This window comes from Trifolium pratense, linkage group LG2 (genome assembly GCF_020283565.1).
Source record: "Trifolium pratense cultivar HEN17-A07 linkage group LG2, ARS_RC_1.1, whole genome shotgun sequence".
Taxonomy (NCBI): Eukaryota; Viridiplantae; Streptophyta; class Magnoliopsida; order Fabales; family Fabaceae; genus Trifolium; species Trifolium pratense.
In genome coordinates, this window is record NC_060060.1 from 55,477,232 (window position 1) to 55,599,789 (window position 122,558).

A 122,558-nucleotide genomic window follows, 5' to 3' on the forward strand; every position below is an offset into this window, starting at 1 on the left:
AAGCAAAAGGGTCCCTAATGAATAATGCTATAGAACTTGTCTTATAGTTGTCTTAGTGGAATAGAATGTTTTGTTTCCAATTTTCAAATTAACACTCAATTGAGGTTTATGTTTATTCTTTTTAAATATGAAAAAGGTGTTAACAAGTTTAAGGAAAAAATACACTAGATTGCTAATTATTTGTTCAATAATCATCAATGATTAAACCCCAATTATATGTTTGCATGCATGTGTGCTTGTCCGATTAGGACTTTTGTAATTTGCTTAATGGTTTTATTGGTGTCCTACACATGCCCATTTCCTCACACAAAATATTCACATGGCAATTTTTTTGTCCCTAAGTTAAGGATGACATTTGAGGGTAGGGACATGAGTTTACAACATTAGGACCACCGTGAAAGGTGCTGATGGTTAAAAAATTTATTCGGAATAGTCGAAAATGACAAGATATAATCGAATCTCCAACTAACAAAAATCAATAGGTGCAATGGATTAGGGATATGGAGAAAATGTGGCACCCCTAGGATCATATATAAGAAATTACTATATGATTGGAAAATTAAAATTGTATGAGGCTACAAAGATATATTTTTTGCTTTATGACTACACTTTTTCTTTTAGCGTTTTTTGGAAGTCCTCGTTCGTCTCCAGAAATTTCAAAAATACCCTCGCCACTTAAGTAGTGAACTAAGGGGGTGCACAATCTAAAAAAAAAATAATACATTTCGCATCCTAGAATCCGAACTCTAGGATGTGAACCTTATAAAATAGGAGGCAAATGAATGCGAACTGTTTTGTTTCCCATTTTTTTTCTATTTACACACTCGCATCATACATTACGAGGGAATGGGATTAAAAAGTCAGAAGACGCTTGTGAGACTCTAAATGCACGAAAAGAAAGAATAACTAACATTTAGAATATACAAGGGTCCTGGCCCAATCATGGAATGAGTAACTTTATCCTGGGCTGAGATACTAGCAATAAAAAATATCTCATCCCACCTACCCACTTTCTCACCCACCCCCTGGAAATTCCATTTTTGCCCTTGGTCAAAAAATTCGGAACGCGTTTTCCGAATTTTTTTAGTTGAAATTTGGAAAAAAAATTCGGAAAACACATTCCGAAGTTGTTTTTAAAGGCAAAAAAAATTCGGAAAACGCGTTCCGAATTTTTTGACCAAGGGCAAAAATGGAAAAACAGGGGGTGGGTGAGAAAGTGGGTAGGTGGGATGAGAAATTTTCCTTGCAATCAAACAACTATTGAATTTTTTTTTCCACCCAGCATTTAACCCTTTACCCTTACAAACAAATCAATATTCCTATTTTACCCCTTCCAAAAAACTTAAAAAATGAAATTTTAACATTTAGCCACGGTTTAACCGTGGCTAAACGTAACACATTTATCGGTACACTTTTCCTAAATCTTCCGGTAACAAGTGTAAACCTGAACAGTTGAAAAAAGTATTCCTAAAATAGTTAGCCACCTTTCCTAAGTCTTTTCATGATCCGGTAGCGTTTCTGCGTTTTCAGATTTGAGGTTTCATACTTTTTTTTTCTTTTCAGATTCTAAGTTTTGCCACGGTTTAACCGTGGCTAACTCTTTTCAAAATACTTTTTTTTCAACTGTTCTGGTTTACACTTGTTACCGGAAGACTTAGGAAAAGTGTACCAATAAATGTCACGTTTAGCCATGGTTAAAACGTGGCTAAATGTTAAATTTTCATTTTTTAAGTTTTTTGGAAGGAGTAAAATAGGAATATTGATTTATTTGTAAGGGTAAAGGGTTAAATGTTGGGGTGGAAAAAAAAAATTCACAACTATTTCCATTCAAATCATCAAAAATAAATAAAGCATTTCCATTTGAACTAAAAAATCTAAATTTTGAGGCCTTGTTCATGCTTTGAGAAGGAAAAGTAGATTGAGTTTCTCTCTTCTTCATTGTTAATATGATCATGTCTCAGAAGGCTTGTAGTATCCATTTGCTCCTCCTCTTTCAAGAAATTTTATCTCTCATGACTCGTGGATCGATTAGACCGACAATGAGATTAAATATTATATTTATTGAGAAGTCATTCGTTGTGTTGATTGTCTTGCTAATCTTAATCATTCATAGTAGAAAGTTTGATTTGATAGTGTTCTTATCTTTCATTATTTTTATTGTTTTCTAATGAGATGAGTCTCTTTCACTTGTCTCGTTCCTTAGTTTTTGTTTTAATTTCCTTTTTTTTTTTTGGTTACAAAAGGGGCCTAAGCCCGGGAAAAAAATAAACTAAACAGCAATGATCCTAGGGGTAGTCATCCCCATGATATCAGCTAACATTAACAAACTCATCCTGGAAGGGCAGCTATCATATAAACGGCGACCCGGACCATGGTCACAACCCATATTAGCAAGGGCGTCCGCACACGCATTCGCCTCACGATAAGAGTGACACACCTTAATCTCCCAATTCAATGCAAGCAAGCGACGGATCTCCTGGACCAGACGCCATCCAACAACACTCCCACCATTATTGCTATTGAGAGTCTGAACTACAACACGCGAATCAACATGCACTTTAACCTTTGTTACCCCAATATGACGGGCTAGCCAGAGACCATCATAAACACCCCAAAGTTCTGCGAGATAAGCACTACAACGGCCCAAGTTTCTGGAAAAACCACCTAGCCATTGCCCTTCTGAATTCCTAATTAATCCACCACACCCTGTTGTTACATCTCCTCTACTAGCTCCATCCGTATTCAAACTAACCCAGCCTTCCTCAGGACATTGCCAAGCAATGGCAATCTCTACTCTCTGTCGTTCAGCCGTCACAATGCCACTGGCATCCGCTTGCTTGTATTGTAAAACCCAATTCGATATATAACTCCATGGTTGGAACGACCTCAGTCGAGAGCCACCATGAACATCCCTGTTGCGCCATATCCATAAAAAGTAGCAACTCGCAACCCACACGCTTGCCCAGTTTATGGTGTTATCTCGGCCGAGCTGCTGATGCAAATTCAGAGTTATCCAATCGTCAATCGCAGTAGTAAAGAAAAGCTCCCTAGCCTTGTTTAATAAGTTACACCACACACTCTTTGCTAAGGGGCAGTCCCTTAAAACATGCATTGTATTCTCAACAACATCCACACAATGGCAGCACCAAGGCTCTCCAATATGCATTTTGCTCTTCCGAAAATTAGTTATTAAACGATCATGTCGAATGAGCCAAACAAAGCATCTAACTCGCTCAGGCACTTTAATTTTCCATATATGTTGCCAATCCGCATGCCTTTCATCTTCATTAAATTGACATAACATCATGTAAGCAGAGGCAATGGAAAATTTACCCGATGGTGTACCACTCCACGCTCTACGATCATCATCGCTATCCATGCTAGGAGGCATAACAGCAATTAGTTTACTAATGATGTTGGGTGGCAGCCATGTGTCCAAAATATCAAGTCTCCAGCTTCCATTAACATCAACAAGATCGCTAACCATCATATTTTGCAAATTATCAGGTACCACAAGGCCAAAGTCTTGGATGGATTTTCCTTGAAAGAGCCATTTGTCCTCCCAAGCTCTCACCATATTCCCTTTACCAAGCGACCAAAACTCATATATGTCAAAATTACCCCAAATATTAACCAAGTTTTTCCATAAGCTAGAGTCATGCGTTTTGGAAACAACTTGATCAAAGGAAGGATTACCTCTACTATATTTTCCTCTTATCACATCAATCCACATAGCTGTCTCACCGCTTCTAATAGCCCAAGCTAATTTCATGAGACAAGCCTTATTCATGTGAACAAGGCTGCGGATACCCAAACCACCAAGAACTTTAGGTTTAGTAACATTTTCCCAATTAACCGCATGGTATTTCCTACCTCCATTCTCTTCTCCCCATATAAAGCCTCTCTGAATTTTTTGGATCTCATGAAGACAAGCTTTAGGAATAGCCATAGTCATCATGGGATAAATTGGAATTGCTTCAATAACAGCTTTTGACAAAGTGACTCTACCTGCAAAAGACAATTGCTTAGCCTTCCAATTTGATAGCTTGTTTTTTACTTGGTTGATCAAATAATTGTAGTCAGACCGTTTGGGTGCCCTACCAACAAGAGGAACGCCAAGATATTTCCCCAAAGAAAGAGCTTCATTAAACCCCGACCGTCGAACCAACGCTTCCCTCACGTGCAGGCTTACATTCCTAGAAAACATAATGCTTGTCTTCTCATGTAAAATATGTTGACCCGACATTTGACAAAATTGACCAACTATTTTTAGCACAACATCTATTTGGTCCATTTTTGCTTCAGCAAATAGAATCAAGTCATCTGCAAACATTAAATGGGATATGAGAGGCCCATTTCTACCCGCACGCATTGGCTTCTACTCCCCGTCTTGAACGCCTTGAGAAATTAAATGAGAGAGTTTATCCATGCAAAGAACAAACAAATAAGGTGAAATAGGGTCACCTTGTCTTATGCCACGTTGAGGGTGGAAATAGTCTGCTCTAACGCCATTCCATTTAACGTTCGTGCGAACACTGGTAACTGCCATCCTAACCACCTCAAGCCACTCTGATGGATATCCCACCTCCAAAAGAATATGATAAATGAAATCCCAATTGAGCCTATCATAGGCCTTCGACAAATCAACTTTGATGGCAAAATAACCCACCTTCCCATTCATTTTAGTCATACTGTGGGCCATTTCCTGCGCAACAACAATGTTTTCATGGATACTCCTTCCTGGTATAAAGCCCGTCTGATGGGGAGAGACTACTCTTGGGATAGTATCTTTGATTCTATTAGTCAAAACTTTACTCACAATCTTGTATAAAGTGTTACATAGAGAAATAGGTCTGAATTGTTGAATATTCTCCGGGTGTTCCACTTTTGGAATTAAACATATATTTGTGTAGTTGACCTCGTTGAGCAGCTGGGGATTATGCCACACCTTCTTGACAAAATCACAAACACTCCTTCCAACTGTATTCCAAGACTTTTGATAGAATCCAGCAGGGAAACCATCTGGTCCTGGTACTTTCCACGGACTCATGCTGAAGACTGCTCGCTTAATCTCCTCATCTTCAATATCACAGCGAATTTGCTGCACTTCAGACTCACTCAACCTTGGATACGAAATTTTTGTTTGATACCACTGCGAAGCATTACCATTCTCTGAAAAAAGAGTATGATAAAAGTCATTAGCCATATGTTTCAAAGCGTCTTCATCTTCAATCCAATCACCATGTTCGTCTCGTAGCATTAAAATTCTATTTTGCCGTCTTCTGGTTATTGTTTTCAGATGGTAATATCTTGTATTTCTATCTCCATCCACTAGCCACCGCGCTCGGGATCTTTGAAACCACATTAATTCTTCCGCTTTAAGGACGTGGCCTAATTCTTTTTGAAGTTCAATTTCAAGATTGATAAGGAACTTGTTGCTCCTCCCTTCTTGAAGTTTTCGTTGGATACCACCCAACCTGGCTAAGAGTTCTCTTTTTTTTATTTATAACTTTCTCAATAGTCATATACTTCCAGTCTTTGATAACTTGTGGAAGATGACTCAGTTGTTCGTATATAGGAATGACACCACTCCAACAAGATTCTAACATATCAACATAACTATCCTCCAACAACCACGCACTTTCAAATTTGAAGTATCTGATTCTCTGATAATTTCCGCTTCCAAAAAGTTGGATGAGTAAGGGGTGATGATCAGAAAAACTCACCCTGGGTAATACTTTGACAACCGCATCAGGAAAGCTAATGCGCCACTCATCGTTAGACAGTGCCCGATCCAATCTCTCAAAAATATGATCTTCACCATGAAAGATTGGGCCACGCCAGGTAAATTTTGGACCGGTAGCTCCACAGTCTAGCAGGTTATAGTAATTAATTCTATCTGCAAACTTATCACACCTTCTCTGAGAAACAGGTACTCCACCTTTTTTTTCTGTCTGATTCGTTATATCATTAAAATCTCCTGCTAGTAACCACTCACCAACCATACTGTGAGATATATTTTTTAACTCTCTCCACAACTCAGACCTCCCTTCCTCCTGTGGACTCGCGTAGACTGGAGTAAAAAAGAAAGTCTTACCTTGAAGCGTGATTTTAAGGTGCAAGAATTGGAAGTGAGTAATCAGCATGTCAACTACTATGACTCCCTCCTTCCAAGCAACAATAATACCACCAGCGTAGCCATTAGTATCCGCGAAAAGATATCCATCGAAACCAAGTAGCTGAACAGTCCGTTTTAAGTTAATAGGACTTGTTCTCGTCTCCATAATAACGATAAGGCTGGGTTTATGCTTATCAATATACTGTTTGCAATTGCAATAAAAAGCCGAGCTTGCAACACCCCGACAATTCCACACAAAAAAATTTGAATTCATTACAAAGAATTTAAGTGAAGTTAGCAGAGGCTGCTGCCGTCTTTATTCTTCATCTGGTCTTGGTTAGCACCTTCGACCTCTTCTTCCATATCCCATTCTTCAATACTAGAATCCCCATTATCCTTTGAATCCACAAAAACCTCCACCTCCGCACTTCTCCCTCCTGTGTTTTTGGGATGTGTAGATAATGAGTCTTCCGGTGCTGGTCTTTTGTCGCCGAACATAGGTCCATTAAAGAATTTTGACTCATGTATACCTGGGTCTCTATGGTAGTTTGCATTAGTAAGGTCACCAATAGTTGCCATCCAAACTGGATCCTGATGAATATTTTCTAGAGCTGGAACAGTTGAATTAACTTGTTTGCTACCATCAATTCCCTTCCCTCCATTCACGTTCTTGTTCACAGGATTGGCATGAGTTGCAATAAGTGTGTCGAGTTCCTTTGATACCATGAGTTCTGCTAGCTTGTCACTTTTTTTTCCATGATTGTTCCCCTTCTTTTCCTTGAAATTGGCACGTGTAGCATTGATTTTTTGAGTTTTGTTACTATTGTTATTGCCTTTTTTCCTCTCGTTTGTTGGCTTTTCAGTTTGTTTCTCTATCCTGTCATTATGTGATAATGTTTGTATGTAATTATCCACTTCCTCATTAGTTACTGCATTATTTTTTTCAGAAATTTCGGAATCCCGCGTAGCATCCGCAGACAATAGTGCAAACCTTGAACCAGTGTTCACCGGCTCTGTCTGCGTTCTAGGTTGATGTTTTCCCTCCCCCGACTGGTGTACCGTCGCCAGATCCTTTCCCTTCCTAGGTCTTCGTGGCTTCTGTACTACCGTCCATGGCTCTTCCACCGTGTCACCTTCCTTCTCGCCACCACCTCCCACTCTTGAACCAACACCTCCACCATCACTAACTGGCTTCAGTTTGTTAGAGCAGCCACCCAAATAATGGTCAAACCTACCACATGAAAGACACAGAAGATGAAGCCCTTCATACTCCACCTTATAGTGTCTTCCCTTCAATTCAAACATTGCAAGCAGTGGTTTGCTCAGATCAACCTCAACACATAACCTTGCATACTTACCCCTCTCCTGAAGCAAAGTGTTTTTGTCCACTTTGACTGTCTTACCAATACGATTACCAATGAAGTGAAGGATACGTGAGTCATAATATTCAATTGGTAATCCTGAGAAACGCACCCAAACAGCAGTTTTGGTAACAGTTGTACTAGCCGGGTCAAAGTTAGAACTCCATGGACGCACCACCAGGTAATGATCATATATCATCCATGGTCCCTCTATTAGTGCCCTGCATTGGTCCTCCAAACTAGTAAAAGTGACAAGATAGAAATCATGGCTAAGATCCACAATTTGTATCACACCTCTACGCACCCATAACTGTTTCAACCTATTCTCCAATGCCTTATACCCAATTTTCCTTCCCAGTAATTGAACTATCACACCTTGTTTCCAAGGTTGTTGTATCCTTTGCTCCTCGTTAACAGAGAAGGAGAATATTGGACAATCAATTTCTCCCACCTTCTGTTCTTCTATGTGACCTTCAACCAATATCCCTCCATCTTCCTCCATCACCCCTTCAGTCCCTGCCTTTCTTCCTTCATTCTCGCTGCTGTCAACTCCAGTCAAAACCCTAGAAACAGTCTCTTTATAGGATCGAGAGACTCTCACATCAGTTTTATGCGTGATCGACCCTTCCTTCAGTCCTTCGCCTCCTTCCTCCAGCACTACAGATGCACTGTTTGGACCTTTAATTTTCTTTGAACTTCTTTCTCGCTGATCCTCTTCATCCCGTGGCGGCGCGTGTTGTTCTGCCGCAAACCCTAGCAGAGAGTTGGACATCGCATTGTTAAGTCCAATTAATTTTTTTGTTTTAATTTCCTTTCTTTATTAAATAATTATAAACAAATCTAAATTTATCTATAATTGGTAAACTAAATAAGAAAGAGCATCTTAAAATAAACCAATTAAACAATCAATAGATTAATAGTCTAAAGTTGTAAGAAATTTAGATATTTTATACAAGTGGTTAGAAGTTCGATGACATACTATTCCTTTTTTATTCAAATGTAATTTTCTTTTAATGATTCCATTTTATATTAACCCTTAAAATATTCTAATTATACAAATCATTTATAAGGCCTAAAATCTTGAATCTTACTCTTTTTTTTTTTTGTTTTGGGTGAACTATTCATGTTTTGTTTATCCACACCACAGGGAAAAAATTCTGAAATTGATAAAATGATTTTTTTGTAAGGAAATTAATAAAAAGATGAATAGTGTTTTGTTTGTCACACACACCACATACCTCCATGCTAGGCTTAGCTAGGAATCTGTTCATTGCATTCATTCTGTCCCTACTGTTGATATTTTGAGTGCTGATTTCCTGGATCTTGTTTTGAGAAATGTTTTATTTTACATAAATATAAAACACTACGGAGTACTATATTTATTTTTACTATATGATTTTTGAATTTTAAATTGTGTTTTTAATAGTTGATATCAAAATTGATGTTCACCCTCAAATGATTTTCAAAAAAGAAAAAAATGTGCACACTCAATAATATGCATTATCGATATACAACATAAAAATCCATATCCACAACTGTTTTGGTTTGACATCCCACTACATTTTTTAGGGTAATGATACTTCATTTTTTTTTGTGTCCAGTGCATTTCATCTATATATTATTTTTTGGAAAATGCTAAACAGTGCCCCGGGACACTGTTTAAGGAACCAAATATAGTAATATCATATTGAAGTTTGTGCAGTCAACGCCTCGAAAGTTTAAAAAGTGTTATTTTCAATTTTAAAATTTCCTTTTTTGGTTTCCTTAACCAGTGCCCCGGGGGCACCGGTTAGCATGACCCTTATTTTTTTTGTGTCTAGTGCACTTCATATTTTATTTCATCTAAAAATTATCAAAATACTTTTGTCTGCTACTTAAGTAGCGGATTCTACATAGGAGAGTGTTTTATATCATCCGCTACTTAAGTAGCGGACGTTATAAAAATGAGATTTTTGAGGAAAAAAACACCCTACCAAGATTTTTATAACTCCTGCTACTTAAGTAGCGGATTCTGTCAAACTCTCAAATGTACAGCTTGCATATATTTCTAGTTAATTGTCATTATATGTAATAATATGTATTTACATTGTTGCCTTATAAACTCGCGTCATTAATTACATGGTCATTCTGTGTAATAATATTTGAAGCCTGATTTGGAACTAGCCAAGCAATTAGAGGTTAGAGAGAATGGAATGCCTTTTGTTTTCTCAAAACGAAAGTCTAACCTGTGACTATAGCACAAGGGTTCTATTTATAGAACTTCTTTGTGTGCTCCCAAGTCAAGTGATAGTGGGCTTCCTTAAGCTACTAACCTTTGCTAACTAATTAGCAAATTTTACTAACCGCACCTTATTCATAAGTCTTACTTATGGTTCTCCTTATGACTGTTCATTTGTGTGAGTGATATTACCCAACAAAAAATCATCCTAATCTTTTTTGTATCACGCATCAATGAAATGGGCCTCGCCATAAATTTATGATTTTTTTTAAATGTTATAGTCAACAGAAACGGTTTTTTATTGTTGTCGTAGCTGCAAGCGAAGGGTTTACAAGAACGTTTTTTAAATTGGCAACCGTGAAAAAGCGTTGTTGTTGCAGAAAATCGTTGTTAGTAAAGAGTCTGCCGGCTTGATTGAGCAACAGTGCATAACAGTTGCGATAGACCATAGCAAAGCGTTCTCTAAATTCAACCAATGGCAACGATTATTATCTGAGAACGGATAGAAATGTTTCTGTTGAAAACTTTGATAACCGTTCTGTTAGGGACTCTAAGAAAATGGTTGTCTTCATGGCGTTGCCGTTGGAAAAACAAATTGTTGCGAAAGGCTAAGAGAACCCATCGGTGTAGAACCCCCGAAAACTGTTCTCATAGCCTATGGCAATTGGCAACGGTTTTTTTTTTACATTACAGAACAATTTTTTGGCGTTCTTGTAGAATGAAAATGTTGTAGTGTCGGGAACCAGAGGAGAACCGTTCGGTGTGGACGAGTAGAGGCTTTGCTAGGTTGCTCAACTTTTGATCGAAACTCCTTTCGGCACTTCAAAAGATAATCATTCAATCACTGATTCTTGTTACATTCATAATGATCCAAGGAACGGAAATCAAAAATCTTAACTTCCGCTGCTCTTTGATAACTCGATTTCCCTTCAAGTACTTTATCCATACTCTATTCATTATCATCCCTAGTCAAAGTTTGGTTATTTTTTTAGTTTAGGATCATTGTTAGGCCATATTGGCGCTAGAGCCCAAAAAAGAGTAAATAGAGAAGAATTTATTATTTGAAATTGATAGAATTAATGAGAAAAATTGATTGCAATGGATATATGATAGTACATTTTATATATAGTGATTCTCTTATATATGATAACTAATCTTAACAAACTTGCAACTAATTCTTATCAATTTGCGACTACCTATAACCAATTGAAACAAGCTCGAGTTGGCAATACATATTTTTATTTCCAAATTTGAGAGGAGTATCCCAAAGTAAAGAAAATACAAAGCAAATGAGTAATGAAAATTGGCATAAAAAAACAAAAATTCAATCACATCAGTTAAACAAGAGAAGGAGGGACAATTGTTTATTCTTTAAATTAGATTTTGAAAGGGCTTATGATACGGTGAATTGGAATTTCTTAGATTACATGATGGTTAGAATGGGCTTTACGGAAAGATGGAGGAAGTGGATTCGAGCTTGTGTGTTTCAAAGTTCAATGTTTGTTTTAGTAAATGGGATTCCTACGGCGGATTTTAGCGTTGGTAAAGGTTTGAGACAGGGTGACCCTCTATCACACTTCCTCTTCTTGATTATTGCTGAAATGTAACAAACGACAATTGTGTTGCAAATAGTCTAATTGCTTTTGATCAGAAATCTACAAACTCTAAATAACCAGTGATGCAAAATTAAGTAGAGAGATTCACTCTTTGTATTTGTTAGTCCCAAAAGTTCAATAACATCGCCAACAACAATTCTCCGCGCAGCCACCATTCGTTTCCCACTTGAAGATTTTGAAGTTAGACTCAAATTTAATGGTTGTAACAGAATGAAGAAATAAATTTGAAGCAAACAAATTTAACAACAAATAACAGCATAATTAGAATTTCAACATAGATCTCAACAAAACTAAAGCAAGGTTAGTAAAATTGTTAAGAGAAGCCATTTTTCGTAATATGCAGAGGAGAAAAGGAAGTGTTGAAACTATTACAATTAGGATTAGAAAAGAGAGGCGATGGTTGGTGAAGCCTGATAGAAATCAACATATATATATGATCAGTTATGTCAGCCTTGATCATGCCAAACACACAGCCACCAAAATTAATTATGATGTAGAAAAATAGCATTTGAATACGCTTATAGGATGTAGAATGTAGAAAAAAGTATTGGAATGCGCTTATGCAGTTGGTGGTAGCATTTATTAGCAAATTTGGAATATGCTTATTGGAATACGCTTATGCATTGGTGACATCATTTATTTATTATTTATATTAGCAAATCTTTCCACTAATTATGGTTTCCCGCCCTTGTTATGAGGAATTAGGGTTGAGCCTGATGCTCTTTATGTATATTAGATTAGATTAGATTAGATTAGATATTAGATTAGATTAGATTATATATATATATATATGATCAGTTATGTCAGCCTTGATCATGCCAAACACACAGCCACCAAAATTAATTATGATGTAGAAAAATAGCATTGGAATACGCTTATAAGATCTAGAATGTAGAAAAAAGTATTGGAATGCGCTTATGCAGTTGGTGTTAGCATTTATTAGCAAATTTGGAATATGCTTATTGGAATACGCTTATGCATTGGTGACATCATTTATTTATTATTTATATTAGTAAATTTTTCCACTAATTATGGTTTCCCGCCCTTGTTATGAGGGAATTATGGTTGAGCCTGATGCTCTTTATGTATATTAGATTAGATCAGATTAGATATAAGAAAGATAAAGATAACGATGTTAGTCTTTTTTTGAATTTAGGGGGTTTTCATATTGATTGTTAGTGTTTTTTTAATTTAAAGTAATTTGGTTCTTGGTTTAATGTAATTTATTTTGTCAGATGATTCTTTTTTAGGAGGTTCAAAATATTTTGATAGGTCAAGTAAAACAAGAGGCAACTCAGGTGAAGGACGCCAAATATCTTTACCGATAAGTTCCTTAATGTTGTTTCTTAAAGGAATAGAAGCGGCTCTCAAATTAAGGCAATCCTTTGGGGGCAAAAGATTCATAATAAGAGCCAAAACACAATTGGGTATAGTTTTCAGTGTTAATTTGATCTCTTCTTGAGTATCAGCCATGATAATTTGATCTCTGTTACAAAAAAAAAATATTAGTCGAACAAACAAAAACACAAGAAACAAATTGATTGCAGCTTTACAACAAATGCTTCAATATTAATTTCATACACTTATGTGTGCTAGATTTCTATCAAAATCACTTTTTTTTAACTTCTAAATATATTGATACACATTACCCAAGTACAACGTGTACAAGATTAAAATTCTAAACATAACACTTCAATTTCTAAACATAACTCATAATTCCTAAATAACATTAGGACAATAAAGCAATTGCATTTCCAACTATTTTCAAAGTTCACAAAACCATTTTTTAAGAATATACAGCAAATTATCAACTAAAGACAACTGTTCAGTCAACCACTAAGCAATGCACGCACATCATATAATGAAAACCTATTTCACCATCTTACAAACAAATCATCACAAAGTTCAACAAATTTTCATCAACACAAACATAAAGAGTGCAGTAGTCTAAACCAATTAAAACGTTTGAAGTCTTCCAACAAATGCTTCAATATGAAGTTCATTTTCATAAATTTAAGTGTGCTACATTTCTATCAAAATCATATATTTTTAAACTTCTAAATATATTGATGCACATTAACCCGAGAACAACGTGTACAAGATTAAACTTCTAAACATAACTCATAATTCCTAAACAACATTAGGACAGTAAAGAAAATGTATTTCCAACTATTTTCAAAGTTCACAAAACCAATTTTTAAGAACATAAAGCAGATTATCAACCAAATACAATTGTTAAGTCAACCACTAAGCAATGCACACACATCATACAAAGAAATCATCACAAATTTCAACAGATTTTCATCAACACAACATATAATTGCCAAATCAAACAACTTTGATTAGTTAAATCAGATCCACATTATTAATATTAAGAAAACTAAAACAAAAAAAGTGCAGCAACCTAAACCAACTAAATTGTTTGCAGACTTACAACAAAGGCTTCAATATGAATTTCATACACTTAAGTGTGCTAGATTTCTATCAAAATCACATTATTTTTTTTTAACTTTTAAATATATTGATATTGATACGCATTAACCCGAGTACTACGTGTACAGGATTAAATTTCTAAACAGACCTCCTAATTACTAAATCACATTAGGACAATAAAGCAATTGTATTTCCAACTATTTTCAAAGATCACATTACCCAGCTAAACATGCAGTACCGAACCAAAGATTCCAGCTAAATAACAGTCTGTTGAATCATCAGAAACATAAGAAGAGGGATGAATGGAAGAAACCATCTTCTTGGCATATAATTCCCGAGGAAGAGGAGGAGCTTTGGGTTTCTTTTTCTTCTGCGAGTTTTTGTTAAGATATAGCTCAGGTGTTATCATGATTCTTTCATTGGTCAATGGATTAAAGAAGAAAAAACCCACCACTTTCTTTTTACAATAGTCGGCTACTATGAACCAACCATCAAATGAACCAGTGATGGTTTGAGTGGACTCCAACAGATTAGCATCAAGGTGGTGAACTTCATTTGTGCTTAAGCTAAAAAAACACTCAGATGATTCTTTTTTAGGAGGTTCAAAACATTTTGATAGGTCAAGTAAAACAAGAGGCAACTCAGGTGAAGGACGCCAAATATCTTTACCGATAAGTTCCTTAATGTTGTTTCTTAAAGGAATAGAAGCGGCTCTCAAATTAAGGCAATCCTTTGGGGGCAAAAGATTCATAATAAGAGCCAGAACACAATTGGGTATAGTTTCCAGTGTTAATTTGATCTCTTCTTGAGTATCAGCCATGATAATTTGATCTCTGTTACAAAAAAAAATATTAGTCGAACAAACAAAAACACAAGAAACAAATTGATTGCAGCTTTACAACAAATGCTTCAATATTAATTTCATACACTTATGTGTGCTATATTTCTATCAAAATCACTTTTTTTAACTTCTAAATACATTGGTACACATTACCCAAGTAGAACGTGTACAAGATTAAAATTCTAAACATAACACTTCAATTTCTAAACATAACTCATAATTCCTAAATAACATTAGGACAATAAAGCAATTGCATTTCCAACTATTTTCAAAGTTCACAAAACTAATTTTTAAGAATATACAGCAAATTATCAACTAAAGACAACTGTTCAGTCAACCACTAAGCAATGCACGCACATCATATAATGAAAACCTATTTCACCATCTTACAAACAAATCATCACAAAGTTCAACAAATTTTCATCAACACAAACATAAAGAGTGCAGTAGTCTAAACCGATTAAAATGTTTAAAGTCTTCCAACAAATGCTTCAATATGAAGTTCATAAATTTAAGTGTGCTACATTTCTATCAAAATCATATATTTTTAAACTTCTAAATATATTGATGCACATTAACCCGAGTACAACGTGTACAAGATTAAACTTCTAAACATAACTCATAATTCCTAAACAACATTAGGACAGTAAAGAAAATGTATTTCCAACTATTTTCAAAGTTCACAAAACCAATTTTTAAGAACATAAAGCAGATTATCAACCAAATACAATTGTTAAGTCAACCACTAAGCAATGCACACACATCATACAAAGAAATCATCACAAATTTCAACAGATTTTCATCAACACAACATATAATTGCCAAATCAAACAACTTTGATTAGTTAAATCGGATCCACATTATTAATATTAAGAAAACTAAAACTAAAAAAGTGCAGCAACCTAAACCAACTAAATTGTTTGCAGACTTACAACAAAGGCTTCAATATGAATTTCATACACTTAAGTGTGCTAGATTTCTATCAAAATCACATTATTTTTTTTTAACTTTTAAATATATTGATATTGATACGCATTAACCCGAGTACTACGTGTACAGGATTAAATTTCTAAACAGACCTCCTAATTACTAAATCACATTAGGACAATAAAGCAATTGTATTTCCAACTATTTTCAAAGATCACATTACCCAGCTAAACAAGCAGTACCGAACCAAAGATTCTAGCTAAATAACAGTATGTTGAATCATCAGAAACATAAGAAGAGGGATGAATGGAAGAAACCATCTTCTTGGCATATAATTCCTGAGGAAGAGGAGGAGCTTTGAGTTTCTTTTTCTTCTGCGAGTTTTTGTTAAGATATAGCTCAGGTGTTATCATGATTGTTTCATTGGTCCGGTTTTTAAAACACTGTTAATGATTAATGAGATAACAATTTTTGACACCCGTGACACCCAAGATCCCTATTTCTTTTTATCAGCAAAAATTCATTTTTCAATTTATTGAAAAATAACCAATGTATCTGATCTATATTATAGACCAAATATATGAATTATTTAATGATCATAAGATGTGGTTTTCTTCTTCTTATGGAAATATAAGAATGGAGAAGTACATTAATAGTTAGAGAGATAACAAGTTAATTAGAGACAAAATAAATAAGTAATTATTTTACGATAAAATAATAGAGTATTACAAAATTTTATGCGATTATTTAAAATAATAAGTTATTTGATAAATAATATAAACATAAATTTAATAGGAGTTTCGTAAAATTAAAATAAAATAATAGGGGTTAAAGTTTACGATCAGTTTGCATTTCGATCAAAGAGTCGTATTTAATATATTAAAAAATAATATTGGGTAGTAGGAATCCACTGAGACGAAGTGACTGTTCTCATCCCCCACTTATTGATTTCAGATAAGCAGGTTGATCGAGATATCATGGCCTGCAAGCATGAAGTTCAAATACTTGGATTATGCTAGTTGAGTTGATGTCATGTTATCTTATATTTTCTATAAGATTTAGTTTCTTTATGTTTTCAGTTGTTAGCTCAATTTTGTAGTAATCTTTTGGATTTTGTAATCCTATTTATGTATTCAGACGATATGTAATGAAAAATTAATGTTTCCCAATTTAGTTATGTACACTCTTGTCAATTTTACAAGATATATTGATGGTTATATAGTTGTTGGTGTTATTTTTTATTGAAATGCATGACTATAGTCATTTATTTTTGTGGTCAAACTGACCATAGTCATATTTAATTCATGAGAATGAGAAAAAATCAATTGAGTATGAATTATCAGATATTCAAATTGATTTTTGAATTTAAATTAAAAATATATTAATTATTTTCTATTTTTGTAATTAATATTCATAACACTTAAATTTTTAAATAAGAAAAAGAAGTTTTTAAGTTTAGATTAAGTTTAAAATTAAATTATCGATTATGAATATATAAGTTTGATCTCTAATTTAAACAATATTTAATATATATTTTTTATCTACTAAATTTCAAATAACTAAAACTCATTCTCTTAAGAATTAATTAAAGGAATAACCCTTCTAGACATGTGACTTGGTCTCTATAAAATAAATGGAAGAATGTTATGGCACTTATGAAGCAAACGAATTATTTTGTTACACATATTTTCAGAGAGGGAAACCAAGTAACAGATTTTCTTGCAAACTTTGATTTAACATTAACTGATATTGCTTATTTGAATGAGACTCCTCTGTTTATTATAGATAGTTTCGTTAAGAATCAACTAGGTTTGTTTAGTTTTCGTATATACACCTCTTAATGGAGTTTTGGTTCTTTGTCCCTCCATTTGTATTTCTTTGCCTTTTTTTTAATGGAGTATATATTTTTTGGATATCTAGCACTTAGCTAGTATTTTTTGGTTTAATTTTTTTTTTTTTAAAGGAATAAGTTTTTTATTCTAAATAATGTACAATTCTCATTACCACAATCAAAGAAGCCTACCACCCCCACCACTTTGGTGCGAAATTTTCTCATCCCACCCACTCACTTTCTCCCCTACCCCCTAGTAATTTGGAAAACGTTTTCCGAATTTTTTATAGTGTAAATTTTACACTAGAAAAATAGTTCGGAACGTATTTTTCGAATTTTTTTGCACGCTGGAGGAGTAAGTAAGAAAGTGAGTGGGTAAGATGAGAAAATTTCCTTTGATGCAGGGGTCGATCGAGCCCATTTAAGGGGGTTAAATTGAACTGAACCCTATGAACTTTAAAAAAAAAACAATTGTTAATATATCTCCTAATATATTGCACTTTAAACCCCTCTAATTAATTTTTTTTGTTACCATGATATTGGTACGAAGTTTCACCGTCGTTAGCGATGATTAATCCCCGTCGAGGAACCTATGAGGCACACGAGGTGGGTTCTCCCCTCCCAATCGAATTCTCTCCATATGCATGAGGCAGGAATCGAACCCCTTATTATTATTATTATTATTATTATTATTTAAAGACCACCTTGCTTTGCACCTATTAGAAAACACAAATACTTACGCAAAGAGACTCAACTATTATACAAATTCAATATCATGATAATAGTTGAGTCTCTTTACGTAAGTATTTGTGTTTTCTAATAGGTCCAAAGCAAGGTGGTCTTTAAATAATACAAATTCAATAAACTTAATACATGTCAATAAGAGATTAGTTTTTGCCAAACACTACAAATTCAATAAACTTATTGACTATAAGTTCGCACACTATAAGCTAACTTATTACCAGTTTTCTACTACTACCCTCGTCCCTAAATATAAGACTCTTTTAAGAAAAACACGGAGACTAAGAAAGTTGATTGTGATATTAAATTTGTTGATAATTGGTATTGCTTTTACAATTTTATCCTTTAAGAGTGAAAATGAGTTAATGTTTTTAGTGTATTTATTAGAGATTGTAGAAAAAGATGCACTATAATTTGGGGCATATGTTGGTAAAAAAATATTTAATACCCTTGAAAATTTGAAAGGAGTTTTATAAAAAGGGACAAAGAAAAATCTCAAAAGAGTCTTATAATTAAGGACGGAGGTAGTATTTTTTTTGCCAAACAAAACACTAGATTTAACATTAGGAAACTTGTCATTTTACACGTCTTTAAATGGAATAAAATCAATCTCTTCCCACTAAATTTACACATTTAACAAACATTTGCAACATAGAATTCAAAATGAAAAATATTAAAGCACTTGAGACAAACAGGGGAAGATTGGAAGAATGAACACAAAAATCATAGCTAAAACAGAGTTTTGTGTATTTACTTATCAATAATGAACTCCATACATCCTTATTGCTGGTGATTATCATTATGTACTATATAGGAAGAAACAATGCAATATCTACCACGTATGTAAAATTTTCAAGCCAAGACAGAGATTCCATTTCCAGATTCTTGGGAAGAGGAAGGCTGCAAGGCACGAATACGAATGCTATATTTCACACTTGTCGGTGTTTTAGTCGAAGGTGATGGTTGTGCTCCATTTGATGATACTAGAATAAAAGATGGTGATGATGAGTTGTAACCATTGTATGCATAACCTATATGGTTGCAACATTTGCGACAAAGAAGCTTTGTTTTTCGGCGAAACAAACCCCACAAATGCTTGGAAAAATGTGGAGCACATTCAATTTCATCAACTTGTGTAAACCTGCTATCATCAATATTGAAGAATGATATCATACCTCGCTTTATTGATTTTCCATATTTTGAATCTATTGATGATGTGTTTCGGTTGGACGAAGATAGGTTAAGGTCATATCCGCAAGAACCACAGCTGCAAAAATCATAGTACATATAAATTATGTAATGAGTAAATCAAGATTAGAATAATTAAGTAGCAATTGAATGTAAATTATGTGATGTAATCAAAATTACTATGAGTGTCAAAAACATATTCCAATCATCTTTCACTTTCATTCATCCATTTGCTACCAAAAAGTAAAAAAATATGATGTAATCAAAATTACTATCTTTAATCTCTTGTTAATCACCACTCCACTCTTTCGACACATTTTTAAGGTGTTTCAAATAATACTTTTTTTTCTTTTCTAAGATATGTGTTTGAGTTGTAGGACAAGACACGAACACAACAACAAGTGTTTGAAGATATGAACAACCACGATCACAAAAGTACTAGAGAACGCAATTTTATTTTTCGCATAAAATTTGATTGAAATTGATTAATCTTAAATTTGGTAGCTAGAATGCATTTGGAAACAGAATATGAGACTATATGAAAATATGTCTATAATGCAAAAAAGAAATATGAATGTATGATTAGGCTATGGCTCCTTTCGATGTTAGTAAAATTGAATCAAATAACTAATCGATAGTTGGTTTGGTTTAGTGGTGATTAACGCTGAACTTGGTAGGGAGTATCACGATTCGATCCCCATATAAACATGAAACGGATTTGGATTGGAAAAAATTAACATCTAAGAAAGTAGCATTCGCATGTATTCATTCATAATTAAGAAGTTAATCAGCAACGAAGAGAGAGAGAGAGAGAGAGAGAGAGAGAGAGAGAGAGAGAGAGAGAGAGAGAGAGAGAGAGAGAGAGAGAGAGAACCTGTAGCGAACATCTCTTAGACTCCTGGAAGAAGTGGAACGGGAGGAGTGAGTTGGAGTGTGATTATTTTGAAGAATCGAATTGTCCATGATGATGATGATGATGATGATGATGATGATGATTGAGAATTGAGAAAGAATAACAAGAAGAAGAAGAAGTGAAAAAAGAGGAAACTGACAAGACAAGGTTGTTATTGTTGTGTTGTTTGGAAACGAACGTGGCCCACCATAAGATGACGACTTTGACTCTACCCCATTTCCACATCACATCACACCTTAAATATTACTCCTTATCATAAAATATTGTTGAACACTGTTATTAGTAATTAGGCTTAAATGCAGTTTTGTCCCCCCTGTTTTGATTAAATCGGAATTTTACCCCCTGTTTTAAAACGCGGATTTTTACCCCCCTGTTTTATAATTTGTTGGATTTTGCCCCCCTAAAATTCTGCTTTCGAGTCACAACTTTAAAGCTTCGCACACAACTCAATTTTGATCAATAATTTACCAAAAGGATACCGAAATGACCGTAATCGAGTTATCTTTCCACATAATCAAACCCCACTGAATTTGGAGTTACAAAGAGAGATTAATTACCGTTTTAGTGAAGGTATGTCCCCCAAAATTCTGCAAAAAATCTGCTTTCGAGTCACAACTTCAAAGCTTCGCATACAACTCAATTTGGATCCATAATTCACTAAACGGCTACCGAAATGACCGTAATCGAGTTATCTTTCCACATAATCAAACCCCACTGAATTTGGAGTTACAAAGAGAGATTAATTACCGTTTTAGTGAAGGTATGTCCCCAAAATTCTGCAAAAAATCTGCTTTCGAGTCACAACTTCAAAGCTTCGCATACAACTCAATTTGGATCCATAATTCACCAAATGGCTACCGAAATGACCGTAATCGAGTTATCTTTCCACAGAATCAAACCCCACTAAATTTGGAGTTACAGAGAGAGATTAATTACCGTTTTAGTGAAGGTCTGTCCAATTACTAATTCTGCAGAAATCTACTTGTGATCTTCAAATTCAACATCGTCTACCGAACACATCGTAACTCCAAATTCGACGAAATTGAAATGCCAACAACGGTAATTTCGTTAGATTTCCATACATGAAAATAGTATTAAAAAATGAGCTGCAGGGTGAGAGGAATGACGAGAATACCAGTAGTAGTTTCATACGATAATTAATTTGAACAGACCTTCACTAAAACAGTAATTAATCTCTATCTGTAACTCCAAATTTAGTGGAGTTTGATTCTGTGGAAAACTAACTCGATTGCGGTCGTTTCGGTACCAGTTTGGTGAATTATTGATCCAAATTGAGTTCTGTGCGTAGCTTTGAACTTGAGGCTCAGAAGCAGATTTTGTGCAAAATTTTGGTGGGGGGGCAAAATCCAACAAATTATAAAATAGGGGGGGTAAAATTCCGCATTTTAAAATAGGGGGGGTAAAATTCCGCATTTTTCAAAATAGGGGGGGTAAAACTGCATTTAAGCCTAGTAATTATTATTTATAAAATATTGTTTAATGTTAGTATTTATAATTAACGGGTCAGGTTCCGCGCCTACCTCTGTCTAACTTATATCCAAAAAAAAATATATATGTTTTATGTTATGATCGGTTTGTTGTTGCTACTAAAAAAAATCAAGGGTATTATTGGTATTATGAAAAGTTCACACCAAAACTCATGTATCATCTTTATATATAGTATAGATTATGAAAAGTCCACACCAAAACTCATGTATCATCTTTATATACGGTATAGATATAGATTAAGATCTAGTTCGATCCCCGACCGGTGTGTATGGAGAAACATTTGTTGGGAGAGGTTAACCCCTTAAATGGATCTCAGTTATATCGAGAGGATTAGTCTCTGCAGTTGCGTACGGATGATACCTTTGGTTTACTAAAAAAAATTAATTAAGATCTTAAATCGTGATTCTTGTTTTATAAAAAAAATCCTGATTCTTGTTGGAATTGAAAACTAATAAAATCGTATATAAAAAAAAAACCTAATAAAATCAATCGATCAATTTTCTGATTTTTTTTTTGTTACAATGGAGTCAGAGAAGATCGAACCTATATGACCTTCTGCGTACTACCCAAATCTCTTATCTTTAGACTAAATTTAGTGGCTTAAATAAATATTCTATGAAATATAATACAATTGCTTAAAAAAATAATATAATACAATTGAAAGGTACTTTGAATAAAATGTTTGATACACATTAATCATTTATTATTTGTTCTCTATCAAACTCAATTTTAAATTACTTTCTAAGTGTATCGATTGCTTTCTCAAAAATAAATATAACACAATTGAAAGGTACTTTGAATAAAACGTTTGATACACGTTGATCTCTTATTAGTTCTCTGTCTAACTCAATTTTAAATTACTTAAGTGTTGGGTGTTTAATAAAGTGGAGATTGTAGTAAGTGTGAGGTGAGTTAAGTCTCACATTGTTTAGAAAAGTAGAGATTGAGATTGAACTTTATAAGTGAAAGAACCCATAAATCTAACGCATTAAGGTTTTGGGTTAAAGTATGATGTCCAACTCACTTGTATGGTTGTTTTTAATCCAATGTAGATGATCGGTATCAGAGCCGATGGTTCGAAGAAGGGTTTGATCGACTCCTTGTATCGAAAGTCTTCCTAATAAAGGTGGTCAGGTGGCGTGTCCCCTTGCGTGTGGCCAACAGCGGTGCAAGTGTATGAATGGCGAAAGCTTCCGCTTGAGGGGGAGCATGATGAATTGAATGACTCATATTTGAGGGGGAGATTGTTGTGGCAAGTGTGAGGTGAGTTAAGTCCCACATTTTTTAGAAAAGTGGAGGTTGTAGCAAGTGTGAGGTGAGTTAAGTCTCACATTGCTTAGAAAAGTGAAGGTTTAACGCTTTATAAGTGAAAAAAACTCATAAACGCCTTAAGATTTTGGATTAAAGTGCGGTGTTGTTCTTAAACCCAATGTAAAAGATCCCTTGACTGCTTCCTCATGACCCAAGATTTCATATATTTTATTTTTTTGACTACTATTTCAAATTCTGAAGGAAAAAAAGGGAAAAAGAGAGAGCATATAATAAATTTAAACCGGAGTATAGTTTGGATAAAAAACAAAGTGATTTTTGACTAGTTTCAGCAACTCTAAGGGTTTGATTAGTTGAATACATAATGACTGAAAATATATTATGAGTTTTATTTATAGGGAGATATTCAAATAGAATTGGTTTATTTTCATTATTCATCTTCATTTTTTTTTTAATGAGATCATTTCTCTTATCTATCTCTCAAGTTTGACTATTCAAATTAATCACATATACACTTTGAAACAATTCATGTGTGATTTTTTGCAGTTTAGGCCAAAAATCCCAAAATACTCTTCATTTTGGGCCATAATACTTTGGATTATACAATCCGAAATACATTTTGTTTTAGAAAATATATTCCAAAAACATTTATTTTCGTTTCCTAGAATCCACATTTTTTTATCAAAATGCACATTTTTTATCATAATTTGGAAATTACTTTTCGAAATGGTGATAAATTATTATCAAGTATATTTTGCAGTTTTAGAAATATTATTGAGAAGTTGCAGCAAGATATACCTGCAAAGGGAGTGAAACAACAATTAGAAATTCTTTGTAGTATATTTGTGTTTTTTTTTTTAATCAATAAATGATTTAATTAAAACAAGTGGAAAAGAACAAGAAGTGGAGTGCACAACCACCGTCGAAACAAGATACACTATAAGAAGGCCACAAAAATATTTCCCATGAATTCAATTCATGGTGCAGGAATTGAAAAAGGGATAAATATGTGTTCCATGAATTCATCTTATTTTTCTAGCTATTTTCTGTTGTGTTTCTTCTGTTATTCCTTGTACTGGTGTGGGCATGACTTGCTTGTTCCGTGTAGACGACCTTATTATATATTCGAGTGTACTAAAGAATTTTCTTTCTTCTAGCCTCACCTCTTTTTTCAAGTGATTCGTTCAATTCGGTGATTTAAACCAATTTTTTTTTACCTTGAACCAATTTATATGTTTAATTCTAGTGTCCGGACAAGTTATGTTCGAAAAGCGAGCTTACAATTTCAAACCCATAAACCTACGAACCAGACTCGTTCAAAAATTCTAATTTAAAAGTGGTTTGAGCCAAAAGTGACTTGATCCTTTCTCTTGATTCATTATATATTTAAACTCACTTATATTTTATCAACCAACTAGGTTAATGGTCCAATCTTTTCTTTAACATTCTCAATGTGACGATTGTGGTTCCTCATCGTCGGATAACCACTTGACCTGCTTTTTTATGTGACGATTGTGGTCACAACGCCAAGGGTGGATCCATAGCCCGCAGGCACTTGCTCGGGCTTCGGAATTTAGGTGTGTTTGGTTTCAAACATCACCCACCCAAGACATGCCTCAAAACTCAGAAATCGCTTAAAGAGTGTGCATTTGATGGAGGAATCTGTATTATAAGTTCCGATTTGATACCATAATCTGTAGTCGAAGTATCATATGATATCCTAAAGTAAACAACAATGAGGAGCAATGTGTAATTAAGTAACCAATTTAGAAGAAACTCAATGCATTAATGATAGATGAACAAAACGTACAAGTTTTTGTTGAAGTACAAACAAAGTGTTTAATTAATTAATTAATTAATGTCTAATCTAATCTTCGTCTTCATCTTTTACAAATGTTCCAGTTCCAGGATTCAAAGCAGCAACGAAGAAGAAAATAACATTGAACAAGACTAGTGGTTCAATTTCAGTAATTGGTACCCCAGTTTCAATGTTGAGCTGAGCTAGAGCTCCCTTCCCAGTAATAATTTCTCCAATCAATGAGAAAACAAAACCCAATTGAGCCAATCTTCCAACAAACAATTCATTGGATTTTGTGAATCCAAATAAAGGACCTGATCATTATTCACAAAACAAATTAATTAGTATATGAATTATATTGTAACCAATTTAATTTAGCCTAAGGCCTGCCTTGTGATACTACTTGTATTGAAATAGCCTAACCACAAAACTCAGATATAATTTGTTCTAAAAAATATAAGTACATGATGTAACAAATGACAAAACAACACAGAACAAATGTTCGGTATTGAACAAGAAGGTTATGTTCGGTGCAGAAAGTTATCATGTGATTCAATAAAGGACAAATGTTTTAGTTTTTGTTCAGTGCTTTAGCCCCCAGTTTCTCCAATTCTAGGAACCATTTTAAAATCAAAAACCGTACAACTGAAATTGTCTTGTCCAGGCCCTCCAAAATGCTTATTTACTCGAAAATATTAGAAATGAAGCATGAATTAATAGTAAAAGTTAATTACCTCCTTCTCTGAGACCAAGAGCAGCTCTAAAGCCTTTTCCAGGAGGAATAACACCACCAGTAGTTGGTTCATCATCAACAAATTTACCACGGTCACCAAGAGCTCCAATGGCTCCTAGAAGAGTGAAGATAATGAAAAAAAGGAGAAGTGGCTCTGCTTCATAAATTGGAATTCCAGTTTCCAAATTCAATTGTGCTAGAATTCCTTTGCCAGTTAATGCTTCACCCAATATTGATGCCTGCAATGCAAATGAAACAATTCATGCCATAATATATCTAACTCAATTTCTAATTAATTAATATTGGTCTATCAAAGATGACTTCTCTATCAAAGATGACTTCTGTATTTTGAGTATTGTTTTTTAAATATCAATACGCAAATCATCATTTTTTTTTTTTTTTAATATTTCTATGACCACATTTGACTTAAAGTGTGTTTCGAGATATTTTCCGCTTTGGGTCGCATGTGAGCTTCACGGTTTTGTTCCTTGTAAAAGATTCATTGGTGGGTTAAGGTGTGTGAGTGTTGTATATAAACTACCCTTAGCCTCGATTCTCAAGTGACGTGGGACTTTTTATAGTGTACTGAAACAGTTGCCTTCCAGTCGAGGCTAAGGGGATAGAGGCCTTCTAGCGCCAATATTCCGTTTCACCCTCAAGTGTGTCACACCACGTTCTGAGGTATTGTCCACTTTGGGCCGCATCACATGTGAGCCTCACGATTTTGTCCCTTGTAAAAGGCGTCTCGGTAGGTTAGGGTGTGTGAGTGTTCTATATAAACTACTCTTAATTTCGATTTCCAAACGATGTGAGACTTTTTAAGTGTACCGGAACACTTATAATATAAGCATTTATCTAGTAACTAGTAAAAACCGTAAGTTGTTTTATAGATTTAAGTTGGAAACAATTTATGTACATGTTATAAGTCGTTTCTATTAAAAAAAAAAAAAAAAACTCAAATAAGTCGATTCAAAAAGTTCTGTACATTCTGATTTTAAACATTGACTGTGAGAGGAGAGAAAAACAAGTCTCAATTGCAATGAAAATAAGAGAAATTGACATGGCAATGTGGAGAGCTAAGATTTACTCACTGCAAAACCAATCATAGCAACACGACCCACAAATAGTTCATTCTGCTTAGTGAAACCAAATCCTCCAGAAGTTCCAAAGATACCATCTTCAACCTTTGGTTTTGACTTTACAACCTAAATATATCTCATCAAACCAAACAAACTTTAGATTATAAAAATGGTTTATTTGACATTAAAAATATAAATATTGAAAATGAGTATATACTAGTACTACCTTAGCAGGGGCTTTGGTTTTTGATTTGAATAGAGCAAGAGTTGTGAATGTACGAGATGATAAACGCTTAGAATTCGAAGAAAGTGGGTTGAATGAAACATCAGAGATTCTAGGCCTCAATCTTTGACACTGTAATTGAAGCAAAGGATCTTTCTTCAATTCCACGGAATAAGTACTAGAGACACTAGACATGAGTAACATAGTTTGTGCCATTACTATACTATGTTGAGTTATGGTATGAACTATGAAATGTGTTTGTGGTATGAAATGTGATTGCAAGATTTTACTAAAACATAGTAGAATGGAAATATTATCTTTAATAATAAGGTGTGTGGATGTGGTGTGTATGAAAGAAATGCTCAATGATAGGCAACTATGTGCCCACGTCTCGTTTAGTACTATATGTGGTTTTTATGATAATGTTTTCATTTGAGGCACTGTGTTTTATTTGGGGTCCTTTTTCTTCTCTGCCTCAAGTGAAGAGATTACTTATGAAATATTTATTTTGACACATTTACTTTAGAGAAATAAATTATTTAGTCTTTATATGAATAAGAGTCACATTAAATGTAAAATTGTCGACATAAGTTTATTTATAAGTAGAGACAATGTTCATATATCAATTATTAGTTGGTACAATGGTGATTGGTGTTGAACTTGATAGGACGGTTCAATTTCCCGCAACTGTGATCGGGAGGGGGCTGAAACCACTTGATGTTAGAACTGACCTCCGAACCAAATTAGACGGTCCAGTGCGCCGGATACTAGTGGTGAAAACCAAAAAAAAAAAAAAAGAGAGACAATGTTCATCTTGTTAGTCATTTTGTAGACTTGAGTTATGTTCGATCCAAATTTTAAGATGGTATGATAGCTTAATTCAAAATTTGTCAGATCATATGTTATCTAGTTTTCTCTATCATATCAGACCACTCACTATTCATACCCATGAATTATAAGTATATACAAGTATCACCTTACAAGCTAACTATAATATCAATATATAAAGAATGTATACTTGTATCTGTAGCTGTTCATTTTTTTGTCTAGGATATACATATACGGTTGGGAAATTCAATGAAACTCTGGAAAAATGTCGGGTCAAATGCTTCGGGATCATAAGAGAGGAAGACGTGGCATCTCCACCTAAAACTTTAAAACATTAAGTTAATGGGTCAAATCTCTTATAAATCTAACATTTTTCTCATTCATAATCGATGAGAGACTTACTCACACTTGAAACATAACATTCTCCCCTCTAGTGTGTGTTCTCAACCATGACTATGATACCATTAGTTGAGAGTTTGGGGAAGCTCGGAAGAAACATCAAGCTAAATGTTTCAAGGATCACAATATCTTAAGACATTAGGTTAATGGATTACCTCTATTATAAATCAAACATTCTTCTTATTTATAGTTGACGTAGAAATTAATCTTAAAACAAAAACATCTGCATATATTCTTAAACATACTTCTTTTGTCTAAGATATACATGTATTTTTATGCGGTTATAGGTGGCATGGCATAGGTATTTAAGATTTTAAGTACATGTACCAATCTTTTATATTATAAGCTTGTATACACAAGCAAACCCTAAACCCTAATTTGTTTTCCATGTTTTCCCTCCATTTTATCATGCAATTTTTATTAAAAAGTAATATAATTTTGTCTTGACTAGGATTCGAACACGCAACCCTTCAGTGCAAGACAATATTTACAACCACTATGACAAATATATCAATTATAATTAAAATTATGTGCAATAATTGATAAACACCATCAATTTTAAACGTATATCATATCAAAATTATTGTTGACTATATTATTCATCACGAAATATTTTTATGTCTTTCGTGATCAATGATTTTTTTCTACCGGATCATAAATTTAGAGAATAATTATCATGTGAGATTTGAAAAGTTATTATCATGTGTGATTTAGAAAGTTATATATATATTCTCATACTATGACACCTTCAACAATATTGAAATCTATTAAAAAAAAAACATCTTTCACATTTCAATGTCTCATGTAATGCTTATATCACTTTTTAAATTATTTATTATTCAATTTATTAAATTGTAGTTTTTTAAAATTGGAAAAAGAATTTTGTCAAAAAAAAAAATGGAAAAAGAATTGATATTTTTTATAAATACCCTTTATTTTTATGTTAATGTATCCAAACATAAATCAATTCTGTTTAACTCACTTTTAACCAAAATCAAATCTATCAAACTCAATTCTGCTAAATCAAATTTTTTTTGCAATACAACCAAGCACAACCATTGTCATGTCACTAATCACATTCATTATTTTGATTTTAACATTGCAGATTTAATATTAACCGATGATCAATTGATACAATATGTACTAGCAGATATTGAGATGATGTTACGTAGTTGTGGGAAGAGTTTAAAAGATTATCCTCCAATGCCTAGAGCAGACACATCATTAGTTCCTGATATACAAAATAGTTTAATACACGACGAATTGAATTATAACAAACAATCATTAGCTGAGGAACATGTTAGATTGATGTCAACTATGACTTCAGAGCAACGTAAAGTATATGACACAATCGTGACAAGAGTTAACAAAAACAAACCTGGTGTATTTTTTCTTTATGGTTATGGCGGTACAGGGAAGACATTTATCTGGAGGGCCATGTCAGCCACATTACGCTCAAAAGGTGAGATAGTTTTAACAGTTGCCTCAAGTGGGATCGCTGCATTGCTTATACCTGGCGGTAGAACAGCACATTCAAGGTTTTGCATTCCTCTAAATGTTGACGAGTTTTTAACATGTATCATAGTTCCTAAAATCCCTTTGGCGCTATTAATACAAAAAGCAAAGCTCATTATATGGGATGAAGTACCAATGATGCACAAACACTGTTTCGAAGCTGTTGATCGAACTTTAAAAGATATTCTCAAGTCCGTTGATAAAAAAAATAAACACATTCCCTTCGGTGGAAAAGTTGTTGTTTTTGTCGGAGATTTTAGAAAAATTCTACCAGTAATACCCAAAGGTACAAGGCCATAAGTTGTTCATGCTACTATTAATTCTTCGGTTCTTTGGAATTTTTGTGAAGTTTTAACATTGAGTAAAAACATGAGGCTTCTCGGTGGTGCTTCGAGTGCAGACGTTGAACAAAGAAGATTGTTTTCTGAATGAGTTTTGGGTGTTGGCGATGGAGAAATTGGAGATGACAACGACGATGATTTAGAACTTGACATTCCATTAGATTTATTGATTCCAAATTCAGATGATCCTCTTGCTTCTATCGTTGAAAACACATATCTTCAACTTTTACAAAACATGAACGATATAACGTATTTCAAAAATAGAGCTATAATAGCTCCTAAAAATTCAATATTCGACACAATAAATGATTATATGTTGGATTTAATTCCTGGTGAAGAAAAAATATATTTGAGTTATGATACTCTACTCACACAAAATGTAGACGGTCAAACAGTGGATGATGTTCATACTCCCGAATTTTTGAACATGATTTCTATGTCGGGACTTCCAAATCACAAGTTGAGACTTAAAGTTGGAGTTCCAGTTATGCTATTAAGGAATTTGAATAAAAAATTAGGATTATGCAATGGAACAAGACTTATTATTACGAGATTGGGAAAACGTGCTCTTGAAGGAAAAATTATTTCAGGAAGTAATATTGGTGATCAGGTTTTCATACCTAGATTTTCTCTGACACCATCTGACGTGAGAATTCTTTTTAAATTTCAACGGAGACAATTTCCTATAATGATTTCTTTTGCGATGACTATTAATAAGAGTCAGGGACAATCTTTAAAGCATGTTGGGATATATATCTTCCGTCGTCAGTGTTTTCACATGGTTAGTTGTATGTTGCAATTTCAAGAGTTACTTCTAGAAAAGGATAAAAAATATTGATCATCGATGACGACGGTGAAGATACGACTAAGACTTCGAATGTGGTCTATAAGAAAGTCTTCCGTAATATAACATAATCTTCTTTATATGAATATTTATCCAAAATTATTGTTGAACTATCGTTTATTGTTATTCAACCTTTTTCATATACTTTACATTATTGGAATTATCATATCTTATTTAATCATTAAATATCTTACAGCTAATCAGACCCGTGCACTGCACGGGTCGATGTTCTAGTACTCCCCCCGTCCCAAAATATAAGCAAAAATTGGTCAATGAAAGTTGATGTATTTGGTTTAAAATTTAGTCCATATACATTCACTTTTGTTGACCTCCTTTTGCTTATATTTTGGGACGGAGTAGTATCTGCTAATTTTTAAGTGTAATTATTCATGCTCGATCATATCCATATTCATCATAAACCTAAGTCTTTAGTACAAACCAATGTTTTAAGAACCGGACCGGAGATCGAACCGTTGTGACCTCCGGTTCAAGGGTCAACCGGTCTAACCGGTTCAATCGTTATTGGACCGTTTCCATTGAACCGTTCATATAATTATTCTATAATAATATGGAAATGAACTAATTAGTAATATTTTTTTTTTTACTAAATTAGTAATGTTATTATTTGGACTTATTAGTGTGATATATTATAAGCTTTTATTTTTATCAAATATCAATACTTTTAAGCCCAAACTCACTTATGTAACTAGACAAACTACTACTACTAAGTACTATCAAACCCTAGAATTAATAAAATGAAAAAGTAAGTAGCAGCATATTGCACAGCCGCCACCCACCTTTTCCATCCTCCATTCCCTGTTTTCTTTCTTTTTTTCTTTTTTTCTTTTTTTTTTGTCCTTGTTTTCTTTCTTTTTTTTCTATCTTTTCTTCTTCTCTCAATCCTTCTTCTATTTCCTCTAGTTCCATTGTTGAGTTATCCTCTCATGAAATATGAATCAAAACATAATCATTTTTTTCAAGAACAAAAACAATGTCAGCTTGTGTTATTTGTGGATGAAAGTATGTAATATGTTTTTCTTTCAAGATCTGGTATATTTTTCTTTTATCATTTTTTTATCATTTTCTCTTAAGAATCTATTACGCTGAAAAGAAACAATAAATAGGGAAAAAAATGATTTTTTATTTATTTTTTAAAGTAGATTCCGAACTGGCCGGTTTTTTAAAACCGCCCCCGGTTCAACGGTTTGGACGGTTCAGGACGGTTCCGAACGGTTTTTTTCCGATTCTACAGACTACCGATTCCGAACGGTTTTTTTCCGGTTCTACAGACTACCGGTTCTTAGCACTCATCCGGACCGCTGCTGTGTTCGGTTCCCGGTCGAACCGGTCGACACGGCCGGTCCGGTTCTTAAAACATTGGTACAAACATTTACAATTACATGTTGCCAGTGCCGACTCCAAAAATTGTGTGTACGTAAGCAATGTTTGTACCTTGTAGTTTGTAGTCGTACAATGGAATATTGACGTATGGTGCTTGGGAGTTAGTACAAGGGATACGTGTCCCTATATGAGACTAGGCTTTAGGCTTTAGTTAAGTCAGTCCAAAGTGTATTAAAGACAAGTTTGATGGGCTCCCAGTTGATAGGAGGATTCGATAGGGAAATCTCCCCTTAACAAATCGTCGTTTAACACGTCCTCCAACTTCAGATTATTTTTCAGATTTAAAATAGCGCATAATTGGGAAAAAAAACAAAGCAGGCTTTAAAATAAAAAAGAATTTGGGGTGAGAGAGGCTCGAACTCTCGACCTCAGGATAACTCAGAAGCTATGAGACCTACGCGCTAGCCAACTGCGCCACCACCCCTTGATGATACTTGTTTACCAGTAAGTTACAAATACTAGCATTATGTAAATGGCAAACATATTTCTTTATCAGGGATTTGGGGATGTTGGAATAGATGGATTTTTCAAGAGATAACTATAAATAAATCCAATAATACATACAATCTAGTTAGTTTTTGGCAATGAAAATATATTATCCTTTATTTATAAAAAAAAAACTTGGTAAAATCGATATACCCTCTATGTTTTTCACCAAGGTATCATCTGTTTTAAACATTTATCAAATAAAAAGTGTAATAGACAATAATTTCATGAATTTTATATGTCCTTCTCTTTGTACTAAAATAGCGGTACTCATTTCGTTTTTAGATTATTGTGTCTTTTTTAAGATTCATTTCTAAAAGTAAGGCAAGAATAAAAATTGAAGCCATCATGTTATTTAGCTAAATATTGTAAATAATCACATTACCCTGTATTGATAATAATATCCATAATAATCACATAGAGGGAATATATTTTGCTTTGTCCAACTACAAGTCTTTCAAGTTTTAAACTAACATATTTTCTCACCATTATCTCCCAATTAATTGAAAGAAGTTAAAAAGCTCAAAAGGTTTTAAACTTTTGGGAACAAAGTAAATCCTTAATGCCGCTTGTCCAAAAAAAAAAGTAAATCCTTAATGCCAAGACCACCAATGTTAAAAAAATTTACTTAAATATGATACTGTGGAAGTTCACCATAATCCTTAAATAAACACTGAAAACCTAAAGTGTCTTTTCTCTAATCCAAAATATAAAGTTTTTGTTTCTCCATAACTTAAAATTCAACTAAATTAACACCAAATCGATCAAACAGATATGTGTAGAATCTCAAGCAGAGGAAGTCTGCATAACCTACAAACATAGCCATTACAGATAACGCGCTACTGTCTATCTGGTCTTCGGGGCTTTCGACTTTTTTAATTTTCTTTTCTTCACAGCCTTGGGGACTTTAGTTTTCCTTGCTCGTCTTTTCTCCTCCTTCACCTTCTTTTTATTTTCTTTCCTAGCTTCTTTTCTAGCAGCTTTCTTCATAAGAGGAGTATCTTGGTCACTTTCATAAGATGAAATCTCTTTAGAATCGCTTACGTTATCTTCGTCCTCATCGGATTGAGACTCAGCATTAACTTTTAAGAGGTTAGATTCACCATCAAAGATTACTTGTGAATGTTCTATGGTATCTGTGTCACTTTCAGAAGATGAAATCTCTTCGGAATCACTTTCGTTATCTTCGTTCTCACAGGATTGAGACTCAGCATCACCTTCTAAGAGGTCATACTCACCATCAGAGATGACACATGAATCTTCAGTAGTATTTAATTTCTGCTTTGGCTGATCTTTAAGTCCAGGAATCATCCGATAATATAAATCTAAAATGTCTTCGCCGCTCATTATCTTAACATCAACTAGTTTCTTTGCAATGTAATCCTGTGACAAGAGTTCAAGAAAATAAACATGTCAAAATGGGGAGAAAAAATTGATGTGCTAAATAGATAAACCAATATGACAGTGCTATTCGTTCTTCAAAATAGATTTAAATTTTTTATCAGAATCAAACTCAAATGGAAATGGATTCCCTGCAGTCACCATTTGACTGCAGGCTAATCACAGTCATCCATCTTTGAATCTGAACCCACCAAAGTTTAATCTAATGGTGTGTAATGCAGTGACTGCAGCAGTTATTGACCGCATGGAATCCTGGTCTGTTTTAGAAAGGACATTGTGGACATTACAATGTTGTAGGGCTAAATTTATATATCCACACACACACACACTAAAGGGTAATGCTAATCAGTGTCCCGGAGGCACTAAACTAAGGAAACTAAAAAAAGTAAATTTTATATTGAAAAGAGAATGTTTTATATTTTATTTTTTAAAAAAAAAAAAAAAACTATACAAGTTCCAAACCTATTTTACTATATTAGCATTTTTTTTTAATTAACTGGGAATACATAGATTTAGAATCAGTTGTAAATAGAAGAGTTAGAATAGTTGTTATGCTTTATACTCAATGAGTTAATGTTATTAAAATTGCAATCTTATGTTACCTTTCAGCATAGATCATTTTATCTAGTACTTATGAAAGCTTCTAGCATCAATATAAATAAGCTTCCGTGTTTGATCTTTACCACATCAAATACAAATATCTAAAGATTATACTCCCTAAATTTAAGTTTTATCTTCATTTTCTTGCATTCCCCTTCACATAAAAACAAAAAGTAACTTAAAAAGCAAGTTACCTTCGCAAATGTACGGTCTGCAATCTCATCCTCTATTGATACATCTCCTCCGTCCAAAATTTTTTGTTGCACCTGGAAAATGTTGGAAGACAATAAACATATGTTTAAAGTTGTTCAGAGAATGTAAACAATGACAAAATGAAAAATACCTCTTCCAAATAATTAGCAACAGCAGAATCGACAATCGATGCATCAAAAATAAAAACAAAGAGTTCTATTATTGTCATGACACCCACACCATGCCTTTTAAAGAAATCCTGCAAATAAAACAAGTACTTAAAATCAAATTTTTAGCTCCACAACATATGAGGAAGACGCGACAAGAAATATGTAATTTACAGATAGTGCCTAAGAGAACTTACGGATACATGAATACAGTCGTCAATCAAAAACTTAAGAGCACGAGGATGGTCAGGGTCAACCGCTTGAGAAACGTCAATAATATACAAGTGACCCTAAAAAAAAGAGAAAAATAATTAAGCTATTTACGAGAGGCATTTAGTCGCTAAAATACAAAAACCCAGAGGAGTATTCACCGCATAATAAAGTATATTATATTCACTGAGGTCACCATGCACCAATCTGCATTTCTGATATAATACCCGCATTGCAACAATTATCTGAAACACAAATGCTTATAATGTCAGGTATAAGAAAGGCGTGATAAGTGTTTCCATGTTGAAATTCCGTAATAGCACAACTATAGCCACTATTTGACAACTCTAGCTTTTAGTAACAGTTCTGGATGAAAGGCTTATGAGGACTAAAACAGGAACTGTATATTAAAGTATGTCAACAATATAAAGGATAATTTCTAACTTCTAAACCATGTTAACATTACTAGATTATAGCATGACAGACCTCAGCATAGCCTTTCCGTAGCTTGTCTAAAGATAAATTTGCATCTTTGAGACGTGGAGCGCCCCAACCATCCTTTCCTGCATGAATCAAACAACCACAAAACTTCAGTTTAACACCTAATTGCATTTCTTATGTCTAAACTTCAATATGTATTACAAGAATGAGATGATATGCTTACAGCAAGACAATGGAATTTTCTAAGACTGCATTTGATCAATATTTAACCATGCATTGATTTACTTTTCGTCTTTCTTTTTTAATCAAATGTAGACATATATACATTGGTATTCAATATAACAAACAATTGAGAGCAGTCGATTATAATTGGAAAATCAAAATGTATCAAAATGCAAGATAAAATCAGTACCAATAAATTCCATAACCAGGACATGATGCTTCAGAAGATATGGAGTAGGGCACATAATTCCTTCTGCCTTTACCCTGCACTCCAATAACAGGGAGAAAGAGAGAAAAGCATAGGTAAAAGAGTAATCAAACTCTTCATACTTGAAAAATATGAAGGAAAAAAAGTGCTCATGGATCATCATAAAGGAGCCCATTTAACAACAGTTGATTGACGGTGTTATTTAGTATACCAAACATCGTTATCTTAACAGAAGAGAAAATAAAAAGAGCATATGCAAACCTCAAAAGATTCCTCATTTCCTTTTCTGCCCATGTTTTTACCATTTTGCCATGATTAGACCCACAGTAGTCATTTGTAAACCGGCGATCTCCATCCACATATCTAACTCTATCCCTAATATCAATCAATCAGATCATAAAATAAAATAGTTTAGCAGAGTGTGTAATTTATCTCGTAATTTTTCAGCATTTAAGATATGTAATGATAGAACTTAGAACAATCTAATACTCATAGGCCATAGCACTTACTTAAATGCTAGAACCGATGTTCTGTATGTTTTAATGGCAAGTTCTTGACCATTTGATTTGGTGGCATAATAAACATTTGCTTCTTTTCCAGTTGAAATGCATCCATGTATATTTTCAAGCTCGCCTCTGCTCAGCAACTTATATAAAATCATGCGAGTTCTGGGATCAATTGCCTAGAGGAATTTTAGAGTTAGTTGCATATTGAAAATGGATAACATAAACAAGGAATGTGAAGCATTCAAATGCAAAATTATTATTTACATTCTCAACTGTGGCTCGGTCTGCTTAATCATTGGTTCTGGCTTTACCAATGGCCATCCCTCTCACACTTGAACGAATCGCTGTCGTGACAGTGTTCGACATGGCAATATTCAATCCTCCTTCCCATTCCTGCGAGTGACAATAACAACTGACTTAGCTTAAAGCTATAACCGCACACAGAAAACAGTTCAAAATTTCTCAAATTTGTTTTTAAGGCAAAATAGTTAAACCACAAAAATCAAAAATGAGAATGAAACCTCTAATGGAGAAGCACGGATCTGAGGTGTGAAATTCTGGTAGCTATTGGAGAGAGGTTGGAGGACAGAAGAGTAAGAATGGTGACCACCATGAGCATTAGGTCGCCAGGAAGAAGAGAATGACTCTTTTATGTATTCATCATCCTTTTTAGAATCCAATGCATCATCGATATCGGAATCCGAACAAACCGATACATCATCTTCAAATGCATCCTTCGCCATCTCTAGAGCAAAGACAAGGCGGTGGGCGGTGCCAATACCCTAGGTTTTTCTTTTTCATTCACCAACAACCGGTTCGGAGGTCGGTTCTGGTCGATATCCTTTGACCTTAATTTTAATGTACTAGTATTTTATTTATTAAATAATTTTTAATTAATGTCTTATTTTATATATTTTCTCCGTTTCATATTATAAAAAAAAAAAATTATGTCCTAAATTATAAGTAAAAGAAACTAATTTTTATCATACTTTCAAGATAGACTTTTACTTAATTTACTCTTTTTTTTTTCCCATAATCAATAACCAATAAAAACTTTTTTTACATCTTTCCATGAAACTTATTTCAATAAAAACACAAAAAGTCATCCTTGAAATTATCATATTTTACTTTTCTTAATAAGTGTTAAAATAATTTTTTTTCCTTATATTATAGGACGGAGGGAGTATATATATATATATAAGAAAAAGTTGACTTTTAAGATTTATTGTAGAATTAATGTATCTAGACAATAATATAGTGTAAATACATCAATTATACAATAAATTTAAAAAGTGAAATGTTTCTTATATATATGATCAGGGGTAGTATGTTATACTATCTTCGTCCCTTATTATAAGGTCCTATTTGACTACTGCATGTACGTCAATGCACAATTTTGATCACTAATATTTTTAACGGTCTACTAGTAAAAATTATTAAAATTTAATATTTTGAAAATACTCATCAAAACAAATTGAGCAAGATCTTATATGCTAATATTTACATTTATATATTAAAAAAATACGGTCAAAACAAGGTAAATAAATAGTACATTTTTGTCAAACAATGTCTTATAATTAAGGACGGATGTAGTACTATATTTCAATCCAACGGTCAATTTTGTAATACGATATTATCCGGTGAAGAATTATTATGGTGTCATATAAAGAGTTTGATACCTTATGTTGGATTTTTAAGTTTTATGAAGAGATTAAAACTTATGGTAAATTTAATATAATTACACCAATATTTTGAATTTTTTATTTATTTAGAGACAGAAATGGATACTACAATTACTATTAAATTTCATTTTGTGTATGGAGTAATGATATTTGAACAACCAACACTTAATAAATTTTGGCACAGTCCATTTTTTTTCGTTTTGCAACAAAACCAATAAAGTAAAAGGGGGAAAGAGATGGGCGTTAGCCCTCTTTTCCTAGGGGGGAAGAGATTAAAACAAAAATGTTATTAAAACACAATTATGAACTATTATACAAATTACAAATATATAACATTTATAAACTTTTTGTTTTTTTTAATATTTTTTGCATGTCTCGAAATGTATTTTGTGAGTGAAGAGAGAAGATGTCGCATTTTTGTCTCACAAGTTGATGTTGATATATCACACCTAGAGATTAAAAATATAATGAGTAATATAATGAGTATGAGAAAGAGACCGTGTCCAAAATCAACTTTTGACTTATTAAATATTATTACTCTCTCTCCTCTTCTAACCCTAGCTATTATAACTTTTCTCTTCTTGATTTATCAAATATGGATGATTTAAGGTCAACTTAGGCCTATAATCACTCTTCCAATATGTGTTTTCTTTCTATTTTAATTAAATAATTGTGGTTTCTACAATTCAACGTATATTTTTAGTATTTCTTTTGTATTTGTTGTGATTTGGTCGTCTTATAGTGCGGCGTTGTTTGTTTTGATTTCCGGTCATAGTATTAGTGCGGTGTATTTTGTTTTTCCGTCTTAGTGTGGTGTTTTTGTTTTCCCGACTTCGTGCGGTATTTATTTGTTTCAGGTTGAAGGATTAAATTCGATTTAGTACGGATTTAATTCATGACTTTGGTGGCATCAACGTTACAGAGCCGGAGACATGAATATTCCGAACACTTCAATATAGTCAAATATGTAAATTTATGCGATTTTTCGTTTTATGCTATTAATATTAACATGTAAGTTTTAATTTTAGGTATTCTGTGAAAATAGATGGTATTTTTATCCTCATCTATATGCCATTTAACTTTTGATTTTTCATTCCAGAAAACTTCTTCTTTCTGCAAAGCAGAATCTTAGTTCAACATGAGTTAACTTTTCTTTATTTATGAGATCATCTGATTGACCTTGAATAGCCAATTGGTTTTGAATATCTTGTAACTGCATTGTAACTATCCAACCAACTTTGATTACAAATTGCTCTATCTAATATTCTTTATGTGAAACTAGAACCTCTTCTTCCATTAGCCCAAGTAAATTTTGCACCTCTAGCAGGAAGATGAACTAGATTATTAAAGTATGTCTAACTATAAAAATCCTGCATAGGCAAATCTAAGGGAGAGTTAGCAGCTCTATGCTCATGTGCACCCAAGATAGTGTTAAAATCACCTATAAAACACCAAGGGGTTTGATTACTAAACAAAAGACCTTGCAGTTTTGTCCAAAGAAACCGCCTCTTTAAACAGCAGTTTGACCCAAATTCACTCCATTCTCAAAAATAGTAAAAGAAAAGAAACTAACTGATCATCAATCAATATTAACAATAACAGGATTTCTGTGAGAGAGGCAAAATCACCATAAATTAACATTCAGCTTTAGATTTGGCTTTAATGGATGAAACTATGCAACTGGAAGGTACTTTTGCTGATGGTTTTCAAGTAGTTACTTATAAAGCAAGGAAGAAATCTAAGAAACAAATCTTTCCTCATGGTAAGAAACACACCAGATCTATTTACCTCTAAAGCCTTTAAGATGAAGAGTCTCTATTGGGAATATAAGGGGAATTGCCGACTCCCCATCTAGGTAAGGTTGGCTTTAAAGAGACTTCTTACTAAGCATAAGCCTCACTTTTTGTTTATAGCTGAAAAAACAAAGCATGCTTTTAAATATAAAAATTATTTTTGGGGTGAGAGAGGCTCGAACTCTCGACCTCAGGATAACTCAGAAGCTATGAGACCTACGCGCTAGCCAACTGCGCCACCACCCCTTGATGATACTTGTTTTCCAGTACACATACTTGTACCTTGAAGGTATATTATAGATGACTTTTTAAAGAGAGAACTATGATCCAATGAAAATATATTTGGTTTGGAAAATGGATACTTAATTTAGTACGAGTGAGAGATTAATCGTGAAAAATAAAATCTGGGTAAAATTGATATATCCTTCATGTTTTCCGCCAAAGTATCAACTGTTTAAACATTTATCAAATAAAAAGTGTAACACATAATGATTTCTTGAGTTTTATACGCGCTTCTCTTCATATTAAATGAGTTCTTTTTGCGCTCAACAAAGTTTCTCACGCACCCCCTAAATTGATCAAAATTCTCATCTCACTATCTATGTACTAGCAAACTCAGTTTGCAACCTACTTAGCAATGGCAATTTTTTTGATCCAACCCCAACTTTAGCACAAAATAATTTCGTCATAAATACCATGCAATTTTTTTTTTTGGAGTACTAAATACCATGCAATTTGTTGTACTAGTTCTGCACCAAATATATTTGTAATACTCTTTAAAAATTTCCTTAAAACTTTGTTTGCGAGTTGGTCTTTAGTGACAAAGTATGGGAAGGTTTTATTTTTATTTTTTAAATCAAGAACACAATAAAATGTTTTAAAAATGGTCTAAATGTAATTGAAGTAGTATGTGATCATCATTATTATAAGTGACTACTCCTTCATCTGGTTCATATTGAACTGTTAGGGTTAAGGGATTGCTCTTTTTTCTTTTCTTTTTTGAAAAAGAAGGGACTGCTCTTTTTAAGTTTTAACCAATCCATACGTTTTTTTTTGCTTTTACCACCAGTTAAATCTGGTTCGGGGGTCAGTTCTGGCATCAAGTGGTTTCAGCCCCTCCTGATCGCAGTTGCGGGGGATCGAACCGCGGTCCTCCCTACCAAGTTCAGCGTCAATCACCACTGAACCAACTAACGATTGGTAACCAATCCATACGTTACATCAAGTATGTAATAATTGAAATACAAAACCAGTGAAAAGCTTAGTTTTTGCCGCAACAATTTGCACATATATATAATAGACATATCTACTGCATGAGGTTATATTACATCATTTTTACAATTTGATTTTCTTTCAGTAAAGAGGGAGTAGCGATACTTTGTGCTCGTACTAGTACAAAAAGACAAATACGTGCAACATATTGCACTTTTCTCTTCTATCATTCATGATGTTGATGATGATTAACCTGCTGAGGCTTCCTCTCTCTCTTAAAAGCTTTAAAGAGATCAATGCCAAGACCAATGTTCAGAAAATTCATCCCAGCCATGCCAAACAGAGCCAGTGGTAACTCCACTCCCTTGTCAAATTTGTGAGCATCCCTGATGAGTTTGGCTGTGATGAGAATATGAGATGCACATCTTGCCACAAAGAAGGTGATCCAATTCAGAAACCATTCTAGCTTAACAACAATGCTCCTTGCATTGCGAATCCCAGCCATTCGTCTCACCTTTCTCACATGCAAAAAGATGGAATGCAGCTGTACCATCACAAAGAAGTCATACTTGGTCGAAAATCTGAACAAAAACTACTAAGCATTATGCAGCAGAGAGGAAGATTTTATGGTTACCTCACAGATAAGAGTGAGAATAAGGTAGTTGATGGTGACGTTTCTATACAAAGCAAGAGTGAAGCAAATAAGGAGAACCAGATGATGCACAAGGATAGAAGGTATCCAACCATTATATAAGCGGTAATGAAGCATATCCCACTGATCATATGCAAAGTAACCACATGAAAAACACAATGCTTCAAATGCCCATGGCCAAGTACCTTCAACCAACTGTGAGTGATCAAACATTCCGCTCGACCCATTACTTAACCACTCTCTGTACAAGATGAAGATCACTGCAAAAAATAATAGAACATGGCAAGATCCCAATTAGAAGTGAGGGGCAAATGAGGTCTACAAGAGTTGTGTGTAATCCAGCAGAAAATAGTTTTAGCAAAGGGGCAGTTAATTAGTTTTGACAAAAAACAAAGACGGGATTATACAGATTCATATTAAAATTTGGCATCTTTCTCTCTTTTACATGCATTAACCAAGTTAGAATCTATTAAAAATATACGAACATTTATGAAGAAAGTGATACACACACAACCTTTTATACAACCCTCCTCAAATCTAACCATTTCCTCCTCCTAATCCAATGCAAAACAAAACTTAATGAGGCTTTGATGAATATCCTTGACAAAATGAAATTATCCAAACAAGGGCCCCGATTCTCTATTAACCCGAACAATTGCAATAGAGGTTTTAAATCAAGTTTGCGTCGCAATCCTTTAATATTGTGCAGAATTGCGGTCCAATGCTACCTCAATTGCAATAGAGGTTTTAAATCAAGTTCGCATCGCAATCCTTCGACACGTGTTGTACGAGTGTCTTACAGATGTCGGACACCGATCCAAGGAGTGTTGGAGAAAAGAAAAAATCATTTTTTATACACCTGTCTAAGTTGTCTGACACATGTTGTACGAGTGTCATAGGAGTGTCGGACGCCGCGACACGCCTAACCATAGAGATGTCCATGCTTCATAGGTCTCAAAGACATAAAAAACCATAATCTTTTTCTAAACCCTTTTAATTGCAACGGGAATAAATTACAGCCTAACAAGCATAGATCCTGAAACTGGCCATTCTAAAATTTTAATCATCAACCACAAAGCTGATGCGTACATTTACATATATGAAGAAATAGATTAAACTTCAAACAAAGGCTAAATAATTCAAGTTGCTAGCTATCACTCAATAGTAAACTATATTTCATATATATATATATATATATATATATATATATATATATATATATATATATATATATATATATATATAACACATAACCTTATTCTGAGCATATTGGAATATTCTTTCTTCCTTCACCCACAATCCTCAATCGTTTTTGTTTCCAATGTGAATTTATAATTTTCATGTAATTTTTCCTATAAATTTACTTGTAAAAGATAAATAAATCACTAATTCTTTCAAACTCAAAACTAATTTAGCAAAATCAAATTCATCCTAAAAAATGAAGTGAAAAAAGAGAGAACCTGAAGTGGAAGTGACCATGGAATGGATAAGAGAAACGGAGGTGTTAACGAAGAGAGGATCGGTGGAGAAGAAACGGATAAGGGAGTTAGAAGACTGGTAGAAGAAGGAACCGGCGATGATGTAGACAAGTTGGGTTCGGTTTGTGAGAAGTATCTGGAAAGAAACGGAGGCGAACCAGAGAATGAGAGTTGATAAGAAAAATAGCTCAACTGTGTTCCGCTTTCCAACCTCTTCCATCTCCTTCCCCATTCTGTTGTTCTCTTTCTCTTCTCTTCTATTCTATTTCTTTGGAAAGTTGGAATCTCCAAATTTTTGGGTTAACTAGTTTTAAATGTCGGAAAATGCTACACTCTTTAAAAACTTTAAATAGGAAGTGTTTGTGAAATTCTTACAAAAAAATATGTAAAATAATATAGAAAATTGCATTTAATGTTAGAAAAAGATTTAATGTTTAAAAAGTTAAATGCACAAATTTTAATATATTATTTTTATTTTTATTTCCTTAATATTTATCTTTGTGTACATATTAACATTTTTCAATAAGGTATTATAAAATAAAATATTTAACTTTTTAAATAAATAGTTAAATTAAGTTTTAATCTTTAACAAGTGTCCAGCCCAAAAGTCTAATGCATAACACTAGCTATTTGAAATGCAAAAACATATTTGTACAACAATTTTAAGATAACTTCAATCCTCGTACTCTCATTATGTTCTTCCTCTTTTTCCCTTTTCTTTCTATTATTATTGTCCCAAATATTATCATACATTTGAAATCTCTTATTGGTAGAGATAGCCCATAAAATAGTGGTTGATGAAATGAAAACATTAAAGCAGAAAAATAAATTTATGTGAAAAAATAAGTAATAAATTAATCATGATGAGTTGTCCTCGTGAACTTAGTTCAGTTGCTAGGGACATCCTACTATATGTAGAGTTGTCAAAATGGGCTAGCCCGAATGGGCCGGCCCGCCAAGCCCGATTTTTTCCCGGGCTCAGGCCTTGAAAATCCTAGCCCGAATTATTTCCGGGCTTTCTAGCCCAGCCCGAATAAAATATGGGCTAGCCCGAATGGGCCGCAGGCGACCCGCAAGCCCGAAAAAATTAAAATTAAAAATAAAATAAAATATAAATATAAATAATTTGTTTCGGATGATTTGAAATTAGTTTGTAATATAAATTATAAAATACCGTCCGCTACTTAAGTAGCAGGAGTAAAAATAGGGCACCCAAGAAACTCGTAGGTAGCGGATGAGTAAAAATAGGACGCGTGAGAAACTCGTACGTAGGGGATGAATAAAAATAGGGCGCGCGAGAAACTCGTACGTAGCGGATGAGTAAAAATAGGGCGCGCGAGAAAGTCGTAGGTAGCGGATAAGTAAAAATATGACGCGCGAGAAACTCGTAAGTAGCGGATGCGTAAAAATAGGGCGCGAGAAACTTGTAGGTAGTGGATGAGTAAAAATAGGGCGCGCGAGAAACTCGTACATAGTGGATGAATAAAAATAGGGCGCGCGAGAAACTCGTAGTAGCGGATAAGTAAAAATAGGGCGCGCGAGAAAGTCTTAGGTAGCGGATGAGTAAAAATATGACGCGCGAGAAACTCGTAAGTAGCGGATGCGTAAAAATAGGGCGCGAGAAACTCGTAGGTAGTGGATGAGTAAAAATATGGCGCGCGAGAAACTCGTAGATAGGAAATGAGTAAAAATACGGCGCGCCCGAATTATATAATATTTATAGCGGATGAGTAAAAAATAGGACGCGCGAGAATTATTAATGCTATTTATATAGTTGAGTTTGAGCACTAAAAGTAAAAAAAAAAAAAAAAAAAAAAGATAAACCGGGCCGCCCGAAAGTCCGACTACCCGTACCGGGCCGGGCTCGGGCACTAATTTTGTTAGCCCGTTTTTTATCCAGGCTTTTTAGCCCTGCCCGACGAAGCCCGAAGCCCGACCGGACCGGCCCGAAATTGGCCGGACCGCCCGTTTTGACAGCTCTAACTATATGTACAGGAGTCGGAGTTCGAACCCCAAACACTCGACTTATTCACCTTTAGAGTGTGTTTGGTTGTGAGAAGAAAATGAGAAGAGAGAAATATGTAAGAGAGAGTGTAAGAAGAGAGAAAAAGATGAGAAATATAGTAAATTTGAGGTATTGATTGGTATAAGAGAAAGAAGACATAAATAGGAGAGAGATAAATGTGTTTAATATTTAAAAAGACAATAATATTCTTGCACTTTATTTTTATTTTAATGTAATTTAGTTATTTTAATTTAGTTATATGGGACCCACCATGTACATTATTGTCTTTTTGCTATTCTCTCCTCCATTTCTCACCAAAAGTGAAGAGAAAGAAAAAAGACATCGAACCTACCAATTATTCTTCTCTCTTCTCAATCTCTCTCATTGACAAACAAGAGAAATGACTAACTTCTCTTCTTTTTCTCTCTTCTCTATCTCTCTCCTCTATTTCTCTCATACCAAACAAAGGCTTAATTTGAAATTTCTAGCCATTAGTCCTAGACACTCCCCAATTAATTCAGAATCCATTTGGAAGATTTCTCTCTCCACCCCGTGTTTCTTTTCCACCTTAGTTTTTTTCATTTTTGTCCTTAAATAAATATTTCCGAACGCGTTTTTGGAATTTCTTTTGCCTTGGAAAAAAATTTTGGGATGTGTTTCCCGAATTTGAACTAGAAAAACTTCGGAAAACTTTAAAAAACGTGTTCCAAAATTTTTATACAAGGGCAAAAATGAAAAAAAAAAAAAAAAAAAAAGGGTAGAAAAGAAACAGGGATTAGGAAGAGAAAAATTCTAAAATCTGTGGGTTAGGGTCACACGAGCCCACATACAGAGCCCGAATGAAATGGGTTAAATAGAGGCCCAATTATTTGAGTATTGAGCTATGAGGCCCAATCTCTCGGCAAAGAGCGGTTAATTACCAGTTATCATTGCTTTGTTAACCTCTCAATTGAATATGCAAAATTAACATTTTTATATGTTAAAAATTTTCTACATGGGCAACATCATTGAATCGTTTGCTTCCGGATTCGGAAATTCTGTTGGAAATTTTTTCACTTCTCCACTTGAATTTCTTTCAGGAAACTCTTGTAGGTAATATTATACCATTCAAATTTATCAATATATACTACACTTTATTGCCTTTCACAATTTATAGCATGTGTAGTGTGATGGTATGTTTGAATTGCATAATGTTATCTACACAACTTCAATCATATATGTGTGAATTTTAAATTTCAAGTTTTTTTAAGTGAGGGCAGTTATATAAGTTTGAGAGTAATTTTGTATTGTGGGTTTGTTTAAAAAAAAAGTGTATTATAGGTTGCGTAGTTTTCAATCTCGACCAATCTAAATTAACGTCCGTAATTGTTTATAACTGATTTTGTTATTATGAAATCTGAGTTTATCTGATCTAAAATTAACGGCCGAGACAATTTACTACATGTAAATGTGGGATTCTTAACTTCATACTTGGTATATATGTTTTCAGCTCACTATGTGGACCAACATGGGATCTCTTTTGCTATATTGAAAATTTTTGTGTTGCTAATCTATTGAAGCTGGCCTTAGTATTTGTTCTATTGTACATTGGTGAGTTCAATTGTTTTGTTATTTCATCATCAAATATGTTGCAACTTTATTTAACATTTCTAAAATTTTTTGCCCTAAAAAAAAATTTCTAAAATTTTGTGTGTATTCTGTTTTTTTTTTTTTTTTTTGCAGTTTTGTTGTTCTTCTATGTGCTATATAAATTAGGCATATTTAGATGTCTATGTCATTCTGCTTGCAAAATTACATGGGCATGTTTCTCTTCATGTTTCCACATTTTGGAGTATTGTTGCACTTTCTTATGTATTAAACTACACAATGTCAAGAGGAGGAGAAGAAGAAAGGTTAGAATGGGAACAAATCAAAACTTCTACTCTACAACCGGAGAAGAATACATTGATGAAAGTCTTTCATACCATTTTCCAACATCAGAAAGAAGCCGATCGTTTTCGCGTCAAAGGAGAGACTATAAAGGTTGTCATTTAAGAAAGTCTTTGAAGCCTAAGAGGGGTCACACTCAAGTTGAAATTAGTAGAAATCTTAGTTATAAGAATAAAAGGAATCTTAGTATTAGAGATCAAAGTTACACAAGCAATGCAAATATTAAGCATGGTAATTACAAAGGCACAATTCATGACATTAAGGTAACACAAACATCAAAGTTTGCTAGAAAGGGTATGAATCATAGGAAAAAAGTTACTAGAAGGCAAAAACATTAGAATATTTCAAAAGGTTATATATGTTAACCACTATATATAGTATATGCTTGTGTATTAAAACACATTTTTCTGTTTCCTTCTTATTCTTTGATCTTGACATGAATAATGAAGAGATGGTATTTCAGTATATATTTTTTTCTGTCTCAAGAAATTGACAAATATAGTAATAGGGGCGTTTGGTTTTAAAACTATTATGGGGACTGGACAAATTGGGGTCCAAGGAACTCGACAAAATAACCTTTTTGTCCACTAAATATCGTACAAGACAAAATTTGTTTAATACCTTACTTTTTCTCTTGTGCTATTATGTCCGGTACTTACATTTTGTAGATCAAACGGACTTATAATGTAATGCAAAAATGAAGGTTCTGTTTTGGAGTAAGGTATATTGCTACTTATGGAGAATGTTTTGCTATATTGCTTTGCACAAAAGTTTAACTTATCCAAAAAGAAAGTCCAAAGTTTATGACCATTATATTGTTAATGCTAAGGTAGGACCTTAGAATGGACAAGAATGTGGAATATAATGAATCCATAATAAAAGGATTTCCATTACTTGACATTGAAGTTTTGTTCATCCCAAAAGAAATTCTTAAAAAGTATGCTTCTATATGTTCATCATCCCCTCAAATACCTAAGTGTCTAGTTCTATTCTCAATCCCTCTGTCGTACCGCAATAGCTTTTTATTTCTTTAATGGAACGCGAGGAGGGAAAACAATCTTCTCAAAAAAATCCTTACACAGAACTTGAGGAAGTTAGCTCCGATTTTATTCTAGCAATTGGTTTGCAAGAACAAGAGTTAGAGAGAACAACATTCACAAACCTAGCAACCATTGAAAGTGAAAGCGACGAAGATGTAACTGAGTCATCTTTTAGCAATGATGATATTGGTGATGCCGATTTTTCATTTAGTCAAGAGTTTGAAACCGATCTTCAATTTCTTGAAGGTGAAGGAAGTAATATTGATGATGACGACGATGACTACGATGAAATGGAAGAAGATGAAATTGATCCAGATGAATTATCTTATGAAGAGTTGATTGAGTTAGGAGATTTTATAGGAGAAGAAAAAAGAGGATTATCACCTAATGAAATATCTTCTTGCTTATATCCTTATACTTGCAAAATTGCTGAAAGAAAAAGTGGAATTGATCGTTGTGTGATTTGTCAAATTGAATATGAAGATGGTGAAGCCTTAGTTACACTTCATTGTGATCATCCTTATCATACAGATTGTATAAGCAAATGGCTTCAAATTAAGAAGGTTTGTCCAATTTGTAGCAATGAAGTTTCAACTCCAAACAAGGCTAAGAGCACTTGATGAAGTGTTTGGATTTTAAAATTGATGTGTATATTCAAATTATTGTAATCTTCATTTGAATGAAAAATTATAGTTGAAAAATAAATAATATAGAAGAGTTGGATTTATAAAGTACAAATATTATCACTAGAAAATTTAAAAATTCCTCATGTACTACAAAATTCCCAATTGTAGATTGATTTGAATAATTTATATTAATCTGAAAATGAAAGTGTTGTTCAAGTATTCTTATACCATTTTCTTTGTTTTCTTCAATTGATATTTTGTTTTTCATCATCTAAATGTAGAATTAATTTATAGAGCATTTTCTTCTTAACCCTCCGGTTATCCTCCGAAGGGGGTTAAATTTGACAGGAAAATAAGTAAAATCTAGATAAGAATTGTTTTCACCAGAATTCAAACTCGAGTTTTTTCAAACAACTCGTTCTTAACCAGGTTCAAAGTTCAAACAAAATAAACCAAGTTATTTGACTCAAGTGGTTAACGAGTTTTTCCTAAGACGAATTGTTTAAAAAAAATCGAGTTTGATTCCTAGTAGGAATAATTGTTAGCCAGACTTTACTTATCTCGTGACCGAACTCTGATTACTGAACCCCTTTCTCTGATAACTATCCCACCAACAAGAAAAAGTTCAAACAATGTATAGATTCCTTCCTCAAACTAAAATGACAAACAATACGATTGCAATCTTTACTTTCTTACATCAAATAATATGAGAGATTTGGGATATCATATCTAAATCTTAATCTCAGTATTGTTATCAATAACTTCCAAAATATGCATGTGTGAATGGAACAGTAAGAAGTGAACGTTGTTACTATTTCTTTGGTGGCTGTCAGGCTATGCGCAACTTGCAAAATTATATTTTTTATACCACACTTTGTAGTTTAGTGCATGCGATGTGTTTGCCTAGTCACAAAACATTGAACAATTCATTAATAGATTGAAGACAATAGATAATATTGAAAATTTATAGCATAAGAAACAAATAGACAAAAAAAACAAATAAAATAAGGTCAGGTTGTAAAAAGTCCCACCTCTAGATTTCTCCATACACGTCCATATATTATATAGTTGCAAAATGAAAAGAACATCAACCGTTAGAGTCACTTCAATAGTTGTTTTAATGGAAAATCTATAATCTATCTATAATGATTATAGTAATTAAGAAGGTTCCCGGAGAGAATAAAGTGGAAACATTTTACTTTATTGTTGTCAATATATAATGAACAAAATTAGAAATTCTAAACAAATGATGACAACAATTGATTAATTTTAAAAAGATTACATTGATCATTGAGCATGCATGCATTTAAATAACGGCTGAAATTTTCAATGAATACTCAATGTGATGTCAAATAACTATATAAACAAAAAAATTACTTGTACTTGACTTTCCTAACTTCACAAGCGGACTTTGAATTATTGGAATCTTTTCTCTTCAAAATTAAAAGGTTAATAACCAGAAAAAGAAATTACTTGTGGCTCAACCGGAGCCTCTTCTCTTGAGAATTAAAAGATTAATAACAAAAAAAAAACATGTACCTCGGAGAAATGCTAGCAATTACACACTTAGAGTATGTTTGAATTGATAGAACATGAAAAATGAAATGGAATGGAGGAATGAAGTGGAATATAATTTTTGTTCCATTGTTTAGATATACTCCCTTCGATTTCATATGTAAGTAACAAAACAAAAAAATTTAGAGTTTCAAATATAAGCAAAAATGTACTATAAATATTATATTTATTATCAAGATTCCAACTTTGATTATTTTTTCAAGGAAAATGCTAAACAGTGCCCCCGGGGCACTGGTTAAGCATGTTAAAATAGAAATTTTGTCTCGAAATGCGTGCATTCAATGCCTCAAAAGTACAAAAAGTTGTCTTTTCAATATAAATTTTATTTTTTATTTCCTTTTTAAGTATGCTTAACAAGTGCCCCGGGGGCACTGTTTAGCATGACCCTTTTTTCAATTATTATCATTAGCCTATAATCATTACTTCCGCATGCATGTCTATTGGTGCATATATTTATGTAGTAATTTAATTAAAAACAAATATAAGGATAAAATTGAAAATGAATTATATTTTTCTCATCATTCAATGTACTCTACCCACTTTCTTAAAAGGTGTGCCTTTTTTTTTTGTTGCTTAGAGCATCCACAATGGAAAGCCTCAAGTTTCAGTACTTAACTGGGTTTCACATTTACACATCACTTATTTATTATTTTTTAATAATAGTATTTAATAGGTACTCAGTCCCTCCAATCCAGCACCTCTTAAAAAAATTTAAATTGGTCCCACCAATAACTCTATATCATTACAATAACTAATAACTCTATTAATTTTATAATATTAAATTAATGTGGGTCAGAGGAGAGAGAAGGTATCTATTTGAGACCCAGTACCTATTAGGTACTCAAAAGTATATTGCTCCAATGGTAGTACCTAATAGGTACCGATTCTTATAAAAATATGTACTACTATTGGAGATGGTCTTAGATACAAGACCAGATGGAGTAGTTTACAAAGGAGTGGAACAAAATTCTTATTTTATGATTTTTTATTCCACTTTTACCCTTAATTAAAAATACTACTCCCTCCGTCCCAAAACTTTGGTCATTTTAGAGTTGTGCACGTGGATTAAGAAATTATAAAGATTAATAAGTTAAGTCATTTTTGTCCTTACTTTATTAAGAAAGAAAAAATGCATTTAATGAATGTTTTAGTTTTGTTAAGGCTATAAATGGCAAAATATCATTAATTGTGTCTTGGTTTCTTAAAATGACCAAAGTTTTGAGACAAATCTAAAAAAACTAAAAAAAAAAATCAAAGATTTGGAACGGAAAGAGTATTGTGTTTGATAAAAAAATTTACTAAGATTATATTGCATACACCCTAAGGGTGCGTTTGATTCGTAAAACAGTAAGAACTTGACATAATAGTACAGGACAAAATAAGATAATACGGGACAAGACAAAATTGTACCGGACAGATATATGACGATAATATTTTTATATTCGAAAATAAAATGGGTATTTTCGTATTTTTTATAGTTGTACTGGGGACAAAAAGTTGTCCCGTGGTTCAGTGAGGGACAAAAAATCTTGTTTTTGTCCTGTCCCTTGCTACCTAATTTATCCAATCTCATAACCAATTTCAAATCAAACAGGATACAACAAAAGTTGTCCTGTCCAGTCCCCTGATTTTTAGCAGATCAAACGCACCCTAAATAATTACATGATAATAAAAATATCACATTTTATGTGACGCCTTTTACGGTATTTGGTGCTTAAATAAAAAAAAATAGTTAAAGCCATTAGATTTTGTCTAATAGTAAAGGATTTAGGTACTATGTATGAGGTCCTATGTTCGGTCTTATTGTCAATATTGTATATTAAAAAAATAAAAAATAGTTTATTTTATCCAAGAGCATTTGAGTACATATATAAATTTTTTTGACGCATTGAGTACATAAATTCAATTACGCTTTTGTGTCATATATTTTTTGTTAAACTTTTAAACTAAGATGTTCATTTAAGCGTGAGAAGAACCGGTGCACCGCAACCGCAATGTGGATTAGATCGAAAATTTTAGTATACTGGAGAAACTGAGGAGGCTCAAATGAGAGTCCAAATCTTGCCGCCCCTCGTGTGCAACAAGCAGGAAAATGAAACAAATAAGCAAAACGTGTTCAATTCATGTAGACACAACACAAACTGTTCTTGTTTTACAACTGTAACATTTCAATGGTTTTTCTTTATTTAGATAGATAAAACAATTATCATAACTCAGAAAAAGGGGGAAAGTTTGACTGGAAAAAATAGTTTGAAAAGTCAAGCCTACCCACTATCTATCAAAAGAGCACTTGGTTAATTAAGCACATAACTTCACTCGTGTCCCTCTCAATATGTATGAGTGGTGTAAGTTCTGTTAGAGTTGGTTTAATTCTTAAGATCGGTTCCTGTTTTTTTAGTTTTAAAATTTTTAAAATTAAAATTAGTGATTGTAAGTATATTTTTTTTTTATAATTTATTAGTTGAGTTTTAACATGATTGTTACTTTATATTGCTAACTTAAACTTGATGTTTTTAGATGAGTTTAAGTTAGCAAACTCATATATATATATATATATATATATATATATATATATATATATATATATATATATATATATATATATATATATATATATATATGAAACTTGTAACACTAAAAACTTCGATTCATTCCAATAATAATATGGAACTAGAAATACTATGTAGTTCCATACGTATATATGCACACTTTACAGTGGGAACAAACGACCATGATCTATTGTTTGCAATTTGCATTTTTTTTGTTAATGTTCTAATAGATATTCTCCTTCATATGTTATTGAACATCTATTTTTCCATCAAATTTAAAATTTTGAGCTCACTCACACTTGACAAACAACACTTCAGACAATTTGATAATCTTAAAAATTCGCTCGGATGTTTGTGAGCTTTTAGTATTTGGTTTTAAGAATCAATTTCAAAACTAAAATATGTTTGGATAAAATGTGGTTGAGTTGATTTTTTTTATTATTTCAAAACAGTTTTTCCGTTAAATCTCAAAAAAAGAAAAATGTGTGAGATGGATTTTTACCTAAAAGCAATTAATTTAAACTTTTGAGTCAAATTGTGAGATGGATCAAGCTCATTTGATCCCTCCATATCTAAAACCCTCATTACCCTCATCCCCAAAATCGACCCTCCTACCACTTTTAAAGAGCTACACCCATAACATAAGCCTTACATATTTCATATCTCTCATTTCCGAGATACTAAGTAATTTTGATCAAATTTATAGAAATTAAAATCTCACGTGAATATTTTATTGCTAAGAAACTTCTATGATATTTTTATTGGATATGCTTTTAAGAAATGACTTCATTATTCATTATTGCTATTCAAAAAAGAACATTTTGGTTTAATATTCGCAACTTAAGAGTTAATGCTAATTGTTTCGGTTTTCACTCTTCCATTCCTATCATAAAGAAACAAAGTTTATTCGCTGAATACTTGGCTAATATTTATCTAAAATTATCAAACACATATCAATAATAATATTTGATATGATATCTGAAGTAATACTTGAAAATTTTAAAGTATTAGGACTTCCATTATTACTCTCTATATTACTCTCGTTTATTTTTAATAAGGTTAAATAAGTTTTTGCTTCCTATAGTTTTCCAGAATTTTCAAGGACTAAATAGTGTGAAAGAAACCTTCAGGAACTAAAATAAAAATTCTGAAAAATTATAGGGACAAAAAAACATATTTAACTTTTTTAATAAGTGAATCATATTAACATATCTATAAGTTTTTAATATGCGTCTATCTTTGTTGCACAGTTAAGAGGGATTGTACTTACGAACACTCGGACGTTTAAATCGTGTTTTCATGAAGTGAATGGACCTTAGACCAGTCAGAACAAAATAAAAATAGATAAATGGCTGAGACAAAAAAAAAAAAAAGAAAAACATGGCCAGGTGAAACGCAACAGCATTTGAAGATTTTGGTTCAATCAAGCACCGAAAACCGAAAGCCATGCGGCAATAGATACATCTATCTATCCACCCAAGCCCTTGCCCCTAACACCTTTATCTCTTTTGTGTCAAAAATAAACATCACTATACCTTTTGTGACACTGGACAAAGATGTTCAGAAAAAACAAAATAGTATAAGAATTAAAAAATAAACAGTAATAAAGGGTTGGGTTTGGGAACTTTCCTCCTAACTTTCCCACCCTTCGTCAAATCTAATTACACGTGTAATCAATTTTCTAAATTTAATGTTCCATTTTAAGTTTTTTTTATACTAAAAAATATATTCATTCAAATCCTTAGAGAGTACATCAACCAAAATAGATACATATTCAATTTCGCTAAAAACTAATAAGCAGATTCATCCTTATTAGTTTTTAGCGAAATTGAATATGTATGGGGTTGTTGACAGGTATATATAATTTTCACTTCAACATAATGAATCTAACAGACAATATCTAGGACTTGGATTAAATCTGTCTGGGTTCTTCGATTAATAGGCTTACCATTAGTTCGAATTTGTGAAGTTTTGGTGTCTAAATGGATAGTTAATTATAATTTGAATGCTATAATTTGTAAGAATAAATTACATTAAAGTAAATTAAGTTTCATACTATGTGAGAAGTTTAATAAACTCCCTAAAATTTATTTTTAGGTTCATAGACTCCTTGAGAAGTTCTACCTAAAATTTACTTTGAAAATGCTAAATAGTGTCCCAGAGACACTAGTCAATGATACAAATAAGAAAATTTTATCTCGTAAATTGTGCATTTAATGCTTTAATGATGTAAAAAGTTGTTATCTCTCATCATTAACTTTATTATTTGTTTCATTTTTTAGTATACTTAACTAGTATCACGGGAGTACTGTTTAGCATGACCAGTTTCATAGAATGTTTGATGTATTTGGTCCATGATTTAGACTAGTTATATATCAAATATTCTATGGAAAAAAAAAAACATTTTCATATAACAAAGACCGCTGATATTTGATTACTCAGAGAGAGCGATTGTAACATAAAAAATAAAAGGAAAATGTTAAACAGTGCCCCAGGGGCGGGGCATTGTTTAAGGAAACAAATATAGTAATATGATATTGAGTGTGTGCAGTCAACGCCTCAAAAATCTAAAAAGTATTATTTTCATTTTTTTTTTGTTTCTTTAACCAGTGCACCGAAGATACGGATTAGCATTACCCAAAATAAAAACATAAAACTTGATTGAAGAAATTTCAAGCTCATCATAATCAAAATATAGATTATTACAATAATAAAATAATATTCATAGAATATATATATCGATCAATGATCATTAACTATAAAGAGATCTCAAACTTGATATGGTTTTTTGTGTTTTTGGTATTGCGGAATTTGGTGGATATGTTTATGTGGAGAAGACTCTAATGAAATATAGAGTTATTTGAAGAATACTAAAGTTCTTATTTTATTCATATGCTTATGGCTCTATATATAGAGCTATATAAAAACAAATCACATATATTTTTAAAACAAAACTAATCCTATAATAAATTCTAAACAAATCTTAAATATTCTAAACAGAAATATAAATCATAAACCCTGATATTATTTTATTTCAAATATAAATGTAAAACTATATTTAAATATAAAATCTTCCAAAAAAGATATTTAGGCATTATTCCCAACACTCCTCCTTGACTGAATATCTTTTTGTTGTATCCGAAAAAGATATTTGAGATTTGCGCTGAAATTTTATTTTATTTTTTGTTTCTCAAGCCTCCTCTTTGATCGAATATCTTTGTGTTGTATCCGACCTGAGATTTGAGTTGAAAAAACCTTTTTTTGAACACTCATCCTCGACTGAATATCTTTGTCTTGTATCCGGCGTGAGATTCATGTTGATATGTTTCTTGTAACAATAGGATGTTACCCATGGATGTTGTTATTTTCTACATCTTCATATGAGACTTGAGCTTTTTCAATGTATTTGTTATGGTTATGGGTTATATAATACACACGAAACTATCTCGCATATAACATATGAAAGATGCAGGTTATGGTTATGATTTTTCTACAACTTCATATGAGACTTGAGCTTTTTTCATGTATTTGTTATGGTTATAATACATGAAACCATCTCGCATATAACGTATGAAAGGTGTAGGTTATGGTTATGGTTTTTGGCTATGGATTGTTTTTCTCTTCTTTTTCACATCTTCATAATAAAGATGCAGTCAAGGTTATGGGTTGTTGATTTCATGGTTTCTTCTTTTTCTTCGTCTTCATCATCTTCTTCCATCTTCACAGATCTGAACCTTAGCGCTCTGATGCCACTGATATGGTTTTTTGTGTTTTTGGTATTGCGGAATTTGGTGGATATGTTTATGTGGAGAAGACTCTCATGAAATATAGAGTTATATGAAGAATACTAAAGTTCTTATTTTATTCATATGCTTATGGCTCTACATATAGAGCTATATAAAAACAAATCACATATATTTTTAAAACAAAACTAATCCTATAATAAATTCTAAACAAATCTTAAATATTCTAAACAGAAATATAAATCATAAACCCTAATATTATTTTATTTCAAATATAAATGTAAAACTATATTTAAATATAAAATCTTTCAAAAAAGATATTTAGGCATTATTCCCAACAAAACTCTTATTAAAGTTACGTTTTGTAGAATAAATTAATTTCTTGTCGATTGAACCAATATTTTTTTATTTTTTTTTTGAAGGAAACCAATATTTTATGTTATTGACATTGTAACATGAAAATATATTTATATGAATCAATTATAAATAAATATTTGTGAAAATATATAAAATTAATATAGTAAAATAATGTCATTGTATAATTTAAATTTGTAAAAAATGTACTAGTACTTCATATTAGATTATACAAATATATTGCATTCTTACAATATCAATATCATTAAATGTCCGATTGTTTTGATGGAAAGAAAATGAGAGAAAACAAAATTACGCAAACTAATGAATGAACTTAGACTAATTTTAGTCCAAATTCATTCATAGGTTTACGTAATTTTTTTTCCTTCCACTTTCTTTCCTTCATACCGAACAACCCTAAAACTGACACCTACATCCAAATTTAAATTATTATTTCTTTACAATAAATTTTAATGAATTTTAGTGGTATTTTTATCTGATTGTGTGTAGTAAAAAAGAGTAAAAATCTGGTAGTACAAGACTACAAGTGAGTGAAACTAAAATGGTGAAAATTGGAGGGAAAAGAATGAAAGGACAGGAGCCGCAAGATTTAACGCGGTTAGGTGGGGACATGTAGTGGACGAAAATGTACAAATCATAAATCACGCCAATAGATAATCCAACGAAAATTCACATTCCAATGCCACGTGTACACTCAATCCACAGTTAAAAATTGTGCTGCTATAAAAAGTCAAAAATACGCGCCGACTCCATCAACTTGATCGACGGTGGCCCCATCGACTGTCTCACACCACCATCCAAAACTAATGTCGTAAGCAGTGACAAAATCATCCACGTGGGCCCCACCCTACACGCACGCATCATCTTCATACCATGACACTTGTCACTCTCACACCACCCACTTTCTTGTTATTCATTCATCGTTCAAATTCAATTCATCTAAAAAATAAAAATCAATACTATTAAAAACCTACCATGAAATAAAATAGACCTCAAAAGAGGAATTTAAAAAGAAAAATAAAACGAGAAAAACATAATGTAAAAGGAATCAGAATGGAATATAATAAAGGGTCATATTACATTCCATTATAAAAAAAATAAAAATAAAAGGGTATGTTACGGTCTTAAATATAGAAAATTTGGTTCACAAATTTTAGTTTAACAGGCGGAAATATTGAAATTGTTATATCGGACAATATGATCGAAGTTTGAACTTTGATTCCTCCATTATGTGTGTGCGCGTTTCTTATAATTTGTCATTATGTCTATATTAAAAAATAAAAAACTTATATCTAATATTAAAAAATTTAACATTTACAAAATTAAATGCACAAATTCTTTAATAACCAAAAAAATGTACAAGTTTGAAAATATAGTTTCTCTTTTATCTTTCTTAGACACATTCTTTAAAACATATGTTAATATTATTTTTTTATCAACTAATTTAGTAATTAGAAATTTCAACGTGTCTGAATTCAAGGTCAATCCCTACCTATAAAAGATAATGTCTTTAACAACTATGTTAATTTCATAAGTTCATGGACACATGTTAACATTTTTTACTATAAATTATATAATGTTGAAATAAGTGACAAATTCTGTTTTTCTTTTTTTGTACAAGTGAGAAATTCTTTTTACCTTAACTATGAACTAACACATGGAATGATTAATTTCACAACTTTATGTAAATATTTTTGGCCCTACATTTTTCACGCTTATCATATCAGCACTATCGTTCACATGTATTCTAGAAACGACTAGCTACTACAGCACGTGTCAACTCTATTTTTTCCTATAAATACACGTCTCTCCCTTATGTGATAAGTTTCAAGCGCCGCCACCGTTGTTCTTCTTAGTATTCTTCGATATAGCTAGCTAGGGAGAACCAGACAATATACAAATTTCATTAATTACCAAATCATAGATCTTAGTACAAAATCTTTAGGAATCACATACACTGAAAAAAACAATGGCATCAGAGCTTCAATTGCCACCGGGCTTCAGATTCCATCCTACGGATGAGGAGCTCGTGATGCACTATCTCTGCCGGAAATGCACTTCTCAACCTATCGCCGTTCCGATCATCGCCGAAATTGATCTCTATAAATATGATCCTTGGGACCTTCCTGGTAATTCAATTTATAATTAGATTATTTTTATTGTTCTAGTTTTCTATAACGTCCTGACGTCCGACAGTGACAATTTTAACTATTAGTTGAGTTACTATTTGTGAATGTTTTAATTTTTATTTTAATTTAAGCTAATTTTATTAATTTTATCTTATCTTATTATTATTGTTCATTTTTATAGGTATGGCTTCTTATGGAGAAAAGGAATGGTACTTTTTCTCGCCACGAGACAGAAAATATCCGAACGGTTCAAGGCCGAACCGGGCGGCTGGGTCTGGATATTGGAAGGCAACCGGGGCGGATAAACCGATAGGTCATCCTAAACCGGTTGGGATCAAAAAAGCGTTGGTGTTTTACGCGGGTAAAGCACCAAAAGGTGATAAAACCAATTGGATTATGCATGAGTATCGTTTGGCTGACGTAGATCGATCCATTCGCAAAAAGAACAGCTTAAGGGTATAAATATAAATATCTACATATAACTTCTTTAATTTCTATAATTAAGATCAAGATTAGTGATATTGAATGAAATTACAATTTTGGCCCTTGGGTCCCTTACTTTTAAAGGCCACAACACAAGCATGCAATTGGTGGAAGAAATGTGGTTAACCTTTTATATCATGTGATAACAACACCAAGAACCTTCACTAGTTGATCACTTGATTGATTTTTTAGATCCTTAGATATTAACATCATATTGAATCAGATAATTAATTGAAATAGTATTTAAATTGATTTCCCAACCACCTATTATTACTTTTTTTAACGAAACAAATCAATTATTACTTTCCAATTATAGAATTTGTTTCTATTTATCTCTTTGACCTGCATTTCATAAGAAAATATGTGGACTTCTTTTTTTCAGAAAAAAAATGAAATGAAATTAATCTAACGATTATATGATTTTGCAGTTGGATGATTGGGTGCTTTGCCGTATTTACAACAAGAAGGGTACTATCGAGAAACAACCAAGCAGCGGTGTTGTTAGCCGGAAAATTGAACACTCGGAATTTGAAGACAAGAAGCCGGAGATTCTGAAACGTGGAGGCGGTCTTCCACCGCATCCTCCACCACAAACAACAGCGGGAATTAGGGATTACATGTATTATGACAATTCGGATTCTATCCCTAAGCTGCACACCGATTCGAGCTGCTCAGAACACGTGGTGTCACCGGAGTTTGCTAGTGAGGTGCAAAGCGAGCCTAAGTGGAACGAGTGGGAAAAGAACCTTGAATTTCCTTTTAATTACGTGGATGCAACTCTTAACAGTGGTTTTGGATCCCAATTTCAGACCAATAATCAGATGTCTCCTTTGCAGGATATGTTCATGTACCTACCCAAATCCTTTTGAACATTTGAAAGATATAAAGACTGAAAAACTTGTGACACCAATGAGCCTAGGTGGCACACAATCGGAATCACTGCATCGCACGGTAGCACGAGACAAAATGTTGGAATCAGATCATTTGTAGTCAACATTCACCGCATTTACGTCATTGAAACATCAGTGGTTCGATCAAATTCAAGATGTTTTTGAATTCGTGAATGTGACAATGTTGATTGCATGGAGATCAAATTCCAAAATGTCAATGACTGTGCCTGTGCGAGCGTAAATTTCCTAAGCCTAAGCCAAAGGAAGATATGGGAAGGGAAAAATTAAACCAAATGAAGCTGCAAATGCATGTGTTGGGGTTACTATTGTGCATTGTTTGGTACATCCCTGTATGATAAGGATGTGACCAAGGGTGCATGTTTTATCTGTCTCTAGGATTAGCATGTTCATAGTTATTGTAGGATGTAGGTAGGGCATATAGCATGTTCATGTTGATAGAATGTCAATTTTGACATCCTAAATTAATATACTCTCACTATGCATCTTCTACTATAGTATATAATTAGTATCCTAAATTACGTAGTTATTTAGTACTCGTTCCTTGTATGCTACTTCAGTCCAGTAAAAAATGGTATTAGTAGGCCTTTTTTCTTTTTATCGTGACACCTATTTTGTATACTCCTCAATTTTATATTTGTTTTATTTCTGGTTTATATTTGGCTTTTTAACAAAACTATATTAATGCCATTGATAGTCAAAACTACATTACTGTAAAAAAAAAAAAAAGTCAAAACGGTTTTAAAAAGATGATATAATGGTTAAATTTGCAATCTTGAAGTAAGTGGATCAGTATATTTATTTGAATAATGCTAGCAACACACTCTTTAACAAACACACTCTAACACACTCTCTTTTATTGGTTGAAATTCACATGGGTCCCATAAAAAAATGTGGACCCATATAACTTTTATGGGACTCATAAATTTTAACCAATACAAGAGAGTGTGTTAGAGTGTGTTTGTTAAAGAGTGTGATGCTAGCACTCCTCTATTTATTTTGTGTACAAATGAATTGTTATGTTGTATAATTTAAAAAGGTGAATTATTGAAAATATTACAACCTCAAAACTTTCAATTAGACAGAAGATATTAGTCGTAATTGTATTCCAGGTTCAATCATGTGAACATGTTTCTCCTGGAGTCAAACAGAACAAAGCATTGTCCGTAATATTGTTTTTGACATTTTACCGCCAGAATAAGGCATTTTCGGATGATAAAGATGACTAGTATCTTTTCTCTATATAAGAACAAACATTATAAATACTTCTTGGATGTATTACAAGCGTTGTTTTGGACAGAAAACGTGGTAAAGTTCCAAGTTAATGTATGGACAGAAAACGCCAGAAAGTTCTACGTTAATTTAACTTTGACAGGAATTTTCGAATGTTGTTAATATTTCACTTTGGAAATTTTGGTTGAACGTGACAAATAGAAATTAAATTATTTATTGCCAAAACGGAAACTTTTATAGAAAAAATTGTGCATTCAAATATTCAATGCACCGAAAATTAACTTTTCCAATAAACAATCTTTAAAATCCTTAAAATCACCAGGTTTGGTATAGTCGATTACTATCACAAAACTAGAGGAATAGAATCAATGAACATCGTGTGGCAGTGGTGAGGAATTTGGGTAGTAGTTTTTATGAATACGAAAGGAAGACGTTTGTCTTTTCAACAAGAAACTTTTTCAGGAAAAAGTATTTGGTTGAAATAATTAGATTATTTGAATGAACAACTAATCTCTTCACTCAACTCATTCTCTCTTATTTCATCCAGCAGACCAATGTTATAAAGTACTGTAATTCCTAGAGTTTGTGATATTCATCTCATTAGTATTTCACATTACCGTGCATTTAGTCCCATTGGCCTTAATTGGATTTTATAAAATTTAATTTGGTCTCCAAAAGTTAAAAGACGAAACATGCACTATCAGAGTAGTCACCAGTGCCAAACGATTTTACATCAGTACAGCATCATCCGGATGCCTCTTACGATGTACAGGGGAAATATCTTGATGCACAGAAATTAGGAATATATCTACTTTTAATTTGAGAATATAACACACCAGTGCATCATCATATCCTGGTGAAGGTTATGCAGCAGCTGCAACCAGTGCAGATCTAGCACGTGTAAATGAAGCAACAACTGATCCAAGCTGAAGCTTATCGTTGCACCCAAAACTTAATCTGTACCTGCAAGAATGAAATTTCATTCTGATTATGACAGGGACGGATGTATTTCTAAGAACCAAAAAGAAAACATACCATCTTAGATCCATGTTTATAATTAAAATTTCATATTATATTCACACATCTATGTTTCAATATCATGTGATGATGTCTAGCATACATAATGACTAATTAGTCAAAGCAAAATATCAGGGGCCATACGTATAAAGAGGGGTACGGGGAAATAACAGGGGCCAGGAGATGTCTATATTTCAGGCATTTTCATAAATTACTATAGATCCAAACTACATATCTATTGCATAGATGCATGAGAATGACAAAGCACACAAGTAGGAGTACAGATGGTCATTCGAGATTTGCTGTCTGTGTGAATGTATAGTGTGATTTGAGTATCATATCGACTATGACTAGCTCTTCCCATACAAATTTAAGATATGCAATGTGTGAAAATATTTAGTCTTGGTACACAGCTCATATACATTTTTCTGTATAAGAATCTGATTTCCAATTGCATAAAACAAGGGGGAGACAACAAAGGAAAATGTATTTTATCTTCTATCAAGATAAGCTAGGCCAAATTGTCAAAATTAAAAATAAATAAAAAAAAAAAAAAAATCAGCTTAGCCAAATTATTGCTGTTCTTTCATAATAATTCTAACTGTGCAAGAAGGAAACAGGCTATGCCAATTTAGACATAGTCAATATAAGCTCAAGCTTTTTTGCGAATTTCAGCCTTAGCCTGATTTGTTACCTAAGACAGGGTTTCCAGTTTCCAGGTTCAGCCTATTCATTTTGCAAAGGTATAAAAGATTGACTACACCTAAAAGCTTATTTAAAGGCCTTTGATATGTGTGCTCATAGCCTAATAAAAGTTAGAAAATTAGAAGGTAAGGCATGTAGCCTATAAATAACAGGGGAGCCTTAAAGTGTGATCTTTCTTGTTAGTTGAGAAAATTAGGGCCATTTGGCATTGGGAGGTAGGCAGACCCTGAAATGCTGCCATTGTTTGCAGTCAACAGGGATTCTTTCCCATTTCAAGCAATAAGATCTTCCTCTCAGCCTTACAAATAGTTATAACAATTTTTTAACAAATAGATAAATGCTGATGTAAGACATATGCTTGTCAGATCAAGCGGAAGGAAAATGACACGTAAAAGAGTAGGCAACAAAACATACTCTATGTCAGCCAAATCATTCACCAGCTGCACTCGAACGGCTGGAGGCATCTTAATCTTAAAGACAAACCTGTGACAACAATACAGCATAAATAAGATCAATAAAATAAATTAACGGGAAGTTGGACATTAGTATGATATATAAAACTCACATTGTCACTTCTCTTACAATATCAATCAGAGCCAGTCCTTTCCTCGTTTTCATATCATGTATTCCTATTTGAAATTAATGCAAATAAGAATCATAAAATGGTTATAAATATTAAATCCATTTATAAAGGGTTAAAAACAATCATGAATACTTTTAAAGCTATCTGAATATTGTTCATTTAGAAGCCAGTAAGATATTTGCTCAATGTCTTTGGGCAATGGATTTCCCGTGCAAAGGTAAACAGCTTCTTCTGTTATCTTCGGAGAGGCCATATGTGTTGACTGCAAAAATATCAAAGCAAAACAAATGTCATCTAGAATCCACTGACACAGACACAATCATTCAGGATATAATAATTCATAACACTTTATGCAGTTAAGAGCTATAAATTGGTAGTTGTCCTGGAAACTTGCATAATATAGAAACATGCAAGCCACAATCAAACTTTGAGAAAGAATACAAACGCATTTGAAACCAACTAAAATAATAATTGTAGCAATAATAGATGGAAAACAAACCAAGAAAGATATTTTATAGGAGTATAAGCATTTATCATTTTGGCTTAGTTGACACAAGAAACATAAGTTTACAAGGCATATATAAAATCATCAGTGCATCAGCATGTAAATATTTTTTTAAAATAACAACAAAATACATCATTGGACCAAAAATCGAATCCAGGATATAATAAATATATTGCTTGTTATTGAAGTAAATAACTCTAAATAGTCTAAAGTATAGAAGTTATTCAAGAATTAAACAGTCTCAGATCATGTATTTCATCTGAGTGAAAAAATTGAAATTAGCACTTGTCATCTCAAGATTTCTCCATGTATAACTAGCTTCCCTAATTTTGTTTCAGCCATGATACCCAAGTGTGTCAAATGTCAATGTAAGCGAGAGGGAGTTAGATACTAAAACTGAGTAGTACTGGTACTCATTCCAACAAAATAGTTTGATTCTCCACAGCAAATACATCTACTCCTTTATATGAAGATATTAACATAAGAACAAGCTGTACTATATTTAAATGTAAGAAAAAATGCTTAAAATAACCACCTGAAGAATATTCAATGCCTTTCTCATATCACCATTGCTAAGCCGAACAAGAGCAGATAAGCCACTGTCTTCAACATCAAGCCTAGTCAAACTCCAAAACATTAGTCATCGACACATTGCAAGTTATTGGAACATCAATGTTTCGAAGAATATTCAATGTTATAAAAATATTGTGGAATGGTTATCTAATAGCAAGGGCAAAGAAGTGAACATTTCAAAGAAACAGGATCGGCATGTATTACCATCTTCCAAATTTCCAATATTACGACTCCATTTTACATTAGACAGTATGTGATTCACATGGTAAGTTTTACTGGACGTATCACACTATCACTTTGGTTCCTCAATCCTCACAACATTTTAAAAAATCTACAAAACTCCTTAGTAAGATAAGTTTAAAAATTCAATCAGACTAATCAACTAAAAAGAATCAGACTAATCTACAAGACTCCTCAGTATGTGTTCCATGTATCTCTCTGACTGCACCTGCAGTTCCACTGTAGAGAACCCTGATCATATGATTCAATTATCAGTATAAAAGGGCATATCTAATGATAGAGGCCACATAAGGGAGAATCCTGATGAGGCAATTTACCACAGATCCAATGGGGCCAAGATTTAGAGATTTATTCTAGAAGGGGAAAAAGGGGAAGTATAGAATAACTCTGTTAGATTGGATTGAGGAGAGAGAATTGAGAATTGTGTATCCATTCCGTTGTATAAGCCATAAGGGATAGAGAAGGGGTTGAGAGGATGATCTTTGAGAATTAAGTTGTTAGGTATGAATGGAAAGCTCTAGCTTTCCATGGGAGCTCAGCTCTGGTCGGAATCAAGGGTCATTTCCCTCTCTGTATTTTCCCAATTCATCATTAATCATTAATAAACACAATTCATACTGTTATTTGCTTTTCCTTGTCTCATTTTACTGTTTTTCAGCTTGGGTTCCCAACAGATAATAACCCTTTTCATGGAGTAGTTCTGTTCATACACATTCCTCTATAGAGGACCCATGATTCAGTTATCAATACACATGATTGTAAGAATCAGCATATATTTAAAAAAATATAAACTGAAACCTCGACCCAAACTGCTCATATCATACTATGGTTTGCATTCAACAATATAGTGTCTTTTATGCTTTGATTACTCATATCTATTCATATAAATAAAGAAGCTCTATTAAGTAGTATTACTACAATCATTTAAGGATACTTAATATTATGTTATGAATTATGATGGATTAAAAGCCAAAAGATCTGTGTGATTAAAAAGAAAGACACGATGAGTTTGATATGCTATATGTAATTACTCTGGTTTACTCTGTTCGCTTACATAATATTCGATTATTTTAGTTTGCTCTCTTGCACGGGCCTCTTAATTTAGTTTCTTTTAAAAAAAGTTAGCTGTCAGAAAAAGCCCAATCTTCAAGCATTTGGAAGATAAACATTCGATGGGTGTTAAAACATTAACATAAACTATGAGAATGGAATAATCAGATATTCCCACAGAAGAGTTTCTAGATAAATGTAACACAACAAATGACATCTTCTGACTGAAACTAACAACCACAGACTGTATAATAATAGAGAAGGAAACATACCTTTCAGCATTGATAACATGTTTCAGTCTTTCGGTAACATGGACAGTATCAAGAGGGGCAAACCGAAACCGGGTGCATCTTGATTGCAATGCTGGGATAATCTTGTTTACATGATTACAGATAAGTGCAAACCTAGTGCTCTTTGTATATTTCTCAATAACTGCATCAAAAGAATATGAAGAGTATTATAGGTCAAGAAACTGTACTGGATTCATGCTAGATTGAGTATAATATTTAGTGCACACCTCTACGTAATGCGAATTGAGCATCCTTAGTCATGGCATCAGCTTCATCTAACAAGACCAGTTTTACAGAGGGCTTGACACTTAACAAAAAGAAAATATTACATAGTTAGATGCATAATGGTTGCAATTACAGTACACTTGCAAAAACAACAGAAATCCCAAATCCTGGTTACACCGGTGTTGTCAATCATGGATCACGGAAAATAGCAGTTTGAAATCCTGCTGTGCAGCAATACAATAGCGCCACTATTTGACAACATTTCGTACTAAATAACATATTGCGGAAAAATAGCAATTGGTTAAAATTCCGCTAAGTTATAGCTGTTATTTAACTACACTGGGACTGGGTTACACTTTATCCATGTAAAAACACAATGCTTTTAAAAATTAAAACCATCATGACTGAAAATTGACATGGACGGGAAGGAACATATAAATATCCTTGTATCGTCTTTAGTGGTGTTAGATATCAGGTTAACGGGGATAAATAATTTACATTACAAATGCCCCAGTTATCCGGTATTCAGAAAGGAGCAGTGTTGTCAAGCGGATAGCGGAAAATAGCGGATTGTTAAAATTCCGCTATGCAATAGTGTTATAGCGCCACTATAGCAGCTATTTCACAACAATTTATTTACTCCCTCTAGTCCTATATATAAGAAAACTTTTACTTTTTAGATTCATTATAGAAATTATGTATCTAGACTATAATATTGTTTAGATACATTAATTCTACAATGAATCTAGAAACTAATTTTTTTTCTTGTATATAGGACTGGAGGGAGTATCACAGAACAATAGTGGTTTGTCCAAATTCAAATACACTATACTGATACAGCGCCGCTATAGCGGCTATTTAGCAACATTGGAAAGGAAATAAATATAGAACCTCTGAATTGACCAATGAACCAATATAGAAAATAGGAACTCACTAATTACTACTGAACCCTAACAATTCAGTAAACCTGAACAGAGAAGGCAAGGATAAGTGGAGAACTATACTAATTTCCTCCTTGTTCAACACAAAGTTAAACACTATGGCTTAAACTGTTAAACAATCAGCACATAACAACAAAGCAAATCAAAGAATAACAAACTTATAACAAAAAAGTTATAGAAGAGAACCCAAATGATAAGCTCTGAGTGCTAGCAAAATCTTGAATCTGCTGTCTAACAACATCAATTCCTCTATCATCAGAAGCATTAAGCTCCAAAATCATATTATGATATTGCGCGCCATATAATTTCCGCGCCACGGCCAGAATCGTTGAAGTTTTTCCCGTTCCAGGAGGACCGTACAACAAAAGATGCGGTAATCTATTCTCAGTAGTCAATCTATCAACTACACACAGAAATGAACAAACAATAAATAATACGCGAAAACGATAAACCCTAGAAATGAAAGGGAAAGTTATAGAGAGAGAGAGAGTTACTGGTGTCGACAATGTCACGGTGAGCAGCGACGTCGTCGAGGGACTGAGGACGGTACTTTTCGACCCAGAGAGAAGCCTTGCCGCTGTAGGAAGGGTTTCCGGCGGGAAAGACGGATTTGCCCTTATCGGTGATGTCGATTTCCATAGGATAGGTATCTTCCGCCATCGTTATTATGCCCTAACTAATTACTAGAGCTCTTTTCTGGTTTATGCTTTGTTTTCTGTCTCACTGCTACACACAGTTCTAATTTATTTATTTTTTAATTTAGAAAAGAAAAAAAAATAAAAAATTATGCCACTGATCGAACTTGGTTTTAGTTTTCCCGCTTAAAATACATACAGTATGTTTGTTTCTATTGAAAGATGGTGTGAGGAAGAGAAAATTGAAGGAAATAAACATTTTCCTTTGTTTGGAACAAAATAAAGTGGCAAAGGAAAGAAAGAGATATATAGGTTCCACATAAATATTGCCTATTAACCTTCCCTAACAAACTTGTGTGGAAAATTTTTCTTCCACCCTTACAATTATATTTTCACCTCTACAAACAATTTTTGTTCTTTTTGAATTTACCGTTTTTATCATTTGATTTCATTCTTACAATTTTTTTTTAGTTAAAATTTCAAACCATAACACTTAAAAAAAGAATTTTGGAATATTACAATGTAATCTGTGAATAGGAATAGATTAGTAACAGAAATATTGTAAAAATAAATTCAAAAATAATAGAATAAAAAAGAATTCGAAAATGTTTGAAAATAATTTCGAACCAAAGTCTCTTTTTTACTCTTTCTTTCTCATATCTCATTTCCCTTTTCCTTTTTTTCTCATATGGGTATTCTATTCAATTCAAAATTCGGATTCAACTCTTGATCATCTTTTTCTTCTGATTATCATGATTATAAAAGAAAGAATAGAAGACGACTCGTGATACTTTGATTTCTTAGGATTTAGGTTTATAAAGATGCTTGATCTTCCACCTTGCCTTTTGTTATGGTTAAAGAATATGAACCTAGAAACGAATTTGGTGAACCTGTAGCACAACCGAAGTAAAAATAATCACAACTAGAAATCTCGCATTTAGAGACCGATTTAACGACAAAAAATCTTTAAAATCAGCCAACATTTATAACTTTAAAACCCAAAATAAAACGAGAGAAAAAAAATGAAGACCAAATCATCTAACGTATTTAAGGGACCGAAATAGAAAATAAATAAATAAAACTTAACGGATTAAAGGTAACTTAAAAAAAAAAAAAAAAAAGAAGGTAACTTTACAGGAGTAATATTATTTTGTTGGTCAAACTAGAGTAGTTTTTAAATTCCACCTACTTAATCTTATCTTAAAACAACTACTCAGGAAATGGTATACGTTCAAACAAATCAAAACGACATTTGGTTCCTAAATCCTAATTAGAGACAGTACTAATAAAAGGGTATGTTAGAAAATACCCCACATTTGGTTCACCAAGCATTCACCTTTTGGACATTGTCACTACTCTTGAATTTACATTGCATCTCTTTCATGGTGTTTGCCAAAATCCCAATTCGTTATCCTTCCAAAGCATACAAATCATTCATCAAAACAAGGTTTTGTCGTAAAAAATCATCATCGTTATCCTCAACCGATGATAACCCGAGACGCCGCTACCAAACTTCCGAGGTATACATTTTATTTCCAATCAAACACATTCTTGAGTCAAATATTTCCGTGTATGTATGTATGTATGTATGTATGTATGTATGTATGTATGTATGTATGTATGTATGTATGTATGTCATCATTGATAATGATTTGTTTTTGCAAATCGCGCGTAGATGTTAGTAACAAAAAATTATTGTTATATGATTTCATTTTACGTTTAATTTTAAGAATGGTTTTTTCAAGCATAGAAATTCTCCAAATCTAGTAAAAGTATTCACAATGATATTTATTTATCCATTAGGAAACTGTTGTAGATAACAAATCGGGTAAAAATATGAATGGAGATGATGTGAGCGACGATGATCAAATGACAAGTTCAAGATCAAGATCAAGACTAGGAATAGCGTGTTGTTTAGGTAGGCACAGAAGCGTAGAAAATTCACGTTCCAATTCAATAGCTTCTACGTCAAGAAACAACACAACCAACAGAAAAAGGACGAATCACGCCAAAAGCAAGAGCATGGAAAATTTTGATAATACTCCTAGTACATTGAACAGCAGTAGAAGTCTTAGAAAACCTTCTCATTTGAAGTCAAGAAATGGTAGCAGTCGTAAGAGTACTCCAATCATGTATTCTAATTCATCAGGGATGCTAAAACCCCCACCAATAGAGAAAAATATTGAATGCACCCTTGAAGAGTTGTGTTATGGTTGCACGAAAAAGATCATGATCAGAAGAGACGTACTCACAGATAACGGGTTCGTATATATTCATCCCCGTCATTTGATTGATTGATCGTTAGTGTTATTAAACGTTATGATTTTTACACATGACTTACGAATATGTTTGTTGTTTCATTTGTTTTATGCAGGGGTATAGTTCAAGAGGAGGAACTACTAACAATAAATGTAAAACCAGGTTGGACAAAAGGAACAAAGATTAAATTTGTAGGAAAAGGAAATGAGAGACCTAATGCATACTCAGAAGACATAATATTTTCTATATCTGAGAAAAGACACCAATTATTTAGAAGAGAAGGAAATGATTTAGAATTATGTGTAGAAATTCCCTTACTAAAAGCACTTACTGGTGGTACAATATTAGTGCCATTGTTGGGTGGAGAGAATATGAATTTGACAGTAGATGATATTATATACCCTGGCTATGAGAAGATTATCAGTGATCAAGGTATGCCAATCTCTAGCGCGGCAGGGAAGAGAGGAAAGTTGATAGTTAAATTTATTGTTGAGTTTCCAACACATCTCTCAGATAATCAAAGATGTGATGTTTTTAGTATTTTACAGAATTCTTGTTGATTAATAAAAGCATTTTTTTTATCTATGATGGCCTTTTTGATTGTTGAATAAAATAAAAATTGTTGGCTTTGATACTGCGACATGACTGATGTATAAGTTGCATCGGCCAAATTTGACTTCATTTCTACGTTATATCATGGAACGCAATGCAACTGTAATTTAACAACCAATTTGCTATTACCAAGCACAAGCCGAGCTTAATAAGTTTATTTCGAAAATTGTAACAATGAAATCAATGTGCACAATAAAATACAATAAAATCAGAACGAATCAATGTGCCACATTTGTAAATATATTTTCAGCCTAGGACCATCCAAAAAGAGCACGGACTACACCAATAACATCACCCGCGACTAGAGCCTTCATCGTTTTCTGTTTTGTATCAGTATAAGGTGGGTACCTTATTGATCCATCGCATGTAAAACCGCGATAAAGAACTGCCTTTCTATGAGTAAAAGCATCAAAGGAGAATTTTCCATGGTATGCACCCATTCCACTCTCGCCAACTCCCCCAAATGGGAAAGCATGAACCACAAGCTGCACAAGGAAAAGGAAAAAACATATATAAATAATGTTGCATGACAAAAATATATGAACTAAATTATAAATTCATGAAAATAAAAAAAATAAAAAAAGAAATATTACATGTAAGACAGTGTCATTGATAAGCAAACCCCCGGCCGAAACATTCTTCACAAATTCCTCCTTGAACTTGTTGTCGTTTGTAAATAAATATGCAGCAAGCGGCTTTGTTCCTTCGTTGATGAAATCAAAGCTTTCTTCCAGCTTATTCACCTGTTCCAAGCAAGAAAGCAAGTATTATAATTCATCTTCCACTGTTTTAAATTTGACACAAGCTGATGAAGTTATCGATGAATACTTGAGAACTTACCGTGATGATGGGAAGCAATGGACCAAAGATCTCCTCACTCATTATAAGAGAATCTCGTGGAACATCTAATAAAAGAGTCGGAGCAATCCTCCTGTAATTTGATAGTGTCAAGATCCATTGCATTGTACTATATTAAAGCTAAACGAAGTAAACTTAAGTAAGAAGCAAGAAGAGAGCTTACAATTTGCTTTCATCCTTTTGACCTCCACAAACAATCTTGCCAGAAACCTTATTGTCATCCAAGAGCTTTGTCAAGCGAGCAAAATGGTTAGAACTCACAATGCGCGACAAATCAACTGATTCTAATGGATTCTTTCCAAAGAAATTTTCTAATTCCGTTTTTAAGGCATCTACCTGGAAATGAGAGGTACTAAACATTAGATACACAAAGATAAGGACTTAGAATTGTTAACAGATAACTACATAGGGAAAAAATTCATACCAATTTGGGAGCAAAGTCTTTTGTTGTTATAATGTAATCAGGAGCAACGCAGGCTTGTCCGTTGTTGCATCCCCACTTGCCTGAAATTATCCGCCTAGCCGTAACCTTTTAAATACAAATTAATTTAAGTCAATAATGATTTTGAAGGAAGAAGGTTAAGGTAATGTAACAAGTAATCACTAATTAGAAAAGAAAAACGAAGGCTAAGGCTTGGACCCTACTTGAATAAACAACTTAACTAAGCGTTCATGACATAACCGTTTATCATATAAAATCAAATTGTTTTCATATAATCTATAAGTTGTTTTCATAAGCTATTTCATAAAACTTTATGGAAATAAGCTGAAAACAACCTATGGTCTATGGATATGTCATAAGTTGTTTTCATAAGTTTTCTCAAATAGTCTCACGAGCCACAAATGTTTATGGCAGTAGATAAACTAAAATTAGTAAATCCAAACATAGCCTTATTCAATACCTCTAGATTGACATTTGAATCAACAACAGTTGGAGATTTTCCTCCAAGCTCTAGAATAATTGGTGTAAGGTGTTTTGCAGCCGCAGCCATTACTATCCTTCCCACTTTTCCATTACCTGAAAATTCAAGAATTACATATACTAGGAAATATTTATATAACTTGAAAAGGCATGCCAATTGCATATAAATTTTGTCTACGAGAAAAAAAATATTCATAACCATCCAAGAAAAACAGAACAATGAGAAACAAGACAAACCGGTATATAAAATTTTGTCCCACTTTTGTTGCAACAATGCAGTAGTTTCATCAATTGCACCCTCCACAACTCTTACACATGAATTATCCATGTACTCCCCTAACAATTTTGCCAACAGTGCTGAGGAGGCTGGAGCAATTTCTGATGGTTTTAGAACCACAACATTACCAGCTGCTATAGCTCCAACAACTGGATCGAGGGACAACACTGAAAAGATATAGAGAGTGATATTATAGTCTTCATAGATTAACAAAGAAACAAAAAGCTGAAAATATCAGCTCAAAAACATGGAACCCATGACATGTTTGGATAAACAACTTAATTAAGCACTTAAAAAATAAGTTTTAATGAAACAACTTTTTTACTTTGTATGGACGGCCCACCAAAATTGGCACCAAAGGGAATCAAACCATGAAACATTGAGAGGAGCACACTGCAAAATCCCAAGCCAACACCGCTAGGTCATCCCAAGTGGGTTGCGCTTAGAGAACAAGTATTTATCATATACAAAGTTGTTTTGGAAAGCATATGAAAACAAATTGAAAACGACTTATAGACATGTCATAAGATGTTTCTATAAACTATCTCAAACAGCCTCACAAACAGTGTAACAAGTGTTTATGTCATTAGATATGCTCAGATAAGAAAATCGAATGAGATGAAAGGTGAACTTACAAAATGGATAGTTCCATGCAGATATGACTAACACAACACCAAGTGGTTCAGGTACTATTTCAGCTGAAGAAGGAAAGGTTGTGATTGAAGTTTTAGCCTGAAATAATTAAAAGAACTTCATGCGAGAAAATTAAATATACTATATATAATATAAGCAATATAAATGAAAATTTTCTTTCTCATGCTGAAGAAATTAAAGTAAAATAAACCTTTTCTGGTGTCATCCATTGTTTCAATTCCTTTAGCGTGACTTCACAAGAGTTTTTAAACACACCAATCTGCAAAACAAATTGCATCAATTAAGGGTTTAAATTCCATAATATGTTTGTTTAGTTTAGTTACAAATATTACAACTGTTCAGTTACTCGAGATTTTGGATTTTATACATGGATGGTGATGTAGTTGAGTGAAATGGGACGAAGTGATTCTGAGTTTCATCATTTAGATTGTTTGAAATGAAATAAAATAAAAATAAGATAAAATATGATGGGACACATATGACTCACTAAAATTTGTCTATTTTCTTTATTTGTTGGGCCTCTTCCAACTCAATAGTAGATGACAAAATTAATAATTTTATATTAGTCTGATTTTGGATGGAATATAAGTTAAAAAAAAAAAACTGATCTTTGTATGTAAAATATGGATGGTGTTATAATAAATTAAAATCAACAAAATTATCTTGAAAGACATTGGTTGGTTACTATTAATGTTGAAATATCTATCTATAATGTCAACTTAAAATAGTAATGTAAAATTATCAATGTAAATGTCAACTTGCAATAGTAAATCTAAGTTATTGTATTCATAGTTTTAGTAGTATAAATATCACTCTTTGGATCATGTAAAAGACACTCTTGAGAGCAACAAGTAATCTCATAAAACTTCTCTATTCTCTTCATTAGTATAATATATATTTATAGTATTATAACTACATTAGTATTTAATATCATTATATTAGTCCTTTAAGAATACTTAAATATTTGATTTTCTCAACAGATGGTTTCTTTCATTTATATTCATGTATTTGATTTCAACAAAAATACAAAAATTAAGAAAAAAAATTGTTTTTGCATTAAATTTGTCAATAATATGTATTCTCTTTATAAAATTATCCTTTAATTATTAACAGAGATAAATAAATAAAAAATGATTTTCACTATCAGGATCTGGTCCACTAGATCGCATAATCTAGTTCGGAGGTCAGTTTTGACATAAGTAATTACAACCATCTCCCGATCGCAGTTGCAAAGGATCGAATTGTGATCATCCCTACCAAGTTCAGCGTCAATCACCACCGAACCAACTAATGATTGGTCGATGGTTTTTTTGTTCATATATAAATGATAATTTTTTATTTCTCTTCATTTAATTAGAGATATTTTTATATTTTTGTAAAAATTCAACTAATACACTTTAAACTTTGAAAAGAATATAATATCACATCAAACATTTACAAAACAAAAAAAAAATCTTATATTTTTTGGAATGGAGGTAGTAATGAATAAGTTTTATATGGACCCAAAAGTTTGGTCATTTTTTAGTCTCACAAACATAAAAAAAAAGTAAATTTAAAAAAAAAATAATTAAATAATATATATTATTTAAATAATTTATAAGATTTGTTGCATTTAGAGTGTGTGACCAAATGTGATTGTTTTGGTCTCCTGACGATGCAAGAATATCTCGGTAGTAATTAGGTGATGAGAATACGGTTAAAAAAATTAGCAGCTACTTGTTACGGCCTTTCTAGAAGGATCCTGATTTTCATGACATACATTCACGTTTATCGTGAAGACATTAACATGAAAGTAACTTGAGCATGAAGAGAACATTTAAATTAAAATTTAATCACTTATTAGTACCTCATAGACAACAGTTTCAAGTGGTGGTCTAGCAAGATCAGAACGAAGAGCTTCAATAATTTGATCCTCTTGTTCAACAACCATCTCCAAAAAAGCATTCACCTGTGATATTCTCCATTCATAACTTTTTGTCTTACCGGAATTGAAGTTCAACCTCAGCTCCTTCACCAACGACGCCGCCGCTTCTCCGTCAAACACCATTGTTAATTATATATAATTACTGTTACTATTATTTTCTGCGATGATAATGAGATAAGTTGAAATTGTAAATTAGATATGCGTTGAAGTAAAAGATGAAGATATACATATTATAACTCGATTAACCTTTGACACCAACTAGTTTGACGCCAAGTATTACACCTCTTAATAACGTTTTAACCGATATAATTTTTATAAAATTCACCGTTGGATTGAAAGTTTATATCATATAAATCATTTATGTAAAATTTCAGACAAATTCAAAATCATTTGATATGCTATTGCGACATATAAAGATTAACGGCATATAAAAAAAGACGAAATAATTTTGTATTTGTCTGAAATTTTACACAAATGATCTATATGATATAAAATTTCAATCTAATGATGAATTTTATAAAATTTACATCGGTTAAAATATTATTGAGAGGTGTAACATTTGGTGTCAAACTAGTTTGCGTCAATTGATCTGACCCTATATAAAATCCTTTCATATACTATACTAGTCCCTTTTCCCTTGCGAGGCGCGGGATATACATGCATGGCAAATGAAGAGAAGCGAAATAATAATAAGATACCTAGAAACAAAAGTATGAACGCAAAGCATATGTTCAAAGAGATATAAAGTTGTATGTGCATAACAAATTCAAGAGATATATGGTCTGTTTGTTTGTTATATATAAGAATGTGTTGAAAATCAATGCGTTGAAAAAAAAATTGGAAATTAATTAAAAAGATAGTAATTGAAAGGTTGAAAAGATTAGGCGGGCTAATAAACATGATTTAGGCGCCTTAATGTTTCTTGTCTTAATTAAGATAATAAGAATGTGTTGAAAATCAATGCGTTGAAAAAAAAATTGGAAATTAATTAAAAAATAGTAATTGAAAGGTTGAAAAGATTAGGCGGGCTAATAAACATGATTTAGGCGTCTTAATGTTTCTTGTCTTAATATATTAAGGATAAGGATTAAGGATGCATTAAAATCTTTTTTTTGGAAGTTAATTAAAAATAAATAAAAATGGAAAGGTTGGGAGGATTTTTTTTTTTTTTTGCAATGAAGGTTGGAAGGATTAGGCGGACTAATAAACATGATTTAGGCGCCTTAATGTTTATTGTCTTAATATTTTAAGGATGCATTGAATTTTTTTTTGGAAGTTAATTAAAAAAATAGAAATTGGAAGGTTGGAGAGATTAGGCGGGCTAATAAACATGATTTAGGCGCTTAGGCGCCTTGATGTTTCTTGTCTTAATAGTATTAAGGATAAGAATTAAGGATTAAGGAGGCTGAAATGTTTTATTTTTGGAAGTTAATTAAAAAAATAGAAATTGAAAGGTTGGAAGGATTAGGCGGGCTAATACAAAATATATATATGTTCTATGTTATATTAACAACTAAATCTCTATAATCTCTATAATATACATTACGAGATTACCACAGAGCTCTCTCAACATTCTCAAAAGAAAATCCTACGTCATTATTATAGAGCTTTTACTTATGCGGAACTTTTAGCATAAGATCTGTTATTCGAATCTCATTGATAACAATAATTCAATTTTTATAATATTATGTGGAAATCTATTTATTTTTTTTAGGAAACTACCTTATTATTAGCACAAGGCCCGTTGTTCAAATCTTATTGACAACAATAATTTAATTTTTAAGAAAAAAGTATATTGTTGATCATATCAAAATTATGTTGGTTAGGAACCAAAAACAAAATAGAAGATTTTGAGATGATGAAAACATCTCATTTTAATTTTTTATAATCTATGTTTTTTTTTTTTTACAGTTCCTATATAAAAAATTTCATAAACATTAATTATTCAAACCTTTGTAGAGATGTTAATTTATCCATGTGAGTGGAGATCCTCAAATTTTCTCATTTGACGGTTCACGTACGGAGATCGTTTCTTTGTGGTATGGTACTGTAAAAAAAAAAAAGTCTGAGAATAAAAACAAGATCAAAGTAGGTTGATATTCATTAAAAAACTTGATATTCATTAAAAAATAATATAATTAAAATAGCGGGGAGATAGAAATAGAGAGAGAGAGAGAGGTCTCGGCATGTACAGAATAAGAAATAGGGAGTATTTCCATCTCACTATTAAAAATAAATATTGACTAATTAAATTTGAATTATGACCGCGGGAGTTAGCCATATTTTGTGTCCGTCACACTTTCATTAGAACTAGTAATAGACTCGTGCATTCGCACGAGTCGTAACATTACGCCGATAATTTTTCAAGTTACACTTTGCTATATAAAATTTAAAAAAGAAATTATTGCATTAACACATTAAATTGAAAAAAGAAAAAGAAAAAAAAAAGCAAAATACTTTCATTAAGTAGACATTCACTACAACATAGTTTTAGGAAAGCATAATTCAAATTGCATAAAGACATAAATTGTTAAGGGTAAAATAGAATTAATTTTAGTACAATAGTAATCACATAAGCTTAACGAAAATAACATTGTTTTCGTAATACTGATTAATATATATGATAGTTATTTTGAGATTGTCATGACTTCCATGAATCGGTAACATAATTTGTCTTATGTAAGATTTATTTAATATATATGATAGTTATTTTGAGATTGTTATAAGTTTCGTGAATTAGTAGCATAATTTGTCCCATGTGTGATTTATTTAATCTATATGATTGTTATTTTGAGATTGTTAGGAGTTTCAGGATTCAGTAGCATAATTTGTCACATATAAGATTTATTTAGTATATATCATAGTTATTTTGAGATTGTTAAGAGTTTTATGAATCAATAGTATAATTTGTGTCATGTATGATTTATTTAATATATATGATTGTTATTTTGATATTGTTATGAGTTCCATGAATCAGTAGCATAATTTGTCTAATGTAAGATTTATTTAGTATATATGATAGTTATTTTGAGATTGTTATGAGTTTCATAAATCAGTAGCATAATTTGTCCCATGTAAATTACACTACCAATATCGTATTTTATCCCGCGTATTACTTATATAGTAATTGTAACATACACAAAAATACTCTAATTACACTACAAATTATTTTTTTTAGCTTATCAAAAAAAAAAAAACTACAAATTTTTTTAATATGCATTAAAAATATAAATAGATGCTTGGTAGTGTAAAGATTAAAACAAAAATATTTTTTCTACCCCAACAATCTTCTATCTACCCCAACTTTTTTTCTAATATTCCCATTATACCCTTATCAAATTTAAATATATTTTATTATTTTTTCACTTTGTTAGTTTGTAACCTTTTTGGTAGACTGTTAACACCCATCACCCAGTGTTCCGGTACGTTTTTTTTTTTTTTTTTCAGGTTTGTCGAAATTACCGGAACACTTTGAAAAAGTGTTCCGGTTTGTTAAATTTCCAGTTTATTACCGGAACACTTTTCAAAATCGTTCCGGTATTACAATTTTCCAGAAACGTTGTGTGTATACCGGAACACTTTTATAAGTGTTCCGGTAATAACAAAGCGTTCCGGTAAGCATAAACGTGTTTTGTTGAATACCGGAACACTTTTCAAAGTATTCCGGTATACAAAAAAGTGTTCCGGTATACAACCAAGTATTCCGGTATACAAAAGGTGTTCCGGTAATAACAAAGCGTTCCGGTAAGCATAAACGTGTTTTGTTGAATACCGGAACACTTTTCAAAGTATTCCGGTATACAAAAAAGTGTTCCGGTATACAACCAAGTATTCCGGTATACAACAAAGTGTTCCGGTAATTACATATGTGTTCCGGTGTGTTGAACAAGTTGTAAAAAGTGTTCCGGTACATTAAACGTGTTCCGGTATAGCATAGCAGTTTTATTAATTTTTTTTAAATTTTTTTTTTAAAACATATATGGCTCAAATCGGCAATACAAGTCAAATATTAGTAGATACTACAGATGTTTTTACAACTGATCAAAAATTTGCTACACCGGATGCTGTTCTCACATGGGCTCGAGATGTTGGAGATGCCAACAAAGTCAGTATTATCATTACTCGGTCAGATAAAAAGAACGGAATAAGAGGTAGAAATGACAAGTTGATTTTAGGTTGTGATAAAGGTGGAAAGTATGACTCTTCAGAAAGTTCCACGACAACTACATCGAAAAAATGTAACTGTCCATTTAAAATTAGAGCTGCACCTTCAACAGATGGTTCAGGATGGAAAGTTCAGGTTATTCATGGAGTTCACAACCACGGGCTACCTGACCAATATCATGGTCATCCTCGCAAGGCACGTTTAACCGCCGATGAAAACAAACGTGTTCAAGATTTGACAAAGCGTAAAGTAGCACCAAGACACATTATTTTAGATTTGAAAGATCAAAATCCAGAGTCTGTTGATGCCTCACTTGTATATAGGAAAAGACACATGATGCAAATACAGGAAAGAGGCTCCAGAACAGAGCTGCAACACTTGCTGCAGTTGTTAGATGATGGAAAATATGTCAGCTGAAATAGAAGAAAAGATGATGGCTCCGATGTTTTGAGTGATATTTTTTGGGCGCATCCAGATTCAATCAAGTTGTTGAACTTGTTTCCCATTGTTTTGGTTATGGACTGCACATACAAAACTAATAAATATAGACAGCCATTGCTTGAAATTGCTGGCATAACGTCAACTAACATGACATTTGCTGTTGGATTTGCTTACATGGAATCTGAGAAGACTGACAATTATCATTGGGCGTTAGGTAAGTTGAAGCAATTGATTACTAAGCAAGATATATTTCCTAGAGTAATTTTGACTGATAGGGAGTTTGCTTTGATGAATGCAATTAAAGATATATTTCCACATACTACTAATATGCTTTGTACGTGGCACATAATCAAAAAAGTGAATGGGAGATGCACCGTGCATATACCTAAGGATATGCGACAGAAGGTGAAAAATTTGTGGAGAGATGTTGTTGAAGGTCCGAATGAGGTGGAGTATCAGCAGCGGTTGAATGCGTTTCAGCAAGCATGTGTTAATTCAAGCAATTTTGTCGAATATGTCAATAACACCTGGTTGGCCCCTCACAAAGAACAATTTGTTGAAGCATGGACCAATCGAGTGATGCATTTAGGAAACACAACGACTAATAGGTATAATTTTTTTATTTTAAAATTGTAATTATATTTTTCTTTTTTCGGTGTTTAATTGAATATTGTTTGCAATTTGATATTTAGAGTTGAGTCTGCACATTGGAGACTGAAGCAAATGTTGGAACACAGCAAATGAGACTTATGCAAGTGTTTGGAAGGCATGAATGACAACATAATACTAGAAGTTGACAAAATTAAGAAGTCTTTTCAAAAGAGTTTTTACTATGCAGAAAAGACACACAACAGTCCATTTTTTCAATATTTAAGAAACTTTGTCTCCAGGGCAGCTATGACACTAATTTCTGATGAGATGAAGAGAATTGACATTGTTGGAACAGATAAAAACTTGTGTGGTTGCAAACTTAGGTCAACATGTGAGTTACCTTGTGCTTGTGAATTGAGTGGATATACAACCAGCGGTGTACCGATACCATTAGATTCAGTTCATGGTCACTGAAAGAAATTAACTATGGAAGAACCATTGGAGGATGACATAGAGGATGGATATGAGTTGGACATGAGTAATGCAATGGAGGCAATATGGACTCGATTTCGGTCACTTGATATTGTTGGTAAAAGAGCGTTGAAGAGTAAAGTGTTTGAACTTGCTTATCCAGCCTCAAGTTCATTGCGTCCACCACCTGAAAAAATAAAAACCAGAGGAGGAGTGAAGAACAAAGATAAAGGCAAAGCACCAAAGGGTTATGATGTGTACCGTGATCCATCATACTTTGAACATGTTGAAAGAGAATATGGTGATTCACAAGGTGACTAATTTATTTTTGTTATAATATAGTTATTGTTTATATTTTTATTTCTTATTTTTATATATTCAACTTATTTTTTTTCTACATAAATCAAGGTACATCAAAGAGGTCGCGTACACAACTATCTCAGCCATCTCAGGATCAACAAGCTCAACCATCTCAAAAGCAACTATCACAAATGTCTAAAAAATTGACATCTCAGAAGTATCTGGGGCAATTTCCTGATCATATACATCCACATATTGTTGACATTATTGAAGTGTTAGGAGATGGAAATTGTGGTTTTAGAGCTGTTGCATATTTACTTGGTTACACAGAGGAAGGTTGGCCCATCGTCCGCCGAGAGTTACATGAAGAGCTGACAAATAATAACAGTTTGTATGAGAAATTATTCAGACAAGGTTTACAGGGCGTTAGAGATTCGCTGGTAGCAAATAGATGGTTCACCGTACCTGCTATGGGTTACTTGGTAGCAAATAGGTATAATGTTATTTTAGTCACTTTGGGTAAACCTAGTCGGACCTTCTTTCCTATGATGACTTCATATTCCTCTTCAGCAAGGTTTTTTTGTATCGGTTTTGTCGGTGGAAATCATTGGGTGCCGGTAAACATGTCAAAGGGATTTCCGTTGCCCGAAGTTACAGCTGATTGGAAGAAATTTCGTTCACATGAGGCAACATCTTGGATGTCAAACTTAAACGGACGCCTACAATATTGGCAACTTCTAAATCCTCCGGTGAAACCTCCTAATGGTGTTATGTCTGTTGATTAATTTTTAATTTTATGTCAAACATTTAAATATTACTTATTTTCATGTAATGCAAAACTTCTCTTGAAGAGGTTTTGTTTAGAAACTCATTTGGCTTTGTTATAAATCATTGTTTTTGTAGTTATTATTAGTATTATTTAATTGGATAAGTAATATTTGAATCATTGAAGAGGTACGTGATTAAAAGAATAATAATTACTAAATTTTATCCGATCATCATCATATTTTCAAAATATAGCATAAAAATATCAAGCAAGAAGCAACAAATGTCAATGGCATGCAAAGTAATACCCCTGTTTGTTAAAATGCCAAATCACTAGTGCTAATAATACAAGAAAATCACACACAAGAAAATCATCCAAATTAATAATACAACACGGAAAAAAAAAAAGGTCATGGATGTTCACCACGAGCCACATCCAGTGCTAAAAAAAGATCTTCAAATCCCTCTTCATCTCTGTCGATATTTAAATGCGAGACAAACCTCTCCAATGCGGAACCAATCATACCTCTCCATCTTCGTTCGCATTGGAGGTCATCCTCTGCTGGAGCTGGTGCATCTGCTTCCATCGGATCATCTTGTGGTGCCATATACTGTGGAACTGGCTGTGCTCCATGTGGTCCATCAACAGGGCGACATACTATAGGATGTGATACCATATAGTACCACGGCAAGTAATCAGCTGCAGCCTCAGCAGCATATGTCGCTGGACGTGTGGGCTGAACGATCCGATCAACAACGATGTCATAACCGATCCAGTCACTATCAATAACATCAATGGCAGGAGCTGGAGGTGGTGGTGGTGGTATATACTGAACGTAGCCAAACTGCCTAATACATCTCTCAGGCAAGTAACGAACTACAGTGCAGCCACGCAGATATCCACTATACATACTCACCAGGTCAAAAGGAAATGCAGCTCTATGGTCTTCAAACGGACGCCATATAACGTCATCCGGGGTCAATGCATCCAGTACTGGTCGATAAGCAGGAAGCTTCACATTCCCTTGCCTATACCTCCACCGCCTAGCTCGAGGTAAACTCGCACCAGGAATATCACAGTCAATACCAGACTCAGCCCGCCTTCCAAGGGTAGGGAAATACTCGTGAATCCAACACTGTTACAACCAAAATTTTCATTATTTCAATAAGCTGAAAAATAATAATGCATCACTTTTTACGGACAGATACATATAGCAGCAACACACATAACATACTCATGAAATGAAAATAATTAAGAATAATAATTACTAAATTGTTACATAAAACATGAAATGAAAATTATCAAGAAAATAGTAGCTGAAAAATGAAACGGATATTAAATACCTGTAAAAGTGTCGCATACCCAGCGAGCCCCTTTGTGGTAAAGATAGAAGCATCATTCAAGGTGTCATATAATTCAACCAAGGCAATTGCACCCCAAGCAAATCTACTACATGTAGACAAAACCCTAAACATCGGTAGATATTTTGCATCCACGCGTGTAAAACTCTTGTCAGTGCAAATGGTACAGCCGATCAACAACAACAAATACGACCTAGCAGCACAATCATAATTCTCAACTTCACACTGCCTTATGTAGTTATCAAATAGCCATTGTTGAGAAAAATATCCACCTCGCTGCTTTCTTGTCTCTCTGGCCGCACACTGAAGACTGACACCCAACAATTCAGCTGCAAGTGCCGCAGCTTCTTCCTCTGTGAACGATGACGGTGTGTAAAAGTCACCCCTAATCGGAATATGCAACAAACAGGCAACATCATCTAGTGTAATTGTCATTTCACCGAATGGCATGTGAAATGACGATGTCTCAGGGTGCCATCTCTCAACAAATGCGGATATAAGATTCGGATCGACCTTGTTCAAACTGGTCCGCTTAAGTGATCTCAACCCAGATGCAGTCATCCAACCTTCAACATATCGTGGATGTTGATTAGGAACCCATTCGGCCAGTTTGCCACCGAGAGATGCTATCTTTAATTCAATTCTTGGTCCATGACGTTCCTACATTATATGAAAAGGATTATAAATAAGTTTATCACAATTACAACTTTTTTGGTCATATTATGGGTGACAGAAACCAGAGAATAGTGTAGTAATTAAGTAAACAAAACAAAACAAATGCAATAAGGCAGCAAGTAAGTGAACAAAACAAATGCAATAGCTATTTATAAATAATACTAGGTTACGAGTGTTACCAAAACATTAAGTGAATTTTTTCATAATTTTTGACCTGAGATTCTTTCCCAAAACATTAAGTGAATTTTTTCATAACATTGATCATAAGATACATCCTACTGCTATACATTTCATTGAACTTTAACTAAAACTATAAATAAAAATTGATTACCTCGCCAAACCATACATGACGAGCAACGTGCTCATGATACCGTGTCAGATGACTAGTATCAATCGGTCCTCCAGGCCACACCACAGGCTGCACCACAGGTTGCACCTCCGGCACAAGCTCCTCCTCCTGCTGCTGCTTCTCCTCCTCCTGCTGCTCCTCCGCCTGGCACCGTAGAAACTCTTCATGTCCGATATCTTCGGAACGCCTAATTCTACCATCGCGTCCTCTGATACGCGCCACTGAAAATAGAAAACAAAATTCATTAATAAAAAATGCAAATACAGTTTAAAAATGCATACCGGAACACTTGGGTTTGAGTATTCCGGTATGCAAACAATAACAAGCGAAACAGATGAGAAATTTTCATACCGGAACACTTTCGTCTATGTATTCCGGTATGAATATTCATACCGGAACACTTTCGTCTATGTATTCCGGTATGAATATTCATACCGGAACACTTGAAGTGTTCCGGTATGAATATTCATACCGGAACACTTGAAAAAAGCGTTCCGGTTTGTTATTCGTACTTACTCTCTCAAATTCCTCTTTCACAACACCGGAACACTTTTTTGAGATGTGAGTGGAAAATAAATTTTTTTTTACGGTTTTACTTTATATAGGAGGGCATTTTCGTCATTAAAAAATTTGTGTTGGGGTAGATGGAAGATTGTTGGGGTAGAAAAAAAAAATTCAGATTAAAATGGGACAAAGCCCGGCCCACAATGCCCATTTGCTTCCCAAAACAAACAAAAAACAAAGGGAACGATCCGGTCCGTCTGATGGATCAGACGTTTATGATTTGATCACAAAGGTAGACACCAGGCCGTTTGATTAATCCAACGTCTGGGATCTAAAGTCATACGGTGCACGCGAGTTAAACCTGATCAACAGAGTATAAATACCCAAACCCCTTCAGAATTTTCATTCTCTCATTTTCTTTCTCTCTCTCTCTACCCCCTCTCTCTCTCTCTCTCTCTCTCTCTCTCTCTCTCTCCTTATTCTTGGTGTTCTTCAAGAACATGAACATTTTGGTTGAACTTCAACTGGACCACCAGTTTTTGGCGGTGGGCTGCCGTGCCGTCTAGACTCCGGCAGCGGTTCCGCCGTGCCGACCACCGCCTACCACCACCAAAACCCTAAAAAATCCAAAAAATCCCAAATCACTTTTAAAAACACTTATTCACCATTTTAAGTACAAATCAAACATTACAAACAACGAAATATACACAAACAATTTCAAAATCCGAAAAATGGTTTTCTTTTTTTTGAGTGGAGGTAGTTGTATCTCCGGCCACCTTCATCAAGTAAGCTTTCTTCTGGATTTTTTTTTTTTTTGAATCTGGGTGTGGCTTCTTCTCCTCTTTTGCAACAACAAAGTTAGAGACATAAAAAAATCAGATCTAGTTTTTTATTAGTTTATATATTTGTAGATAAATGTTGGTCCTTTTGTTGGTATCATAAAAGACTTCATTTTTTTTTTACATTTATATGAAATTCCTTTTGTTTATAAATAAATAAAAAGATGTCTTTTTTAGATAAGTTAGTTATTTTTTGTTTGGTTTGTTGATGTTTTATGTTGATTCATATACACGTTTATATTTATTTTTCATATATGTTTCTGTTTGTTTCTTTGTTTTTTCATATATGTTAGTTGAGCGCACATAAGATTTCAATTTTTTTGCAATCAATTGATAATAGCTTTTTTTGGAGACTATGTCCCATATTTTATTTTTATGGCTTAATTACTTAAATGGTCCCTTAAAGATCTTTTAGGTTTTACAATGGTCCCTTAAAGAAAAAAATGTCCAAATTGATCCCTTAAAGATTTTTTTGTTAGTTATTTTGGTCCTTTCCGTTAATTTTTTCAAAAAAACGTTAATTTTCCACTGGTCCACTGTTACTAATGGTGTACCACCAACATTCAATTTTGTTTTCCTTCTTCATCTTCTCCTTCATTTGTTCTTCATCTTCATGAACATTTACATAAACTTCAACAAAAAAATTCGAAATCTTTAAACAAACTCAAAATAGACACTTCAACTCAGAGAATTAAAATCCAAAACCACATAAATTAAACAAATACATGTCCAGAAATCCAGAAAAGAAAGAAGAAAAATAAAACAGTTAGGGAAGAAAAAATCCAGAAAAAAAAAAAACTAGATCAAATCCAAATCAAACTAGATCAAATCCAAATCAAACAACAAATCCATTATGATCTGTAAACAAAAATATCACAAAAATAAAGTTCAAATCTCAAATTTCAAAACCCACTAGAAAAAGAAAAGCTTCAATCCAAGAACATATCAGATCTAGTGGATCACAGAACATATCAAAATGAAACCATGAGAGAGAGAGAACGACGATGGAGTGGAGGTTGCGTGCGGCTGTCGACAGAGATGGAGGTAGCGGAGGGGGTGATGACATTAGTCATTACATGGAAATAAAGACCATTTTCAAGTATTTTTAGAGGTTTTTGACCTAAATCATGAAGAATGAAACATTGATTTGAAGCTACATGCGAAGAAAGATAGCAAATGAAAATTGGTGGATTGTATAGTATTTTTACGCCTAAAACGGAAGTTTTTCCGCCTGGGGCGGAAATTTCACTGAAGAACCAAGATTGCTCTCTGTTTTGCCGTTTCAGGCGGAAAAAGCTGTGCCTGAAACGTAATTCTTTACGCCTGAGGCGGAAATTCTGTGCCTCAGGCGGAAAACGTTACTTTTGATCATTTTTATAAAAAGGAAACATCAGATCTGGATCATTATCGAATTTTAAACACTGAGAACAGCATTTGGAGCGATTTTGGAGGATCAAGAGCGACCAAGCAAGGATTCAAGTGTGGAAACACATCAAGATTCTTCTTGTAATTATGCTTTCTTTCATTTTATTTGATGTAATTTCTGAATTTGCAATGTCTAGCTAAATTCTCATGATTGGTCCTTAGGTGATTCTAATTACTTTTGATCTTGAACTATGTGATTGTCATATGATATGATTAATGAATTACGAAGTTAGTTTCTATTGATTGTTCTTTGTGCTTAATGCTTTGTATGAATTCGCGACTTATATGATGATTGCAATGATTTGTTTTACTATGACGATAGGAATAACTCATCGATCTAGGAACGATTGATCAATTAATTTTCACTTAAGAAATTTTGGATTGTTAATTGAGATTAAAAGATTAAAGGTTGTAAACCTCAATTGATCATAGATTACCTAAGACATTAGGAATCGATGATCAAGGGAGAGGATTATGTTACCAAGACATTGGGCATAATCATTTTTGATTTAATCTAATCATGAAACTAATTTGAATAATTCGTTATCATACATGGCGTTACCAAGAGAAATAGTAATTAGATGACCCAAAAAGGACCAATCGCTTTTCTTACATCAATCTAAACACCAAAGAAATTCTAAAGTTTTAAAATTTAAACTTGAAACCAAACAAGAACCCCCTTTTTACAATTTATGTCAATTTACATGAGTATGTCTTCAATTTACAATTGATTTACAACAATCCCTGCGGAGAGAACGATTTTATTATACTACTTGACGGCTATTTAGTACACTTGCTAAATTATCATCAAGTTTTTGGCGCCGTTGCCGGGGATTGTTGATTAAATCAACAAGGCAATTGAGTCATACTTTTAAATTTTATTGTTTTATTGATTAAGTTTTTGTTTATTTTAATTATAAATATATATAAAAAAAAAAATAATATAAGTTCTGAATTTTATATTCATTTTCATTCTTGTGTAGTGCAGTTGCTTCTTAAGGTATTTTCTGGTTGTTTATGCAAGGTAGGAAAGTAGCAAGAGAACTTGTCTTTGATCCTGAAATAGAGAAAACAGCTAAAGCAAACAGGAAAGCAGTTCGGTTAGCCCGAGAGGCTGCCCGGTTAGCAGGTGTTGCACAAGAAAGTAGTGAAGAAGCGGTTTCTAGTCCAAACACATCGGACAACGAAGCCAACATCATGGCTGAAAATCCACCACCACCTCCACCAGTTGTGCCTGAGAGGATGTTAGGTGACTATGGGCAAAGAAACAATGGAGAGCTTGCCAATCTGGGTTTTCAACCGCGAAATCATGTGTCATTTGATATCAAGAATTCAGTGCTCAGCGCCCTCAAAGAGAATCAATACTCAGGGGCAGAAACACAATGTCCAAATCTCCACCTGGAGCATTTCTATGAAGCTTGTGACTATACAGACCCACCAGGAGTATCTGAATCAGATAAAAGATTAAGGCTTTTCAAGTACTCGTTAACTGGAAGAGCTAAAGACTGGCTGGACACAATACCACCTAACACCATCAATACTTGGCAAGAGCTAGAGATGAAGTTCATGGATAGGTACTTTCCAATTCACAAGTATTTGGAAAGAAGAGCTGACATTACAAGTTTTGAGCAAGGAGACTCCGAAACATTGTATGATGCCTGGGAAAGATTCAAACTGAGCCTGAAGAAGTGTCCTAAGCATGGGCTCGATAGTCATACTCAAATGCAGCATTTCACACAAGGATTGAGAGCTCAAACTAGAATGTTTCTAGATGCATCGGCAGGTGGATCTTTGAAAAATAAAAATCAAACTCAAGCTAGAGAGTTGGTGGAGTCCATGGCTCAAAATGAGTACAGAGTTGAAAATGATCGTGGTGCAAAGAAGAAGGCAGGCATGATAGAGCTCGATACTCAAACTGCTCTTTTGGCCCAATCTACATTGATGAATTCTCAAATGGCAGCTGTGTTGAAACACCTCACTAGCACTCCTAATGCCCAAATGCCAGTCATGGCAGCTAATGAAGTGAAATGTGATTTTTGTGGACAAGGGCATGCTAATGGCCAATGTTTTCCTGAAGGGTCAGAAGAGGCAAAGTACCTAGCCAACTTCAAAAGGAACAACCCAAAGTATGATCCATATTCAAACACTTATAACCCAGGTTGGAGAGATCATCCAAACTTTGGTTGGGGAGGAAATCAAAACTCAAATCAATCTCAACAACAATCTTCTTCACAAAACTCCCAACAAAGGAGACCTTCTCAATTAGAGGATACACTTACTCAATTCATAAAGGTGACGCAAGGGAACTTCGAAGCTATGAAGGTTAGCCAAGATCAAATGAAAACCAACCAAGATATTGCCAACAAGAATCATGAAGCTTCAATTAAGAACTTGGAAACTCAAGTTGGGCAATTGTCAAGGCAATTCGCGGCTACTCAAAATAATGGTTTTGAAGGTTCTACAAAGGATAATCCGAGGAATGAAAGTTGCAAGGCGATTAATTTGAGAAATAGAGTGGTTCCTTCACCTGAGATTGTAACGAAGAAAAAGAGTGAGCCTAGTGTTGAGGGAGTGAAAGAAAAAAATAATGTTGAGGGAGAAGTTGAACATGAGAATGAGGGAGAAGTTGAGAATGAGTTAGAAAAAATGATTGAGAGTGAGAAAGAGGAGTTAGTTGAAGATGAGAAAGAGAAAAAAATTGAAAAAGAGAATGATGAGAAGTTAGTTGAAAAGAAAGGCAAGGGTGTAGAGGAGAAAGAAAGTTCTGTCCATGCTAAATTGCCATATCCGCGCAAGAAGAAGGCAAAGGCTAATGATCATCAACAATTCAAAAAATTTATGAAGATGCTTCATGATCTCCAAATTAACATTCCTTTTGCTGAAGTGTTGGAACAAATGCCTGTCTATGCCAAATTCATGAAAGATCTCTTGACAAAGAAAAGGAAACCTCTTGATGATGACACAGTTGATATGACAGAGGAATGTAGCGCCATAATTCAAAAGAAGCTTCCTCAAAAGAAGAAAGATCCGGGAAGTTTTACTATCCCATGTTCTATTGGCAACATTTCCGTTGGTCGAGCTCTATGTGATTTGGGAGCAAGCATAAATCTCATGCCATTGTCAATGATGAAAAAGATTCCGGGAGCCGTTGCTAAACCTACAAAAATGCAACTCTCTTTGGCTGATCGATCAATAGTACATCCATATGGCATACTACATGATGTGTTGGTAAGAGTTGCGGAGTTTGTTTTCCCGGCGGATTTCGTCATCCTTGATATGGAAGATGATGCAGATGTAGAACCATTGTTGTTGGGTAGACCATTCTTAGCTACCGGAAGAGCATTGATTGATGTTGAGATGGGAGAACTTATGTTGAGAACACATGGGGAACAAGTCATGTTTAACGTGTTCAAAGCTATGAAACACCATGATGAGGAGCCACAATGTTACAAGGTTGACGTGATTGAGGAAGTGGTAGAAGATGTCTTAGTGGAAGAAACACCATCCTTACCTTTAGAGAGAGTAATTGTTAATTCCATCGATGATTTGGAGGAGGAATGGGACAAGGAGATTGAAATTTGTCTCCGTCAGCTTGAATCATGTAAAGAAGAAGAAGCACAAAAAGATTTTGAAAATGTGTATGCTGTGGAAGAGAAAGCTAGTGGTAAGGAGGACCTAAAAGTTACTATTCCGGAGTTGAAAGAGCTCCCCCCTCACTTAAAATATGTTTTCTTAGGAGAAGATGCTTCACAACCGGCAATCATAAGCAGCAGGTTGAGTTCTTTGGAAGCAGAGAAGCTAACTAGAGTCTTGCGAGAAAATAAAGAAGCCATGGGTTGGAGCATCTCTGATTTGAAAGGGATTAGTCCCGGATTCTGTATGCATAAGATAAAAATGGAAGATGAATACAAACCTGTGGTGCAACCTCAAAGAAGACTAAATCCAACCATGAAAGAAGTGGTGAAGAAAGAGGTTCTTAAACTTCTAGAAGCTGGTATGATTTATCCAATCTCGGATAGTGCGTGGGTTAGTCCTGTCCATGTGGTCCCGAAAAAAGGTGGTATGACAGTTGTGAGAAATGAAAAAAATGAACTGATACCCACTCGCACCGTCACTGGGTGGCGGATGTGTATAGACTACAGGCGGTTGAACTCGGCAACAAGGAAGGACCATTTTCCTCTTCCATTCATGGACCAAATGTTGGAAAGGCTTGCAGGGCAGGCCTATTATTGCTTTTTGGATGGATATTCTGGGTACAATCAGATTGTAGTAGACCCAGAGGATCAGGAGAAAACAGCTTTTACTTGCCCTTTTGGAGTATTCGCTTACCGGAAGATGCCTTTCGGGTTGTGCAACGCACCGGCCACATTCCAGCGGTGTATGCTATCTATTTTTGCTGATATGATGGAGGACACAATCGAGGTATTTATGGATGATTTTTCTGTGTTTGGTAAGTCTTTTGATAAATGTTTAGCCAATTTGAATGCCGTATTGAAGAGATGCATAAGTACCAATTTAGTTTTAAATTGGGAAAAATGTCATTTTATGGTTAAAGAAGGTATTGTGCTTGGACACAAAATCTCTTCAAAGGGCATTCAAGTTGACCAAGCAAAGATAGAGGTTATTAAGGAATTGCCTCCTCCCGTGAATGTTAAGGGAGTGAGAAGCTTCTTAGGACATGCCGGTTTCTATCGGCGTTTCATAAAAGACTTTTCCAAAATAGCTAAGCCCTTAAGTAACCTCCTCGTGAAGGAAAATGAATTCAAATTTGATGATGAATGTTTGAATGCTTTTGTTGTGATTAAAGAAAAGTTGGTCACCGCGCCCATAATCGTTGCACCTAATTGGGATCTCCCTTTTGAATTAATGTGTGATGCAAGTGATTATGCGGTTGGAGCGGTGCTTGGCCAACGACATGCGAAATTTTTCCATGCTATATACTATGCAAGCAAGGTTTTGAATGAAAACCAAATCAATTATACAACTACTGAAAAAGAGTTGCTTGCAATAGTATTTGCTTTGGAAAAATTTCGCTCTTATCTGATTGGATCGAAAGTTGTTGTTTTTTCAGATCACTCGGCACTTAAGTACCTCCTCACAAAAGGCGACTCAAAGCCTAGACTCTTGAGGTGGGTACTACTTCTGCAGGAATTTGATTTGGAGATAAAAGACAAGAAAGGTGTGGAGAATGTGGTCGCGGACCATTTGTCAAGGTTAGAAAATCCAATGGTGACCACAAAAGAGAAGTGCATTAACGAAGAGTTCCCGGATGAAAAATTGCTGATGGTTTCTAAAAGGCCTTGGTTTGCTGACATGGCTAATTTCAAAGCAGGAAATGAAATTCCGGAGGACTATTCCTATCAGCAAAAGAAGAAATTCTTTAGAGATGCTAACTTCTATTTTTGGGATGATCCATACCTATTTAAGGTGGGGCAAGATGGTTTGATCCGTAGATGTGTTGATGAAGAAGAGGCGCAAAGTATAATGTGGCACTGCCACAGTTCTCCATATGGTGGTCATCACAGTGGTCCACGAACAGCAGCAAAGGTGCTTCAAAGTGGTTTCTTTTGGCCGACACTGTTTGCAGATTGTGTAGAGTTTGCTAGAAGATGTGATAATTGCCAGAGGACCGGCAATGTTTCAAAGCGGGATGAGATGCCTCTAAACCAAATGCTCGAAGTAGAACCTTTTGATTGTTGGGGGATTGATTTCATGGGACCTTTTCCATCTTCACGGTCTAACCTTCATATATTGGTGTGTGTAGATTATGTTACAAAATGGGTGGAAGCTATTCCTTGCCAAGCAAATGACTCTCATACCGTGGTCAAGTTTCTTAAAGAAAATATTTTTACTCGGTTTGGGGTTCCTAGAATTCTCATTAGTGATGGAGGCAAACATTTTTGTAACAAATACTTGGAGAATGTCTTGGAGAAATACAATGTTAAGCACAAGGTGGCCACTCCATACCATCCTCAGACAAGTGGACAAGTTGAAGTATCTAACCGGCAATTGAAACAAATTCTGGAGAAAACGGTTTCTACTTCAAGGAAAGACTGGTCAATGAAGCTTAATGATACACTTTGGGCTTATAGAACCGCGTTCAAGACACATTTGGGGTTCTCTCCGTACCAACTAGTTTATGGCAAATCATGTCACCTACCGGTTGAGCTAGAACACAAGGCATATTGGGCTGTGAAATTTTTAAATTTTGATGCAGGTCTTGCAGGTGAGAAAAGATTGCTTAAGCTGAATGAACTTGAAGAATGGCGGATGCAAGCATATGAAAATGCCGTGATTTTTAAAGCAAGGACAAAGAAGTATCATGACAAAGGGTTGGTAAGAAAGGAGTTTAAGAAAGGACAGCAAGTCTTGTTGTTCAATTCTCGTTTAAGGTTATTCCCGGGTAAGCTGATGTCTCGGTGGTCTGGTCCGTTTGTCATTAAGGAAGTTTTTCCACACGGGGCTGTGGAAATTTTTACACCAGGAGAGGAGGAGAAATCTTTCAAAGTAAATGGACAAAGACTCAAGTTTTATAAGGGAGGAGATTTTAATCGCCACAAGGTGGCAGTACTTTTCGAAGACCCTTGAGGTTTCGAGACCGTCAAGCTAATGACGCTAAAAGTAGCGCTGCTTGGGAGGCAACCCAAGGTTTTATTTAACCGTAATAGTTTTTCTTTTGATTTTTTGTGTTGTGCAGGTCAAATTGAAAAAAAAGAGGAGTGTGAAAAGTATCACAATCAGGAATTTACGCTTGGGGCACCAAAAATTTCGCCTGAAGCATAAGAAAGGAGCAGAAAAATTCAAATCCTGAGTGATTTACGTTTGGGGCGGAAGAAATTGCGCCTAAGGCGTAAAAATAATGATGAAAAATGGGTGCCCACTGTTTTGCCGTTTGGGGCGGAAGAAATTACGTTTGGGGCGTAAAAATCCTGAAGAAATTGGGTTGCTTAATATTTTGCCGTTTGGGGCGGAAGAACTGCCGTTTGGGGCGGAAAATCACACTGAAAAAAATGGTGCTCTCTGTTTTGCCGTTTGGGGCGGAAAAATTTGTGTTTGGGGCGGAAATATTTCGTTTTAGGCGTAAACACATATGAAACCCTCATTCTTTCTCTCAAACTTCATCTTCTTCAACAAACCTTATCCTTTCTCTCAAACTTCATCTCCTCCCTCACACAAATCCTCCATTAACAACCATCCAAACCTTCAAACCCAACACAAATCCTTCATTAAAACAACAACCACAACAAATTCACCCATTATCTTTCACCAATTTCATCCTCAAATCTCAAACCCCTCTTGAACCTAAACCTCCCAAATCCTTCAAACTCCATTAAAACAACAACCTCTCTCACACCCATAACACCAAACCCACGAAATTTCTTCCATCTAACTCTATTCTTCAAAACCCATCATTAACAACAACCAATTCTTCAAATTTTTTCCAAAACCCAAAATCAAAAACCCTTCAAAACCCTACACGAAAATTCACCCAAAAACACCATAAATCTTCATCTTTTCCATCACTCACCCATAACCCATCACCCTTCTCAATCTTTACCTTTCACACCATGAAGAACATATTCAAAAAATCCTCAAAAGATAAAGAAGTTGAAGTTGGGTCTTCAAAATCAAGGTCAAAAGTGGTGAAGAAAAGGAGAGTAGTCCGAACTCCTACACCGTCACCTTCGCCTTCTCCTCCACCATCACCGCCTAGAGAGCAATCACCACCTCCTCCAACGCCGGTTGTGACTGAAATTCCTCGGTCACGTTTTGTTCGTCCAACGGCCTACAATCGGTACCAGACTCTCAAAAGTAAGGACTTCAAACCTGAAAAGCGTCTCACGGATGAAGTGCTAGCATTGCCCTTAATTGAAGCAGAATTCCGCAACAGGCATTGGTATGAGTTTAATTTCTGTCTTCGGTCTGGAAATCGTACTTTAGCATTAGAATTTTTGAGTAATGCATGGCGAGTGAAAAATTCGTCACCACGGATTGCTAAAGTACGCGGGGTAGATGTAGACTACTCCCCGGAAACTATAAATAGGTTATTTCATTTTAATGTTCCTGAATTCTGTGTTCTGAATCATCGACGTGAGAATAGGGCAACCATGGCATCAGATAAGCGTGAGGCTTTAAAATCTCAGCTGACCGTACCCGGAAGTGTGTGGGTGAGACCATCGAGACAGCTCCCACCCCAGCGGTTTAAAACCGCTCATTTGTTGGATTTTCCACGGATTTGGGCTGAATTTTGGATAAATAACGTGGAGCCAAGTGGGAACAATTCTGAGATTCCTATGGATGTAGGGCTAGCACTTCAAGCTATTTTGTTAGGTGAAGACATAGATTTGGGCACAATTCTGAGTGATGATTTGTCTGCAATTATCCAGAAAGATCCCGGGTCATATAGTCTAACACATCTCTGTTTGATCACTAAACTGTGTCTGGATCAAAATGTTGCTACTTTTGATGATGATCAAATGGAAGAGCCTAGAAAAGTCACTACGGCTTTTGTAAGAGATGTGAGAAGAAAAACTTTCGGGAAGACATTCATTCCATTTGCTGATGTGGATGATGTAATGGATTACACGATTGAGGGAGGAGGTGAAGAAAGGGAGGAGAATGTTGAAAATATGATGCCCCATGACATACCACAAGGTCCGGAAATGGAGAGTTTTCCAGCTCCGCAGTTTGATGTGAATGTTCTTGCTGACATGGTGTGGAAAATGGACATGAGCACCCAACAGGGCATTGATATGGCGGACCACTATGACACTTCATCCGCCTTATGGCAAGCATCCATGCGTTACCGGGAGCAAGTCCCGGCATATTTCTATCCGAGATATCCAACAATGCATGAATTTGATGAAGCTCACAATCAAAGAGTTAGGAGCATGGCGGCTACACATGAAATGAACCGTGCTACCTACATTCGCCAAAGGAGGGCAGCTGGCCTTCCAGATGAAGGAGGGTCCTCATCAATGCAATTTCCTGGAAATCTGCCTCGTTTTGATCATGATCACAACATGCCCGAGCAGGATTGAGGTTTTGTGCCATTCACCTTTACTGTCCTTCTCCTCTATAGATTCTTTTTGGCCTGTGTATTATGATTCCTTTGTTTAATTTGTTGCATGCTTGATGTTGGTCTATAATAAGTACTTGAGCTAGTCGTTGTGTTTTCTTTGAATGTTTTAGTCTTTTTGAAAACTTCACACTATTGAAATTTGTTTGGCTATCATCTTAGATTCAAAATTGTTGACCAAATGTGTGATATGAATTTGTGATGTTTTTGATTGTTTCGGATGCATCATAGTGATGATTTAGGCAAGGCTTAGGGACTCTCACAAATATTGACCATAGTTTAATTCAGCCAAAAACTGTGAGATTTTGAGCCCAAACACTGATTTCTTTTGATGATTATGAGAATTCCACACTTAGCTATGTCTCTAGAATTTGCGCATGTTCTCTTTAATTGATTTATTGTTGTGATGTACACACGAGGCAAGTTGTTTGGTACCTTGAGCCTGTTCTAGCCACCCTTATCATTGCTTATCCGTTGTTTAACCCCTTTTGAGCTTAAAGAAAAATGTTTTGTTTGTATCTGACCCAAGTTATCAAAATAATATAAAAAAAAAAAAAAATGATTTTCTTGGAAAATTAGATACCTTTAGTGGTTTTTGCACAATGCATTTCACTAAGTTTGGGGTTGCTTTTGGAACTAGCAACAACTTAAGTTTGGGGTGGATATACTATACTAGAGAACTAAAAAAAATTATGAAAGAAAAATTCCAAATTATGAAAGAAAAATTCAAAAGTTCACCAAGAAAAGAAGTATCGAAAAAAAAAAGAAGAAAAAAAAAAATAATAATCATGGTGATCTTTTTGAAAACAAAAAGGAATTTTGTGAATTGTTCTCTAAGTATAAATTCTTACAAAGTAGGGTGGGGTGTTGTATCTATTTGACTCAGTGGTATCTAATTTCAAGTTTTTTTTACTCACTTACCAGAAAAGCCACCATCCACCTTTTAACCAGGCCACGTTATAACCTTTAAAAGTCCTCTAATGTGTGTGCTCATGACATGGTGATTGATTTTTGAGAATGTCTGCAAATTTATAGTAGTCTAGTTATGATGTGTTGATTGAGTGATTATATTACCCTTAAACAGGAGAGTCGGTGAGGGTGTGAAGAAATTAAGTATGGTCAATCTTTGTTTGATGCTCTTTGTTTTGCCTAAATTTGAAACTGTGTGTACTTGAATCATGACGAAATTGATCATTGAAATATCATGCAAATTACGTCTAACTTGATTGGGTTTGAGTTTGTTTAGCCAGATGAATCGAGGTAGTGTTTTGTTTTCCTGGAGATTGAGATATTCCTTGAGGACAAGGAAAAGTTCAAGTTTGGGGTTGTGATGACATTAGTCATTACATGGAAATAAAGACCATTTTCAAGTATTTTTAGAGGTTTTTGACCTAAATCATGAAGAATGAAACATTGATTTGAAGCTACATGCGAAGAAAGATAGCAAATGAAAATTGGTGGATTGTATAGTATTTTTACGCCTAAAACGGAAGTTTTTCCGCCTGGGGCGGAAATTTCACTGAAGAACCAAGATTGCTCTCTGTTTTGCCGTTTCAGGCGGAAAAAGCTGTGCCTGAAACGTAATTCTTTACGCCTGAGGCGGAAATTCTGTGCCTCAGGCGGAAAACGTTACTTTTGATCATTTTTATAAAAAGGAAACATCAGATCTGGATCATTATCGAATTTTAAACACTGAGAACAGCATTTGGAGCGATTTTGGAGGATCAAGAGCGACCAAGCAAGGATTCAAGTGTGGAAACACATCAAGATTCTTCTTGTAATTATGCTTTCTTTCATTTTATTTGATGTAATTTCTGAATTTGCAATGTCTAGCTAAATTCTCATGATTGGTCCTTAGGTGATTCTAATTACTTTTGATCTTGAACTATGTGATTGTCATATGATATGATTAATGAATTACGAAGTTAGTTTCTATTGATTGTTCTTTGTGCTTAATGCTTTGTATGAATTCGCGACTTATATGATGATTGCAATGATTTGTTTTACTATGACGATAGGAATAACTCATCGATCTAGGAACGATTGATCAATTAATTTTCACTTAAGAAATTTTGGATTGTTAATTGAGATTAAAAGATTAAAGGTTGTAAACCTCAATTGATCATAGATTACCTAAGACATTAGGAATCGATGATCAAGGGAGAGGATTATGTTACCAAGACATTGGGCATAATCATTTTTGATTTAATCTAATCATGAAACTAATTTGAATAATTCGTTATCATACATGGCGTTACCAAGAGAAATAGTAATTAGATGACCCAAAAAGGACCAATCGCTTTTCTTACATCAATCTAAACACCAAAGAAATTCTAAAGTTTTAAAATTTAAACTTGAAACCAAACAAGAACCCCCTTTTTACAATTTATGTCAATTTACATGAGTATGTCTTCAATTTACAATTGATTTACAACAATCCCTGCGGAGAGAACGATTTTATTATACTACTTGACGGCTATTTAGTACACTTGCTAAATTATCATCAGGGGGAGCGGCTGGTGGTGTGTAGTGGTGGTTGATGATGATTTGCAAAGAGAGATGAAATGCTTGTTCCTGCGTTTTTTTCCTTTTTCTACTTTTCCTATTTGTTCAATTTCTTTGTTGTGTTATGTGTTGGTTATTTTGGTGAGAGTGTTGGTTATTTTCAAGGAATCCTTTTTATTGAGATTTTTAAATTTTTTGGGTTAAATTTTTTTTTCTTCTGGATTTTATTTTGGAGTTTATGAGTTTTGTTTGAAGGTGTGATGAAGATGATGATGAATCTGGAAAAGAAGTTAGGGAAGATGATGAAGGAATAGAAAATAAAATTAGTTGATAATGATATACTATTAGATAGAGTTGTCATTCACAATCTAATGGCTATTTTTTTTCAATAAGATCAAACGACTTAAATTAAAACATTTAGTGAGATCTATGGTGGACCACATACAATGTTGGTCCACCTAATATATTTGGTGTTAAAAACTAACGGAAAGTACCAAAATGACTAACGGAAATATCTTTAAGGGACCAATCCGATCATTTTTTTCTTTAAGGGACCATTGTGAAACCTAAAATGTCTTTAAGGGACCATTTAAGTAATTAAGCCTATTTTTATCTACTGCAATTTTTGTTTTAAATATTTATAATGTAGTATTATCATATTTATTAAAATATTGTTTATTAAAATATTGTTCTTTATATTTCATTTCACTACTTTTATAATGTGCATGCAGTACTTGTACTTGATTATATCATATTAAAATGTGTACACTTCTCTTGAGACCCACAAAACAGAATATTTCTACTGTTATTCACAGTCTCCCAAAACTTTAATCCATTATTGATTATTGTGTATCTTTCATATGTTTTATTTTCCTATTTTCCTGACAAAAGAAGAGAAAGAATATATTTATTCTACTATAGATGTTTTATTTTTTCTAAACTTTTACCTTTGTTATTGTTCTTTTATCTGTGTTGTGTTATCTTCTACAAAAAGAACTTTTCTGCAAAATTAAAGAAATGTAAATAGAGTTTAAAAAAACGAAAATAAAGTTCTTATTGTTCTTAGGGAAAAAAAGAATAGAGCATAAAACTTTAACTGCTATAGATGTTTTATTTTTTCTAAACTTTAACCTTTGTTATATTTCTATTTTCAAATTTATTCAAGTCTATTTTTTTTTTCAGTTATGTTTTCGAATAAAAATATTCTTCTGTCTTCATGTGTGAAAAGGTAAATAAGGGAAAGAAAAAAAAATATCAAAATCAAACTTTAATTATTTGCTTACTCATGTCCTTTATTTTTTTTAGATACATGATTTTTTACTTTAAGATTTTAGATCCTACAAAAGTTTTTGAAATATGTTTTGTTACCAACCAATAGAAATGGCAAATAACAAAAAATGAGTTTGATTTTCATACCTGAGTTTGGTCTTTTGATACTTGTTTGGCTGTGATGAAGTTCAAAGAAAAAGAAATCATAAACATGATATGAAATACAAAAAGAATGAAGAAAAAAATAGAGTTTAATCAGCATACCATTGTTGTTGTGTTGTTGGATATTATTTGGCTGTGATGAAGTTAAAGGAAAAAAATCATCAACATATATGAACAAAAAAAAAAATGAAGAAGAAAAATGAGTTTAATTTGCATATCCGCGTTGTTGTTGTTATTAGATAGAGATGAATATATTTTAATTTTTCTGCAAGATACAAAAAAATCAAGTTATTAGATAATTGTAGTTAAAGACGATGAAAGAAAGAAGACAGAAGAGAGATGATTAGAGATGAGAGAAATGTGAAATATGAGTATATAATGAAATATAAATTTCAAAGAGTGGGAAAATGTTGTAATTTGAATTTGAATGAAAATGTGGAAGTTTGCAAAGGGAGTGGGTAAATGTTGTAATTTGAATTTTTCTAAAAAAGTGTTTTTGATGTACTTTGCTAACTTTTCAAACAATTCAAAAGTAACTAAAATAATTTGTTTCAAACTATGGCTTGCATTGGTTATAAGAAAACATGGTTTGGTTCAACTTTGTTGTAGTTCAGTGACAATTTTTTTGGACAACAAATACCCTTATATGGGACACATGTCAATTTTTTAAGCAGGGACATTTTTTATTTAACCAGGTACAACACCATTCTTATATTGTATTGGATTACCTTCATTTGATGAAATCTATGAGAAACCTAATATAAATTAATATATCCATATTTTAAAATCTATAAATTTTTTATTTATAATTTATAGGGTCCTTATATAGTTCTAGAGATGAAGATGAAATAAAGAATATTCTAATAGTGCAGAATGAGAAGCAAAAAAATACTCTTCATCTCACTCTATCTTGTAGAATTTTAAACCAATTTACTCAAATAATATTTTAAACACATAAATAACATTAGAAAAAAATCCTGTGAACAGCACGGGATAACATATTAGTATTCATGATTTCCAAAAGTATCACGTAACATTTGTAAAGATTACTTGTTAGTAATATATAATTTTTTTTCTTTCTAATTAAAGCATTTGCATTCAAAATCGTATAATACTCCCTGAGTCATTTGCCTTATATCATTTTGATTGTGTTGTATACTAAAAGGTCTTTTTTTTTTTAATAAGTCAAAATGATATACTCCCTTCGTGACACTTTATAAGCAAAAATACATTTTTTATGTTCATTTTATATTTAATGTATTTGGTCCATAATATAGACCAGATACATTAAATATACAATGAACCTAGAAAATGCATTTTTGCTTATAAAGTATCACGGAAGACGAGACAGATGCAAGTAATAGGTATTGGGGGCTCAAGCCCCCACCAAAAAATTTAATTTTCCTTTAATTTTAGTAATATAAATTTTATAAGCCCCCATGACTAAGTTATTATCTACTCGCTATAAATTTTTCTTCTTATTTTTCAACTTTTTACTACATCAACTATTTAATTTCCACACACATTCTATCGGGTTTGGATCCTCTCATGCTTTTTTGGTACTACCCTCTCTCATTTTCCTCATCTAAGAGTGATGATTGATAGAGAATGAAAAGATAATAATTTAGAACAGAGAGAACAAATGAATGGTGGAAATTGATGTTGAATGGAAGCATGAGAGAAAGAACATTAGAGGATCCAAATTCATTTCTATCTTAACTTTACTCTTTTTCCTTCTTAATTCATCTAAGCATCAACCATCTTTTCTCCTAATATCTTTTGATTTTTTTTTTCTTCCCGTATTTTATTAAAGTTCGTAATTTTTTAAATCAAAATATATACACTATACTTTCTAAACCCCACCAGAAAAAATTTCTGGATCCGCCACTGCACGGAGGGAGTATATAATAATCAACCAAATAGAGTCCCTTCAGCACAAGGTGTGCCAAAAAAGACTACAAGAGTTTACGCATACAATAATAGGAAAATCGAAAAAACAATCGAGAAACAAAGTTACACCATCCCTAGACAAGTGAACGGGTTCGACCATTAGCTATGATAGTTGGAAACTATATTGAAATTTGTTGTCTTCAACCACCAGTAAGAATAAAGTTTGACCTTGTCCAGCAATTGAGGTAAAAACTGCTCTGAGTTTCGGAATAATCGTTGATTTCTTTCGTTCCAAATAACTCAAACGCATAAAAGCCAAATAAACTATAGGAAAAAGTGACGCGCTCCGAGACCACCAGAAAAAAGTGAACTGAAGAAACTGATCAACCAGATTTTGGGGAGATCTACCGATGACAAGGCAATGCACGACCTAACTGACGACCCAAAGATGTTGCAGGTAATGAAAGTTACAGCGCCATCAATTTGGATCTTCAGCAGTGGCAACCTCTGATGCTAAATTTGAGTCTTCGATTAATCCAACAATTGGGATATAAAATAAAAAGTTGGATTAATTGAAGGGCTCGAATTGAGCAGCAGGCACTACAGCAGAGGTTGCTGCTGGTGAGTATCTCGTAGCACCATACAGTTGCAGCACCATATCGCAGCTGCCGAGATCCAATTTCTATGCTACTTGTGCTTAATTGTCATAAGTAAGGATCCTGCCAACAAGATTCCGTAGCTTTTATATGTAGGCTTTCTAATTGACATAGTTAGCTATTGGACCAAGACCATAGACATATACTTTAAGAAACTAAAAACGCATTTAATCGTTATGTTTTTTTAGACATGACTTATGAATATGTTTGTGTTGTCATTTGTTCTATATCTGAGAAAAGACACCAATTATTTAGAAGAAAAGGAAATGATTTAGAATTATGTGTAGAAATTCCCTTACTAAAGGCACTTACTGGTGGTACAATATCAGTGCCATTGTTGGGTGGAGAGAATATGAATTTGACAGTAGATGATATTATATACCCTGGCTATGAGAAGATTATCAGTGATCAAGGTATGCCAATCTCTAGCGCGGCAGGGAAGAGAGGAAAGTTGGTAGTTAAATTTATTGTTGAGTTTCCAACACATCTCTCAGATAATCAAAAATGTGATATTTTTAGTATTTTACAGAATATTTATTGATTAATAAAAGCATTCTTTTATCTATGATGGCCTTTTTGTTGTTGAATAGAGTATAAGTTGCATCGGCCAAATTTGACTTCATTTCTACGTCATATCAAGGATCGCAATGCAACTGTAATTTAAAACCATGGTGGAAACTCTAAGGAGAAGTATCAAATATCAACAACCTTGCAGTTACCAAGCACAAGCCTAGCTTAATAAGTTTATTTCGAATATTGTAACAATGAAATCAATGTGCACAATAAAATAAAATACAATAAAATCCGAACGAATAATACATCAGTAGCAGCAGGGAGCGGCCACATTTGTAAATATATTTTCAGCCTAGGACCATCCAAAAAGAGCACGTACTACACCAGTAACATCACCCGCGACTAGAGCCTTCATCGTTTTCTGCTTTGTATCAGTGTAAGGTGGATACCTTATCGAACCATCGCCTGTAAAACCGCGATAAAGAACTGCCTTTCTGTGAGTAAAAGCGTCAAAAGAGAATTTTCCATGGTAGGCACCCATTCCACTCTCACCAACTCCCCCAAATGGCAATGTATGAACCACAACCTGGACAAGGAAAAGGAAAAAACAGATATAAATAATCTTGCATATATAAGAACTAAATTATGCATTCATGAAAATCAAATAAGAAATATTACATGTAAGACAGTGTCATTGATAAGCAAACCCCCGGCAGAAACATTCTTCACAAATTCCTCCTTGAACTTGTTGTCGTTTGTAAATAAATATGCAGCAAGCGGCTTTGTTCCTTCATTGATGAAATCAAAGCTTTCTTCCAGCTTATTCACCTGTTCCAAGCAAGAAAGCAAGTATTATAATTCATCTTCCATTGTTTTAAATTTGACACAAGCTGATGAAGTTATCGATGAATATTTGAGAACTTACCGTGATGATGGGGAGCAATGGACCAAAGATCTCCTCGCTCATTATAAGAGAATCTCGAGGAACGTCTAATAAAAGAGTCGGAGCAATCCTCCTGTAATTTGATAGTGTCAAGATCCATTGCATTGTACTATAGTAAAGCTAAAACAACTAAACTTAAGTGAGAAGCGAGAAGAGAGCTTACAATTTGCTTTCATCCTTTTCGCCTCCAAAAACAATCTTGCCAGAAACCTTATCATCATCCAAGAACTTTGTCAAGCGAGCAAAGTGGTTAGAACTCACAATGCGCGACAAATCAACAGATTCTAATGGATTCTTTCCAAAGCAGTTTTCTAATTCAATTTTTAAGGCGTCTACCTGGAAATGAGAGGCACCAAACATTAGATACACAAAGATAGAGACTTAGAATTGTTAATCGATAACTACATAGGGAAAAATGTTCATACCAATTTGGGAGCAAAGTCTTTTGTTGTTATAATGTAATCAGGAGAAATGCAGGCTTGTCCATTGTTGCAGCCCCACTTACCTGAAATTATCCGCCTAGCCGTAACCTTTTAAATACAAATTAATTTAAGTCAATAATGAGTTTGAAGGAAGATGGTTATGGTAATGTAACAAGTAATCACTAATTCAAAAAGAAAAACAAAGGCTAAGGCTTGGAGCCTATTTGAATAAATTACTTAACTAAGCGTTCATGATATAAACGTTTATCATATAAAATCAAATTGTTTTCATATAATCTATAAGTTGTTTTCATAAGCTATTTCATAAAACTTTATGGAAATAAGCTGAAAACAACCTATGGTCTATAGATATGTCATAAGTTGTTTTCATAAGTTTTCTCAAACAGTCTCACGAGCCACAAATGTTTATGCCAGTAGATAAACTAAAATAAGTAAATCCAAACAGAGCCTTAGTGAATACCTCTAAATTGACATTTGAATCAACAACAGTTGGAGATTTTCCTCCAAGCTCTAGAATAACTGGTGTAAGGTGTTTTGCAGCAGCAGCCATCACTATCCTTCCCACTTTTCCATTACCTGTATATAAAATTTTGTCCCACTTTTGTTGTAACAATGCAGTAGTTTCATCAACTGCACCCTCCACAACTCTTACACATGAATTATCCACGTACTCCCCTAACAATTTTAACAACAGTGTAGAGGAGGCTGGAGCGATTTCTGATGGTTTTAGAACCACGGCATTACCAGCTGCTATAGCTCCAACAACTGGATCAAGGGATAGCACTGAAAAGACAAAGAGAAAGTGATATTATAGACTTCATAGTTTTTCAAAGAAACCAACAGCTGAAAATATCAGCTCAAAAACATATAAACCACCATGACTTGTATGGATAAACAACTTAATTAAGCGCTTATATATAAGTATTTAATATTTATCATATAAGTAAGTTGTTTCAAAAACATGTAAATAAATTGAAAAGAGCGTATGGACATGTCATAAATTGTTTCTATAAACTCTCATGAACAGGTAACAAGTGCTTATATATGTCAGTAGATAAGCAAATCGAATGAGGTGAAAGATCAACTTACAAAATGGATAGTTCCATGCAGAGATGACTAACACAACACCAAGTGGTTCAGGTACTATTTCAGCCGAAGAAGGAAAAGTTGTGATTGAAGTTTTAGCCTGAAATAATTAAAGGAACTTCATGTGAGAAAATTAAATATACTATATATAATATAAGCAATATAAATGAAAATTTTCTTTCTTATGCTAAAGAAATTATAGTAAAATAAACCTTTTCTGGAGTCATCCATTGTTTCAATTCCTTTAGTGTGACTTCACATGAGTTTTTAAACATACCAATCTGCAACACAAATTGCATCAATTAAGGGTTCAAATTCCATAATATGTTTGTTTAGTTTAGTTACAAATATTACAAGTGTTCAATTGCTCCACATTTTGGATTTTATATATGGAACGAAGTGGTTCTTAATTTCATCATTTATCATTTAGATTGTTTGAAATGCAAATGAAATAAAAATAAAATATGATGGGATAGGATGCATATTTTATTCAATTTCATATTATATCTCTCTTTTTTCTCTTCTAGTTTTTGGATTCTACGGAGCCATTTTTTTTATGAAGCATGGCTACATGCACATGTTAATATTTGTCTAATTTTTTAATAAGCGGAAATTTAGACTACTTGGATTTCAAGATCGTTAAAATCTAGAAAGGAAGAAATGTTAGCATTTGTCTATTTTCTTTTGTTTGGCCTCTCCCAACTCAATAGTTGAGGGCAAAATTGATATCTTCAAATTAGTCGATTTTTAGATTGGATATCAAGTTAAAAAAAAATTGATCTTTGTAATTAAGGTTTCGTTTCGTTTTATGGAAAGAAAATTGAAAGAAAGAAAATTAAAGAAATTAAGTAATGAACTTAGACTGCCTTTCTTTCTGGAAACATCCAAATTTCCGTGACATACAGTGACAGTTTATCGTGAAGACCACTTTTAAGTGCTACATCCGTGAAAAGAAAAAACATTACTACCTGTGTTAGCACTTTACACGTCTTAGTCCTTAAAATATCTAGTACAGTGATGTTTTTTTGTAGTGAAACAAAAAATTATAATTTTTTAGTAAAATTTTCCTCTTGGTGAGTTATATAATTTCAATGTTTGAATGTTTTTGTTTTTAATCTGGTTAGTATAAACCGTTTTCAGAACCATTCCGATTAAGGTTGTGGACGATCAACTTGTGGTCTTTCTATCAAATGTAGTGTCAATCAGTTTTTTTTTGTTTACAATGAACTGGAGATCGAACCCAGAACATATAACGTACCATCTAAATCTCTTACAACTAGACCAAACCTAGTGACTTATTTAGCGTCAATCAGTAAAATTCTAACAGCCTAAACAAGTTAAAAAAATTCTTTGTTAAACTAAAAAGTAAAAATTTCAACTATCATCGGAACAGCTTCATCAGAATACTCGTTCTCCCTCTCACAGCAACAATGATATCTTATCCTTCAAAATTTATGATGTTAATTATATTACAACAAAAAATTACTCATAATTAGAATTGAACCATGAGTCAAAAAAAACTTAGAATTGAACCATTAACATGAAAGTAACTTAAGCATGAAGAGAACATTTAGATTAAAATTTAATCAATTATTGTACCTCATAGACAACGGTTTCAAGTGGTGGTTTAGCAAGATCAGAACGAAGAGCTTCAACAATTTGATCCTCTTGTTCAACAACCATCTTCAAAAAAGCCTTCAGCTGTGATATTCTCCATTCATAACTTCTTGTCTTACCAGAATTGAAGCTCAACCTCAGCTCCTTCACCAACGACGCCGCCGCTTCTCCGTCAAACACCATTATATCTGATTACTGTTACTATTATTTTCTGCAATATGATTATGATAATGAGAAAATATTAAACTTAGAGCAAAGTTGAAATTTTAGATTGGATTGCGATGAAAGTAAAAGATGAGGACATACATATTTATAGTGGATACTCGCTCCATTGTTATTTTGTTGACTATGTGCATACGTTGCAAAAGGATAGGAGAGTCGTATTATTAAAGCAACAATTGCTTTCAAATTTCTTTTTCTTCTATTCATATCATAATTTTAGTTGACCCTGCGTGTGTCTAAATTAGGAGACCAAAAAGAATTTTGATACAATTATTTTATTGATTAATAATTGAATATATGATATTTTCTTTTAAAAAGAAATAACCAATATTTGTAAACTTTTGTGTGTTTCATATAAGATTTCTAATAATACGTGTAAAACAAAAAACCCATTTATTATGTATGTGGATGAGGATTAAGCTAATACATTGAATAATTTTGAAAATATTATAATTAATTAGTAAAAGCAAACTTTCAAATTATGAACATGATTTTTTTTTTTGTTGATATAATGGAGTTTCTTTTTTAAAACTAAGGACATAAAATTTAGACTTTTGAAACTTTTGTTTGATATATTTAATGTCTTAGCACCCTTAAATTTTCTATATTTTTTTGATAAAATATATGCATCGTAAAATATTGATTAAACAATCTTTTTAACCTGGAACGTGTGAGAAATGTTCTTTGGTACAAACATGTGGAATAATGTTGTGGGTCATGTACATGTGTCCTATCTAAAAATGTTATCTGATAATGTTATGGGTACTAAGATAATGTTATGGATCATGTTAACGTGTACAAACCATCGTCACTTTCAGCGTCAGTGGTTCATGTCGTTTATTCTTGAGTTTCTTTTGTCTGGTTTATAAGTGTTCAGTAATAGTGGTTCTACTTTGGTACGTAGCATTGTTCATAGCCTCAAACGGCGGTGGTCGAGCTTTGGGCTACCGTCATATTTTACTTACCCCTTTGAGGGTTGTTGGCCACAAAATCAAATTTGAGGTTGCACGCAATTTCGGATATCTTCGGTTGATTTTTCATATCTCTATTAGAGTTTGTTCGCTGCTGATCATTGTCATTTCAGTGTTATTCATAGGTTTTAGAAAGATTGTCCTAAAACTGCGTGGCTTAAAAAAGTCGTTGTTGCTTGTTGTGCATGGTTTCAACATAGAGAGTTGTTAGCATGTGAATTTGTTTGTGTTGGCAGTCGAATTTATTCGTCGTTTATGTTGAGTTGGATTCAGTGTTAGCGAATGCAACACTTTAGGATACATTTTTTATAGATTCATATGTTATAATGACGGCTCTTCACATATTTAATGATTAAAATAACTATTTATTCTGAAAAAATCCTTATAAGATTTTTTTTTAATATTTCCTTCATAATATAATTTTTTATTTTAACATATCGAGTCACTACAGTTTTTAAAATAACATTACACATTTTTAATATTTATTTAATTATACTAATAATGAATTGGTACAATTGGTAAGAATCTTGATTCCCTTAAACATGTGGTCAATGGTTCGATTCTTGACTCATGTGTATCGAAAAATTTTGATTGGGAGGAAAAAAACTCACCTTGTGTGCTTCACAGGTTCCCCAGCGAAGATTAATCATTGTTAATAAAGGTGAAAATTTTGTACTAATATCATGGTAAAAAAAAAAAATAACTCGATTGACCATTCTTCTCACCGGTGGTACATCAATTTTGATTTATCAACGTTTGTTAACATTAGGTTTTCACTCTGCAATTATATTATTGTTGTACTTAAAAGAATGCAATATTATATTATATATAAAAAAAATTCTTTCATATATGAGTTTAAATACTACGGACGCTCCGTGTAGATTAATTTTATACTGACAACCAATAAGAATGATGAAGCATTATTCCACATCATATTAAGAAAATGAGATTTAGTAGATGATGTGACGAAAAACATAATCGGTATTGATTAACGGTATAAAATTTGCATATTCGGTCTTCTCTTCATATATTCCTTCAAATTCAACACTTTTTTTTTTTTTTTTGTACATAAAGGAGGCAAAGCCCCGATCCAACACATATTTATTTTTGATAGATATGATTGTGGCATTGTGACATCGTGTGGACCTTAGAGAAACTTTTTCGCGTACGTGGTCGTCTTTTTATATATTTATAGTAATAGTAAAATAATAAAGATGCGTAACAAGAATTTTCCCAATCCTTCCTACTTCTAGCAAAACTCGTAAGCGTACTATCTATGCTGTACATGAAGCTGTGAATCTGACGCATACAATGAGAAATGAGAAAGACAAAATGACTTTGTTCTTCTTCAACTGCGGCCCTTCATGTATAGCTGTTAAAATAGGTTACTATGTCTGAGTCGAACCATCAGGCATCAGGTCCGAATAAATATAAGGTTTGTATCTTAAAATATTAACACGAATATTTTTAGGTTTGTTTAGCTCGATCCGAAAAAATTCGAAATTAAAAATACACTTTAGAGTTTAATTGTTGTGTATCGTCGGTGTAAATTATTTTTACACATATATCCAATGACATGTTGTCATGTCATTTAATGAATGTGACACATCATATGTTTTTAATGACCATACATGATGTGTCGGTTTTTTATTGGACGCGTATGCAAAATAACTTTACACCGACGTTGCATATAAATTAAATTCTAGACTTTTTGCTCCGGCCTAATAAAAAAGCTCATATGAGCCGATTCGTTTAGGATTGGGCAATCTATTTTGATAGCTCTAACTTTATGAAGGTGTATATAAATTATATTACTTTTGTTTTAATATATAAATTTAATATATAAGATCTTTTTAACAAAAACATGATCAGAACTAAAAATAAAAATTTGTATTAAATTTGTTAATAATTATTTTTTAAAACATTACCTTCGATTATTATGAAAGAAAAATACTAGTATATAGTTGAACTTTTAATTCTCTTTATTTAGTTATTAGGGGTATTATTTTTTACAACATATTTTTTTTAAAAAAAATTGTATAATGAACTTAGGATTTATTTCATAATACTTAGACTAAATTATATTATATAATTTAAAACATTAATACTTAAATTATACAATGTAGTAGGTATTTCATAATACTTAGACTAAGTATTATATATAATGTACTTTTTTTAACGGGTCATGATTGTGGGTTTACATGTTTGTAATCAGATCACAAATTTGTTACACGGATCAAATCAAATCACTTTAAATTTGAACGGGTTGGTTCAGGTTGGAACCAAAATTTGAATTGATTCAGGAAAAATGGGGTTGAGTTGGTTTGAATTTTAGGGTTGAACGGGTTACCCGATTTCATACATCTTCTTAGATAGGATGCAAGTGAAATATTAGTCGATAATATGTCTAATGGAAAAAGTTTGACTCTCACAGTGTGACGATGTTCTAAATCTTAATTGTAAGAAACACTCACATTTAGACTTTTTTTTCAGTTTGAAAGGGAAGCGACCGGACGATTTGGATAAAAGAAATGAGCAGGCGGAAATAATGTAGGACTTCGGAGGAGAATATTTTGGGGATTCATTTTTTGTTTTCATAATACAAAATTATGTGAATTAGAAAGAACTAAAAAATTGTAATAGATTTAGGACCTATTATAGATTAATGTTGACTAGCTTATGATAATCCAAATGAGTCATAGATCTATTACAACTTTTGAGTTTTTCCAAACATATCCTAAATCTATTACAATTTTTGATAATTTATAGCCCTCACCTTTCGGATTCATAAAAAAAAAAACAACAACAACAACAACAACTTTTTCCATTACAACTCTTGAGTTCAAGCTTATGAACGGTTCCTAAATCTCTTCCAACTTATGAACAAGCTTATATTATTTCGTTCGATCCCTGACCGGTGCGTATGGAAAAATATTTGTTGGGAGAGGTCAACTCCTTAAATGGATTTCAGTTACCTCGAGAAAATTAGTTTCTGCACAGTTGCGCGTGGAAGATATCTTTGATTTACCCAAAAAAAACTTATATCATTTCATTATTCAATAAAGAAGTAATACAAAGATGTAGCAATTCAAAAGTACAGCGACTAGATTGAGAAATGATTGTCCTAACAAGCGTATGAGCAACCATGTCAGCTTGTCGTTTTATAAATTTTACCACAAATTTTGGATTTGACATTAAAACATGCTTAATATTACAAATAATAGAACTAAACTCTGAAGGACGCCATGTAAGTTGTAAAATATCAAAATCTTTTAAAATGGCATGAGTATCAAAATTTCATTAAATAAATTGGATTATTTGAACTTTTATCTACTGTTTTTTTTGAAAAAGCTAAAATGAGATATATTACCACATCAGCCTTCCCAGCACAAGACGTGCCAAGATAGACTACAAAAGTTTACAAAGAGTCATAGAAACATAATCATAAACCAATCATACAAAGCCCAAACAAATCATAGGACTAGACCACCAGCTATGGTAGTTATAAGATAACGTAACACTCGTCATCTTCAACCACCTAAAAGAGAAAAGCTTGATCTTGTCCAACAAAATATGGGGTGTATCTGCTGATCCTGTGAACAATCGATGGTTTCGCTCCGTCCATACAACCCAAACGCAAGCAAGCCAAATGAGCTGTAAAAATGAACGACGCGCGCGAGAGCCACCTGCTGAAGATACAAACTGAACAAAATGGTCACGCAAAGTAGTAAAACCCACCAAAGGAATACCAATCCACGAACGCACTAAATCCCAAAGAGAACCAACAGTACTGCAAGAGATGAATAAGTGATGGGCTGACTCGGTCTCTCCACATCCAAAAATGCATGAGTGAGCTGTAGAAGATAAAACACCTCGAGTAACCAGGTTTACTTTCGTAGGCAACCTGTCACGCAATAAACGCCAAGCTAAGATGGAAACCTTCAAAGGAACCTGAGGATGCCAAATGAGGTTATCCGCGTCATCCATAGTAACCGAAATATGTGAGGTGAGAAGCTGATATGCTCCTCTAACAGAGTAACCCGTGTCCGGATCAGGACGCCACTGCCACCTATCAGTAGAATGAGCCTGCAATAAAATGTTAAGAAGTAAAGACTGACACTCCCTCAGCATCTCCTCCTCCCATGCCCTCAGTTGCCGCCGCCACACCCACGCCTCGCCTCCCTCACCCCACCCTAAAGCAAACATCTCTGCCACCGTACGTAGTTTGGTCACAGCCAACTCAAACAGGCGCCCAAACCGCTGACACAAAGGAATCTCATCCACCCAGGGATCGGTCCAGAAAAAAGTGTCTGACCCGTCCCCCACCCTCTTCACAACCTGCTCTTGAAACCACCTGCCCCCTATCTCACTCCCTCCATCCCTAATACGCAATATCTCCCTCCACCACGACGACCCTCTCCTGCCTCCATCTCGAAGTCTACCTCCCTCAATCCCATAACGAGCTGCCAACACTCTAAACCACAACCCCTCTCTGTCCACTAACATCCTCCAACACCATTTCCCTAAAAGAGACTGGTTAAACTCCCTCAACCGCCTAACCCCCAAACCTCCACTCTCCTTACTTAAGCAAATAGATTTCCAATCAACCCAAGAAATTTTCCTAGAATCCTCACAACCCCCCCAAAAGAATTTAATAAAAATAGATTCAATAGAGGAAATAGTACCTGAGGGAGCTTTGAAGAAGGAAAGAGTGTAGACAGGTAGAGAGGTCAAGACAGACTTTAGCAGAACCAGACGACCACCAAAAGACAAGGAACGACTCTTCCACCCAGATAATCTATTCTTTATACGAAACAACATCGGTTCCCAGAAACTCAAACGTCTCGGATCACCCCCAATCTGAAGACCCAGATAAAGGAAAGGAATCTTTCCCACTCTACAACACAGAACAGACGCAGCTTCGCCTAACCAGGAATCAGGAATATTAACCCCAACCAACATGCTTTTATGAAAGTTAACTTTCAAGCCCGACATAGTCTCAAAAAGCACAAGGACAGCTCGCAAAGCCCTAACATTAGCCCAACTTTTAACCCCCAGCAAAAGAGTGTCATCTGCAAACTGAAGGTGTGAAACCGTCATCGATCCCTGCTCACCAACACTGTATCCCGTAAACAAATTATTCGCTATCATCGCCTCCATAAGCACATTCAGTCCCTCAGCAGCCAGTAAAAATAGAAAAGGGGATAGCGGATCACCTTGCCTAAGCCCACGCTGAAGAGGGAATTCATCAGTCGGGCTACCGTTGACTAACACAGACGCCGAAGCCGTACAAACACACTCTCGAATCCACTTCCTCCACAGGACTGGAAAAGACATTCTCCCCATTACATCATCCAAATAGCCCAAGTCCACGGAATCATAAGCCTTCTCAAAATCTACCTTAAACAACATTAGATCCTTCTTAAACTTCGCGCCTCATCCACCACCTCATTTGCAATAAGTATACCATCGAGGATTTGTCTATCCTTCACAAACGCCGACTGAGATTCGGAAATGACACTATTTTTCTTTTTGTAATTTCTTTTTGCAATTTCACGCTTGTATTTATTGATACCACAAGGAATTATGACCTTCAATGCAATGATCAACATTGAAGGGTTATGATTCTGATATCCATCATTTAAACTCGTATGTATTTTGAGCTGAACATGTCAGATTTGGCAATGACCTATACATAATGTATACTTTACACACATTTTAAAAATATGCACACAAAAATGTTAATAATAAAAGTTTTTAATGTTCAAATATATTTTTTATAAGAAAAATGCTAAACAGTGACCCCGGGACATTCTTTAAGCATCTTAAATAGTAAGTTTTTGTTAAAATTTTATGGAAATGTGTGAAGTCAACACCTCGAAAATTGAAATGTTCCACTTTTTGAGTAAATTATTTCTTTAAATAGAATGCTTAAAGAGTGTCACGGGGGCACTGTTTAGTAAGACCCTTTTTATAAAATAAGAAAGGACTGATATTGCAAATTTACTTAATTGAAAAATTGAAAGTGCATTTTAACTTTTAAGCCAATATCATTAATTAAAGGTTTGAAATCATATGAGAACTGAGTTAGTCACTGTTTGGTAAGTCTAATAAGCTAGCTTATAGTTTATTGGATTAACTTATAAGCTTGTTTGATAAAAATGTGAAGTGTTTGGTAACAAGTTTCTCTAACTAGCTTATGGGTCCGTTTGGTAAAAATAAGCTATAAGCTAGCTGATAGCTGATATCAGCTAGCTGATAGCTGAAAAGCTAGCTTATAGCTGATAGCTGAAAAACTAGCTTATTGAAATTAAAGTGTTTGGTAAAATTAGCTTTTAAAGTGGTTAAATATAAAATTACATAATTGATAGTGGGTAGTTTATTTTTTAGAGTGGGTAGTTATTAAATTAAAGGGTAAAAATGGAATAAAGTGTAAAAAGCTATAAGCTATAAGCTCAAATGCTACTTGAAATAGCATCTGAAAAAAAGCTATAAGCTAGTACAAAAAGCTTGTTACCAAACACCTCTAATTTTTTGAAACAAGCTTATAAGCTCATATAATAAGCTATAAGCTAGCTTATTTGTGTTACCAAACAGAGCCTATAGCGTTTTTTGAGATGTTATTTCAAGTAGCGTATGAGCTTATAGCTTTTTACATTTCTCTCGTTTTTACCCTTATTATTTTTATTTATTATTTCTTTATTTTTTTTTATAAATATAATAACTACCCACTAACCATACCCACTAATTATGTACTTTTATGTCATTTTGTACTTACAACAGCTAAAATTGCCAAACACTTTAATTTTATTCTATTAGCTTTTCAGCTATAAGCTATCAGCCATCAGCTATCACCTATAAGCTAGCTTTTCAGCTATCAGCTAGCTTATAACTTATTTTTACCAAACATAGCCTTAAAGGTTGCGCATAAACTCAATCCGCAAATTGAACATTACTACATTACATGTAATTTTTTTTTCCACAAAAGATACGCTTAATTATACATGAACAAAAGTCAGACTAGCAACAACCTGCGCTGCTATACCTTTTTGAATTACATGTAATTAATTAATAATTAATTATAAATCATTACCAATTAAACACGTTAAAGACGAGGCAAAGTGAACTCCTAATGAAAACTAACCAAGTCAAAAAGGCAATTAATTAGGCAAATTAATCCCGTTGAAGAACTGAAAGGAGTTGGGTTGGGTGGTGTTTGTCGGCAAAATGCTTTTCACATTTCAATTACTACGTATGTAGTTGGAGATGATGAGCAACATCAGTTGTCATATAGTAACTCCTAATAATTTAACGGGTCTTGTTAACGAGTATCCCAGACACTCTTTAAGCACTCTAATTTTCAATGCGTTGATTTTATGCATTTTTATAAAAATTCTATAAAAAATTTACTATTTAAGAGCTTAAAGAGTGCCCCAGAAACAATATTTAGTATTTGCCTAATTTAATTAATCAACGGTGGATTTTTTGTTTTCTTTTTTGGTGAACAACGGTGGAATTTTTGTTTTCAACGATTTTGTTAAAATTAATTGTCATATAGTACTATACTCCACTCCCTTATAATTTAATCCACAGTGGATTTTTGTTTTTTGTTTTTTTTGTTTTTTGAAGAACAGTGGAATTTTTATTTTCAGCAATTCTGTTAAAATTAATTGTAACATAGTACTCCCTCCGTTTTTTTTTACAAGAAACACTTTGAAAAAATTACACAAATCAAGGAAATACGTAAATAGTTATTTTCATTTAATACTCTTATAAATTTAAATTTATTCCATATATGTCTTATTTAATTACTTTTAATTCAACTAACTTATTTATTTTTAATACTCTCTCATAATAAATAATGACATAAGTGAAATTAAACATTTGAAAATTAGTCAATTTTTTTTATAAAATGACCAATATTTTTCCCCAAAATATTCCTTATAAAAAGGACCGGGGAAGTACTATACTCCACTCCCTAATAATTTAATCCACGGTGGGTATATATTTGGGTATATATTTGTGAGGAACGGTGAAATTTTTATTTTCAGCGATTTTGTTAAAATTAATATAGTACTTCTTGGAATATCTCTAAGGGGATATTTAAATTATTTCGATAGACTAATAATCCGTATCTTATTTTTCCTTATCATTTAAGCAACTATGACGTAGTAGAGTGAGTATCTAAAAGATGATTAAGTACCTTATTTAAGGTACTATATCATCAAACACAGATCTACGTTGTTGCTATTAGGGTTAGCTGATCTCATTCCCTTATTACACCTTCCGATATTATATATAAGCAAAAATAGCTTCTTTAAATTCATTAGAAAAATGGATGAATTAATTAGTCTAAAATATATACTAAATACATTATTTTTTCAATAAATCTAAAAATGCTACTTTTTTTTTTGTATTAAAAAAAAGCCCGAAGGGAATACTTTATTAACCAATAATCTAATGTTTATATATTTTGACCCCATTTGGATAACATTATTGTCCCCACGTAGTTCAAATTTTTCCTAATGTTGTATACTAGTGAGTTATTAATGGATGCATCTGATTGATGTATGAGTGTGCCTTGGAACAAACCTATTTAAGATAAAAAGAGGTCTTCTTACTTAGGCACAATGATATAGGTATAAAATTAGGCGCACACACATTAATTAAAAATAATTAAAATAAAAATAAAATAATTACATCAATTAATATAATTGCAATCATTTTTTCTTTAATTTTATTTTGCTTATTATGTATGTCTAACACTTCTAATTTATAGTTGTGTCTAAATAAGTATTTAGAGTCATTGTTCTATACCTCTGGCAACAAACTCTAGAGTAGAAGTTAAGCTGATTTTTCCCTTGTAGAGCAAAATTTTTAAGTTTGAATTCTTAGTGTCTCACATCTATTACCATAATAAGTATGTAGTATTAAAGAAGAAAAAAAAAATATTACCATCTCTAAATATGATATCTCATAAAGAAAACTATGAAGATTAATAAAGTTGATTATGATATTAAGTACATTGACAATTAATATTTTTTTATAATGTTATCTTCAAACAATCATTCAAAAATACACACATTAGTTTAATAGCAGGAACTAAAAATATGTGCATAATAATTTTATAGACCAAAAATGCTATTTTTATTTAGGGACGAAAAATAAAATTTAGTAATTTTATAGGGAACATATATTTTATATACTTGTAGTGTTTACTAAAAACATTTTTATGCAATTTCATTGATACTAAATAAAAAAAATTCTTATCAACTAAAGCTCTAAGGGGCCTTTTTGAAAACAAAACGTGAATAGGTCTCTTGGCTAAGTCCTAGTCCTCAATGTTGTCTCACACTTAGGAAAATTGCTCTTTAAATCCCTCGTTTTGCTTCTGGATCTCTTAAAAATTATGGATCCCTTAAAAATTCGAAAATATCCATGTTTCTTTGTCCTAGTTTGCTTTGGAAAATAAGATCCAAAATTGCCTACACGAATTCAGAATATACTATCCGAAATTATGCGCGTTCGGAATCTACATTCCGAAATGATCTTATATACACATAATGCAGTGACTGCATGCATCAATTTGGTTTTTAATTCTTTGATTAAAGAAAAACGTTTTTGTGCATTCCAAATTGCATTGCAACTTCATTGACCAACTTCAGTCATTCTTTGTCTATCAAACTCCTCAATCCAACTTCAACACAACAAGTGTTTTATTCATATCCAATTTTTAATTTGTAAAATTTGAGTGTATGTTTTGGAAATTGATAGTTATAGGGTTTAATTTCAACAACAATATTTGTTATGTTTTATGTTTGAAAATGATACCAATAAGTTTTAGTATAATATTTGTTCTGGGCCGAGCATCGAGCTCGAGCATCAGAAGGTGTCGAACATACACGATCCGAGCAAGACTCCAACGGTCTGATACTCTTACGTATCGTAACGGCCGTAAACCGGAATGATGAGCATTTACTGCACATCAGGGCCTCCAAGCCGTTTTCCGGCAGCTACTTGATGGCCATTAATGCCATCAATGGTCTTGGCCCAGCGCTGGGGGCTATATATATGTGACTCCACTTCATTTGCAAGGTACGCATAATTTAGCTAAGAAAACCTTCATAAACACAAACTGACTTGAGCGTCGGAGTGCCTGCAGGTACACAACCCCCCTCCGCTTCAACAGGGGTCTCAAACGCTCTCAACCACCGCAAACGCCGGCGAAGTCGCATCATTCTGGTCTACACGATCAGTGGCGCCGTCTGTGGGGACCATAGTTTCCATGTTTAACCAAACCAAAAACTAAAACTTCCTTCAAAACACCTTCTTCACGACCAATGGCTGGCGTTAACAACCACCAAATCCCGGAGCACGTGGCGGAGAACCATGGAACACCGATGGACTACACGCCGTACCACCCGTTGGACGGCCAGTTCGCCTCCGTAACGGAAGATGGCCAAGAGGGGCAAAACGTGCATGACGAGCCCTACAACCCAGAAGAACCGCAGATCCCTGTGGCTACCCCGCCACAGGCGACTCCGACAGTGGCTATCCCTCCGGGCGTTCCCATGCAGGATATGATGGCTGCGCTGGTCAATGCAATCAACCGCCAGTCGGACTTATTACTGCAGCAGAACCAGCGATTCGAGCAGCAAAATCAAAGGCTCGAGCAACAAAGTCGTCGCATCGACGCAATTGCTGAATCAAGGATAACGGCGCAAGCTCGCCAAGCTCGCCGTTCACCCACACCTGTGAGGAGCAGAACTTACTCCAGGTCACGCTCACCACCTCGCCGAAGGAGCGAGAGGAGGACGAGCCCGAGGAGAAACGAGGCAATATCTCGAAACTCCACCCCGCCGAGGAGACATTCCCCTAGAAGGGATAATCCTCCTCGCCACCAGAGGCACCGATCCCCGGAAGAAAGGGACAGCCACCAAGGCCCCCTCTCCCGAAGGATCCGGGAACTCCCTCTACCGGTCGGCCTCGAGAAACCACCGGCAATGGATACCTACGATGGCTCGACAGATCCAGACGAGCACATCGAGAATCTGGAAGCTCTCCTCGAGTACAGAAATGTACGAGGCTCTATCAAGTGTAAGCTCTTTCCCACGACTCTGAGGAAAGGCGCTATGGCTTGGTATAAGAGCTTGGCGCCAGGATCCGTAGATTCCTGGTCGGACATGTGCGCCCGCTTCCGGGCCCACTTCACGTCTTCGAAGCGCCATCCAAAAACGGAAGCAACCCTCGAAGCTATTATTCAAGGGGAAACGAAACCTCTAAGGTCCTATCTGGAGCGCTTCAACAAAGCGGCTGTCGAGGTTAAGGTCGAAGAGAGCATGAAGTTGTACCTACTCGACAGGGGACTCCGTCGGGACAGCGACTTTGCCAAAGCTGTCGGGATCGAAGAGCCGAAGACGTTGGATGCATTCTTCGAAAAGGCAATGAAGTACATCGCCTACGAGGAGAAACAGAAGGCCATAGATCTAAGGAACCCTAAAAGTCAAGAAAAACCCAGGAGAGGTAACAAAAAAGTAAGGGAGGAAAGGATCAAAGATTCCAAACCTCCACGTGGAAAATTCACAACTTACACTCCACTGAATGCATCAAGAGATCGCATTTTCGCTAAAGTCTCCGCTGCGGACTTCAAGAAGGCTAGGATCCACTTCCCAAGGCAGCAGCCCATGAAGGCAAATACTGATAGGACGAAATTTTGTCGCTATCATAAAAGCCATGGACACGTCACTGAGGACTGTGTCCACCTAAAGGACGCCATCGAGATTCTGATACAAAAGGGCTATGCCCGAAAATACATTCAGAACGAGGAACAAGTACAACAACAACAATAGCGGCGGGAGCCTCAAGAGGTCGCAATGGCCATTGATGTTCCCGAGCAAGAAAACAACAGAGGCATCGTCCCTCAGGCACTTGCCATCTCGGTGCCAGAAATCCCACTCCCATCCCCGGGATCGGACGAGGGAGCGCTCATGAGGCATTTCAACGCCCACCTAAATGGCTCATGGGAAAACTTCCCCAAAGCACTGGTGATAACAGGGGGAGGGCTCAACAAGATCACCCTCAGCTCAGTGAAAAGAAAATTCGAAGAGCTGGAAAACATTTGTTCAGTAACTCCCGTCACCGTTTCCAAACCTGAGGGAGGCTCCGACCCGCTGGCCTTCTACAAAACAGAAGTTCTTGGGGGCTCGCCAAACTATCAGATACCACTGTTGGTGAGGGCTCGCATGGCGAACTTCGACATCCACCGCATCCTCGTAGATCAGGGGAGCTCGTGTGACGTAATGTACTCGGGGCTTTTCAAAACTTTACAGCTGTCGGAGAAGAACTTGGTTCCTTATGTAGGACCCGACCTCCAGGGGTTCAACGGGTCGACTACCAAGCCTTGGGGATACATGGACCTCATCGTCACCTTTGGCGAGGAGAAGGCAATGAAATCTGTGAGGACACAATTCGTGGTCGTCGACTGTCCCTCGCTGTACAACTGCATCATCGGCAGGACTACTTTAGCGGAGCTATTTGCTGTGTCGTCCATCGTTCACCTGAAGATGAAATACTACACGCCGGACGGCCAGGTCGCCACCCTCAACGGCGACATAGCTGCTGCAAGGAGATGCTTTGAGGCCGCGGCAAAAAATCTGAGCACCGTGGTGACCCCTAAGAAAACTGAAAAGAAAAATCCGGGGGTAAACACTATTGGAGGTTCCGTCGACATCGATGCTCGACTCACAAAAAAGGAGCATCAGGAAGAAAAGCAGAAGGACCTCACCGATGCTGAAAAGAAAATCTACCGCCCCATCCCGGACGGAGATTTCGAGCTGGTGCACTTGGGCGAAGACCCCCTCAAAGGGATCAAGATTGGAACTGGGCTCCCCGACTTGGTCAAAAAGCAGCTGATCGCTTGCCTTAAGGACAATGCTGAACTGTTCGCCTGGAGCGCTGCAGAGATGCCCGGTATCGACCCTGAGGTCGCTTGTCATCAATTGACTTTAGATCCTAGGGCTAGTGCCGTTGTTCAGCGGCGTAGGAAGCAGTCTCCCGAAAAAGCGGAGGCTGCTG

General features: G+C 33.9%; 14 protein-coding genes, 2 non-coding genes and 2 pseudogenes across 20 annotated transcripts; 7 read left to right on the plus strand and 11 right to left on the minus strand.

Annotated features, from left to right (window-relative positions):
* Positions 1-13,969: 13,969 nt before the first annotated feature.
* Positions 13,970-14,566, minus strand: LOC123904986. Its single transcript, XM_045954588.1, has one exon. The coding sequence runs from the start codon at positions 14,564-14,566 to the stop codon at positions 13,970-13,972; it is 597 nt and encodes a 198-aa protein (XP_045810544.1).
* A 4,076-nt stretch (positions 14,567-18,642) lies between these two features.
* On the minus strand, positions 18,643-20,317 carry LOC123903978 (uncharacterized protein At4g08330, chloroplastic-like). Its single transcript, XM_045953670.1, has 2 exons — positions 20,149-20,317; positions 18,643-19,353 (listed from the first exon to the last, which is right to left on the minus strand). Exons 1-2 carry the CDS (start codon positions 20,235-20,237, stop codon positions 18,939-18,941), a joined length of 504 nt encoding a protein of 167 aa, XP_045809626.1. The 5' UTR covers positions 20,238-20,317; the 3' UTR covers positions 18,643-18,938.
* A 4,413-nt stretch (positions 20,318-24,730) lies between these two features.
* On the minus strand, positions 24,731-27,227 carry LOC123903979 (photosystem II 22 kDa protein, chloroplastic-like). Its single transcript, XM_045953671.1, has 4 exons — positions 26,802-27,227; positions 26,588-26,701; positions 25,498-25,735; positions 24,731-25,077 (listed from the first exon to the last, which is right to left on the minus strand). The coding sequence occupies exons 1-4, from the start codon at positions 27,012-27,014 to the stop codon at positions 24,833-24,835; spliced, it is 810 nt and encodes a 269-aa protein (XP_045809627.1). The 5' UTR covers positions 27,015-27,227; the 3' UTR covers positions 24,731-24,832.
* Positions 27,228-29,138: 1,911 nt separating this feature from the next.
* Positions 29,139-30,796, plus strand: LOC123903982 (annotated as a pseudogene).
* Positions 30,797-32,465: 1,669 nt separating this feature from the next.
* TRNAM-CAU lies at positions 32,466-32,550 on the minus strand. Its single transcript is given in 2 exon segments — positions 32,466-32,501; positions 32,513-32,550. It is a non-coding gene; the product is annotated as a tRNA-Met (tRNA).
* A 655-nt stretch (positions 32,551-33,205) lies between these two features.
* Positions 33,206-37,407, minus strand: LOC123903981 (annotated as a pseudogene).
* A 2,788-nt stretch (positions 37,408-40,195) lies between these two features.
* On the minus strand, positions 40,196-40,280 carry TRNAM-CAU. Its single transcript is given in 2 exon segments — positions 40,196-40,231; positions 40,243-40,280. It is a non-coding gene; the product is annotated as a tRNA-Met (tRNA).
* Positions 40,281-41,299: 1,019 nt separating this feature from the next.
* LOC123903983 (TLC domain-containing protein 2-like) lies at positions 41,300-43,738 on the minus strand. 2 transcript variants are annotated; one of them, XM_045953672.1, is made up of 3 exons: positions 43,359-43,738; positions 41,881-42,158; positions 41,300-41,790 (listed from the first exon to the last, which is right to left on the minus strand). In XM_045953672.1, the coding sequence occupies exons 1-3, from the start codon at positions 43,606-43,608 to the stop codon at positions 41,473-41,475; spliced, it is 846 nt and encodes a 281-aa protein (XP_045809628.1). In that variant the 5' UTR covers positions 43,609-43,738; the 3' UTR covers positions 41,300-41,472. The 2 variants fall into 2 exon arrangements, with proteins under 2 accessions (XP_045809628.1, XP_045809629.1); XM_045953673.1 differs by having other exon boundaries at positions 41,300-41,760; positions 43,359-43,695.
* Positions 43,739-46,375: 2,637 nt separating this feature from the next.
* LOC123904987 lies at positions 46,376-47,648 on the plus strand. The gene is made up of 3 exons (XM_045954589.1): positions 46,376-46,473; positions 46,871-46,971; positions 47,104-47,648. The coding sequence occupies exons 1-3, from the start codon at positions 46,376-46,378 to the stop codon at positions 47,646-47,648; spliced, it is 744 nt and encodes a 247-aa protein (XP_045810545.1).
* A 432-nt stretch (positions 47,649-48,080) lies between these two features.
* On the plus strand, positions 48,081-49,186 carry LOC123903984 (E3 ubiquitin ligase BIG BROTHER-related-like). Its single transcript, XM_045953674.1, has one exon. The coding sequence runs from the start codon at positions 48,344-48,346 to the stop codon at positions 48,968-48,970; it is 627 nt and encodes a 208-aa protein (XP_045809630.1). The 5' UTR covers positions 48,081-48,343; the 3' UTR covers positions 48,971-49,186.
* Positions 49,187-58,742: 9,556 nt separating this feature from the next.
* Positions 58,743-61,238, plus strand: LOC123903985 (NAC domain-containing protein 2-like). Its single transcript, XM_045953675.1, has 3 exons — positions 58,743-59,347; positions 59,529-59,803; positions 60,259-61,238. The coding sequence occupies exons 1-3, from the start codon at positions 59,188-59,190 to the stop codon at positions 60,697-60,699; spliced, it is 876 nt and encodes a 291-aa protein (XP_045809631.1). The 5' UTR covers positions 58,743-59,187; the 3' UTR covers positions 60,700-61,238.
* Positions 61,239-62,425: 1,187 nt separating this feature from the next.
* Positions 62,426-68,894, minus strand: LOC123903986 (replication factor C subunit 3-like). The gene is made up of 9 exons (XM_045953677.1): positions 68,595-68,894; positions 68,287-68,503; positions 67,162-67,241; positions 66,917-67,076; positions 65,317-65,398; positions 64,409-64,538; positions 64,259-64,322; positions 64,108-64,176; positions 62,426-62,934 (listed from the first exon to the last, which is right to left on the minus strand). Exons 1-9 carry the CDS (start codon positions 68,758-68,760, stop codon positions 62,835-62,837), a joined length of 1,068 nt encoding a protein of 355 aa, XP_045809633.1. The 5' UTR covers positions 68,761-68,894; the 3' UTR covers positions 62,426-62,834.
* A 1,677-nt stretch (positions 68,895-70,571) lies between these two features.
* On the plus strand, positions 70,572-71,554 carry LOC123904988 (dnaJ homolog subfamily B member 13-like). Its single transcript, XM_045954590.1, has 2 exons — positions 70,572-70,996; positions 71,110-71,554. Exons 1-2 carry the CDS (start codon positions 70,572-70,574, stop codon positions 71,552-71,554), a joined length of 870 nt encoding a protein of 289 aa, XP_045810546.1.
* A 153-nt stretch (positions 71,555-71,707) lies between these two features.
* Positions 71,708-74,726, minus strand: LOC123903988 (aldehyde dehydrogenase family 3 member H1-like). Of its 4 annotated transcripts, none has more exons than XM_045953681.1 (9): positions 74,508-74,726; positions 74,299-74,395; positions 73,624-73,830; positions 73,367-73,482; positions 72,889-72,993; positions 72,628-72,800; positions 72,447-72,537; positions 72,200-72,349; positions 71,708-72,091 (listed from the first exon to the last, which is right to left on the minus strand). In XM_045953681.1, exons 1-9 carry the CDS (start codon positions 74,592-74,594, stop codon positions 71,858-71,860), a joined length of 1,260 nt encoding a protein of 419 aa, XP_045809637.1. In that variant the 5' UTR covers positions 74,595-74,726; the 3' UTR covers positions 71,708-71,857. The 4 variants fall into 4 exon arrangements, with proteins under 4 accessions (XP_045809637.1, XP_045809638.1, XP_045809635.1 ...); XM_045953682.1 differs by having other exon boundaries at positions 74,299-74,361; positions 74,508-74,576; XM_045953679.1 differs by having other exon boundaries at positions 73,367-73,830; positions 74,508-74,711.
* Positions 74,727-80,220: 5,494 nt separating this feature from the next.
* LOC123904989 lies at positions 80,221-80,823 on the plus strand. Its single transcript, XM_045954591.1, has one exon. The coding sequence runs from the start codon at positions 80,221-80,223 to the stop codon at positions 80,821-80,823; it is 603 nt and encodes a 200-aa protein (XP_045810547.1).
* A 1,139-nt stretch (positions 80,824-81,962) lies between these two features.
* On the plus strand, positions 81,963-83,070 carry LOC123903989. Its single transcript, XM_045953683.1, has 2 exons — positions 81,963-82,222; positions 82,318-83,070. The coding sequence occupies exons 1-2, from the start codon at positions 81,973-81,975 to the stop codon at positions 82,992-82,994; spliced, it is 927 nt and encodes a 308-aa protein (XP_045809639.1). The 5' UTR covers positions 81,963-81,972; the 3' UTR covers positions 82,995-83,070.
* Positions 83,071-83,207: 137 nt separating this feature from the next.
* Positions 83,208-85,793, minus strand: LOC123904990 (protein MAIN-LIKE 1-like). The gene is made up of 4 exons (XM_045954592.1): positions 85,712-85,793; positions 85,343-85,581; positions 84,319-84,996; positions 83,208-84,110 (listed from the first exon to the last, which is right to left on the minus strand). The coding sequence occupies exons 1-4, from the start codon at positions 85,791-85,793 to the stop codon at positions 83,385-83,387; spliced, it is 1,725 nt and encodes a 574-aa protein (XP_045810548.1). The 3' UTR covers positions 83,208-83,384.
* Positions 85,794-104,404: 18,611 nt separating this feature from the next.
* Positions 104,405-108,691, minus strand: LOC123903987 (aldehyde dehydrogenase family 3 member H1-like). The gene is made up of 10 exons (XM_045953678.1): positions 108,598-108,691; positions 108,274-108,502; positions 106,887-106,955; positions 106,678-106,774; positions 106,049-106,371; positions 105,571-105,675; positions 105,309-105,481; positions 105,128-105,218; positions 104,881-105,030; positions 104,405-104,788 (listed from the first exon to the last, which is right to left on the minus strand). Exons 2-10 carry the CDS (start codon positions 108,472-108,474, stop codon positions 104,555-104,557), a joined length of 1,443 nt encoding a protein of 480 aa, XP_045809634.1. The 5' UTR covers positions 108,475-108,502; positions 108,598-108,691; the 3' UTR covers positions 104,405-104,554.
* Between the last annotated feature and the right edge of the window lie 13,867 nt (positions 108,692-122,558).

Excerpts from the sequence above, each read along its gene's own strand:
- LOC123904986 (XM_045954588.1), bottom strand. The coding sequence starts at position 14,566 with ATGGCTGATACTCAAGAAGAGATCAAATTAACACTGGAAACTATACCC.
- LOC123903978 (XM_045953670.1), bottom strand. The coding sequence starts at position 20,237 with ATGGACAATTCGATTCTTCAAAATAATCACACTCCAACTCACTCCTCC. Across the intron at positions 19,354-20,148 it reads CTAAGAGATGTTCGCTACAG|CTGTGGTTCTTGCGGATATG; the intron begins GTTCTCTCTCTC and ends TGATTTTTGCAG.
- LOC123903979 (XM_045953671.1), bottom strand. The coding sequence starts at position 27,014 with ATGGCACAAACTATGTTACTCATGTCTAGTGTCTCTAGTACTTATTCC. Across the intron at positions 25,736-26,587 it reads TTGCTATGATTGGTTTTGCA|GCATCAATATTGGGTGAAGC; the intron begins GTGAGTAAATCT and ends TTTGCATTGCAG. Across the intron at positions 25,078-25,497 it reads TCTTGGTCTCAGAGAAGGAG|GTCCTTTATTTGGATTCACA; the intron begins GTAATTAACTTT and ends AATAATGATCAG.
- LOC123903983 (XM_045953672.1), bottom strand. The coding sequence starts at position 43,608 with ATGGGGAAGGAGATGGAAGAGGTTGGAAAGCGGAACACAGTTGAGCTA. Across the intron at positions 42,159-43,358 it reads CATGGTCACTTCCACTTCAG|TGATCTTCATCTTGTACAGA; the intron begins GTTCTCTCTTTT and ends TATTTTTTGCAG. Across the intron at positions 41,791-41,880 it reads TTCTCACTCTTATCTGTGAG|CTGCATTCCATCTTTTTGCA; the intron begins GTAACCATAAAA and ends GTGATGGTACAG.
- LOC123904987 (XM_045954589.1), top strand. The coding sequence starts at position 46,376 with ATGGGCAACATCATTGAATCGTTTGCTTCCGGATTCGGAAATTCTGTT. Across the intron at positions 46,474-46,870 it reads CTTTCAGGAAACTCTTGTAG|CTCACTATGTGGACCAACAT; the intron begins GTAATATTATAC and ends ATATGTTTTCAG. Across the intron at positions 46,972-47,103 it reads ATTTGTTCTATTGTACATTG|TTTTGTTGTTCTTCTATGTG; the intron begins GTGAGTTCAATT and ends TTTTTTTTGCAG.
- LOC123903984 (XM_045953674.1), top strand. The coding sequence starts at position 48,344 with ATGGAACGCGAGGAGGGAAAACAATCTTCTCAAAAAAATCCTTACACA.
- LOC123903985 (XM_045953675.1), top strand. The coding sequence starts at position 59,188 with ATGGCATCAGAGCTTCAATTGCCACCGGGCTTCAGATTCCATCCTACG. Across the intron at positions 59,348-59,528 it reads TGATCCTTGGGACCTTCCTG|GTATGGCTTCTTATGGAGAA; the intron begins GTAATTCAATTT and ends TCATTTTTATAG. Across the intron at positions 59,804-60,258 it reads GCAAAAAGAACAGCTTAAGG|TTGGATGATTGGGTGCTTTG; the intron begins GTATAAATATAA and ends ATGATTTTGCAG.
- LOC123903986 (XM_045953677.1), bottom strand. The coding sequence starts at position 68,760 with ATGGCGGAAGATACCTATCCTATGGAAATCGACATCACCGATAAGGGC. Across the intron at positions 64,539-65,316 it reads AGGCATTGAATATTCTTCAG|TCAACACATATGGCCTCTCC; the intron begins GTGGTTATTTTA and ends ATATTTTTGCAG. Across the intron at positions 64,323-64,408 it reads ATATTCAGATAGCTTTAAAA|GAATACATGATATGAAAACG; the intron begins GTATTCATGATT and ends AATTTCAAATAG.
- LOC123904988 (XM_045954590.1), top strand. The coding sequence starts at position 70,572 with ATGAATGGAGATGATGTGAGCGACGATGATCAAATGACAAGTTCAAGA. Across the intron at positions 70,997-71,109 it reads GACGTACTCACAGATAACGG|GGGTATAGTTCAAGAGGAGG; the intron begins GTTCGTATATAT and ends TGTTTTATGCAG.
- LOC123903988 (XM_045953679.1), bottom strand. The coding sequence starts at position 74,594 with ATGCAATTTGTTTTGCAGATTGGTGTGTTTAAAAACTCTTGTGAAGTC. Across the intron at positions 72,994-73,366 it reads ATTCAAATGTCAATCTAGAG|GTTACGGCTAGGCGGATAAT; the intron begins GTATTGAATAAG and ends TGTATTTAAAAG. Across the intron at positions 72,801-72,888 it reads AAGACTTTGCTCCCAAATTG|GTAGATGCCTTAAAAACGGA; the intron begins GTATGAATTTTT and ends TCTCATTTCCAG.
- LOC123904989 (XM_045954591.1), top strand. The coding sequence starts at position 80,221 with ATGGCTCAAATCGGCAATACAAGTCAAATATTAGTAGATACTACAGAT.
- LOC123903989 (XM_045953683.1), top strand. The coding sequence starts at position 81,973 with ATGAGTAATGCAATGGAGGCAATATGGACTCGATTTCGGTCACTTGAT. Across the intron at positions 82,223-82,317 it reads AGAATATGGTGATTCACAAG|GTACATCAAAGAGGTCGCGT; the intron begins GTGACTAATTTA and ends ACATAAATCAAG.
- LOC123904990 (XM_045954592.1), bottom strand. The coding sequence starts at position 85,793 with ATGAATATTCATACCGGAATACATAGACGAAAGTGTTCCGGTATGAAT. Across the intron at positions 85,582-85,711 it reads ACATAGACGAAAGTGTTCCG|TGGCGCGTATCAGAGGACGC; the intron begins GTATGAAAATTT and ends TTCTATTTTCAG. Across the intron at positions 84,111-84,318 it reads GGTATGCGACACTTTTACAG|TGTTGGATTCACGAGTATTT; the intron begins GTATTTAATATC and ends TGGTTGTAACAG.
- LOC123903987 (XM_045953678.1), bottom strand. The coding sequence starts at position 108,474 with ATGGTGTTTGACGGAGAAGCGGCGGCGTCGTTGGTGAAGGAGCTGAGG. Across the intron at positions 105,676-106,048 it reads ATTCAAATGTCAATTTAGAG|GTTACGGCTAGGCGGATAAT; the intron begins GTATTCACTAAG and ends TGTATTTAAAAG. Across the intron at positions 105,031-105,127 it reads CATTGCTCCCCATCATCACG|GTGAATAAGCTGGAAGAAAG; the intron begins GTAAGTTCTCAA and ends TGCTTGGAACAG.